The sequence below is a fragment of the Martes martes genome (assembly GCF_963455335.1).
Source record: "Martes martes genome assembly, chromosome: 3".
NCBI classification, from domain to species: Eukaryota; Metazoa; Chordata; class Mammalia; order Carnivora; family Mustelidae; genus Martes; species Martes martes.
This window is the reverse complement of record NC_137890.1, coordinates 124,139,758-124,283,936: the sequence shown is the minus strand read 5'-3', so window position 1 is coordinate 124,283,936 and position 144,179 is coordinate 124,139,758. Positions and strand designations below refer to the sequence as shown.

At 41.1% G+C, this 144,179-nt stretch overlaps 2 protein-coding genes across 11 annotated transcripts; one reads left to right on the top strand and one right to left on the bottom strand.

Annotated features, from left to right (window-relative positions):
* The first annotated feature begins 63,163 nt into the window (after positions 1-63,163).
* HNRNPA3 (heterogeneous nuclear ribonucleoprotein A3) lies at positions 63,164-73,225 on the top strand. Of its 6 annotated transcripts, none has more exons than XM_080798848.1 (11): positions 63,164-63,327; positions 65,249-65,371; positions 65,460-65,606; positions 65,685-65,895; positions 66,159-66,248; positions 66,333-66,425; positions 66,515-66,595; positions 67,271-67,411; positions 68,539-68,661; positions 68,775-68,847; positions 68,940-69,310. In XM_080798848.1, the coding sequence occupies exons 1-10, from the start codon at positions 63,256-63,258 to the stop codon at positions 68,825-68,827; spliced, it is 1,134 nt and encodes a 377-aa protein (XP_080654974.1). In that variant the 5' UTR covers positions 63,164-63,255; the 3' UTR covers positions 68,828-68,847; positions 68,940-69,310. The 6 variants fall into 6 exon arrangements, with proteins under 6 accessions (XP_080654974.1, XP_080654973.1, XP_080654976.1 ...); XM_080798847.1 differs by lacking the exon at positions 68,940-69,310 and adding an exon at positions 71,628-73,225 and having other exon boundaries at positions 63,197-63,327; positions 67,271-67,414; XM_080798850.1 differs by having other exon boundaries at positions 63,200-63,261; positions 67,271-67,414.
* A 5,057-nt stretch (positions 73,226-78,282) lies between these two features.
* Positions 78,283-123,178, bottom strand: NFE2L2 (NFE2 like bZIP transcription factor 2). 5 transcript variants are annotated; one of them, XM_080798841.1, is made up of 6 exons: positions 110,166-110,280; positions 106,981-107,062; positions 82,320-82,586; positions 81,734-81,823; positions 80,897-81,088; positions 78,283-80,018 (listed from the first exon to the last, which is right to left on the bottom strand). In XM_080798841.1, exons 1-6 carry the CDS (start codon positions 110,201-110,203, stop codon positions 78,792-78,794), a joined length of 1,896 nt encoding a protein of 631 aa, XP_080654967.1. In that variant the 5' UTR covers positions 110,204-110,280; the 3' UTR covers positions 78,283-78,791. The 5 variants fall into 5 exon arrangements, with proteins under 5 accessions (XP_080654967.1, XP_080654969.1, XP_080654968.1 ...); XM_080798843.1 differs by lacking the exons at positions 106,981-107,062; positions 110,166-110,280 and adding an exon at positions 123,131-123,178; XM_080798842.1 differs by lacking the exons at positions 106,981-107,062; positions 110,166-110,280 and adding an exon at positions 111,322-111,837.
* Positions 123,179-144,179: the final 21,001 nt, after the last annotated feature.

Sequence of the window (144,179 nt, the reverse complement as noted above, 5' to 3'; positions counted from 1 at the left end):
CCAAATTAGTAACATTCTATTGGAAAATTAGGCAATTCGAAAGGAGAAAACTACTTCACAAAAAAATTTGGTAAGATGCCTACACTGAGGGGTGCCTGGGTGGCTCAGTGGGTTAAAGCCTCTGCCTTCGGCTTGGGTCATGATCCCAGGGTCCTGGGATCTAGCCCCACATCGGGCTCTCTGCTCATCAGGGAGCCTGCTTCCCCCTCTCTCTGCCTGCTTCTCTGCCTACTTGTGATCTCTGTCTGTGAAATAAATAAATAAAATCTTAAAAAAAAAATGCCTACACTGAGCAGAGAAACTTAAAATGCAAATGCAAGAGATTCTCCAGTGAAAAATCCTCACAAACCAGTAAATAAGCAAAAAGTTGACATAAACATTTTGACACTTAAAAAAATCCACTTGCCTATAATATTCGCACAGACATTAAATGGAAACTGCACACACACATGAAAAACGAGTATGATGGTGAAAACTCCTTTTGTACTTGCAACAAATTATGAACGCTTAACAGTTTACACTCCTGGGCTCAATGTACGTACAAAAACACCAAAATAACCAATCGGTTTGATCAGACATTTGAGCAAAGAAAGTCTGTCAAACATCTGGGCAATCTAAACAACTACTTGGCCGCCCAGACAAAGACAGAAACTTGCCACTTTACATACAAATGAAAAAAGACAGGGTCAGCAATATGCTTATGGGGACACAGACAGGAGCAGGGGTAAAATTCTATTTAATGAATACTTCAACTCTGGTACATGAATCACAAAACTAAAACCCCTCCAATATACTCAAATACAGTTGCTTAATTTAAAAGTCCCAACCTTAGCACCAACAGAAATAAAACATACTCTCATTTTAATGCATCTGTGATGCTGTCAAATGGCCTAATAAGTGTAATATTGAAGATCAATTCTATGGCATTTCAAGGGTTAAGTTCTGTGTTGTGACTAATTTTGAAAAAATATTCTAGTATGAATCAGGTTTAGGCTAGTTCAGCAAGAGGAACCGTTCCATAATGAGGCTTGGCCTGGCCCAGTCCCAGTAGAATTAATTTTGTGCTGTAGAACACCTAGATAAATTAGTTTTGCTTTAAATATTGAGTCGTAAAAGAGTTAAAAGAGGGAGAATATCAATCAATAATTTTTAGATTAACTACTTTATATACGACAAAACAAAATTAACTTTGGCATTATAACCCCTTCTTCTGGCATTTCAGATGAACCCTAAGTTTAAAATAAATAATTGGAGATTTAAAAACTAACCAAATGTGTCCATTTGTTTCTTGGTACAGAATACTAACTCATTGGTTTGTAAAAAGAAAAGATTACTTGTACATTTTACAAAATTACAAATATGGCTCTTATTTTTAGTTATTAAAATAATTGTGCCTGAGAATTAAGACTTGTGAAAATATACAGAAATGTATTTTGTAGGTTTTTTTTTTTTTAAATGGGAACACTGAAGCAGTTAAGCTTTAAAATTGAGTGGAAAAATAATACCTCAGTTAACAATGTTAGATTCTCAAAATTATATTTTAATTGATTAATTTCCCTCATGTCCACCCATTATTTCCCTTTATAAAATTGATTTCTATGGAAATATTTGTGCAGAATTAAAATCATGTCTACAGATGGCAACAAATTTAAGCTAAAACTCCCTTGTGTCTTGATGGCTTTTTCTGGTTAAATGCCTACCAAAAGGTAAGTATAAGATTTATTTCCACGGGAGAAGAAATCAGGCTTTTAACCTAGCCAATTGCCCATATAAACAATCTTCAATGTTATTTGGTCATCATTCGGTAATTAAAATGGCAAATCACAACCATGCTGAATTTACATCCATGTGCCGAAAAGTTATTTAGCAGATAACTAGAGATAGAGGAAATGTCTCTTTAACAGATTCTTTTAGGAATACATCTACAGGAAGCATCCGGCTTTCAACAGTCATAAAAAACAAGAAGCAGTTGAACAGTGGCACCCAGAGGTGAAAAATATATTACTTGTAGAGATTTATACGGTTAACCGTTGTCTGGTTTTTAGACATCCTTCTCGTCACCTCCAGATTTTTTTACTAGTAATGTACCAGAAATAATTTTTTCTGAGTTACATATTGAAATACATATTGAAATAGTTTAATGAAGAAAAATTAATGTCTTCATTTTGAAAAAGTACTTTACTTCTGGATTACATGGCATATCAATCCCTCCCTCAAAACAATAAGCTAACCAACTAAACACCAGGCAAAATACTTTCCAGAATTGAGTTTAAAGCCTACTCGTCTACTTCTAGCCTAACCAACATTAACAAAAACATTTTTAAAGAAATAGTTCTGTTGATTGCTACACAATTTCCGTATACCCCATATTATGTGTTTTTCTAAAAACGTTTATTTGAACTATTGTGTAGCTCTGAACCCAAACATCTGAGGAGATGTTAAGAATTTTCTATTGAACCCTTCCATTATCGTGACAGCAAAAGATGGGGACAGAATAAGAGCTGGGCGAATACGAGCAAAGGAAATAAGAGTACTGTTTCATTCCACAGGAACTTTAAAAATAACAGAATCTCTTTTGACCAAAATTAAAACGAATCTACAATTTTTTTAATTAATGAAGCTCCAAACCTTTTAACCAGCCAACTCACAGCTGCATGAAGCATTTGACTGGTGCTGAGTTCCTAAACTAACTGCAGGAAAAAACACCCCCTCCTGAGTATAATCACCTTTTGGAGCCCCAAATAAACCTCAGTTTGTGGGGCCAGAGCAGGTCAGGTTTTTTAAGAGCCTCAGAAGAATAGTCTTATTTCTGCTCTTGAGCAGAAATGCACACGTGTCCTTTAGCAGAGAGGGTTTTTGCCGCTGGTTCTGCCTAACCCATCACGGATTTTCATCTATTAACTGTGTTTCCATTACCTTTTGTCAGATGTTTTCTCCAAGATTCCACTGCTTCTTTTTAATCACCTAAGAAGCCACACTGATGTGACAAGCTCCAGAACGAGGCTCATTCTTTCTGATCTGCATCTTAAGCCTAATGATGAGAAATGGGCTCCCATAAACTTGAAAGAGGCAAGGAAATGCTGCCAAAGTCATTATCCACTACTCTGAATTGGAAAGAAGAGATGTGTCCCTTTCTAGAAGAATCTTAATAAAGTATAAAATAATTCTACAAAGTCTTCAGCGTTTCATTTGTGAAATGAAGGCAATTGCCCAGTGCCATTCAAAAGAAAAACAAAACACGTCATCTCCTAATATGTGAAATCTACATCAGAATATACCCTCGATTTTGCATCTGGAGTGTTCAGTTGTTGACAGAAAAGGCAGAGGATCATGCATGCATGAAAGCTAATATTAAAATCTCTCCTTTTTCCCTGTCCATCTTGACCCTTTTTCCATTCTCCACAAATAGCAGTGTTGTGGCCTAAATCAGTATTTTGGCGTTAAGATGTAGCTACTATGTTAAAAAAAAAAAAAAGAGTAGCTACTATGTAGCTTCTAAGTCGCCAGCAAGCCATTTGCCCCTGAACAGGCTGTGAACTGCAGCTAAATAAATGCCTGTCTGCCCGCTGCCTGGGGCTAAGTCTGCTGCTGCGAAATGGCAGGCGTTCTCGGACTCAAAACCACAACGTCGTTGCCCATACTTGGTGATTCCATTACAATAACAGTGTGAACGGGCTTAGGGCATTTTGGCTTACAGCATTTGGAGCAGATCTTTAGGAAGCTGCTGCGCACGGACCTCACTGATCTCTCCAGCCGTTCTTAGAAAATCCACCACTGTTCCAGGACCTGCGCCCCGCGGAGGCAGGACGCAGCGGTAGATCTGGGCGCCATCTAGTGGACTCCACGGACCTAGGGGAGTCGGCAAGAGATTGGGGAGCTGTGTGAGATTCTGGGAACAATCCCTACTGCTTCGTTGTTTAAAAAAAAAAAAAAAATGTTTTGCCTGAAACGACAATCGAAGCAGTCGGGAAGGAGGCTTATCTAAAAACAAGGGAAAAGAAGAATATATATTAACTCAAATGGCTTTTGAAGGAACTTCATCCCTGATATTTCAATACGAATTTTTAAGTCTCTGAAATGTCAAACGTGCTTCATTATTTATATATTTATTATGAGAAGGAAAGTACGAAAAGTTTATTTTGCCCAACTATTACCATTTTGTCTTTCCTATAATCTGTCAAAATGGATGCTGTAAGATTATGTTTTACTTTAAGTATTTGTGATTCAATAGGGCAATCCAAATGAAACTGAATCCTTATTTTTCCTAACATCTAATAAATATATGCATGTTAAAGATGCTTCTTATAAAATACTCCACCAACTATTTCTCTCTTCCTCACCACAATATCGTCTGCTCCTAACACTTTTCAAAAGAGATGGTCTTTGCACACACGTACCTTCTGGGTGAAAGGCCTTCAACTTTCTTCTTGGCCACGTTATGTCAGTTAGTATAAAATCAAATTCAAAAGACAACTCCTGGGAAGCTGTACCCCTGGCTGATCCACGATTACTTTTTACTTTATGTTACCAATCATGTCTTTGTTTTTTTTATCAAGGTATAATTGCCATACAGTGTTATATTAGCTTCAGCTGTACAACGCAGTGATTCGACAATTCTATACATCATGCAGGGCTCACCACGACAAGTGTACTCACCATCTGTCCCCATATGTGATTACAGTATTATTGACTATGCCCTATGCTGTTCTTTTTAAGTGTTTTTACTGAACTATAATTAACATACAGTGTTACATTAGCTTCAGGTGCACGACATCCCAACATGTCATATTGAACAGTTGCCCCTTGTCTGTGATTTCCTAATTGCTTATCTCCACAAATAGTACTTTTGTACGACTCAGCCTCTACGACAGTCCAGGAGCCTATTAAATGCTGAATACATAGCCATGACATTAAGTAGATGACTGGCTCTGTTAAGATCTGTCAATAAATACTCTGGTATTTATTATAAATACATCAACAACAACTAACTTCATTGAGCCTTACTAAATTTAGCAGGCTTTGTAAGTACTCATAATTTTCTTATCGGATGATGACAACAGCCTTATGAAATAAGTACTACTACCATCCTTATCGTATAGTTCAGCAGAGCCGAGTCTGAAAGGTTAAGAAATTCACCCTGCTGACACGGGGAGTAAGAGGTAGAGCAGGAACCTGATTTCAGCCTCTCTCCGGAGCCTGGACTCAGAACCACTGTGCTACACTCTGTCTTCTATGTTGTTATTAAATATATGATACACTCTGATCTTATTACTGGTTGTATTATATTTCAATGATTCATGTTATACAAGCTAAATAGTTACCACTTTATCCCATGTAAAACCAGTTATTTTAGATAGCTGCTAAAATTATTCAAGTTGTTCATATTTTTTACCATGTTTGTTCTTCAAAGAATGAGCTTACTATAATTAAAAGACTTGTACAGAGGAAGGAAAAGAAATTACTTTGCTGATCAAAGGACTGATGTAGGAAAATATGCAAGCTGACTGCGTTTAGCTAAGATTGCAACAATGAAGTGGAAAAGCTAGGGGAAATGGGGGATCTGGTAATAACTCTTTCTTTGTTTTTTCAGTTCACCTGACCTCTTTAAACATTTTAATTTAGAAATGCTCCTCACAGTCCTCAGGCTTGGCCTCATGAGTAAGCAAATCAGGAATCCGACAGCAGCCACCTGTGGGGTTTCATTTCAAGAAAATTAGAAAGAGCTCCCAACCCCCTAAAATATTTAAAGATATTTAAAATTGCATTCTTAGAGCATCTTGCCTTTGATTTAACCGAAAAACAGACAACATTGGTCATAATCACTCAATACTGGAAATAACCCACATGTCCCTAGACAATAAAACAGATAATATGGTAAATTCATACAATCAAATATTATTCAGCATTGAAAATGAATGCACTAACGTCACACACAACACAAAATATAATTTTTTATAAACATAATTTTTATTTTTATTTTTTAGATTTTATTTATTTGACAGAGACACAGCGAGAGAGGGGATGAGAATAGGGGGTGTGGGAGAGGGAGAAGCAGGCTTCCCGCTGAACAGGGAGTTTGATGTGGGGCTCGATATTAGGACTCTGGGATAGTGACCTGAGCCGAAGGCAGATGCTTAACGACTAAGCTACCCAAGTGCCCCAAACACTGTATTTTTTAAAGTCTGTTTTATTTTAAGTAAACTCTACCCCCAACATGGGGCTTATGAACTCATGACTCCAACATCAAGAGTCACGTGCTCTACCAACTGAGGTCAGGCACCCCAACACAAAATATAATTTTGAGCGAAAGAAGCAAGACACAGAAGAACACATACAATTCTGCCTGCATCAAGTGCCCGAGAAGGCAAAACTAAACTATTGTTTAGGGCTGCATAAGTCAGATTGGGAAACTATTGAGACACCAAAGCTGGGCTAGTGACAGCCTTCGAGAAGAAGGATAACAGGAAGGGAGACACGGACAATTTCTGGAGGTCTGGTGATGCTCCCTCAAACTGTACGCTCATGTTATGTTACATTTCTATTTGTAAGTTATATTGCACAATAAAAAATGTAAAATAAGCACATCTAATGCTCATTCCAAAAATGCATGAGGAAAAAGAACACATGAAGCTTTATTCATCATTTATGCAGATGTGCAGGGAGAGGGGAAAAGAGCAGGCATGAAGACTCCAAATTCTAGAAGACGGAAGAAGTCGACAGACCTGGATTTGAACTAGGGGCTGCTACTTGCCAACTATGGGCCTCGGGCTGGCGTATAAGCCTCTCAAACTCTGCGCTCTCTCCACCTATGAAACGAGATCACAGTAGGGCCTCTCACAGGGTCATTATGAAGCTCCCATTATGAGGCTGGTTCTCATTAATCGCCCGATGGGTTTTTTTGTTTGTTTTTTCTTTCTCTGAGATTGAGGATAGAGGAGGAAATCTCGCAGGGAGTAGAAAAGGAGAAAACTCAAGAAACTGCACTCGTTGTATTCCCTTTCCACTCAGCCCTGGGTGATTCCTCAACCCCACCAGCTTCAAGAACCACTCAGTTGAGACGGCTCTAGTAAGAGTCACCAGGGACCTTCTTGGAACCCAACAAACGTATTTTCTCGATGTCACTGGACACTGTCCTTGAGCTGTCCTCTTCTCACCAAACTCCTGCCACTTGTCAGGGCTTTGTCGTTCCTCTCCTGTCCTCCCCCAGCTGCCTACCTGGTCCTCTCTGTTGTGACCCTCCCCAATTCTTTCCCCACACTTTAGCCAGAGGGCTTATCCTAACTGGTAGATCTCATCATGCCTCTTCCCTAGAGCCCTCATATGAACCTCTATAATCCTCAGCGCTGGAGAACCTGGTCTGTCTGCCCATCTGCAGGCTCATCTACTGCTAAGCTAACTCACCCAAATTCCTTTGGACCATCTTGCCTTTATCCCACCTGCTCTCTCCACCTGGAAAGCCCCACCCTCCCACCTCACCCTTCACTATATTGTCTGCCTCACTTGTCAATCTTCAAAACTCAGGACAATTCTCCCTTCCAGGTACCACCCACCTTTTTCTAGATTACATACCTTCTTTTGTCATTGGTACAATTCCCGATCATTCTTAAGTTATTGCACTATTTGTATAACGGTCTATATTCTTATAAGGCCGTATACACTCTTCAAAAGTGGACACTGTTTCTTACCCACTTTGGTACACCACCATCCATCACAGTGACCAACAAAATCCTGCTTAAGTGAATTAATGAATTGGGCAAATAATCGATGCTCACCTCACAGTATTACAGGACTGCACGGCTATCTCTTCTATTGTAATCTCTCTCTCTCATTCTTTCTACAAGGGAAGAGAGTAATGTGCCATATTCTTGGCCCTTAAACCCTGTCTTCCAGCATTTCCTGGTCTTGTCATAATTATTATATTTTTCCACCTGATATTTAACCAATCAAAAACTTTACAAGTAAATTTACAAGTAAATTAAAGCTGTCTGATCTTGTTCAATGTACTATGGGTATAAATGGACAGCCATGGGTTAAAATCCTAGCTCAACCAGTAACTAGCTGTGGGACCTTAAATAAATCATCCATCCCAAGTTTGTTTTTCACTCTAAAGTGAGGGTAAAAATATCTACCCTCCCTGACTTGTGAGGCTAATGAACTAATGTACATAAAGCACTTAGCACATTGCCTAACACAAATAACTATGCAGTAAGCATTATTTATTATTATTATTAATGCACAATTAAGACACTTGTGCACTTTGCAAACTAAAATTTGTTAACCATTCATTATAGTGCTCTCTACTTTTCAAAACTGAGGGTCACCTTTGTTTTAAATGAAGGCCTTGGGCTCCTGGGTGGCTCACTGGGTGAAGCCTCTGCCTTCGGCTCAGGTCATGGTCTCAGAGTCCTGGGATCAAGCCCCGCATCGGGCTCTCTGCTCAGGAAAAATTTTATAACTGAAAAAAATATCAGACATATGGGAAGTTAAATGAATATACAAATAGATTCCACTCAATAAATGCTGGAATTTTCACTGTGGAATCAACATTGTTTATTAAATACACATTAATCATATACATTATTCACTGGTGAGATATGCTTTAAAGTACATAAAATGAAAAATGCAATACCACAAGCTTAACCTCTGCTATTGCTGTTTTCTGTGCTTCGTATTGCAATTCAAATCTGATTAAGTGATGGTTTTGAAGAACACAGTAAGAACAGAAAAATAAAAATGAAGGGAAACAAAATTCATTAGCTGAGGAGACGTCCATGGCCTTTGGAAATACGAAGACAAGAACTTTGGAATTTATTCCTGATCTCTATTTATATTAGAGGGATATTATATATTTGTATTTTTAAAAATCACTCATCTAAAAGTGAAGGATCTGTTTGTTTTATCTACGAAACTTACTTTCTCTCTCCCAATTGCCCCCAAAAAAGGAAAACCAAACATGAGCCACTTTATTCAAAAAGAAGAATCTCATGACAATAGGATTATTATGACAAGCATTTCCCATACTTTATTCTTCATGCCCAGAATGACATTGGTAAGATAAGACATTTTAAAAGTCAATAGCACTTATTTTGAAGTTTAAACTATCATGTAAAAAAAAAAAGTCATTTCCTTAAACAGGAAATGTATTAATAATGGCACAAAAGACAGTACCAGTCACACTATAGAGTACAATGTTGCCTTTCAAAAAGAAAATAATATCCTTATCCTCAAAGGGTAGTAATTCTTGAACAGAGTTGTTTAAAAAATAAATACAGAGGGGGAAATCTTGACACTCCTCATCTCACATTCGCATATATTTTGTTGAATTCTGATCATGTGTTTTAACTAAAGATTTAAGTTGAAGCCATCTAAAATTTAAAGTTGCAACAATATTCTCCAGTTCTCACCAATCAAATAAGTTCTCTTTGCTTTATATTTAAATTTTTATACCAATATTTGCAAAATGATCGTATTTTTGCAACTAGTCCATTCTGTTCAGCATTACACCCCAGGAAGCTCTGCGAAGAATGACTTACTAAAATACATTTTTAGAGACTCCTAAGGCTTTTAGATTTATAGAATAGGAATTTAGGATGAAAGCATTTGGGGTATTGTTTAACTTGTATTTTATTTCCTATTACTTCAGATTAGATAGTATTGGGGGGCGGGATTCCAAGAAATGTAATTATACATGGATTCAAAGTCTTGAGTTGTCGCAAACAGTAGATTTTAATTTCCTATTAGCTAAAAATATAACCTTACATTCTGTTTCAATTCACTGCCTATCTCAATTTATTGAAGATTTCTTAAAATTTATTTATTTTAGACGGCATGGTGGGACGGAGCAGAAGAAGAGGGACAAGCCGACTCGTACTGAGTGGGTAGCCCACAAGGGTCTTGATTCCACAACCCTGAGATCATGACCTGAGCCAAAACCATGAGTCAGCCACTTTAACTGACTTGAGCCCCTCTGCCTAACTCATTTTACCAACAGGTCAGATTTTCTACTCTTGGATTGAGGCAGTTCATTCAGTCAGCATGTTTGTATGTAAACGTTACAGAAAGATTGTTAACCCAATGTAAGCCCCGTATTCTCTAGGGTCTGGATATAAATTGGTTTCTGGAAACAAACTGCTCTTTACTTGCTAAAACTAGCTTTCTAAGATGGGACACTCCTGAGCTTCCAAAATTGTTGCCTTGCTTTTGAATCGAGATGTAGATTACTCTCCTGAAAATAACTTTTTACTAAAAACTGCTTTGAGGAGTGATCCAGAAATACTAATTCTTGGGGCACTTGCGTGGCTCAGTCGGTGAAGTGTCTGCCTTTGGCTTGGGTCCTGATCTCAGGGTCCTGGGATTGAGCCCTCCTGGGATCGAGCCCCACATGAGGCTCCCTGCTCAGCAGAAGTTCCCTTCTCCCTCTCCCTCTGCCCCTCTCCCACCCCATCCAGCCCCTTGAGCACTCTCTCTCTAATAGATAAATAAAGTCTTTTTTAAAAAAATAATAAAAATAATAAAAGAAAATAAATAAAAAGAAAAAATACTTATTCTTAAAGTCTCGTTTTTATGAGCAAAGAGGATCAGTTTGGGCTTGGTAATAGAAACAGCAAGGAGGGGATTTTATTTTTGCATAAAACTGGAGGTTGCATAAATACATGAACATGAAGACACATCTTTTTTATGTGAATTACCTGAAAGTTGATTTTAACCAAAAGATGAGCTACAGAAAACACAGTAAGATCAAATCTACCTCGCTAATAGACGGATTTATTTGAGTTGAGCTGGGGCCGGGAGGGGGGTAGGCGGGGTTTGGCAGAATCACTCCAATTGGTTGACTTAGTAAAAATTAAGAAATATACTCCTGAGCACAGCATGGATGTAGGATGACTCACTCTTCCACTGTTTCTTGAACTGTTTTATGAGCAAAGATGTCTGTTACTCTGGTATGATTTGGGGGACTTTAAGGAATCTAGGTTCCTCATCCATTCAAAAGACAAACAGACCCCAAATGACAATTCTTTTTCTGTCCCAAAATATCTTCCTTACTAATGTGTGAAATTTCACCACCATTTTATTAAAGTAAATAAAAGTGCAAGTCTGTATATTTTAAGAAGACAGAGGCTATAACTATCTCACAGTTCTGTCCCCAGGATGAGATTAGTGCCTGCCACAGAGGCTAATCAACAAGTATCTATCTGTTGAATGAACATATTTCCTGACACTTTTATGCAAAGGAGAATTTTTTAATGTTGTTTGCTTTTTTTTAATCAATTTTTTTCCAATCCATAAATGCTAGAAATTATGGAAACTTTAAGAAATTATTGAAAAGCAAGAGAAGGGAGAATTTGAGAGTAAATAAAGTATACTTATTCTTTCAAAATAATGGAAATGATGGCAAATGTCTGATTTTTAACAATTTTTTTTGGCCAGCCTAGCTACAATCTAATAAATGAAAAAGGAAAGAATGTGTTGTCTTTTAATATATGGATTTAGTTACTAATCAATGGAGTACATTCCTTATCATCAAAATTTTGTGACCCCAAAATCAGTCGGTGGTAGTGTGTCCTTGTCTTCATAAATTCCTATGAATCCTAACTGTAACCTTATTTAATTAAACAGTTGGGGTGGGAGTGGTGGGTTAACTGACAAAATAAGTAATTCTAGAGCACAGATTTCTCACCGGCCCCTTCATGCTCTCAGATCCCACAGTAATAATATTTACTATTGGGATTGAGCATTAACACACTAAAGAAGAACAAATAACTGATGCTGGAGACCTCTTTTTTTTTTTTTTAAGATAATTTTAATCCTTATGAAAATTCTTACGTGAACAAAGTCTTTCCCCCACACCCCTAAGGGCCTGTGGGCCTGGGTTAATTTGCATAGCTTGTAACCTTAAGTCTGGGTAAAGTGTTGGTATAAGTCAAATGCAGGGCTGTGTACTGTCGTATTATGCCAACTACTGGATTACCTTTTAAAGAGGGAAAAAATATATGGCACGTTTCATTTCAACACTCTAAAGAAAAGGCAATTGGGGGATGTTAAATTCAAAAAGGAAAATTGTTTCGTTGCATCTTTGTTAACAATTTGGAAGCAACCATTGTATTACTTCTGCAGTGGTATTGAGCTAGTTTTATTAAGGCAAATTTATAGCAATGTTAGAAATTAATACCACTCTTATTTCCTCCACTGCCTGACTTTATTGAATGCCATGGGGCATATTAATCAGTAAAGCCAAGTAGTGCATGAAATAAAAGTATAAATTAACCTGTAACATGAATGTAAAAGGGGCTTAATAAAATAGAAATAAATAACACTTTAATGATAATCAACCTGCCCTGTCTGAGCCAAGCAAAAATTGTGATAATGCCAAACACAGGGTCTAAAGAGCCCTATATATTTTTGTAAAGTTAGATGGAACCGAGCATTGACACAGAAGTCAAAGTAGATCATTATGGCTATATAAACCACAAATGATGTGTTGCAGGAATCCTGGTACTATTAGTTCAATAGACAAACACATGCACTGCATTAAGAGAGTTTGAACACCGAGCAGCTAACTATTCTAATTTTCCACTTTTTTACCACCCTGAACGTGCCCAGTCTCACCTAAGTTCCCACTTTGGGTGAGGTAATTTAGAAAAGCATGATTGTCTTACTGGGCTCCCTCGGCCAATATATTCTGGCATTTTTTTAAAGTATAATATATGCCTTTTAAATTTATTGATGTAAACTGTATTTTCTTCAAATTTTTATATAAACTGTATTTGCCTCAAAATTTTTAAAAATATATTTTACTAAAATTTTAAAGATCTCTGTCTACAATTAAGAGTCACTTTTGCTTTTTTAATGTTACTGTACCTTTTCTCATTCTTTCTGGATCAAGTAAAAGACAGTATTAATAGCAATACCGGTATAGCATATATGTAAATTATAAATTTTTTCAGAAAAAAAATATACTAAACAACACATATAACTGGATGACACTCTATCTCCCTCCCAAAAGGGTTTGCTGTGAGTATATAATTGAAGCAAAACAGAACCACAGTGTAAGACACCTACAAAATGAAATTCAAAGCTTCTTTGAAACAAATAGCCATAGGGGGCACTTGGGTGGCTCAGTTAAACATCCTGCTCTTGATTTTGGCTCAGGTCATGATCTCGGGGTCCTGGGATCTTCCCTGTGTAGGGTTCCCTGCTCAGCGGGGGGTCTGCTTCTTCCTCTTCCTTTGCCCTCCCCCCTACTCATTCTCTCTCTCTCACAAAAAATAAATTAAATAATTTTTAAAAATAACCAGAGAATAATACTGTCAACTCTTCACAGAGAACCAACAGAGCCATAAGCTTCAGTCTAATCTCTCAATCTACATTTGCATATGCAATCAAAAAGACAACATGGGGGCTAAGGGTCGGGCTTGTAACACCTGTAATTTTTATAAGTATCCGTTAACCTTACCAGGTCGATGAAAGAACAAAACAATATGTTGGTATTTGGAATAATAAAACATGCTCTCCCCAAATGCAAGATGTTATTATTAATATTCATGGAAAGAAAATATTCACACACAGCTCTACTCAGACTTGTTCTCCTGGATTTTAGCACTGACTATATTAATCAAGGAAGATGATATAAAAACACTTTACATCATATTCTAAAATTATGTGAACAGAAACTTTTTTTTTTTTTTGAAAATTTTATTTATCTGAGAGCGAGCAAGAACAAGCAGGGGGAGGGGCAGACAGAGAGGGAGAAGCCAACTCCCAACTGAGCAGGAAGCCCAACTTGGAGCTCCATCCCAGGACTCTGGGATCATGACCTGAGCTGAAGACACACGTTTAACCAACTGAGCCACCCAGGAGCCCAAAACAGTAACTTTAAATTATACCTTCTTTTTGTTTTCTAATGCTGACGCTAAATCAGTTTGATTAAATCTTCAAGGATCCTGTTCCCTGTCACCAAATCGATCTCCCTGGAATATTATTCCTATGAGTATGTCTCCCTCTAAAACCCTCCCTGGCTCCCTCTGCTTCCAGAATAAAGTTCGAACTGCTTAGCTGCACATCAAAACTTCATGATAACGCTCGATTCCTTGTAGGTAGCCAAGGTTCCTACGCTCTGGTCTGTGACCCTTTCCAACTATGACCTTTTTGCCTGAAGTGTCTTTCCCTCTCACCACAGCTACCTGCTACAGCCCCACCATTATCCCCACGAAGTTCTTCCCAAACTTCAAAGCTCTGCTCAAGTGCTACTCTTCCTAAACTTTTCTGATCACTCTGATTGCATTTTTTAAAAATTTTCAGCATGGAGGGAACCAGAAATGTGGATCCACAGAACTGTTGATCCATCATAGAATTTTAAATCTTAAAGTCTATTGGCAAAAAAAAAAAAAAAAGAAAGAAAGAAAGAAAAAAAAAAGAAATAGAAAAGAAAAAATTAATTCTTTATTTTTTTTAAAATTACATGTATTGTACCAACATTCAGTATTCCCATCAATGTACAGCTGATGCTCAGTTTTAAGCTATTTCTTTTTCTTTAGGATTTTATTTATTTATTTGACACAGAGAGATCACAAATAGGCAGAGAGGCAGGCAGGGGGTAGGCAGCAGGCTTGATCCCAGGACCCTGAAATCATGACCTGAGCTGAAGGCAGAGGCTTTACCCCACTGAGCCACCCAGGCACCCCAGTTTTAAGCTATTTCCTAAGAAATTCAAAAATTATTCAAAAGAAATTGTTTAAATTTACAAACCTCTTTTAACACCACAATGAAACGTCACGCTATGAGGTGGTTTTACTGATAGCATGGGCAAAATCACCAATGCAGGTATGTGAGTATCACTTTAGCGTTCCTTCCCCTCCAATAGAGCAGAATAATCTAGGATGGTCTCCAATATATAGAATGCATGCCTAGAGACATTACAATGGCTTATTTAGAGAGCAAAAAGTCATTCAGATAGTCTGAATTATTTTATGGTAGTGAAAACCTACTGACCCAAGGATCTCATCGAGAATAAGAAAACAATATTAAAGGCCACTGCGCTTTTGCATTTTATTAACTTCAAAATGGAAAATTAAGTCTGGATCATATTAGAATACCAAGCGATTGTGATGGGACCTCTCCCACTATTACAGTCTCGAAAATATGTCAGTTGGTATATTTTAATTTTTACACTTTATTTCAGGAAAAAAAAATAATAAAAGGTGTGAAGTGTAAATGCCAGAGAACAGCCACAAGAAATTATATAGGGATTTTTAGCTGATTTCATTTCTGAGAAATAAAATTCAGAACAAGTTTTTCCCTGGGTTTAAAGGCAGGGAAGAAAATTCCTACTGCCAAGTTGCTACCTATCAATTATTCTTAGTGCTATCCTAATAATTTCATATAATTAAAGAATAAAAATTGACCCTCTGTGACTTAAAATTATAATAGTCTAGCACATGGTGATTATCTGAATTCTAAACATCTATGTTACAAATGTACATAGATTGTAAACATCTCTGTTATAACTGTAAAACAACAACTATAATAATTATTATAATAATCATTCAGTCAGAGAAACTGCAGAGCATAAAACAGTATGGGCTCCCCCTGCTGTTTCTACTGCTAAACTTAACTAACATTTCCGGTTGCCAGGGCTTGGTGCCCTGATTTTAAGGCTGATTCATAAACAAAGGGTAAACAAAACAAAATTAAAATGCCATTCTATCAATAAATCAGTAGGTCGAGGGGGAAAGGAGAAATGAGAAAGTCAGTGCATTTAGTGTAATAAAAGAAGCAGGTACATGAAGGTGAGCATTGCCTGGAATTCCAAAAGCTACGCTAATGAGCTTCCGGGGACCATCAGGACTGTCCTGCCACTGCATTTAGATAAAGAAGTTTATAAGTCGGACTTGCCAAGGAACTTTGTCAAGCCTGAAAATCACATAACGCCCCTCGGCAAGTTGGACACAGTGCCGCCATCTTGACTCTCTGCAAGCCGGACGTGTAGACCAGTCCAAGCCTAACAGGGTACACTAAGGAGATTATTTTGGAGAAGTCCTAATGACATTGAACAGGAGGCTAGCTTAACATCTTGTCCAAGTGAGATCCCAGGCCTCCTCCGTGATGGTTGCTTGGAGTTCTGCAGGCTAATGAGGGGAACCATCTGTAGCATTTTGCTGGCAGATGCGTCCCTTCCTCATACTGTGCCAGAGTCTCCTAATGAGGAGGTCTGTAGAGGGCCCTGGTATCACTCTGTGAGGGACGACTGTGCTATTTAGGAACCGTGCAATCTAGAAGCCAGACCAATATTTGATTATTTGTACATACGCATTTTGGTATGCCTTGTCTTTTTGAATGTGAACATCTGAATGTGTGACTGTATTTACGATTGGTTTTATGTTGTTACATTCAAGAACACCACCCACGAGTAAAAATGATATCCTATGTTTATTTCTTTTGTAAAAACTGTATAGACTATTTCAAGGAGAATCCAAATTGAGTGAACCAGTTATAAATAGTGTTAACTATTTCAAAATCATCAGAGAAATCTCCAAAGAGGAAAAAATATATATATAGACACTCAGGTATATTTTCCTTCCTTCCTTCCTTCCTTCCTTCAAATGTGTGTATTTTGCAATGTAGAGTTAATGTCTAACTTTATAATATCAAAAAGTAATAAGAAATCAAACCCAAATGATAAATCTTAAATTCTTCATGAGTAAATATCAAATTATGACGGAAAGACATTTCAAAGCATTTACTTGGCAGCATATGGGAAATTACATAAGGATTATAGTAGGCATCAAAACATTTTAAGGCGACCATTAAACAGTTTTAAAGATAGACCTAATCACAAACTCAACGTTTAAAATAAGTAGTTACATACTACAAAACTGTTTTAAAAGAACATAAATTAGTTTATCTTACTGCAATTCCCCAAATTTTATGACAATTCCACTCTATCATTCACTTCAGTTTCAATTAATCTACTGTCATTGAAAGAGCCTTATTAAAATTAATTTTCTTTTTCCAAAAATAATAAAAATAATACTACTTAAAACTCATATTCATTTAGATAAGTTCAGCTTCCATCACAAGAAAGATAAAAGAGACTCAGAGGAGACCAGATAAACTGAAGATTTTAAGATTTTTAACTAGGTCCTTAATTATATACCAAAAGTTACAAAATGCTTTAAAACCAAAGAGAAGATGTCTACACTTTAACTTGGTTGAAAGGGAGGTTAGGTGAATTTTTAATATGAAATATGCAGCTTTTAGCAGAAGTACAAAGTAAGTTCAAAGTTCCAGTTTACGTAAATCTCACAGAGCAGCCCGCTGAGCAGCTGGTTATTTTAGCATCTGATGTCTCCCATAGAGAAGATTTTAAATGTGTTTCCCCAACAGCAGAGTAACACTTTCGGCTGCCAGGGAAGACTGTGACAATAATTTCTGCCTGAAACCTCCACTTAAATTAGATCTGCCTTCTAAAAATGTTATTATAAGAAATTTTCATTCAGATTATCCTTATTCTCTAGAACTGACATAGAGATATACAAATGATATTTCTTTTAATAATAAATTATTTATTTAAATTCAATTTAGTTAGCATATACTGTATTATTAGTTTCAGGTGTAGAATTCAGTGATTCATCAGCTGCATACAACACCCAGTGATCAGTAAGAAATGACATTTTTTTTTAAGTTCTTTACAAGCTTCAGCTTGTTTTCTTCATAAATTCCACATCAAATATTAGTACTAATAATTGCTTTTAGCAACAAGTAATAAAGTTATAAACACTCCTGCTATTTAATGAAAGAAATCTCTCAGATTCAGGTTTTATTTATTAGCATTTGAAGTCCCTCCATAACCCTAGTAAGATCAGCTATAGCTTAATTAAATTAGAAAAATGGCCTGCCAAAGATTCTTGGTTCTTAAAGTACATATTGTACGTTTGAAGTTTTCCTGCAGATCCTTATAACCTATTTCAACTTGAGGACAGATTGGGCTCCAAGCCTAGATTTACTTCGTGCTTTCCCCAATAAAGTGTCTTTTGCCTGAAATTATTATATATATATTTTTCATAATGTACCAGCTACAAACATTGTCCTAAGAGGTTTCTGTTTTATTAACCATTTGAGAGTTACTCATCTAGAGTTGTACCAGTGAGAAGGTAGTAGAGCCTGTTCACGGTAGAAATATTTGCTACTTAAAAATGAACACAAATTTAGACTTACAACATGTCTGTCTTCAGTGCTGTGTTTGTGGTGAAGTTCCAGAGTTATTACATGTCCTAAGTATATATTCAAATATCTCTACAAATGAGAAACAAAAAGCTAAGCGTTCACTGGCAAAAGATTGAGCTGCTCCATCAACAGGGCAGGAATATTTCAAATAAATGATTTCTTCTCAAATCCATTGGAAGAACGGAATGCACTTGTCTGGCCTTTCCTCTCTCCGCCCCTGCCCACCATTTTTCTCTACTTTGACCTGCAATTCCGCCTGCCCCTCTCTGGCCAAGCGGCACTGATCCTCCATTATAATGATGGGGCGGGGGGGTGCGGAATGGGGAAGGACGAGGGCTAAGGGGAGACGACAAGATGACAGCCGCCTTTGAGAAAGACCACGCGGCTCCCCTCTCCTACCACTAGCTGGCGCCAGAGCTCCAAAGATGCAGTGATATATTGCGTCACAGCCTGCTTAATTAACAAGGCTGTTTCCAAACTGACCGCAGTTAATCCGAGGAAAACATGAAATGATTTTAACTGTGATCATATAGCAAAGCAGCACCTCAGAGGTTGCCATTTTGATTAAAATAAGCCCATTTTATGCCTCCTAGCTTTTATCGAAAGGAAGAAAGAAAAAAGAAAGGGAGGGTGGGAAAGAGAAAGAGAGAGAAAGAAAGAAAAAGAGACATCACTGAAGAATTTGAAGAATTTTTTCTTATCTAAATAATAAACCTAGGAGAAGCCTTTTTTTCCTCCACCAACTATTCACTATACATATAAAACTGTAAAATTTTCCAGTTATATAATGCTCTGTTAACCTAAATAAAGTGCCTTCTTTTATTATGCCTTTAGTCTAAGACAGAAACGTCCAACATAGGAGGGTCACACATGAAAAGCGACTTTACTGCCTTAGCTCCTAATTACTTCTTCCACCCTCCTTCCTTGTAACTAGCTTCAGCTTTGCGCTCCCAGCATGCATGCTCCGCAAGACCAGCTTTCTCTCAGGCTGTCCTTGCCTCCTCTCAGGCAAGCAGAACACAGGCCATCCAGACACCACCATGGCTGCAACTCTGTGGCCAGGAATGGCAGCCAAACGCACATAATTGCTCATTTTAGGGAAAGATGGCTCCTGGACAAAAGAGAGGAAACAGCACTTTTGGTTCACGACATAAATGATCGTCACGCAAGTAGGTACTCTGAGATAGAGGTCTGGCTCGAACAAAACCGTATGTGAAAAATTCAAAGCGTTTGCTGCCATGGAAAATAACGGTTTTCATTTGAGCAAATTTCATATACATGTAGTACAATTTTACAATTAGAAAAGTGGCAGACAGATTGTTTTGGCAAGAGAAGGAGAATTTAGACAAAACTACAGTGAAATATCATAATTTTCTGGAGCAATACTTTTTAGTTTAACTTAGGAATAGTCTAAATGGCAGGTAATACCCATTCGAATCTTGTACCTATAACCCACTCTGTTTCCTCGTGTCCTCCAGGACAGTGGAGGTGGACCACGTGGGCCCGGGGAGGAGAGAACTGGCTTCTCGCAAACAGCCTTCCCCCGGCTTTCCAGGGCACAAAAACAGCAAGCTTTCCTTCCCTCACCCTTACGCTAATTCCTCAAAGAATGAATACTAAGCTTTATCTTGGGCGGATTTGCTTCACCTCCAGGACGAATGAGATAAACGTGTTTTCTGTACTTAGGAGCCTGTCCCTCCCTGAGCCAAAGTATACATGGGGTGCCTCAGACTTGCAGTTTTAAACCTTTCCTGAGCTGAGTTTTCCCTTGGGATATCAGTGAGTCATTGTCCTTTCCTCTCCAAATAAGGTTCCAGAAATGAACCGGGACAGAGTGTGACATGTTATACCAACTGATGTTTGTTTCGGTGGCTTTTCAGTCTTCCACTTGCAATCTTTACAAACACTTATCCAATGACACCTAGGTGACTTTGATGAAGGAGGGAACATTCAGAAGGTGATAATAAAGTTTCGAGACTGTCAAAAATTCTGCAGAGCAGACACAATGGAAGAGCTCAGCATGTCTGCTGCGTGGAGAGTCAGACTTACTCTTTGCTATCAGTCCTCATTTGGCTGGGACTTTCCAGGAGACATAATGACAGGGGAACTACGTTAACCACAATTTGGAATGCCTTGATCTTCATGCTAACTGCCGTTTTCTTTTGTTACTTACTGGCCTTGACCTATAGATGGACTACATCAGTTGCTACTGAACCCAGCAGGGTCCTAGTGCAAGCCTGAGTCTTACGCATAGTTTAATTCATATTCCACTCAACATGCCCATTTTATTTCCACTGGAAATTGCTCATTTAATTGCACTGTAAGTTTTATGGGGTATGCCCCAGGCTGTGTTCTTTATGCTAGGCATTTCAGTATTTATGAGCAGAGCTATACCCAAAACTTCAAACATAAAGTAAAACCAGCAAAATATGCTCTCCTCCAGTTCCATAAATACTTTTCCCCAGTTTCATTATTTTTTCCCATGAAATTAAAGGAGTGTGTTAAACCTGTAACGTAGGCTACTGCTTGGTGTCTCCAGAGCTGCTTTTGTCCTTCAGGTTCATATCTGATACAGCACTGCTTTCCTGCTCAAGAATGAAACTACAAGTGATCAGGAGCAGACCATTCCACGCATGGGTTTTCTTTCCAGTAACAGAGAAGACTTCCTCTGTCCATAGCCTATAGAATGTTTCCCATAAGACTAACCTGATTTTTTTGGTTTTTTTTTTAATGAACTGTGCCTGCTTCTAGGTGACACCTATACACAGTAAATAAACACTCTGGATTACAGATTTAATGGATGTGTTGCAATAGGTCTGGGTAAAAGAAAGAAATATCTGTCAGCCTTCTGCCACAGATGCCTTCTGTGTTGGTGTGCAGGGGCAGACAGACCTGATTTTACCTGCAGCGGATCAGAATACATTCCTAAACCACTCAAATGCTGAGGTTATACTGTGTTTTATTAAACCTATATTGCTTTTATCTACTACTGTTATCCAGAGAATTCCAGAGATTTCGACAAACACTTCCTACTGATTACAGCATTGATGCCATCATTCCTGTGTCGGTTGGGATTCAGTGAAGCTGCAAGTAGCTGAAAAGCCAAAATAACAGCGGCTTAAACAAGATAGAAATTCTTGTACTCATCAGGATAGTTCACATATTCTGCTTCTTCTCCCATTGGGGCACATAGAAGGATTGTACTTCCCCACCCTCTTCGAGGTTAGGCATTTTGATCTGACTTATATTAGCCAATAAAGGGATGTGTGTTTTCACATGCGTGAAAATGTAGGTTTTCAGGTGGAAGCTTCAAGAGTATATACAATTGACTACATTCCCTTTGCCTGTCTGGACAGTCCGTGGAAGCACTGACTGAGAGAGAATGCTTCAGCCTGGGTCTCTCAGGGCCCTCGATGAGCAGATTTCCCTACTGACCAGCACTGGACAAGTGGTAGGATCAGGAAATAAATGTTTGTTGTGTTAAGCCACAGATTAAATTTCATTCCCACATAAAAGTCAGGATGGAAGGGCCAGAACTGATATAATATCCATGATTTTAGGAACCCAAGCTCCCCTGCTGGGCTGTTCAGGGGAGCATAGCCAGGTGCTCATGTTCTAAAATCCCAAACAGCAGGAGGCTCCCAGAAGAGGTCTCCCCTCCACTCAGCTCCCCCTGGGTGGGACTTGGTCACCTGGCCACATCTGGAGCTGCAAGGGAAGGGGGATAGATGAAAGCAAGCTCATTGAGGCTCCGCCAGAACTTGTGGACTGCTTTCCTACGTGAGAGGAGACAGCGTGCTGCTGCTCTGCTTTCACTCTCAGAAAGTCCTTTTGTGGGGTGCCTGGGTGGCTCAGTCGCTTGAATGTCTGCCTTCGGCTCAGGTCATGATCCTGGGGTCCTGCAATTGAGCCCCACATCGGGCTCCCTGCTTAGCAGAGAGTCTGTTTCTCCCTCTGTCTGGTGCTCCCCCTGCTTGTGCTCGCTCTCTCGCTCGCTCTCTGACAAATAAATAAATAATTTTTTTTTAAAAAGTCGTTTTGCAAATAGATGCTGGTGCTAGGATTGTACAGCCCCCATCACAATCATCTTTTATAAAAATGCAGAAGTAATTAGAATATTGATTAATGTGGATGATGAGAGATTAAGGCCACCTGAATTTATTTTGTTGTTGGGGATAGGTTCTTTCCTTCCCCAACATCTGCGTTGGTAAGAAATTCTGAGATAAGAATCCTCATTTACAACCTTCAACAGAATTTGAAATGATACTGTCTGTATTAATTCCATGCACTTGTTCATCTGGCTACTTTCATCTTATATATTTTTTAAAGATTTTATTTATGTACTGAGAGAGAGCGAGCACACCGGTGGGGTGCCTAGCTGGCTCAGTCAGTGGAGAACGCGACACTTGATCTCAGTAGCAGTTCGGGCCCCACACTGAGTGTTGAGATTACTTAAAAATAAAATCTTTAAAAAAAATCACAAAAATCAAATTTCTTTTCTCTTCTATGATATCTCACTACCAGTCTCAGAAATACAAGAAACAGGGATAGTGAGTTTGGTTCTACCTTCATTGTTTCTTGCACAGACCAGACCTGAAGAAAAACCAATCAATGTGATCGATTCTAACTTTGGGGAGTTGTTTCCCCATCGTGTCTCACTGAAGCTGACAGCAGGAATTAGTGATGACATCTTACATGCACACCGCAAGTGATCTGGTGACACTGGGCACGTTCAAACGATACGACAATGCAGAAGGAGCCTTGTTCTTTTAAGTACTCAGTGCAAAGCAAAGTAAAAGCCTTTTTACTGGCTTTAGTTTCACATCTAAGTTCACTTTTGGTCATCCTTTGGTCATCCTTCCTTGTGCAGAAAAAAAAAATTTTTTTTTTAATTGTAAAAAATGTTTCCAAAGCGGTTCTGGTAAACACTACAGCTCAGCCAGGAGGGAGCCTGAGCCTCCAAGGATTTATGGTCTAAGACGGGGAGGGAAGCAGGGTAGACCAGTGGGAGGACAGCGATTTGTATTGCTGAGTTAGCCACCCAGATGCAAATCTGAAGTGGACCTGGGGCAGCACCAAGTTGTGCTGCATTTTCACTCTCCTTTCTGACCTCCACTTCTCTTCCCGCTTCCTGGCCTTGTTTGTATGGTGGGAATCTATTGTCCATTGGGGGAGTTCCCATATGCCTGAGCGTGTTTGTCAGACCGGTGGGGCAGGCCTTGGGGAAGCCTAAAGGGCCTCTGGCAATGAACTCAAACTGGGTCTGCTACTTAAATTTAAACACATCCAGACAAGTCTGGCAACTGAATAGGGGTAGGAGAAGGGCTTCTGGGTGAGATGCACGAGGCTCCCCACAGAAGAACTGCATTTTCAGAGAAGGGCAGGAGTCTTATTTGCATGAGCAAGGACTGACTTACTTTTCCCTTTCTAAATCATTCTTTATTTTTTTGTGATGATGAAGGTGTAATTGACCTACATTATATTAGTTTTCAGTGTACAACATCATAATTGGATATTTGTATATATTGCAAAACGATCCCATAATTAGCCTGGTTGACATCCATCACCATACACAGTTATAGAATTTTTTTTTCTTATAATACACGTTTTTTAAGGTTTACTCTGTTACCAACTTATCACTTTATACGATACAGTATTATTAACTAGAGTCACTATGCTCTACGTTACATCCCCATGACTTTTATTTTGTAACTGGAAGTTTGTACTTTTTGACTCCTTTTACCCATGAAACCCACCCCCACCCCGGCCACTGGCAGGCACCAATCATGCTTTCTCTATATCACCTCAATTTTAGTGTACGTGCTGCCAAAGCGAGCCCTCAGAATAACTCTGATGATTGTTTTCGAGTTCCTAGGAAACCGGGACATGGGGTCAGAATCTTGTATACCCAATGGGATCATCACTGCTGCAGACTTCAGCAGGATTTGCTAGCAGATCAGAAAACAAGCCTCATGAGTGCCTTCATATTCATCAGAAAAAGATGCCCTGCCACAAAGCCTGGCCAAGGGAGAGGCTGGGGGCTGGTACCTGCAGTTCAAAACCCCAGAACCACACATGGAGGCCCTGATGGGAATGATAAGCATGCTGTTAAGCCAAAGGACTCCAAAGTACCCAGCTCCCACGTGGGTACAGCCACTTCTCCCCATAGGTCCTGGGAAAGCAATTTAGAAGCAATGAGAAATGGGAATCAAAGAACCATATGCCTAAAACCCCAATGCAGAACTCTCTGATCCTAGCCCAAGCCAATGGTTTAGGCTTAACTCAAAATGAGGTCTCTCCTTTTCCTCAAGTCCATCTTACATCTTGGCATCTTCCAACCCTCAAGCCAGCGAGTCTTGTGGGATAAGAGACCAAAGGAAAAAATAGCCCAAATGGTGACCTGAAATCTGACCTAGCAATGCCTGAGAAAGGAGCGGTCAGAGGAGAGGTGGGGGAGAGCTGGGGAGAGTGACTAAGGCTTTTAAATCACCAATGCTTCCTGGTCATGGGCTTGACCATCAGAGTCCTTAAAGGGCAAGTTTAAGGAGTTGCTACAAAAAACATATGAGAAAAAACAATTAGGAAGCCAAAAGTAATGTGGAATAAATGAATACAGTATTTCAGTACCATAAGCCAAAAAAGAACAAAAATGTTAATCAGAACTTAAAGAAATATTAATTCTGCTCCCTGGCAATATTAAAACATAGAGAAGTGGCAATTTCCTGGAACACATCCATTTCTGTAATTACTTACCTGACTAATCCAATAAAGTCACATTTACTAAACTCCAAGCCCACGACTAAGGATTTTTTTTTTCTTTTGATGTATCTTAAAACATTTTAAAGTACTTGATGCAGTTGTTTTATGTAGATTTATTAGAAAGCTTATGGAATGTAATGTAACTGCTATAGTTTAAGTAAATAATAAAATTATACTACAGTCTCTTAAAATAAAGTGATGTGATTCATAGTTCTTCAAATTACAGGTGGCCCCCGACTTACCGTGGTTTGACTTACTTTTTTTTTTTTAACTTTACAATGGTGTAAAAGTGATACACGTTCCGTAGAAACTACACTTCCAATTTTTATTTTGATCTTTTCTGGGGCTAGTAACATACAGTACGATACTCCCTTGTGATGTTGGGCAGCCCCAGCCCCCAGTCAACCCTGCCATCATGGTGGGGGGGGCACCCTCACAAAATCTTTCTGTACCCACACAACCATTCTGTTTTTCACTTTCAGCACAGAATTCTATAAATCACATGACACATTCAACACTCTGTTAACAAACAGGCTTGGTGTTAGAGGACATTGCCCAACTGTAGGCCAGTCTAAGTTTCTGAGCAGGTTTAAGGTAGGCAAGGCTGGGTGCTTGGGTGGCTCAGTGGGTTAAGCCTCTGCCTTCGGCTCAGGTCATGATCTCAGGGTCCTGGGATCAAGTCCTGCATCGGGCTCTCTGCTTGGCAGGGAGCCTGCTTCCTCCTCTCTCTCTCTCTGCCTGCCTCTCTGCCTACTTGTGACTTCTTTCTGTCAAATAAATAAATAAAATCTTTAAAAAAAAAAAAGTTAGGCAAGGCTAAGCTGTGATGCTCAGTAGATTAGGTGCATTAAATGCGTTTTTGACTTTTGCTGGGTTTATCAGGACTTAACCCTATCATAAGTTGAGGAAGATCTGGATAATATTCACTACGCGTTTTACTCAGAAAGGAAGAAAAAAATCCAACTGAGGCATGGGGTTCAAAGTTCTTCATGGCCACAAAACTTTTTCAAAAAAAGCTGTATTTCGGGGTTCCTGGGTGGCTCAGTGGGTTAAAGCCCTTGCCTTTGGCTCGGGTCATGATCCCAGGGTCCTGGGATCGAGCCCCGCGTCGTCGGGTTCTCTGCTCAGCAGGGAGCCTGCTTCCTCCTCTCTCTCTGTCTGCTCTCTGCCTACTTGTGATCTCTGTATGTCAAATAAATAAATAAAAAAACCTTTAAAAAAAAAAAAAGCTGTATTTCACACAGACATTATCTACATAAATACAGAGAAAAGCAGATCTGCTTTGGGGATGTGCTGGTAAATGTTTAACAAGGAGCTCTCCAAGAAACACGGATGTGGAGGTTCGCTGCTTTCTGTAGTATAAATGCTCCCACCTTGGCCATCACCGAATGAAGACTTGGAAGAGATACACCAAATCTGCTCCTCTGGGCTGCAAGCCTCAGACACCCCCGCACCAGCCCCCCCACCCCCACCCCCACCACTCAGTCCCCTCTCACTTAACACCCAAGGGTACAGTTTGAGAACTCTTAGTGAGATAACTTTAAGCAGGGAAGCTTTTTGATGGTTATCCCAAAGATTGCTAAACTGCCTCCTAGCAGTACTTAGAAATCCTGTTTCCCTTGCCTTATCTTATAATTTAATGAGAGCTCTAAAAATACACAGTAGAGATTTAGTAACCCCCAATAGACAACTCCCTCCCTGATTTAAATAACCTTTGACTTTCATCTTGGACATTCCCAGTATATACTTTATATACATTTTTGTCTCAAATTTAGCACTGTATGGAATTCTAAAGAGGACACACGAAAATTTGCTCTTAAAATTCTAAAGGTCAGAGGCACAGATGTTATCTGACTCCCACTTTCCCTCCCTCTCCTTTTCCTTATCTTTTGCTCTGAAAGTCTCTCAAACCGCCCCCTCCTCCCTCTCCTTCCCTAACTCTTTTCAAAAGTTCTAGTACATTTAGAGCTGGTCAGCCTAGTTGAATGAGGAATTCGTACAGAAGCAGAGCACATTTCAATCCCTTACTTTCCCAGCCTTAGACCTGAAGGATGTGGATCTTTTGATTTGGGGGAGTCTAGAGAGAAGGCCAGAAGCAAATGACCCTCCTGGTCATTCTGTCTCAGAATGCCCAGGGAGTAACAACACTCAGCCATCGTCACATGAGAGAGACGCCCAGTTAGAGAATGCCAGGGGAGACAGTGCCCTGCGGACAGAAGCGTGGAAGGAGGAACTGGTTAGGGATCCCAGTTCGAGTCACTTCTTAGCAAAACCCACGTTTTCTCCCCTCTTTTTATGGGTTGGCTCTCTTGTTAGCAAATAACCACTCCATTTTTTTCTTCTTTTCACGGCTCTCTCTAGCCACCTTACTTATTTTTTAAAATACTGTTGGATTCTGCTATCAGCCAACAAGAAATAAACATTTCCTCAGATATGGTAGGAATCTACAGTGAAATCTTTGCAGTTTCTCATGGGCAGGTCAAGTTAACCTAGAAAAAGGGGGGGTTGGAGCCTGATCTCCAAAATTAAGTAAAGTCAGGAGCCTTCTCAGGCTGTCCTTCCCAGACTATAGCTTGGCTGGGAAGCTGGGCCAGTTCGGTATTCCATACACGTTTATGATGCTGCTACTATGTGCTGGGCACTTGCTAGGTGTGGAGGCTCTGGAAATCAGTTCTGCTTTTCAAGAGCCCCAGGTTGCCCTCATTTTATTGTTATTGTTATTTTTTGCAGAGTCAGGGAGCTGGGTGATCTATTCTCATTCTAGGCAGCATTTAAATAAATGCCTTGCATACACGCACAGACTTATCTGAGACTCTAAGCAAACAGCTCCCAGAGGGACTGTGCCACCAAGTCAGGGAGGGAGGGGCGGTGACTTGGGGAAGGAACGTGAAGGGTGACAGACAGGTCCTCTGGATCAGACTAGGCAGTTTGAGGGCTTGGGGAGAGGATTTTGTGAAGGATGAAACACTTTCAGGAGAAATCATAGGAGAGGATCTAAAATATACGAATTTAGGAGAGAAGACCTCCAGGAAGGAGCAAGGTTGGAGAGGACAGAGAGAATACCTCCTAAAGGGAAGCTCACCACAGGGAACCTGCTCGGACGGGAAACCCTCATAACCGGGAAATACCGGAGAGATTCCAGCACCCAGAGCTCGGGATGCACAGCCCACGCACCAGTCACGTGGCTATGGAAAGAACAGAGTCGATGCTGGAGGGCAAGTCGGGTGAACGAGAGCAAAGCCAGGACTTGGTCCACTTCTCCAGAAACCACAAGGCCAGAGAGACAATTCATCCTAAGCCTGGAGATAGAAGGATGATAGGATAACCAGCAGAGGCTGGCCCAGGGAAGGAGCTAGACGAGCTAACATTCAGTGTGTGCCAAGCACTAGTCTAAACGCGTTCATGTATCTTCGCTCATTTAACCATCAACAATAGCTCTGTGAGATGGGTGTTACTATTATACCCATTCTACACGTGAGAAAATTGAGAAATAGGATGCTTACTTCTGCACAGATATAAGTAATGTAGTCAGGGTTCAAGACCAGGTAGTGTTGCTCTGTGGTTACAGAACCCACACCTTCAATCCCATGCCAGAGTACTAAAAAAGAACAACTGAGCAAAACTGGGCATGTTTTCAAGTGAGTAACATAAGATTGGGTTTTTAGAACTTCCTTCATTCATCACCAGATTGTGTCCTGAAATTCTTTTATGTCATAGTGAAGGTATTTGTTCACATGACATTCTAAGCACACTGTAGGAGAGACAAGCATTCAGCAAATATAACTTGATCCCCCCTCTACTCCAGGCACTGGAGTAAATGATAAGAGTTTCTGCTTTCATGGCATTTTCAGTCAAGTGTGGGAACTCAGCGGTCATAGGTTATTACTGGAGAAAGCAAGATAGAGAAAAAAGGTTTAAAAAAAAAAAAAAAGAATTGGGGGCACCTGGCTGGCTCAGTCAGTAGAGCAACTGACTCTTGATCTAAGGGTGGTGAGTTTGAGGTCCACGGTGGATGCAGAGATCACTTAAAAGATAATTAAAACTTTAATATAAAATATTGATTCCATATTATGTACCCAAAACTTCCCACATAATTGCACTGTTTCCACATTAATTCTACCTATCATACAAAAAAAAGTGAGGCACTGAAAAGTTGAATATATTGGCCATAGTCATAGAATTCAGAGATTCAAATCTAGATTTCTCTATGAGGAAAATCTACATTCCCTCTTTGACTCTACATTGAAATAAAGAAGTCCCAGGAAGGGGCACCTGGCTGCCTCAGTTGGAAGAGCATGTCTCTTGATCTCGGGGTCATGAGTTTGAGCCCCACGTTGGGTGTAGAGATACTAAAAAATAAATCAACTTATAAAAAAAAAAAAGAAGAAGAAGAAAAGAAGAAGAAGACATCCATGAAAAGAATGAAAGTTAGTGGGGCACCTGTGTAGCTCAGTCGGCTAATCAACTGCCTTTGGCTCAGGTCATGATCCCAGGGTCTTGGCATTGAGCTCCACATCCCACGTAGGGCTCTCTGCTCAGTGGAAAGCCTGCTTCTCCCTCTGCCCGCCACTCCCCCTGCTTGTGCTCTCTTACAACCTCTCTCTGTCAAATAAATAAATAAAAATTAAGAAAAAAAAAGAATGAAAATCAGTGATAGTTAACTGAACCTCTGTGGACTTTCTAAATCATAATCACAAATGTTGAGTTTTAATACGTGAATTTTTCATAAAATCCGTGTATATTAGACAGGGGGTGGATTTGAAAGCAGGGGAATGTTGGATTAAAGGCCTGCTTGTTCTGAAATTGAAATTTTATAGGAAATATCTTTAGCTTAATGATGATAAATACTTAGCCTTTAATTAGCTCCTCTTTTAAGAGTGTTTGAGGATAATAGCATTCTCAGGGCAGCCTTAAGATGTGGTGAGAAACTTTACCTAATTCCTAGTGTAGGGGGTAGAATAAAGTCCTTTTAATGACTTAAACTACTTTGCATTTCTGTTAGAAAGCTCCTAGTGGCAAGCTGATCTAAACACTGTCTACCCCCACAGGGTGGTGGAAAAGCTTGCCTTATGGAGAATAGCTATGGTCCCAGTTCAAATTTTGGACCCCCCCCCCCATTTTGTCCTGTTTTGGTGGAAATACAAAGTAACCCAAGGCAGGTAAAGGTAGTACTATCCTCAAAATTAATTTGTTCTGTTTACACACACACACAGTGATCGAGTGGCCCTATGAAAGCATGTCCTAAGAAAAGGGAAAGGGAAAATAAAACAGGACCAATGCAGTAACAAGAAAAGAGGAATACAGGGGTGTCTGGGTGGCTCCATCGTTAAGCGTCAGCCTTTGGCTCAGGCATTAAGCCCCACGTCCCATATAGGGCTCCCTGCTCAGCAGAAAGCCTGCTTCTCCCTCTCCCACTCCCCCTCCTCATATTCCCTGTCTCTCTCTGTCAACTAAATAAAATCTTTTTTTTTTTTTAAAGAGGGATACAAATGATATAATGAAATCTTCATGAGGATCCCCATAACTGTCCTTCTCTCTGGGATCCTCTAAGCAAGTGCCACTTTGTAACAGGCTTTATTTCTTTGGTCACAAGAACATCTCCTAAAATAATCAAAAAGAAGAGTTAGCTGTTACCACTTTGATGACTAGATCATCTGGAGAGTTTTTAAAACTCGTGATGCCCAGGTTTGACCACCAAAGATTACAATTGAATTGGTCTGGGGAACAGCCTGGACAGCAAGACTTAATTTTCAAAGCTTCCCATCCAATTCTAATGTGCAGCCAATGTTCAAAGTCAGCATCACTGTGAGGTTTGAAACATAACCATTTTCATCTAACCATTTAAAAATAATTGGTGTGTTGTGTCTAGACAGGGCAGCCCCCAAATTCCTGACCACCCGTGGATAAGAATCTAGACTATACCCCATTAACCCTTCAGAGGACAGCTTTTATGGTCATCTCTTCCAGAGGGGACATGGCAACAGGACACATGACTGAGCCGTGCACTTCTGCTGGCCTGCTAAGCCCAGGTTCAGAACTGCCATTCTTCTCCTGACATGATAAGGGAAGTTAGTTTCTAGGAAGGCAGAATCACCCCCCCAAACCTTCCTCCCCACGTGTTTCTGCTATCATTGTACATAGATCCTGCCTGGAAAAAGCCAAGAAGCTGTAACCCTTAGATGTGGAGGCATCTATTTCCCAGGTGTAGGACCTTGGTAAAGTTTCATGATAAATGACCAGGGAAAGAGTAAACATTGTACTCTATTGGCCTAAAGGATATTAACCACTTCTGTATCTACTGACAAACTCATGTCAGTATTCCTCATATATATATACATATACTTATCAATACTGATATTTATTGATTAAAAATATGTTCTTCAAAATATCCTTTGAATTAATCTTACTCTTACTGGTTCCCTCATCAGTTAATGAGCTGATGAAATTTTGATACATCTTCCTTATATATTTGCATGAAAATTATGTTTTAACTTTTTAAAAAATGATAGTTTAGCACCATGGATGTTTCTAGGAGCACTTTTATTGGTTCATATGCCAGCAAGTTCAAAATGAAAGTTTTAACTTTCAAAAAAAATCATTCCATTTTCAAAATGATTCAGTTTTGCAACAAATAATTTTTCTGAATATGAATTTAAAAACATACTCATCAGATAATTTTTAAATGGGGTTTGAAAAGAAGAAGTTAAGGGGTCCCTTGGTGGCTCAGTGGGTTAAAGCCTCTGCCTTCCGCTCAGGTCATGATCCCAGGGTCCTGGGATCAGGCTCTCCCCACCCCCCATCCCATCGGGCTCTCTGCTCAGCAGGGAGCCTGCTTCCCCCATCTCTCTCTGCCTGCCTCTCTGCCTACTTGTGATCTCGCTCTGTCAAATAAATAAAATCTTTAAGAAAAGAAGAAATTAATTACTTTAAAATCAGATCTTCAAATAAAATGGCAGATTAAGAGCAGATAGATCTGGAGATTGTGAAAATAACAAAATTAACAGTTGATTGATACTCAAGATGTATGATTTTAATTCCTATACTGGACAAAGGTCAACAGCATAATTAGTTAAATAGATGTTTCATGAGCATTTACACACACACAAAAAGATCATTAGCACAGAATTATTGTTGGGGCAAGAATTAATGTGGAGTGTGATCCATATACCCACCTTGTTTTCTCAATAAATACTTGTTTGATTGGCTGATATCTTAGAGTAAATCCTGTGTGAAAATGTTCATTTATCCCCCAGATCACTTGCATTTCTCCTTTAAAAGTTTACTGTCAAGAAGGGCAGCTGGGTGTCTCCATTAAACCTCTGCCTTTGGCTCAGGTCATGATGTCAGGGTCTTGGGATCTCAGGGTCCTGGGATCAAGACCAGCATGTGGATCCCTGCTCAGTGGGGAGCCTGCTTCTCCCTCCCCCGGTGGCCCCCCACTTGTGCTTTCACTCTCTCTCTCTCACATAAATAAAATCTTATTTTAAAAATCTTTTAAAAAGTTTACCTACAAGCATCCAGTATCTCTGTTCTTAAAAGTTAAGGCATCAAGTAAAAAAAAAAAGTGTAATTTAATGTACTCTGTATTTTGTTTCCTAAATATTTTATTCTATTGCCACAAATGTCAGTGGAGTAACGCAGATCTTACCTTGGTATGATTTAAGCCAAAGATAATAAGTGTTTTAGGATCGACGTAGGTAAGACTGTAGGTAACACTAGTCTTTGGTGCCCCACTTTCTCCCTTTCAGCTCCCCTTCCTTCCAGAGATCCTCTTCTTCAGGATTCTTCCTGATGTGCAGGAACCCTGTCATCTTGCTCTACCCAGGCTTGTCATTCCAACTTCATCCCTAATACTGTCGACGGTAGGCTTTCACTCACCAAAACCTAATTGTATTCTGTTTCCTTGGGTTTAAAAAAGTTGAGGTGCTGCTCCTTTCTTCTAATTTCCTTTCTTACTTTTGTCTAAACCAATCCCCAAAAGGAGATATTGTTGATTGGTCTGAGCCTGACACATCAAATTAGGCCAAGTGGACACTTGGGCAGATTTATTGTGTGTTAAAGGTCATGTGCACCTCTCTCTTTCCTGTAACCCTAGATCAACTGGTAGCCTGCTTCAGATTCCTAGCTGTCTCTGTTCTCATTCTAGCCTTTCATGTGGCCAGATCATAAGCTCTTAAAGCAAGTTTGAGAACAGAATTGTCCAACCTCAAAAGAATTTAATCTTTCTTAAATTCGATTTAACTCTTAGCCAGCATTCTCAAAAGTACCTGAGGCAAAACAAATGCAAAGGTGAAAAAAATGAAAACTATTTCAGGAGTGATCCCTTTAGGTTAGGAGTGAGGCAGTCTGTGGGAAATTGGATAAAGACTAAAAAAGGAAATTAATCTGAAGTCACATTTTGTGTTTTATCTAATCATAACAAGTGACATATTCACGAAAATCTTTCCCTGTAAGGAAGGCAGAAAAATGTGCCTAGTTAGTGGTGGATAGTTGTCCTGGAATGCAGTGAAGAGGAAGCTACCATACATAAATACAAATATAAAAAGGATCTACGGAAATTTCTGTTTAACCTGGAAGCGATAGGCCAATGAACTGAAGAGAATTAAGCAGAGAGGATACTCTTTTACTGGAAGATGAACCCAGTGAAGGAGCAATAGGAAAGGGAGGGAACTCTGGTTTCCGTCTGTTGCTTGGAGCTCCCCTGAGAAACACTACCGGCGAGAAGATGCTACTGGTTCTTCCATGAATCTGTTTTTATTATTTCATAAATGCTCGGGAGATTTTTTTAAGATAAAGCGAAAGAACAAGGAATAAAAACATAGAGTTTTATTTGGACTTTGCTTGTGTTTAGCAATTAGGCTTTGGTCAAATCACTCAACCCACAATGAGGAGATAACAATTTTGACTGAGCAAGGAGGAAATGACACCAAATCATTACTAAGTACTACTAAATACCAGTATGATCAAGATTTGGCAGTTCTTATGTTTATTTTTGCAATTAAATGTAAACTAACTGTTTAATTTCTTAATCCTGAAAACATTTTTTCAGCAACATGATGCTAGCCAGTGAGGTTCCAGAACCATCCTGAAGCTGCCCGTTGAGACTATGCAGACAAACCCATTTAAAGGAAGAATACCTCAGAAAATATCAAGGTGTAGTTTCTATAAAAAGGATGGTGGTCTTTTATTTCAAGGTAAAAAATTGAACCATGTTCCTGGAGGGGTGCCTGGGTGGCTCAGTCAGGTAAGTATCTGACTCTTTTTTATTTTTTTTAAAGATTTTATTTATTTATTTGTCAGAGAGAGTGAGCACAGGCAGACAGAGTGGCAGGCAAAGGCAGAGGGAGAAGCAGGCTCCCTGCTGAGCAAGGAGCCCAATGTGGGACTCGATCCCAGTACCCTGGGATCATGACCTGAGCCGAAGGCAGCTGCTTAACCAACTGAGCCACCCAGGTGTCCCAGGATCTGATTCTTGATCTCAGCTCAGGTCTTGATCTCAGGGTCCTGAATTCAAGCTCCAGGTTTGACTCCACCTTAGGTGTGCGGCCATTAAAAAGGAGAGGGGGAGGCGCCTGAGTGGTTCAGTTGGTTAAGCATCCAACTCTTGGTTTTGGCTCAGGTCATGATCTCAGGGTCCTGAGATGGAGCCTCATGCTTGCCCTCTCCCTCTGCTCTTCCTTCTCTCTCTCTTTCTGGAATAAATAAATAAAATTGAAAGGAAGAGAAGAGAAGAGGATAGGATAGGATTGGATTGGAGATGTTCCTGGAGAATATCCTTTATGTGCCTCAAAATCAGCCCAGCCAAACGATGCCCTTTATGTCTTTCTTTATTCCTCTTGACTCCTACCTTATCCTTACAGTCTCAGGAGTTTAGTGGTACCATCATGCACTCAGTTGAAGAAACTTCAACTCCTACTTTACTTAGGCAGTTACTAACTCTTGTAAACTTCCTTAGAACCTGTTTATTTTCCTTGTATACCTCCAACAACTCAGCCCCATCCCTCCTGACTAGTCTATCCCCTCCTCTGTCTCATTCACCCCAATAACAACAGTTAGCTGAAATGAAATAACTGATGTGTTAAAAACAAAAATTCAACCGAGTAAATCTGAAAATCTAGTTGGCTTTCTTAAGTCATTCATAAATTAGGCAACATCCCATCTAGCAAGAAGAAAGGAGCTCTGAAGAGTTGTACAAAATGGAAGGAGGGTGGGGCAAGGAAGTGGTTAACAAAAGAAAGCATTGTTTCAGGCAAGGTCACTTTCCTGAGGGGGAAGGACAGGGGGTCTTATTATACAGATTACCTCACCTTCCTTTGGGGGGCGGTGATAGAGAGGGCCCATGTGACAGATTACCTCATTGGTGCCAATCAGAAAATTCCTGACTAACTGGTTAAGACTACATTTCTGAGGTTGCAATTAGGTTAAGTATCAAGCCCCAGTTTGTTGACGTGGCCTAGTATATATTTACAAACCCCTTGAAGAGAATGAAGAAAATTTAGCTTTGATTCATCAATTGTCATCTACTGAAAATACATTGGATTTTATTTGAAAATCGTATTATAAAAATCTCAAATATATACAAAAGAGAGAGAAGGAATCATGAAACTTCATGACCTATCACCTCTCATTGCTCCTCCTATCTGCTGTTCTCCCAACTTTTTTTCTCCTGGAATATTTTGAAGCAAATTCTTTCATCTTATTGGCTCATCAGTGTATACTTCATATACTGAATTTTTTAAACTTTAGTTTCACTCAAAGAGGAGAAATTTATAGCTGATAGTCTGAGAACATAATCTGTCCTCTTAACAAGAATTTTCATAGTCTTTAGGAATTTTTCCTAATTTTCTATCTTCCTTTCCTTCATAAATTACTCCTTAACAATTATATTGAATTCAATTATTTAAATTCAAGTAGGAGTTTTTATATTGAATTGTGAGTTCCCAACTAATAAGCTGTGCTCAAGTAAAATTAAATTCTTGAATTTCACTCCCAGATCAACAAAAACTTACAGGTCACATACTTGAATGTTAAATAAGGGACTAGAAGATCATTTGTTAATGAGATTAATTTGCTTATCTCCAAGATATCCCATAAGTCAGTATTATCCTAAAGTGAATTATTATCTGTGTTCACGCTTATGTAAATAATCCTATATTCTGACAATTCTACTTAATATGCATTATTTTTTTCTTTTAAAAAAATTTTTTAAATTGATGTATAGTTGACAAACTATATGCGAGATTCAGGTATACAACATAGTGATTCAACCTTTATATACACATATAAGACGTGCTCACCACAGTAAGTATAGTCACCATCTGTCACTACTGTTAAGCATCTAAGTTATCTATAAGGGACCTTTCATCAGAAGTGTTTATTTTTATTTTTTTTATTTTTTATTTTTTATTATTTTTTAAAGATTATTTATTTATTTGACAGACAGATCACAAGTAGGCAGAGAGGCAGGCAGGGAGAGAGGAGGAAGCAGGCTCCCTGCTGAGCAGAGAACCCGATGTGGGGCTCGGTCCCAGGAGCCTGGGATCACGACCTGAGCGGAAGGCAGAGGCTTTAACCCACTGAGCCACCCAGGTGCCGCAGAAGTGTTTATTTTTAATTTTTTTAAAGATTTTATTTGTTTGACAGAGAAGGAGAGCACAAGCAGGGGGAGCAGCAAGCAGAGGGAGAAGGAGAAGCAGGCTCCCCAGCAGAGCAGGGAGCCGGATGTAGAGCTAAATCCCAGGACCCTGGGATCATGACCTGAGCCGAAGGCAGTCGCTTAACCAACTGAGCCACCCAGGTGCCCCAGAAGTGTTTATTTATTTATTTATTTATTTATTAAACAAAATTGAGATGGCCCTTTTGAAAATTTGTTTGAAGACCCAGATTTGAAGTTTAAATTCAGCTCTGTTTGTTGCTGTTAAGAAAATTATCAAATCATTAAATTTTTTTTTAAAGATTTATTTTAAAGGGGCACCTGGGTGGCTCAGTGGGTTGAAGCCTCTGCCTTCAGCTCGGGTCATGATCCCAGAGTCCTGGGATCGAGCCCCACATCGGGCTCTCTGCTCAGCAGGGAGCCTGCTTCCTCCTCTCTATCTGCCTCTCTGCCTACTTGTGATTTCTGTCTTTCAAATAAATAAATAAAATCTTTAAAAAAAAAAGATTTATTTTAGAGAGAGAGAGAGAGTGAAGGGGAGGGGCAGAGGGAGAGGGAGAGAGAGTCATAAGCAGACTCTGCATTGAGGGCAGAGCCCAATATGGGGCTCAATCTCACAACCCTGAGACCACCACTGGAGCCAAAACTAAGAGTCAGACACCTAACTGACTGCACCACCCAGGTGCCCCAAATCATTAAATTTTTTATATCACGGATGAATCTGGATTTCACTGGTGAGGTCCAAGCAGTCTGTAACCCCCAGGAGTATTATAAGGAATACAAGAATGGTGAATCCTTCCCAAGGACCAAATCCAGTCTGCAGGCCTTCACTCAGGGTTTGAAACCCTTACTAGGAGCACCTTTCTGTATCCTCTCTACCAATTCAGGTATTATCCATCCTTAAAAATGCCATCCAAAAGTTTCATTTTGTGATGCTGTGTTTTATCATTAGAGACGTATATTTGGTCTTCATCCCTGTTTCTGGCACATAGATCCCCAAATCCTGGGAATTTCCTAAGTGAGGAGAGCAATAAAGATGTCTTCTGTTCTGTTAATGAGGTGACTTTTGGAAAGCACCAAAAGGTGAGGGCAGGTTGCCAGGACAACCAACCTCTGATTACAGGGTTGGAACTTTCTGTCCCCCCCACCCCACCTCTGTGGAGGGGAGGAGGGCTGGAAGTGAGTGAATGGCCAATGATAAAACCAATCGTGCCTAATAAAGCCCCCATAAAAACCCCAAAAGATGGGGTTCAGAGAGTTTCCACATTGGTAAAAACATGGCGGCGCAGGGAACCGGCACACCCAGAGAGGGCATGGAAGCTCCGTGCTCCTTCCCCTCTCCCCACACCTTGCCCTAGGCATTTCTTCTACCTGGCTGTTCCTGAGTTACATCATTTTACAACAAACCAGTAATCTAGTAAGCAACATGTTTCCCTGGGTTTTGGAACCTCTGATCCATAGCCGGTCCATCAGAAACACAGGTGATAACCGGGGCCTGCAACTGGGATCTGAAGTGGGTCAGAAGGAGTCTCGCAGGACTGAGCCTTTTAAATCTGTGGAATTTGATGCTATCTCAAGGCAGATAGTATCAGCGCTAGGTTGAATTGTAGGACAGCTGGGGCCCAAGAATCGCTGGTTGGTGTGGGGAAACCCTCCCTTCCATGTTGGAATTAGAGGCAGAACTCTTCTCTCTCCACCATGAAATCTTCCAAGATCTTTGCGAGCATCTATAATTTCCCCACTTCCCTGAGGCACTTTGGTCAAGACCACATGAGTCAGTACGTCTATATTGTATCTCAGTTCTACCTATATTATGAGGACAGAAAAGGTGTCTTAAGCCCTTTTTACCCTTTTTAGCATTTCCGGAGATTTGGAACGACACATATACTTGATTCTCAAATTCTTGATCAATTAGGATATAAGAAAGAGTCTTAGGAGTCTGAGGGAAAAAAGACAAGCACTAGAGTTTCTATCTAAGCACTGGAGCATCTCCAAATTCACATTGAAACAATTACTTATCACATATACAATTTAAAGGTATTGGTATAAAAATAGGTTTTTACCAGATATTCCTAAGACCACTTGCTCTTGGGGGGCACCTGGGTGGCTCAGTCAGTTAAGCATCTGACTCTTGATACCAGCTCGGGTCATGATCTCAGTGTTGCGAGCCAGCACCACATTGGGCTCTGTACTGAGCCTGGAGCCTGCTTAAGATTCCCACCCTCCAGGGGTGCCTGGGTGGCTCAGTGGGTTAAAGCCTCTGCCTTCCGCTCAGGTCATGATCCCAGGGTCCTGGGATCGAGCCTCACATCGGGCTCTCTGCTCAGCAGGGAGTCCTCTCTCTCTGCCTGCCTCTCTGCCTACTTGTGATCTCTCTCTGTCAAATAAATAAAATCTTAAAAAAAGATTCCCTCTCTCTCTCTAAAAATAAATAAATAATATATATATATATACATATATATGTGTGTGTGTGTATATATATATGTATATATATATATATATATATTTAAAAGAATGCACCTTGGGGCACCTGTGTAGTTCAGATAAAGTTAAGCATCTGCTCAGGTCATGATCTCCAGATCCTGGAATTGAGATCCACGTGGGGCTCCCAGCTCAGCGAGGAGCCTGCTTCTCTCTCTCCCTCTGCCTCTCCTCCTGCTGTGCTGTCTCTCTCCCTCTCGAATGAATAAATAAAATCTTAAAAAAAAATGTATCTTAAGATAAGATAAAAGACCACTTGTTTGTACATACTCTCAGAATTTTATTTTTTCTGATTCACATAGTGGGCCTATGTTTTAGCCCAATTTACTAAACAACAAAGTGTACAGGAAATTGAGTGTTCTTGCTTTTTTGTGGTAGGTATAAACACAGGGCAGTGAGAGGGAGGAGAAGCAGGGAAACAATGCTCAGGGAGGCTGTATGGGAAAGCTGTGCCACGAGGTAGTCCGCCAATGAAGAAAATGATAGGGTTCAGGGCGGGTCACCCCAAAATATGCCACTTTGACATACTGATTATTTTGAACTAAAGTTGCTTAAGAAACAGCTGGTACAAGAAGGTCCTTTTGTTCCCCTAAGAGCAAGAAATAAATTCCCCAAGTGAAGGCTACCTTCCCTGTACCTAGAGGGAGGAAAGCATCCTTATCACCACAGATAGGGAATTCAGGGCCAAGAAGGCCATATAAACAAACTTGGTTACTTCTTCATTTATTTGCTACCTCAAGCCCAAACCCTTTTGTCAGTTCTTTACAAATCATTGTTTCATTGTTTACAAGGTGTAAAGGCTGCCTGCTTTGGTCACTTCAGGGAGGCTCATATTTTTATCGGCTCCCTTATGTTTGAAGATTATTTATTTATTTATTTGACAGAGAGAGAGAGAGAGAGAGAGAGAGAGATCTCAAGTAGGCAGAGAGGCAGGTGGGTTGGGAGGGGTCAGGGAAGCAGGCTCCCTGCTGAGCAGAGAGCCCAATCTGGGGCTTGATCCAAGGACCCTGGGATCATGACCTCAGCCAAAGGCAGAGGCTTTAACCCACTGAGCCACCCAGGCGCCCCTCCCTTATGTTTGAAATTAATTTTTTTTTCTGTTTATCTGTCTTATGTCAAATTAATTATTAGACCAACCAAAGAACGTAGAGAGGACACCGCAGGTTCTGATGCACACTCCAGGGTGTTTGGACAAGGAATTTGGGGGTTCCTGGTAGCCAAAGCATGTTCCAGAAGGGGGGGAGCTGTCCCAAGAAAACCACGAATGCATGTCTTTCCGTAGGTAGTTGAGGGCAGTAGACTGGATCTGCTCGGTTTAGGCCTGGAGGCCTTCCCAAGTGTTGCCTCTCTGCCGCGTCAGCACTGCTCGTTTTCTGCAGTTACCTGCACAGGATACACTGGAGGTTGGTGTGAGTGGCTGCATATCTTTCTTCAGAGAGATCACAGGCTTTGTTTGTTATGCAGCCATTTTTGTTTTGTTATTCTATTACGTAAATCTAGCCAAGGAATTGATTATTGACATTCAACAGTTTATAGTGCGGATTTATTTTGAGCAGAGAATTTTCAAAGCAGAATGGTGTGAAGATGTTAGGAACTAGATGAGGAGAGATTACGAGGTGATAATTACAGCTTCACTTTAAACTGTGTGTTGCAAAATACCTGCTTTGTTTCTCCGGCGGATGAGGAGGTAGGGAGGATTTGAGGATTTAGCCAGTCTCTCAACCTAATTTCTCAGGGAGAGAGGTTGGAAATCATTCATTTTTCTTGCATGAAATGATATCATACACCATTTTTTTTTAAGTGAACTCTATGCCCAACATGGGGCTCAAACAACCCCGAGATCAAGAGTCTCATGCTCTACCAACTGAGGCAGCCAGGTGCCCTGACATCAGACACCATTTTGATTACAATTTATGCCATTTTGTTCTTTAATCTCAGAAATTTATTGTATCTTGTGATAAAGTAGTTGCTTATCTTATACCCCTTAACTCACACATCTAATTAAATGAACAAAACACAATTAGCATCTAAATTTCACACCACTTTGGAAAGAGAAAAAGATCTTTACTGAAAGCCAATTCTGAGTCTTAAGAAATGAATTGCCCATAAATTGAAGGAACAAAGGAGGAAAGATTTGAAAGCACAAAAACAAGCCTCTACAGTTCATTTGAGGTCACCAGAAGAGAAAGCTCTGGTACAGGTGTCCTACATCACCCTGCATGGTAAGCTATACCAACTCCTTACGGAGAATTTTCACTACAAAACTGCTAATAAAAGAAGCAATTCAATATCATACCTTCCATTTTTATGGCATCTTACTACAAATATACTCAGCAGGTTATGGTCTTTATTTTAGAACTTAGAGCTTCTACGGGATGGCAGTTGCCTTCATTCTGCACAGAAGCCCAGGACAGCCAAAGCTATTACTGCTTCTACTGTCTGGGGAAGCACAGTGGAGAGAGACAAGGGTGAGTGGCTTACTGAGTGAGACATTCATCTCACGCTATCTCTGTTTCTGCTCAGACATGTTCTCTTCCAATCACTTCTATTCACCAAATGACCTTAGGCAAATTACTTAGCGTCTCTGACGCATCGTGTCCTACTCTCTAAAATGGAGATAATTGACCTACCTATGGCCAATAAAAGGATTCACTGAAACAATTTGAAAACACCTTTGGTAATTAGTGGGCTCTTTTTTTTTTTTTTTTAAGATTTTATTTATTTATTTGAAAGAGAGTGAGCAAAAGAGAGGAGCAGGGGGAGGGGCAGATTCCCCATTGAATGGGGAGCCAGATGTGGAGTCCAATCCTGGGACTCCAGGATCATGACCTGAGTCAAAGGCAGACACTTAACTGACTGAGCCTCAAGTACCCCACTAGTGGGCTCTTTACATGTAAGTTTCCAGCTACCTCCTATCTTTTAAATATAGGTGGAAAGGAGGAGCCACACTGCTCCTACCTTGTTATCTTTATTGCCTAGAAATTCAAGCTCACAGCGCAGGAAATAGCACAAAATCTAGTGTCAAAATCGACAGAGAGCCAGGGATGGGGGAAATGACTGTACTGTTTTTTACCTGAGAATTATTTAACTCTAGTGAAGCAAGTTCTCAAAGGAATAAACAATAATTTTTCTAAATTTTAGATATCTCTTTTAATTATTTTTAATTTTTATTTTTATTTTTTTTACTATTTAGGAGTTTGACTTTATGAACACTTTTTAGAAACAATCTTTGCTCCACACTTGAAGGGATACTTTAATGACACCCTCGGACTTGGCTGACAGTATCATGTAAAAAATGTATTGGCTAGAATGTGATGTTCTTGGCAACTAAAAATAGCCTAGCTGTCTGTCCTTTCCATCGCTATGCTGAAAGACTCTTTTCAGTTCTCAAAGGTGTGTGGTCACTAAAACATGTACAAAACTGAAATGTCTGGGCCTGAAGACTTTAGCTTGAGGACTTTAGAACACATGCTTCTTACAGCTGAGATGGTGCCTTCTCCATCAGAGCACTACAGATATTAATAAATATAGAAATAACTTTTCATTAACAAATAGCATACCATTCAAAATATATTATAAGATTACAGTAAGTTTTTCAAATTTGTCTATGTAGAAAAATCTCAATATCAATGATCCTTTTAACATCTATGTATATTTGAGGCTCAGATAATTATGAATGTGGGAGAATCACCTAAAAATTGGTTTTCTTTCCCGTAACAGAAACCATAAACATGGCCACCTTCTTATTTCATATCTGTGAATACTACGATTATTTCAAATTTTAAAAATCCATCAGGCAATAATTATGTGGTAAATGAGTAAAGCTTTATTGATAAAGATAAAGGCCTCATCTGAGTTTTGTTTCCTTTCCAAAAAGCACTTCAGGAGCGCCTGGGTGGCTCAGTGGGTTAAAGCCTCTGCCTTCCGCTCAGGTCATGATCTCAGGGTCCTGGGATTGAGCCCCGCATCGGGCTCTCTGCTCAGCAGGGAGCCTGCTTCCCCCCTCCCTCTCTCTGCCTGCCTCTGTCTACTTGTGATCTCTGTCTGTCAAATAAATAAATAAAATCTTAAAAAAACAAAAACAAAAACCAAAAAGCACTTTATCTGATGTAGTTCCAGATTTTTCTAATTCCTTTTTGCTACCTCAACAGTGTATCAATAATTAGAAGGAAAAAATATGGTATTAATGAATGAGGGAGTTGGACTACATAATTTCTAACATTTCTTCCAGGTCTAATATTCTAAGACTTATTATAATAAAATTTCATAAATATAAAGAAAGTTAGAGGTGAATAATATCATAATCATGAAGTACCTGAGGTATAGAATCCTTTGAAATCCAATCAGGCAATGCTTTCTTGATGGGTTGAATATACCTGGAACTTCATTATTATGAACTGAATTATAGTAACTCTGAAGAAGTGAAGTCCCTAGACAGTATGCAACACACTCACAGTTACGTGTCACTCCAGGGCACGATTGTTAAAATTTATCAAGCATCAAGAGAAAAATCTTTAAATAACTTTATTAGATCTTATTTGCCTATCTTAGTTTGGGCTACTACAACAAATACTACAAATACTACAACAGACATTCATTTTTTATGGTTCTGGAGGCTGGGAAGTCCAAGATTCAGGTTCCAGCAGATCTGGTGTCTGGTGAGAGGATGGCGGTAATATTGCTGTCTCCTCCCCACACAGAGAAAGACAGATCATCTCTCTTGTGTCAATATTGCTCCTACGAAGTGTTTAAGCTCTTGCCAATTGAATATCATAAAATCTAGCTAGCATACTAAGAAAATATCAAGGAGGATGAAAATGTAGTAATTGTTACTATTTTCAGATGTCATTGATCTTCCAGTTGGCTTTGCATTTCATCTTCCATTTTCTCTGCTGTGATGGATAAGACTGATCTTAAACATCCAGGAGTCCTACAACTCCTGTTTTTTTTGGCTGGTGGCTCAAAGACCGCTATCTGAGGTAAAACTAGTCCTTCCACTGGTTTCCCTGGATCAGATCATATTCTGTCTCTCTCCCCTCACCACCACTCCTCTCAAGTACTTTGAACAGACACCAAAAGCCTAAAGGAAGCTATGCTGGTAGGTCCGACTTGGAGACTGCCTGCCATTTCGGCAACAGGTGCATTAATGTGCCAGCAACATGAAAGAGGAAAGTGGAGAAAATGTGCTAAGAGACAGGAAAAGGAGACACCAGTTGGCCCCAGTGAGGCTGCAAAAGGAAGAATATAGATTCCTTGGTTCCTGATAGCTTCAATTTCAGCCTTATTTCCCATGAAGTCTGACTACATTTGATTTTGTGAGATCTTTGCTATCCTGTGTCCCCACCCCTTTTATTTGAATTAATTAGATTTCTGTTCCTTACTTACAAAAAGAGAAGAAGCTAAGACAACTGGGGATATACCCCAGTGACTGCCTGTAGGACTGGCTTGATCTGTGATAGGGAGTTAAACAGAAAGCAGCACCTAAAAGGACTTCATGGACCATCTGAGGTCTTGGTTTACAATGTTTTTTATTGCTAGTTTACTGGGAACAATGATAGGAGTGCCTGGCCTGGAATTAACCGACCCGAAGTGCTTCCTGAAGACAGACTGGGAGACCCAGGGAGACTGGAGAAGCAAGGACCACCAGGCAGCTGGAGGCATGCTTACCCACCCCATTAGGTACACCATGTTACAATATTCTACCTCTCAGTAAACAACAACACTCACTGAAGGAGAGTCAGTTTTCTACTTTTTAGAGATTTAACTCTGATTATCGACAGTTCTAACTTAAGCAGTTACACCAGTATGTCACTGGTTTGTCTTCATTACTTATTATAAGGTCTAGGCTAAGGAATGTGTAATTCCAAAATTGAGAAATTGAGGTCATTTTTTAGCCAAAAAGACAAAAAACTCAAAATCATTTCAAATTGGGGAATCAAAATATGTGATATTCTCCCTCAGATACGTGGAATTAAGTGTTCTGAACATGTTAACACATTTTGAGGTGCTTCATGCCAAATGATTTATTAAGCTGTTTAGGTCACTGCTTAGGTGTTTTGAACTTTCTCTTCCTCCTCCCCCCAAAAACATTTTTATTGCTCTATTATTTAATAACAATAAGTTTCTGCTTTTCAAATTGTCTTATACCTAATAGAAGTATTTAATGTTTAAGAGAAATCCAAACTTAAAACAATATTAATGAAGTGATATATAAATTTTATTTCTAGAACTCATTAAAACTGCTTTAAATCTAAATCACTACATATTAGAATATTATAATTATTCTTTTTATATGGTTCATATGATATCATCTAATTTAAGGGACATTTCACCAAGACATAATTAACCTACTGAAAAAAAAAGTATAGCAGAAATGTAATTACAATATATAGATAATTAAAATAATAAAAATTGAAGAGATCCGAGATATAAACTGAAAATAATTAATCTGGCTTTCCTAATACATCTGATAGTATTTAGGATAATACAACTACAACCTTACAAGACCATGGCAGTACTTGAACTGAACAGAATTCACCGTTGATATTGTAAGCTTGAAATAAATACACAGTGCATGATGGTCAGCATGCTCTGTGAATAAGCTATAGGATATAAACAAATCCACAGATGTATTATCATTAGAAGTTCCACATGGTTAGTCCTATCAAATGGAGTTTGCTTATATCTTGCAAAAGGAAAGGGGGGAAAAAGAAGACATTCAGGGTTGTATTTACTTTATCCCTACAATCTTTATAGTGTATTTCTTATAATGTCTGAGTTTGTACTGGGGGTCTAGCTTTGTTCTCTTATGTTTACTCCTGAGAACAATCTGAATTGTACTTTGTTTTCTTCTTCTTCTTTTTTTTGAAGATTTTTATTAATTTATTTGACAGAGAGAGAGAGAGAGTGAGAGAGAGAACAAGTGGCAGGTTTGGGGGTGGTGCAGCAGGCTCCCGAGGAGCAGGGAGCCTGATGTGGGACTCAATCCCAGGACCCTGGTATCATGACCTGAGCCGAACGCAGACACTTAACCAACTCAGCCACCCAGGCACCCCTGGACTTTGTTTTCTACTTGCAATTTTGTGATTGTCATAATTGCTATAAGGGACCAACCGAAAGCACACATCTGTGATATAAATAGCAGAATAACATTGTCTGGATTTTATGTTGGTTAACTGTAAAAATAATTCATTAACACAGTTTTCACCCCATTCGTGCCTGTCATATCTTATGGATTTAAGGTAATTTCTGTTGCATGAATTGATGATGCAACTGATAGCATTATTTATTCCTCTACTAACTTTTGCAAGGATTATAGGTTATCACCATCTACATCACACTACATCAATGTTGATGAAAATCAATAAAAACCAATATCCAGAGCCTATGGAAACTCCTTTTTAAAAAACTTCCATTTTGGGGATGGCTGAGAGGCTCACTTGGTTAAATGTCTGCCTTGGGCTCAGGTCGTGATTCCAGGGTCCTGGGATCAAGACCCACATCGGGCTCTCTACTCAGCAGGGAGCCTGCTTCTCCTTTTCCCTCTGCTGCTCCCCCTGTTTGTGCTCTCTTTCTGACAAGTAAATAAATAAAATCTTTTAAAATAAATAAATAACTTCCATATTTTCAGCCATTTTCTCCATTTTGTTCTGAGACATAATACATAATAGCTAACTTCTTTTTAGTTTTTCTACATATCATGTTTTAATTAAATCAATTCTTTTTTTTTTTAAGATTTTTTATTTATTTAGTTGACAGGCAGAGATCACAAGTAGGTAGAGAGGCAGGCAGAGAGAGAGGTGGAAGCAGGCTCCCTGCTGAGCAGAGAGCCCAACGCGGGGCTCAATCCCAGGACTCTGGGATCATGACCCGAGCCGAAGGTAGAGGCTTTAACCCACTGAGCCACCAGATGCCCCTAATTAAATCAATTCTTACAAGAAACTTCTAAAAACCTTGTTAAAAAAACAAAACAGGACCACTTGTAAGAACTCTGACATAACAGGACAGACGCTAACAGAACTGTAGGGAGAAAATAGAATCTCAGATGTTGTTCTTGTACTTAGATACAGGCAAATAATCTCAGTTTGGTCCAACCAACCATACGGAACTTTACAATGATAATATACCTCTGGTCTTGGTTACATCCTGTAGTCATGGAGTACGAGGAAGGTATTCGTATGTAGCACCTCCTTTCATATAGGAAAGTTACAGACATAGCAAGGGGTAGTGCTGGGGTTCAAAACCATACAGTCTGGCTCCCAAATCCTCGCTGTAAATCACTATATATGTGGCCTCTGTGCCCATGTGGCATAAATTAAATGGCAGAGCAAAGCGGAGTCCCCTCACAAACAGAAGGCATCAGAGTTGTGAGCATCCCAAAGTATACGCCGTCCCCCGCCGCTGCTCACCAGAGCCAGCTCCCGCAGCAGGCCAGACAGAGGTCAGGCCCTGTCTTCCACGTTCTGATTAAGGTCTTTCCTCCTAGCCTCAACCCTACCTCCAGGCTCTTTAGGCAGTGTGATGAACAGAGATAGCCACCAGGCTCCCTTCCCTCCTGGGACGCATTTTCTGAAGCAGTCTTTTCACATATAATTTGTAGTAAAGATTGAACAGGGCTAGTTATAGCCAAAACAATAAAATAGAGAACATTTGCTACTTTCTCAGCTAACAAAACCCACTTTCCAGCCTCTGGACGTATTCAGAACTAACCTACGTTTGACACTCCATTCCCTCCTACCGTGTTGCCTTTGGGCTGCCCAGACCCCTGATCATGGCCTTCCACTCAGTACTGCCCTCCACCTTGGAAGTCTCATTCTTCAAACTACCTTTCTTTCTGTTGCACAAAGTGCTACTTTTTCCCCAATATCTGTATGTGCCTTCTCCCATAATGACAGAGCTCCCATAATGACGGGAGATTCCTGGCTCCTGCGCAGTCAGTTATGGCCATGTGACAAAGTTTTGCCCAATGGGATAAGAACACACAGTGCATATGCAGTTTGCAGCAAACGTCCTTAAAGGAAGGTGATGTACCCTTCACTCCCCTTTCCTTCTGCTTACTGGGTGCAATGTAGATTAAATTTCTGTGTGAAACATAGCAGATAGGAAGACTGAAGGAGTCTAAGTCTCCAAGTCTTATTGAATGCCATGCCAAATTTGTACAACCTTGTGAATTCAAAAAAACAAAACAAAACACAACAATTTCTGGAATATGATGGAGAAACAAACTTCTTTCTCTTTTACTTTTACCTGGAGTATTTTTGTTACTTGCAGGCAAACTTAACCTAACTATTCCCCCTTCCTGCTATTGAGCTGTGAGACTTGTGGTTTTATTAATATAAACAGAAGAATATCCTCTTGGGGTGCCTGGGTGGCTCAGTGGGTTAAGCCTCTGCCTTCGGCTCGCCTCGCTGTCTACTTGTGATCTCTCTCTCTCTGTATCAAATAAATAAATAAAATCTTAAAAAAGAAGAAGAAGAAGAAGAGTATCCTCTCTATGTACCACAGAACTTTATGAGCTGGTCCCTCCTGCTTCAGCCAATGAATAATAAAAGGATTTGGAAAAATCCTCTCTTAAGATAAAAATTCAGCATGCAAGCCTACTGACATGCATAAAACTCCTTTGCTTTCCAATGCTGAATATTATGTGGATTTTTATTTTTGCGTCCTTTGCATCTCAAATCCTAATTTCCCCGTTCTGCCAGCTAGATCACCACCTCTGCTGATGAGAACTAATACTACATTCAGAGAAAAGCAAAAGAGAAGGACCCTATCATGGTTTTCTAAGTTTATCCCTTTGAGTTACGCGAAGGAAGAGAGTTAAGTCTTGTTGCTCTGCATTCCTTAAGCCATTTCCCATCCACATAGCCACCAAAGTTCACCTTTTACAAATGACAGATAAAGAGTGCCTGAGTGGCTTAGGTGGTTAAGCATCTGCTTTCAGCTCAGGTTGTGATCTTGGAGTCCTGGGATGGAGCCCCACATTGAGCCTCACATTGGGCTCCCTGCTCAGTGGAGAGTCTGATTTTCCCTCTGCCTCTTCCCCTGCTAGTCCTCTCTCTCTCAAATAAATAAAATCTTAAGGGGAAAAAAGCCCTTAACAATGACAAGTTTGTAGAGAGAGAGAGTAGATTTGAGAGTAGATGGGAGGAAGGGGGAATGGGAAGTTATGACTTTGTGGGTACAGAGTTTCTGGTTGTAGTAATAGACAACTTTTGGAAATAGCAGTGATGGTTATACAAATTGTGAATATAATTAATGTCATTGAATTGTATACTTAAAATTGGCTAAAATGATACATTTTATGTCATATATATTTTACCACAGTGAAAATAAATAAATGTTAGAGAAAAATGTCTATTACGAGAACAAAGGGAATGATGCCCCCCTTCAAGACTTATAATAATCTGCTTCTTCTTATACCTACCTTTTAAATTCTATTTTTCTCACTTTTTTAAAGATTGGTTTATTTATTTGAAAGAGAAAGAGAGAGAGCACAAATGGGAGGAGCAAAGGAAGGAGAGAGAATCTCAAGCAGACTTCATGCTGAGTTTGGAGCCCAATGTGGGGCTTGATCTCACAACCCTGAGATCAGGACCTGAGCCAAAACCAAGAGTTGGGCCTTTAACTACCCAGGTGCCTCTCTATTTTCTAATATTTATGTACACTTCTGGAGGTTAAGGAATATGTATAAGATATGCTGCCATGATAAGCATATTTTATTTGCTCAGCTGAATAATTGTAAATAAAAATATTTTCCTTAGCACGTGGTTTTCTCCACTTATAGCTAATGATATGGAGGCAAGAGAAGTAACTTCTTAACCACCCATACCAAGATTCCTTTTACAGAGAGACTTTGAGCAGAGCTCTAGGGTGAAAGAGAACCTGAGATGGTTTAGCTACTCCCTGTACCAAAGCAGAGAGGGGACACCTGAATTACATGTAAGCCTATCAAATCTAGGTCCTTGTTTAACTTACGAATTATTTGTCCTCTAAGATTTTGTATAAGTTTACATAGTATATAGGACTAACAGAATCCCCTTCATATTGTTTCCAGGAAATATTTAACTACATTAAGAAATCGCAAAGCTCCTTGTTAGGAAAACTGAAATATAATAACATTCTTGATGGGAAGCACATGACACTAGATCCCAGGATATTAACTAAGGCAATGATAGTAAAAGGACCAGATGAACCAGAATAAAGGGAAACACAGGGAAATGAAGATCAGCACATAAAGCATAAATATTTAAAATCTATGTAGGGATTCAAGTAAACAGAATGAAAGAGGTTGGGGGATTATTGAAAGGACTGGCAGTCTTAAATGTCTCTTCCATTCTTCACAGAGAGTTATTTAAATTTCTTACATTAAATATGTCTTAAGCATTACTATATTCTCAGCAATAGGAAAGCATTTGTCCTTCCTTCTATAAGAAAGGAGATTGCATAACTCAGGGTAATTTAATCTTCTCTATCTTCTGTATGTTCACAGCCATAAAATGATAAGATTGTAGGTAGGGCGAGAGATAGGCAGCAGAACAGGAAGTAGCTATGATGGTGTGACTTATGAAAAGAGCCTCCCTCCAAAATCAAATTCCTCCACTGACTTTTCTCAGTGACCCCATTCCCACCCTTTGAAAATGTTTGCTTTGGGTTAAGGTATTATTGTCACAAGAAGTTTTCTTAAGACATGGCTTTCCCTTGGGATAGCTATGGTAATGCAAAGCTGTGGGATTTGTTGTCAGTGTGAGAGCTCAGAAGGCCATGAAAGAACAAGGTGCCAGGCAGCCAGATTTCTGTGAATAGATGGCCCAAAACTGTGCCGTCTCAGCGTCTCAGTCAAAAGTCTCTCATCACCGTACACATTAACATGTGTTAAAAGGTACACAGGCATATTAAAAATTTTGAGTTTATTTGAGCAAAATCAATTCAAATAAGGCAACATCCAATCGAGTAGACAGAACAGCATTTCAAGGAGCTGTACAAAATCAAAGACTTCTACAGGCAGAAGGGAGCAGACATGGGGAAGTTATGCTGGGCAAAAGAGCCTGTTGGTTATCACAAGATTACTTTCCTTTAGGAGATGGCTGGAGCCTGTCAGTCATAGGACCTATAAATAGTGCTGATCAAGTGATTCCTGACTGACTGGTTTAGGAGTCCCTTTTTGGGTGAGTGAAATTGCGATTGAGTCTTGGATTAGTGATGTAGAACTTAGCCTAAATGAAACCATTTTGGACCCATTCTCTTATTTTTAACTACGTGCTTTCCTCATTTAAGGTCCCATTTTACTACTGATGAGTATTTCCCTTTAATTTTTTTAAATTAGTGTTTATTTATTTATTTAAGTAATCTCTACACCCAATGTGAGGCTCAAACCCAGCACCCCAACGTGATCAAGAGTTGCATGTTGTACTGACTAAGCCAATCAGGAACCCCCCTCTTTTATTTTAATTAATTATATTTGGGTCATGTTATCTTGACTCTTCTACACAGATATGTAGGCAGTTTTTAATTTACAAACAAGTGAAACATTCAGATAATAATTTCAGCCTCCCGCTGCCAAAAAATTCTGAAAAACAATGGAGCCTTTGGTGAATCTTGGGCTGTGAATGTGAAGGAAGGGAAGATTCCCCAGGTCAAGATGAGCCTAGGCTAGCCGACTCTAAAGACAGTCTTACTGGCTTACATATCTATAGTCCACTTTCTCCCTTTCCTCATCTCCCAATCTTTCCACACACTGCCTAAAATTCCACCATCTACAGTTTGTTTTGATTAATAAAATTCAAATGCACCTGAGAGAGAGTTCAATAAAACTTTTTAAGGCTAATGGGTGCATGGCATGCCTGCCTGGCTCAGTTGGTATAGCATGTGACTCTTGATCTTGGGTTGTGAGTTTGAGCACCATGCTGAGTGTAGAGATTACTAAAAAATAAAGAAATCTTAAAAAAAAAATAGTGGGGCATGACACAAGGACATAGAAGACAAATTTGGGGCAATTTACATAGCAAAAGGAATAATCACTGCAATTGATTATAAAACATTAAAGAAATTAAAAACCCAGGATGCCTGGGTGGCTCAGTGGGTTAAAGCCTCTGCCTTTGGCTCAGGTCATGATCCCAGGGTCCTGGGCCCGCATTGGGCTCTCTGCTCAGCAGGGAGCCTGCTTCCCCCCTCTCTCTCTGCCTGCCTCTCTGTCTATTTGTGATCTCTGTCTGTCAAATAAATAAATAAAATAAAATAAAATAAAGAAATTAAAAACCCATGTAAATGTGATTATAGAAAAGGATGTCCTTATTTTTAGGTTATGCAGGCTAAAGTATTAGGTGGAAAAGCGTCATGATGTTTGCAATGTATTTCCATACAGAAACACAAAATATGTGGCAAATGGTCATCAATTGTTGAATCTGATTGGTAGGTATAAAGGTGGTTTTTGTACAGTTCTTTCCATTTTAAAATATTTTTATAATTAAAGTAGGAAAAAAGTAGCCCTGAGAGAATTTAAGGTCTGTCAGTCAGTTTGGATGTTAATCTCATTTTTTCAATCAGATTGCTTTCTTCCTAACAATAGCTGAGACCAACTGTACTGACAGCAACCCCACCCAATTTTTTCTTCAGAGTCTTAAACTTCATTCTATTTTCAGCGTGTGCACTGATATTTCTCATCCACAAAGAAGCCAGGTTGGTACCTAATGTTAAAATTAACATAAGTAAATCAAAATTAGGGTTTTGATTTGGTTTTGATGGGGAGGAATAGTAGTGGTGCTGGTGGTGGAAAACTGAAGTTGAGAAATTAAGATAAAACTGAGGGCTGGGGGCGCCTGGGTGGCTCAGTGGGTTAAAGCCTCTGCCTTCGGCTCGGGTCGTGATCCCAGGGTCCTGGGATCGAGCCCCGCATCGGGCTCTCCACTCCGCGGGGAGCCTGCTTCCTCCTCTCTCTCTCTGCCTGCCTCTCTGCCTACTTGTGATCTCTCTCTCTCTCTCTCTGTCAAATAAAATAAAATCTTTAAAAAAACAAAAAACAAAAAACAAAAAACTGAGGGCTGGCTACGGAGAACTACCAAGATACCATGTCAGGGTGGTTACATAGAGCACTGCCTGTTGGAGGGAAGTAATCCTGAGCTGGGGCAACCGTCCACCACAATTAAGTCAATCCCTCTTCTAGGACTTCCATCTCCTTCCTCTTACTTCATCTGCCTGGCTCCCTCCTCATGATATGGGAAACAAAGTCAAAAGGAAATGTAGATAAAATTAAATGTCCTTATAACCTGCAGCCCATGGACAGATACTTCTGGCCGGTAGAGTATAACGTTCCTCCAGGAGGCTCCCAACTGTCTTCGTGTTAATGCCTTGCTAGTGGGAAAAACAGCCTTGGCTTGACAGTAAGAGCAAGGCCTCAGATTTCAGGAGTCTTCTTTTAACATATGAAAATCCTCTTGGAACTTCCTTTACCTTTACCTCCCACCAACCCCAAAGTATAATAATCAGTTGCTTCCCACAATCCTGGGGCAGTAGGGGGCAGCAGCTTGTTCTGCCCACGGGTCCCGTCCCCACGCTTTAGTAAAAGCCACCACTATGCACTGAAGACGTCTCAAGAATTCTTTCTTGGCCATCGGCTCCTGGACCCCACCAAACCTCACCTATATTCAAAAATTACATCTGCCTTCGGCTCAGGTCATGATCCATGGTCCAGGGATCCAGCCCTACATGGGGCTCCCTGCACAGCTAGAAGCCTGTTTCTCCCTCTTCCACTCCCCCTGCTTTTGTTCCCCCTCTCTCTGTGTGTCTCTCTCTGTCAAATAAATCAATAAAATCTTAAAAAACAACGACAACAACAACAACAAAAAAACACAAACCGACATCTCTAACACCTGGCTCTTACTTCATGCTCAATTCCTCTCAGTTTCATTCCAAAGTCTAACCTTAGCCCTGAGGACTGGAGTTGACAGTTCACCCTCAGCTTCACCAGTTCTGAGTCCCTCTAGCCCCAGGTCATTTCAGTTCTACCTATCATGCACTACCATCATGCTGGGTGGGATTTGAATTGCATTCATTGATCAGAGATTAATACCAACACTCTACTGGGTTTTTGTCACCATTGAGGACCTGAGGCTTCCCAAATCCCTCCCCTCTAGTGGAATATCAAGTAGGCACTGTGCTGTGTTATAAGGACACTCCTGCATATTATCTCATTCAACCCTTAAAGAATGTATCACTATTCCCACAGCTACTAAGTATTAGAAGTGGGTCTGCTAACTCAAAAGTTTACCTTTCATCTTCTTTCACCTACCTAGCATCAAATTCCACAAAAGTTCATCTTACTTTCTCCATATATTTTATCTCTAGCCAAGATGTTTTCTCACTTCCCTATGCTAAATTTAAGATGCACCAAAGACGTCCCAAGAATTCTTTCTTGTCCATCGGCTCCGGAGCCCACCAAACCTCACCTATATTAAAAAACTACATCACTAATACCTGGCTCTTGTTTCTAGTACAGTTTCTTTCTCTACTCCAGCCCTACTGCCATCAGGGATAAATTCAGTGTCCATCTCTAATAAACCTATCACTCAGGTTTCAATTTCCCTGACTCTAACATTTGGCTCACATTCGGACAATCACAAAAACTTGAAAGAGGATCAAGAGCCAGAGCAGGGATGAATGATAAAGTTCATCTCCTATACAAGACTATTCCCTCAAGACTGGAAGAGGTGACAGAGACTTAAGGAAAATGAAGAAACAGGTGTGCCTGGGTGGCTCAGTCAGTTAGTTAAGTGTCAGTCTTCAGCCCAGGTCATGATCCCAGGGTCATGGGATAGAGTCCTATATCAGGCTCCCTGCTCAGCGGGGAGTCTGCTTCTTCCTCTCCTTCTGCCCCTCCCCCCTGCTCATGCACTTGCTCACTCTCTCTCACTCAAATAAACTAAATCTAAAAAAAAAAAAAAGGAAGAAACAGAGAAATATGTTCCCCCCGCAAAAAAAGAGAACAAGAGAAAACCCCAGAAACAGAACTTAATGGAACAAAGATAATAAGTGCTTTACCTGCTAGAGTTCAGAGCAATCCTGTAAAAACTGAAGCTTCAAAACTATCCAGCGGTTTCTCCTGTCACAGTAAAACCCAAAATTCTTACAATGTTCTACAAGTCCTGCATGATCACATCTCCTATTATCTCTAATCTTTCTTCAGTTCTCTTCCGCCTCACTCACTCTGCTTCCACCAAATGAACTTCCAGGCTCAAATACTCCCAACAAGACCCAGCTAGCTTCGGGATGTTAAAAAGAAAACCATGGGCCCAAGATGGAGTCACTTGCCCCATCACAGCAAATCAAGGCTTAACTGCAGTTTCAAAACTTCTTCAGGAGTGGAATCTTAAGCCCAAATCTGGAATTTTCTGGTAGCACCACAGAGGTAATCTGTCACCTGGGCCCTCTCCACTCACCCTAAAGGAACATGAGGTAATCGACCTAATAAGACACTTTTCCCCTGAATTCTTCCCCGTAGGGGAAGGACCTTGCCTGAAACAATCCTTTCTTTCATCTTTTTTATAACTTCTTGCCCTACCCTTCTTTATATAAAAGCCTTCCATTTTGAACAACTCTTCACAGGAGGTCCCTCTATTTGCTAGGTGAGATGCTCCCTAATTCACAAATTGTTTAATAAAGCCAATTTGACCTTTAAAATTTACTCAGTTGAGGGGCACCTGGGTGGCTCAGTTGTTATGTACCTGCCCTCGGCTCGGGTCATGATCCCAGAGTCCTGGGAGCAGCCCCGAATCCCACCACGTTGGGCTCCCTGCTCAGCGGGGAGACTGCTTTCCCCTCTCCCACACCCCCTGCGTGTGTTCCCTCTCTCGCTGTGTCTCCATCAATTAAAGAAATAAAATCTTTTAAAGAAATAAATACAAAATGAAATAAAATTTACTCAGTTGAATTTTGCTTTTTAACAAGGGTCTCTGCACTTGCTATTTTCTATTCCTATATAATTTACTTAGTTTATCCTCTGCCTCCCTCGGTTTGAATGTAAGCTCCATGCGTGTTGTCTTTCATCTTTTTTCCCCCCTATATCCCTAGCACCTAAAACATTTTCAGGCACATGGTTGGTGCTCAGTAAGTATTTTCTGAGTGAATAAATAATCAATGAATGGTAAATCACTTGCCCAATCCTAAACCAATTACCATAGCTTAGAGGTGCCACCAGCAAGATCCCCAACAACCCCCTTCTTCATAAGAATGTTAACCTTATCTTTTAGAGGCAAACAACAGGAAGAGCTCCTGCTGGCCTAGACCAGTTTGAACTCAACCAGGGACTCACACTTGCACAGATGGACCTTGCGAGTGGGCCCTGGTGTGTTGGACAGTTAGTTACCTCTCCTTCATTACATTAAAATCTTCAAACAAGGAGGAGTACAAACCTTATTAACATGACATGCAATGCCAGTATAGGCATGTTTCCTAAATATGCATCATCTCTGCATATGATGACAAAACTCCACTTTCTAAATATTTACCCTAACCCTAAATAAAAAGAACCCATTCCCTCCTGCTTGGGGAGTCACAGCTTTGGAAGTTATTTCCTGTGATCTCCTTACTTGCTGCAGATAAAGTTTCCATTGTGGACAACTCCATTTGGTGTAGTTCTTTATTTGTAACTCACCAAGGAGCAAACTCTTTAGTTAAGTTACAAAGGGATACAATGTTCCAATTGGCCAGGCCTAAGTCAAAAGGGGCTTCTGCCGTCAGGGTTGGGATCAGCTAGCTCCCCCTGAACTCTATAGTCTAAGAATGAGAAGTGGGTAGTTCCATAAGAAAATCAGAGTGTGATTACTAGAAGGAAACTAGATGCTAGGCAGGTGAAATCACAAATATCCATTCCACAAGATGTGACAAGGGAAGTGCAGGGAAGTCGTCTATAAAAGACCTATTACATAGACTTTTAGCCTTTTCAAACTTCCAAGTTGGGACCTGTCTGGGAGAGAGCATAATCAGTGTGCATTTATCATTATTTTCAGTATCAAATTACCTCATCCTTTAACTCACCCACCCGTGGGGAGTGTGTTTGTGTGTGTGTGTGTTGGGGAGGAGGGTGCTGTGACCTAGCCCATCATTTCAACACACTTATCAGAACTGACCACTACTTTAACCTGGGAAGCATGTACAGATAGATTCCCTGAGGATTCTCAGTGTTACAAATCTCATGGAAATAGAGGGAGAAGGAAATGGAGGAAAGGATCCAGAAGGGAGCAGAGAGAACAGTGAAGGGGAGAATCAATGTCCTTTATTAAGACAAGGTAGGAGACTACCAAAAGGAGGGATAGTATCGTCAATCCCCGGGTTAGGGAGATATGCTATGGATTGATTATGTGTATTGCCCCCAAAATCATGTTGGAACCCTGATCCCCAATGGTTGGTACTTGGAGATGAGGCCTTTAGGAGACAAGTTATTAAGGTAGAGTCTTCATGATAGGTTTAGCGTCCTTCTATTAAGAAGAAACACACGAGCTAGCTCTCTTTTTCTCTCTCTCTTTGGTGTAAGGACACAGAAAGACGGCAGCCATCTGAAGTCAGGAAGAGGGCTCTCACAAGAACCCAAGCATACTGGCTGGCACTCTTGATAGAGTTCCCAGTCTAAAACGGTAAAAATTAAATGTTTTTTTTTTTTTTAATTCTCCCAGTCTGTGGTATTTTGTTAAAGCAGCCTGAACTAAGTAAAAAGGATTAACACTGAAATTAGAAAAATTAATTCGATGGTTAGATAATCATTTATGACTTTGAAGAAAGAATTTCCATAGCCTGAGGCACGAACTAGATTATGACCACTTAAGAACCGAGGGGCTGATGAGGAAGTGTAGATACATCATAAAATGAAAAGTGAACAAATTGCTTAAGAGACCGAGAGCCTACTCTAGACAGAGCACTACGCTAGGCACCAGAGTCAGCCTCATGGGTGTATGACAAGACATTCTACACGGGGTGCATACGAGCAGGGAGCCCCGAGTGGGACCTTATCCCAGGATAAGACCCCGAGACCATAACCTGAGTGAGCTGAAGGCAAGCATTTAACTGACTGAGCCACCTGGATGCCCCATACACATTCATATATATATATATTTTTTTTTTTTTTTAAAGATTTATTTATTTATTTATTTGACAGATAGAGATTACAAGTAGGCTGAGAGGCAGGCAGAGAGAGAGGAAGAAGCAGGCTCCCCACTGAGCAGAGAGCCTGATGCAGGGCTCGATCCCAGGACCCTGAGATCATGAACTGAGCCGAAGGCAGAGGCTTTAACTCACTGAGCCACCCAGGCACCCCCACATTCATATATTTTTAATGCACTCATTAGATCTAGAGAAATATAAATGGAATTTTGTTTTATGTTTTACTTTATATACTCCTTATTTAAAAACCAAGATTTTGGGGGCACCTGGGTGGCTCAGTGGGTTAAACCCTCTGCCTTTGGCTCAGGTCATGATCCTGGGGTCCTGGGATCGAGTTCCACATCAGGCTCTCTGCTCAGCAGGGAGCCTGCTCCGCCCCCCTTCCCGCCCCTCCCCGGCTGCCTTTCTGCCTGCTTGTGATCTCTGCCTGTCAAATAAATAAATAAATAAATCTTTAAAAAAAAAAACACCAAGATTTTAGGAAAATAAGGCTATTATTACATTCTGAATATAGTGGTGGATAACAAAACTTACAGTATACCACAATTCCTCCTAAGAATTACCTTCCTCTTTCCAAAATATTTTCAATTTCCATTCTCTTTTAGTTCTGACTCTGTCATAATTTGCTATTAATCTTAGAAAAAAACAACTCCTTGATATGCGGAACAGCTTCCTCATTCATAAAACGAGGCACACAATCTAGGTAGTGCTTTACAACTACTGAAATTTGGCATGCTGGTGTCCTGAATGTGGATTAAGGAACTGACCTCTCCTGCAATGGGGCAGTTGAGAGGGGTCAGGAAGAGCCAGAGCTCCCTGGATCAGTACCTCTGGCCATGAGCCACCTTGTTTAGGTCTCCTTAGAGCAGCCTGTGCAGAGCAGTCTGGGATATATGCCAAACCAGCAGCAAGCACTGTGGACAACAACCAGCACTTACAGTCTTGCTGAATGTGCATGGCCAAGGAGATGTCTGTCACATGGGCATCCATATGCAAAGCACTTCACTGCCCATCATGGACCAGAGAGATGTTGGAGCCAATTCTTGAGTGTGTGATCCAGATATCCAAGGGGCAGAGCACACAGTCTCAAGGGCAGTCTGTTAGAGGGTAAAAGAGGAGCCTGGGCAGAGTGGGGTTTCCAGTGGGCTCAACTCTAGGCAATGCCCTTAGTATTTTTCTTAACATATAGTGGCTATTTCTACCATTTGTAGCAAAGCACTCTTTTTTTGGCTAACTGTTGACAATGCATGCATGTTCTGAAGGCTGGAGTTTCAATGTGGAAATCCAGATATAAAAAAAAACTATTGGGTTCCAAATCTTTTTGCATTATCTTATGAAGTTGCAATATTACATGCGTCAGTAAAAGGAAAGGAAGAGTTGTTATTCTTTAAATATAATTGTAAATTCTGAATGTTTGTATAAAATGGTTTTAAATATTTTATCACTCACTTATGTGATCAGAGTCCCTCACTGATAATTACTATTCGGAATATGATAAATTTATCATTAAGAAGTTTAGATCAGGGGCACCTGGCTGGCTCTGTTGATTGAGCGTCTGCCTCTGGCTTGAGTCATGACCCCAGGTTCCTGGGGTCCAGCTCCACATGGGGCTCCCTGCACAGCCTGGCACCTGTTTCTCCCTCTGCCAGTTCCCCTCACTTGTGCTCTTTCTCTCTCTCTCTAATAGATAAATAAAATCTTAAAAAAAAAAAAAAAAGTTGGGGCACCTGGGTGGCTCAGTTGGTTAAGCAACTGTCTTCAGCTCAGGTCAGGATCCTGGAGTCCCAGGATTGAGTCCCGTATCCGGCTCCCTGCTAAGCAGGGAGTGTGCTTCTCCCTGTGACCCTCCCCCTCCCAACTCCCCCCGACCCCCGTCATACTCTCTCTCTCTCATTCTCTCTCTCTCACATAAATAAATAAAATCTTAAAAAAAAAAAAGTTTAGATCAGAAACTGGGTAAAGTCACTTCAACCATAGAACCTAGTATGAAAATATATTCACAGAAACAAGTTCAAGTTGATCATTAAGAAATGTGAAAAAATTTGATTTATTCAAATGTAATTTTTAGTATCTTCTCTAACACACTGTAATTTATTTTATAATTATATAATTTAAAGATAATGCTATGATTTTTTTTTAACCATCGTTTAGATGCTTCCAAATCTTATTTATGTAACCTAGGGTGCTATGCAAAAATTATCATTTTCTGTATGTGTTATGATATGAAAGAAGCTGAGAGGCCCTGATATAATTTATTTATAAAGTGTGTCTGCCACCTCATCTCACCCTAGGGCCCTTGTCCCCTGCCTCCCCCTCATATATTACAGGGGTAGACAGCAGCCAAGTTTCAAGCCTGTATCCAACAAGGTCAAGAACTCCAGCATGACTATTTGTATGAGATACCATGTGGTTGCAGAGCTGGAGGGCAAGTTTAGACAAAAGCATAAAAAATAGCTAATGTCTAAAAATCACAAAGTCTGGATGAACAACAAACCTGGACAAATCCAAAGAGAGGAATCTATATTTACTGAAGGACAAAAGAGGAGAATAAATGGACTGACATACCATGTTCCTGGATGAAGTACTTATTATCACATCTCCCATCATTTCTCATATGAGTATAAGAATTTAATACAGTTCAGGGATGCCTCAGTGGCTCAGTCAGTAAAGCATCTGCCTTCTGCTCAGGTCCTGATCCCAGGGTCCTGATCCCAGGGTCCTGGGATGAAACCCCACATCAGGCTCCCTGCTCAGCCGGGAGTCTGCTTCTCCCTCTCCTCCTTCTCTAATAAATAAAATCTTAAAAAAAAATTTAATACAATTCAAAAAAGAAAGAATTATAGCAAATTATGATTGTTATTATTGATTAGGAATAACTTGGTTAGGAAACATCTAGACAAATATTCCTTTAGTGAAGCCAAGTGATCAGATTGCTTGATCACCTCTGAAGCACCTCTTAGGTATCTTGGTGTGGATACCATCTTCCTAAGGTCTTTAACTTTGTGTTTTCCTAAGTACTCAATATTGATTAAGTTATGCATGACTATTTCACAGTAATCAAACTCACAAAGCCTTGATGTATAAACAAATCACTAAGGGTATGCTTTTTTCTGAAGGTCTTAACTACTGTTTTTGGCTATCAGGGGTTGGTACCAGATAAGAATACTTAATGGTTCGCTTGTGATTTGGAATCATAGTAACAAGAGGAGTCTGGTTTGGAGGGTTATTTCATTCAAGTTATATTAAGGCCTGGTGACTGGTTTCTGCCGCAGAACAGAGTACTTTTTGTTCATGTCTCCCAAAGAAAACACCTGTTCTGCTTGGCAGTGATAGACGAATATCAACAAATTCTTACTCTTTATGTTTTCCCTTTTCCGAACTCCAAACCGACCGTTCCCCATTTGGTTTTTTGTTTGTTTTTTCCATTCTCCATTTAACACAAACTCTTTTTCAAGCAATTTATAATATTTATGATTTTATTTCTAATCTTTCCAAGGGAGGGCTTGATCAAATCTAAAGAAGATGCTCTTACAAACTGCTACACTAAAATACATTTTAATTTCATTTAATTTAATTTAACTGCTACACTAAAATACATTTTAATTTCTTTTACATTAAATTACATTACATTAAAATACATTTAATACATTTCTAAGCAGGGCAGGGAAGACTTGTAAATTGTGGTCACTTTAATCAGTACCTTTGTTTAAACATGGATCCCTGGATTATTAATTTACAGTTCTCACAGGTGTTGGCGATCACCTAATTTCACTCCCATTTTCTTTTTTTTTTTTTAAAGATTTTATTTATTTATTTGACAGACAAGAGACCACAAGTAGGCAGAGAGGCAAGGCAGAGCGAAAGGAGGAAGCAGGCTCCCTGCTGAGCAGAGAGCCCGACATGGGACTCGATCCCAGGACCCTGGGATCATGACCTGAGCTGAAGGCAGAGGCTTTAACCCACTGAGCCACTCAGGTGCCCCTTCACTCCCATTTTCATTAAAAAAACTCAAACTAAAGCTCAGCGAGATCGAATAACTTAAAATTACTTGGTTAGATTAAGGATTATTAGAGCTCTGGTTTTTAACTCTTTATCTCGTTCCTTAAACTCCGAGACCGAGTTGGAAACATTAAAGTAAAAATCAGTCGCGCTTAGGGAGCCTATCTGTCCATCCTTTTAGAAATCTTGTGAATCATTTCTTATTATTAAATCCACGAGAGCTGCTGCTTCAGCTCTTTCCACAGTAACCGTGAGTTAGTAAACAGTGGCGAAAGATTTCTTGAGTTCGGTGAGTACATCATGAACTGACCTCGACCAGTTCTGCCTCAGCTCATTAAGGGTGAAATTTCACTGTCAGCCGCGTTTTTGAGGCCTTTCCAAGGTGCCCATTGACTCATGTAAGTCGGGGTCGCAAGAACGTTCAGTGCAGCCCTCACAGTGGGCGTCGCAAAGAAAATGGTCTCTGCATCCGGAAACGTGTGAGATGCCGAGAAGCCTAGAGGGCTTTTCTGCAACCTTTACGTACAAGAGAGAAAAGTGGGGTTTTATTCAGGCACGGGAAAGAAATGAATTCGTAAACGAATACCGAGAGGTCTACGTGGGGGAGGGAAAAAAAACGCCAGAAGAAAGAGAAAGGCCTTTTTCTCCGGTGACGAGCCGTCACAAGGCGTTCTCCAGACGTGGGCGCTCACCATTCGCTGAGTCCGAGCTGACGTCACCGCAGCAGCCCAGGCGCGAACGGCGGAAAGGGCGGCACCGCACTGGAAGTTGGCGAGGCGCGCGCGCTCCCGCGCCCTGGCCCGCCCCCGCTCCCTGCCATCCAACCCGCTCGTCTATTCTCTTTTCGCGCCCAGTTGGCCACGCCCCCTTCCCATATCGCCCCTCCCCCACCAGCACGGCGGCGCGCGGAAAGCGCGTCACGTGATGACTAGCCCCGCCTCTTCCTCTCGGTCCCATATTGAACTCGAGTTGGAAGAGGCGAGTCCGGTCTCAAAATGGAGGTAAAACCGCCGCCCGGTCGCCCCCAGCCCGACTCCGGCCGTCGCCGCCGCCGCCGGGGGGAGGAGGTATTAGGGGGAGAGCGGGGGGTTGATGGGTAGTGGCCGGCATGGGGGACCTAGCTCGGTGGGAGCGGGGAGGCCGGGTGGACCGGATCGGCCGTCCCGCGCTCTGCGTTGAGACGGGCGGTGGGGGGGAGGGGAGCGGGCCTCAGAGGCCGCCTTGGGGCCCCTCGCCTTCCTCGCCTTCTTCTTCGGCGGCACAAGTGGCCCTTCGGAGGCGCTGCGTGGTTGGGGAGATCTCCAGAGGGGACCCGGCCCGCCGGCCGCGCGGCCTCGGATTCGAGGCCGAGGGCGGCATGGCGGGCCCCGGCGGGAGCGGTTGGGAGGAGGTGGTGGGGGAGGGGAGGGGACGAGCAGTCACATCCGGGCGAGCGAGCAGGCGGGCGGCGGCCACATTGACATTGATCCGCTGCCGCGTTACGAAATGGCGCATTGGGCCGCAATGGCCGCCGCCTCGCTCCGCCGCCCGGAAAGAGAGCGCGGGATTGGAAGGAAGCGGGAGGAGGCGGCCCGGCAGAAAATGCCACAAATGGCTTCGGATCTTGCGGCCTACTGCTTTCGCTGAAGTTAATGCCGGCGCGTTTCTAGTCCTTGCAGATCTCTAAGGCGACGAGAATTTTAATTCTCCTGTTTTTTTTCTTCTCAGTACCCAGTTGACAGTACGAGATTTTTAAAAAAGTTTGCTGCCTTAAAATACTTCTGATTTGCTATTCTTGCTAAACTATTTAGAATTACACGTATCTTCGCGTCGTGTGGGTCGGCTCTGGTTGTAGTTTCTTGGATTTTTGTTTGAGAGGACTGCAACCACAGTTGAGTTTTTCATGTTAGAGATAATTTTATGTGGGTTATAATTGTTTTCTGTCGTCTCTGTGTTCTATCGATTAATTACAACTAACCAAGATTTAAAAAGATGAGACCAAGTGAATTGATGCTTTAGGCTATTAATCATTTAACATTTTTTTCTAGCATGTGACAGTCTTTTCATATTAAATGCCTTAACATCTCTACTTTGGAAGACACACGAAGACATTAGAATGTAAATGTGAGCCCCTTTATTTAAGGACTTTGGATGAACTATACTTAATGCATGCATTAAATGGCAGTTAATTTACTGAGGAGCTAATTCAGTTGCAAAACAATTCAGGCCATATCTTAATTTTTAAAAATCTGTTTCTCTTGTGCTCCATTATTGTCAAAAAGCATATACTATATTTAATATAAGTGCAGTTTGCCCTTTTTGTGACCGTATGTTTTTGAAATTTTTGCGTGTGATACAAGTGTAAATAGGTAACTTTACAGTATATAGCCTAAAACATATTGGTTACAGAAAGCTATCAAGATAACGGTTGGTGTCTTTTTGTAATTTTGGAGGGTGGGGGAAGAATGCTGGTTTAGCCTTGAATTGAGGAATACCTATTTTAACCTTGATACGCTTGAAAGTGATGGATGTTTAAAAAATTTGCCGCTCAGAACCTTTAAGTTATATAAGTTTTGTGGTTTAACATTAAATATTTGAAGTGTAGACTGATGAGGGAAGACATGAAAAATGGTATGGATAGAACACTACTTTTACAGCACTTTGTTTTCTTACTTAAAGAGCAGTTTGTCAGTAGCAACTTCTAAAATAATTTGTCCCCCGATACTTTAGTTGTAGTCTAAAGTTAAGGGACTTTTGATTGTGGAATTTTCTTGGACTTAAATGTAGTTGGAGTGATACTGGCATTTGTAAGGCTGTGTAGATTTTTTTTGGTATTTGGGTACCTTTCATCAGTTGGTGTGTGGTCTTACTCCAGTTTTTACTTGGACAGTGTTAATGGTACAGGAATCTGATACTGAGTTTATTAAATATTTGTAGCAGATTAAAGACTTGTGCATCTCAGCAATTCACCTGGTAAAGTAAATAATTAAAATGTATTTGTTTCCTCAGGGCCATGATCCAAAGGAACCAGAGCAGTTGAGAAAACTGTTTATTGGTGGTTTGAGCTTTGAAACTACAGATGATAGTTTAAGAGAACATTTTGAAAAATGGGGTACACTTACAGATTGTGTGGTGAGTTACTAAAGGAACAAAAAAAGGTTGTTAAGGGGTGTAGGACCTGTACAGATGTATTTCAGTACTTTAAAATTTTGTTTTATAGGTGATGAGAGACCCCCAAACAAAACGTTCCAGGGGTTTTGGTTTTGTGACTTACTCTTGTGTTGAAGAGGTGGATGCAGCAATGTGTGCCCGACCACACAAGGTTGATGGGCGTGTAGTGGAACCAAAGAGAGCTGTTTCTAGAGAGGTATTTTCATAATATTATGCTGTGTAATATGTGAGATAGTTGGAGAATTTGGTTTTTGACTAATTTTTTAATCTGTAGGATTCTGTAAAGCCTGGTGCCCATCTAACAGTGAAGAAAATTTTTGTTGGTGGTATTAAAGAAGATACAGAAGAGTATAATTTGAGAGACTACTTTGAAAAGTATGGCAAGATTGAAACCATAGAAGTTATGGAAGATAGGCAGAGTGGAAAAAAGAGAGGATTTGCTTTTGTAACTTTTGATGATCATGATACAGTTGATAAAATTGTTGGTAAGTAGAAACTTCCTGGAACTTGAATGAGAAAACAGAAAAGGTCCCTTTGTGCTATGTTAGATTTGCCAGATTGCGTTATCATTTTGTATTGCATTTAATAGCCTATAAAGCATATGGTTCAGTTTTCATAAATGACATTCTGGAACACTCCCTCGTTCTTGAAGTGCCTACTTTCTTGATATTTAATAAGTTATGTAGTGATGTCTTTTTCCAAACATCAAATAACTTCTGTTTGTTTGTTTGATTAAAAAAATTTTTAGTTCAGAAATACCACACTATTAATGGGCATAATTGTGAAGTGAAAAAGGCCCTTTCTAAACAAGAAATGCAGTCTGCTGGATCACAAAGAGGTGAGTAGTACAATATATACACATAGAATAGGTATGAGTGGCATTTGTAAGGTTTTTAAAGCTCTCCCTTTCCTTTGTTTAAAGGTCGTGGAGGTGGGTCTGGCAACTTCATGGGTCGTGGAGGAAACTTTGGAGGTGGTGGTAACTTTGGCCGTGGTGGAAACTTTGGTGGAAGAGGTAAGAGGGTGATCTAAGCTTGTGTCTACCTGAAGTTTATTGGTAAGTTGTATGTTTGTTTTTAATTTATACTTTGTTTTTTTTTTCAGGAGGCTATGGTGGTGGTGGTGGTGGCAGCAGAGGTAGTTACGGAGGAGGTGATGGTGGATATAATGGATTTGGAGGTGATGGTAAGTTTTTAATGGATATTTGATATTTTGATTTTGTTTCTATACTTCATGGAAAGTTACATATTTGTTTATATTTTTAATTTCAGTTATAATTTGCATGGCTTGACTACATTAAAGTAGATTTTTCTCCCTTAAACTTGTAACATTAGCTAGTTCCTTTTTGGCCAGTAGCATTTATTGTACTAGCATTTGAGCTGAATTGTGTCTTGGGAGATTGTTTACTATTTTCTATATTAGTGAACTTAAATTTTGAAAAACTAGAACTTTTTTTTTTTTTTTTAAGTGTGAAACTTAAGCTATTCATCTTAAACTCCGTCCTCACTAGGCCGTGCTGCTGCCGCTGTTGCTGCTGCTTTGGACTGCACAGGCAGGGGAGGTGGGGAAAGGCAGGAGGAGGAGGAGAAGCAGTTCCCCACTGAGCAGGGAGCCCATTGTAGGGCTCAGTCCCAGGACCTTGGGGTCATGACCTGAGTGGAAGGCAGCCACTTAACAGAGTCAGTCACCCAGGTGCTCCTAGCCCAGATTTTTGATGCTCTGTTAATGAGGTGTTAACTAGTCTTGAGTGTTAAATTAAGTCATTGGTTTATTTCCAAGTTGATCAATTGTAATATAAATTAGAGTTCATAGCTTGACTTCACACATTGATGTTTTTGTGTGACTTCCATTTTTCTTAAGGTGGCAACTATGGTGGTGGTCCTGGTTACAGTAGTAGAGGAGGCTATGGTGGTGGTGGACCAGGATATGGAAACCAAGGAGGTGGATATGGAGGTGGTGGTGGAGGATATGATGGTTACAATGAAGGAGGAAATTTTGGAGGTGGTAAGCTTTCACTTGTTTTAAATGTTCAAGATTGTTTATAGTTCATAACATATTTCAAAATGTGTTAAAATGCAATATTTGGTCAAATAGTAATACTAGAAAATATTAAAAAGAACGATTAAACTGAATTTTTTTGCTTTGCTGGCTGTTTAGCAAATTGGTAAAATATGAACGTACTTTTCATGTTCATATATTTTTATGTAATTTTTCAACATCTTTGCAATTTTTCAACATTTTTATGTAATTGAAATGGATATTTCTCAGTAATGTATTTATTGCTAGAATTTTGATTCTGGGCACTTTTAAATTGGACAAATGGCAACAGCAGATTGAATGTGCAGACACATTGAAATGAATAGAGTGTGGTATGGAGTTCAAGGGACAGAAGTACTTGGAATTTTAATGTCCTAGGTACATTTTAATTTTTAAAAATTTTTTTAAAGATTTTATTTATGTATTTGACAGACAGAGATCACAAGTAGGCAGAGAAGCAGGCAGAGAGAGGAAGGGAAGCAGGCTCCTTGCCAAGCAGAGAGCCCGATGTGGGGCTCGATCCCAGGACCCCGAGATCATGAGCTGAGCCAAAGGCAGAGGCTTTAACTCACTGAGCCACCTAGGTGTCCCCCTAGGTACATTTATCTTTAAGCTATATGCCCATCGTGGGGATTGAACTCATGACCCCCAAATCAAGAGTTGCATGCTCTACCCACTGAGTCAGCCAGGCACCCCTAGAAAAATTTTTTAATAGCCGATTTAGAATACCTTCTTTGTCACTGACCGAAAAGTTGTGCTAGTCCAAATTAAAGCAGATCAAGTATAGTTGATGATAGTGGTATGAAGGCAAGAATATGTGCTAGGGTGTTGGCATCTGATGTGGACGAAAGATGGCACCTATCTGTATACATGCTTTTCCTGGACCATCTTTGCTTTTTATATCCTCTCTTCCTACTTAATGCCTGAGGTCTGCTAGTGGCCCTCTTGTGGAGTTGGTACCTCTATATATGGTTTTCAAAGGGTCCCTTGTAATAGAGTGATGTCCTGATTGTGGAAAGATAATAATCAGTATATTAAAAAGAAGAAAATAATTGTGTAGGTTTACCACAATAAAACTTTTGTAATTTCAGGTAACTATGGTGGTGGTGGGAACTATAATGATTTTGGAAATTATAGTGGACAACAGCAATCAAATTATGGACCCATGAAGGGGGGCAGTTTCGGTGGAAGAAGCTCGGGCAGTCCCTATGGTGGTAAGTACTTTTCTTCCCCTCCCCACCCCCTACCCCTTTTGGTTAAAAATTTTCATAGATTTCTTAATTAAAAACTTAAAATATATATTTTTTAAAAACCTGTGTATTTCTAGGTGGTTATGGCTCTGGTGGTGGAAGTGGTGGATATGGTAGCAGAAGGTTCTAAAAAATTTTCAGAAGAAAAGGGTAGGTATCTTTAAAATTTTATCATGATGATAAAGAATATGTGGAACTGTTCACTGAGTGTAATAATTTTTTTATCCTGTATTATTCAACAGGCTACAGTTCTTAGCAGGAGAGAGAGCGAGGAGTTGTCAGGAAAGCTGCAGGTTACTTTGAGACAGTCGTCCCAAATGCATTAGAGGAACTGTAAAAATCTGCCACAGAAGGAACGATGATCCATAGTCAGAAAAGTTACTGCAGCTTAAACAGGAAACCCTTCTTGTTCAGGACTGTCATAGCCACAGTTTGCAAAAAGTGCAGCTATTGATTAATGCAATGTAGTGTCAATTAGATGTACATTCCTGAGGTCTTTTATCTGTTGTAGCTTTGTCTTTTTCTTTTTCTTTTCATTACATCAGGTATATTGCCCTGTAAATTGTGGTAGTGGTACCAGGAATAAAAAATTAAGGAATTTTTAACTTTTCAATATTTGTGTAGTTCAGTTTTTCTACATTTTAGTACAGAAACTTTAACAAAATGCAGTTTTGAAGGTGTTTCCTTGTGAGTTAACAAGTAAAGAAGATCATTGTTAATTACTATTTTGTATGAATTTTGCTAAAGTTAACTGTAAAGAAACACCTGCTGACTTGCAGTTTAAGGGGAATCTATTCTCCGCATTTCCAAACCATGAAATGAATGGGCTCTGACATGTGGAGAGAATAGATAATTTGTATGTTTGCAATGTGTGTTTTAGATAAATAGAATTGGGTATTTAAATTAGCATACTTGTGAATTTAATAGCATTAAGATTTACCTTCAAATGAAAAAAATCTCAAAATTCCTATTTGGTTTTTGTGCATTTTCTTTCAAAATGTAATCATATGATTTTAGTGTGTTAGTTTTGCTAAGAGTCCTAGCCATGTTTAGAACATCTCCATTCTACATTCACCTTGGTCACATGTGAACTGCCATAGTTTTATTTGGGTGTAAAGAATGTCTACTGCCCTTTGTTTAAATTCTGGAAAGGGGCAGTGGATGTTTTCCCTTTCACTTAAAAACCATTCTTAAAAACTTAAAAATACAGGACCACTAAGCGTGCTGTGTCTGAGCAAATTAGTGGCTACCATTTTTTTTTTCCTTCCCGTTTTCAAAGCACAAGAGGCCCATAAATCTTCGGTTATTTTCCTTGGTTTAATATATATATTTTTTTGATACAAGCTTTCAGAAGCAAGAGAATAAAAATCATGCATTGTTGAACCCTTAACTGGCTGGCATGCTTTCCTGTTTGTACCCTCTCTATTGGATAAAACCAAGGACAGTCTAGATAAAATCCTAAATGACTTCACTGCAGTAGAAGTGTAGCACAGTTGCTTAGTACAAGCTTCTCACTTTCCCACAGACCTGAATTCAAAGTTGAATAGTCTGAGTTCTTGATCACTTAAAATCCAAAAGAACACACTGTTATTCCATGTGTATGCTTGAACCTGAATCGTGTCGGTATGAGTTAACAGTTTGGTTTGGAAGACCTTGGTTGAGAAGAGTTTCAGATAAGGTCATATATAAACACCAATGTCTACTGTTTTGCGCCAGCTAGTGCTTACAATTTCATTCGAGCCCTAAGTTATGTGCTCTGCTGTTATCTTTCTTTGGCAGTTGAACGTTGAATTCAAGATTATTTTTGTTTTCAGAAGTACTAAGCAAAACAAGCAATAAAAAGGGGAATGGGGCGTGCTAGTGTTTGAATATGCTCTCTTGTTGCTCTAATTCTGTGCCTCTGTGCATTATTAATATTTGGATGCATGCAATGCCAGCATGGAAATCGGTCTTCACAGATACTGCAGTTTTCCAGAAAACACTCACAAACCAATAAATGTAACAGACAACATTCCATTTGTTAATGGACATATGTGAATAAGCAGCGTAGAAAATAGGCTAATATTAGAAAATGGTTAAGTCTTTAACAACTTCAAATGTGGTTATATAAATGGACACTGTCAATGTTCATAACTTAAACCTGGGTACCTGGTCAAAGTACTGCTTGGGAAACATTTTATTAAAATTGAGCTAAATTGTCTCAAGTTCTTTTATTCATATAATAAAGGTTGAAGGAATGGGGGAGATTAACATTTCCTGTTTCTATGTTTGTGAAATTGTTTGACACAACCTTGACAGTATCCTTTAATGGCATATGAGGTTAATTGTACTGTTAACAACCTTTTTATGTTCTGGAACTAGTTTAATAGTGAAAATATTTTCAGTAAGTTGATGTTTGCAACCTATAAGCAGGTGAAATCTGTGTATGTGACCTGTTTATAAGTTGTATTAGCTTAGTTCTTGTGAACAGTGTGGAAAAGTAAGCCATGAGGAGAGCGATTTAACCAGCTTTAAAGGACCTAAGGTGTGCATTTTAAGCACAGTCTGGATCAAAGGAGACTCACTAAGACAGGACTTCAGCAGCCTTTTGAGTATGGACAAGTCAGCATAAATAAAGAATGACAAGGCAGCAGCAAGAGCTTCAACTACAGAGAAGTGAAGGCATAAGATACTATGGTGATAGTGAGCAACTTTCCAAAAGCTAGTTAAATCTGCTTATTACAACTGAAATATCGAAGAAAGTCTAGCAGGAAGGAGCTCTTCGCCTATTGGAACATCAATGAGAGATAGTTGCCACAGTCACTAGGTCTAGCATTTAGACCTGCAAGGAAGGGCAATAAGCATTAGGTAAGGCTTGAATTTGAATTTTTTCACTAATTAAAGAGTAATTTTTTGTAAAGCAAGGTAAGAGTAATCTTTTTGATTTGCAGGTTGAATGAGAACCCTTCTTGCCTAAATGAGGAATGTCTTTCCTACCATCTTAAATACGAAGGTTTCTGGCTGGGTAAGGTTTGTAGCTCACAGTAAAAGCTGATGACACCATTTGTTTCCCTATAAATACATATTACACATTTTCAAACTGTTAGGTACACTGGCAAAATTATTCAGCTGATAACTTTGAGAACCACATCCAACACATTTTAAAACAGTTTTAGGCCCTGGCAACAACCATGAGTATCTTGAGTCAGATACGGCTCCATGTATATGATTCATTCTTGGTGTCTTTAGGATAAAGTTAGTTTTTGATAAGAGGAGTAAGGTAGTAAGCAGGACACTTGTAACAGAAGCATTAAGCTGCCAATCCTCATTCTATGAAAAACACCTTAGAATGAACTTCCAAAATTGCCAGATGATACAGATTGAAAAATGGTCTTCATTCAAGTGGCCTCAAATTTTCTTGCATGTAAATTGAGGGAATTACTTGAATAGGGTACATTTTTGGTTCTTTTTAACCAGTTAGCCAGAAGTAGTAGGGGCCTAATTATGCTATTCCCTTTTTAAAAGATTTCCCAAAGAACAGTTAAAATATTCCTCAGTTACTATTCGTATGAGTTGGTGATTATTCATAAGGGCTATTGCTGCCCCAAAAGGGCTTATTAAAAGTTGAGATCTGAGGGGTACCTGGCTGGCTCAGTTGGTAGAGTTGAGCATGCAGCTCTTGCTTGGGTTTATGAGTTCAAGCCCTGTTTTGGGCAAACACTTGGGCAGGTTTAAAGCAGTTTCTAAAATTATAAAGTTCATACATAGTAGATTTAGTTCGCCAGAGTTTATTCTCGGAAAATGACTGGTTGGCTCTTTTTCTGTACCTAAATCAGGATTGATATTTCTACACAGAAGTGTTGAAGAAGGTAATAGCATTTTGATGATAAATTACAACTAAGTGGTTGTAGTGTGAAATTAAGATAGGAAACATTTTTTAAAAAGGCCTTGTTCCTTCTTTACAGTCCATCTCATTTCTTACAAAATAAATTGATTTTATTTAAATGTAGTTCCATTGTCATTCCTGAAAATGTGCTTTTCAGTCATAGTACCAGTAAAAAAAAAAAAAAGTTCTAAGGAAGGGGAAATGGTTGAGGAAAACATTTCAATTGATCTTGTCAAGCCATCTCACATGTTACTGCTTCCCACGCAACATTTTTTCAAAAATAACAAACCTGATACACACTGAAATCTTGAAGAAAATTGGGTAATACAGATCATTTGTTAAGGATCTGAACAACTGAAATAAGCTTGTTTCTTAAGAGTTCCACTATGTAAGTTACAACTTGAAACATTTCTAGTTACGGACAGTCTCTCGAAGTTCCAGTAATTGATGTCACAAGTAGTTGAATGATTCGCAAGTTAATGCAGGGGTGATGTAAGGATTGTTAGCCTATACAATATTCAAGATTACTTTTAAATTTCAATGTTTTATCCTGATTTTTAAGACTTAAGAGGTGGTCTGTAATGGATTCAAATGTTTCATTTGTAGTATAATGAGATGTTTACAGAAAGATAACTTTTTCATTAAAATATTTTTAGAAATGTGTGTGTTGTTTTGTTGCTTCACAGTGTTGATGTGATTTAAACACTAGGTGAATATTACATTAGTAAAATAACAGGAAACTTGGAATGATCCTTTATATAGTGGTTAAAGAAAATGGATTCTATTCAGTGGAAAATAAATACATGACACTAGAAATACATGTTAGAAAAATAAACCAAAAGCGTATTACTCAAGGATATAAGTCTTGAATACCTAGGTGAGATGTTGGAGTGATGAGGAATCTGAACTTCTGGGGAAAAAATAAAAGGTTATGGATACTCGGGAAGAGAGATGGGGACAGGGTTTCAGATGTTGGATGAATTCCCCTCCCCACCCCTATCCAGGGCAGTGGATTGCTTGAGTCTACTGTTTTGTGATGGTGGACTGAGAGGAAAAAGCATGAAATTTTGTCAAGACTGCAGTGGTGTATTTTAATAAAGGTGATAAGAGCAAAGTGATCAATTGTTGTAGGGTTTTGAGAATTGTGACTTTTAGGAAAACTAGTACAAGTATTTAGATTCTTAGTGTTAATAACAGCATATTAGATACAGTTGAAGCTGAGGAATTTGAGCTGTTAGGATTGTAACACATTTTGATTACAATGCAATATATGCAGTGGTTTTGTATTTGCAGCTTTAAATACCTTATAATCCTGTTTTAATATTTGACTTCCAAAGTAACTCAGCAAGGGTGGATTTAATTTCTACCAAAATAAGTAAATTTGTCTTTCAGAATGAAAATGATAGGCAACAAAACATTGGAATCTTCCATGTATTCATAGACTAATTAAATCTTGGAGATGAGTGTTTTGCAAAAACTGGACCTATGTTATAGTTGATTTAAGTAGAAGGTACCAAGAATTGGGAAGGGGTTAAGATTGACAGGTAAAATATGCCATTTTGCTTAGATTTTTTTTCAAAGACCAGTAATGGCAGGTTGCATTGAACTGCTTTCCAAGCGATAAAGGTTAAGTGAATATCATACTGAAAGCTAGTTAGGAAATAGGAATTTGCCCAAGATACTCAACTTGAACAATTTATTGATAAATTTAGATAAAGTTAAGTACAAGTGTGTTGGCAGCTTTAGTTTAAGATATGAAATGGTTAAGTGTGACCTAATTCATTTATATAGCTATTACAATTGTTACAAGGTCCTATAATCACAAGGGCGAATCTTACGTTAAGTAGTTAACACTTGATGTTAAAATACATCGTTAGTCTGTGCATTGTTGGCAGAAATGTTGAATAAATTTTTGTTCTTCAAAATACTTAGGAAAAGAACTGACAGGTGCTCTATTTGGATTTAATCTCATTTGTCTCCTCGTACATCCTTAATAGGTTGGAAAATTCAGTTAGGTTTTTATTTCTTAGGATCAAGTTTAACAGTAAAATACTTTAATATAGAAGTGAGCTTTGGCAAGTTTACTTGGGTTTTTTTTTTTTTTTAATGCATACTACACTTAGGCAGTTAGGTGATGCCAACAGACCCCTAGGAATGGTGGTTTTATATACATTAAATATGTAGGGTTAAGCATTACATTGAAAATAGTAATCAAGGGACACCCAGGTAGCTCAGTTGGTTGGGCATCAAACTGATTGCAGCTCAGGTTGAGAGAGAAGCCCCATTGTTGGGCTCTACTGGACTCTGTGCTTGGCATGGAGCTTGTGTAAGATGCCTCCCCGCCCCCCCCAAATAGTAATCAAAATATACTAAGTTTAATTTAGTAGCATACGCTTCAAGTATTAAATGAGGCCAGTGGGTCTGACTTTGAACTTTGAGGTTGTGATACATAAATGGTATTCTGAAATAACAGGTATCTGGTAAGGATTTTTAATAACCGTTAAAGCACCAGTGTGATTTGTTCTCTCTAATATTGAAGGAAATGTTAAATTTCATTAAATGTCAGTAACTCAGTTCAAAATTCTCTGACATCCTATCCAGATTAGTAGCTGTTTTGACCTAATTTTTTTTTCATTTGTGAAATGGAGATTATACCTACCCTCTTTAAGCCTGGAAGGTTAAATCTGATAATGGGTTTCAAGAACTTAATCTGTTACCTGACCCATGGTCCCTAAAGATACTTTTGGTAATAATTATGGGTACTGTCTTAATATCTTCAAGCATAGTTAAAATTTTAATGGAAGACAAGGTTAATTATGCCAGTTTTTTTTTTGTTTTGTTTTGTTTTTTTTTTAAGATTTGAGAGCACCAGAAGTGGGGGGCATGAGTGGGGAGGAGAGGGAGAATCAGACTCCTCACTGAGCAAGGAGCCCAACTGTCCCAGCACACTGGGATCGTGACCCTAGTGGAAGACGGATGCTTGACCTTGACTGAGCCACCCAGGGGGGTCCCTGTTATATGCCAGTGTCTTAAAGAGGTTTTTTTCCTCCACATACAGTGAAAGTTTTTGAGATCTTTAAATTTTTCTCTAGCTCTCAAAAAGTATAAAATGCAACTGAAAATTGAACCTGTCCTGGTAAGTATTTTTAAAATAGGCATGAGAATTATTTTGCATATGTTTTCAGGCTGAAAAACAAGTATGATATGAGAAGTACAAGTTGAGCAGCCACTCCTTCCCTAAAAATCCTGGCCTTGAGAAATCTCAGCAAGAAGATGTTTCTTTCATAACAAATGCAGTATCTTTCAGCTAAGGTTTCTAAGAATGCTTGACCGTATGTCAGTGTAAAAGGCATAGGTGCAGATTTTAAAATGAGTCTAATATTTCAACAATTGGATTGCCAAACTTAATCAGAGGACACTAAAAGCTCTAACTCAAGTCCAGGTTGGCTTCATTTTGTCATGAGGTTAGGATTTGCTGTATTTAAAATCTGGGTTTCTAGCTCTGCATAGTATGTTTAGTACTTCAAAGTCAGTTTTTCAGGTACTGTAAAGAACTATGGTTACTTGAATGAATGAACTGCTCTCTGGCTAGAAGTCTGTTGAAGTCTGCCTGGCAGTGCTTTTCACCCCTGTTAAGTGCCAGCCTGTTCCAGGTGGGGCTGCTAGTTTTGGACTCATGCCACATCCCCAACACGCTCACACACCTATAATTTTGTCTAAGGGTGGGGCACTTTTGTCAAGATCCCGAGATTTATTTTTTTGAGTTCGGAAAAAAGCAAGGTCTCCAGGATCTCAACACTTCTACTTACAGAAGATACTTGACTGCAGGAGGAGGACCGGGGCAGAATCTGAATGAGTATTAAGATACACCCATTAGTTCTTGAATTCACTTTCAACCCTGAGCTTTGTCCTTTGAGTCATATTCTCTAACTTGCTAATCTGACTTCAGTTTCTTTCACTAGCAGCTAAAAGGCATCCTAGTAAGGCTAATAAGGAAAATGAGAAAACCCCCATTTGCAGAGTACTTAATGAGCTAGGCATAGTATTTTCTGTGTAGTAACTCAATACTTGCCCTACAGATGAGGAAGTGAGCCTATGCTTTGAGTTACTGGAGGTCATTCCAGGAAAATGGTGGCAGCAAGCTCAGCCAATCTGGCTTTAGGGCCTGTGGACCTCTGCACTGTATCACTCCTAACGGATTAATAGGATTCAGTGAATAATCCACATGTACTTAACTCTAAATGTACATAACTCTCAAAATGAATCTTGAGATTCAGTTTCCCCACTCCAAGAACGTAAGACAGATTACATGAAGAAATAGTGAATCAGTGCTGAGTGGTCTACTGGACAGCCTGCAGATAGTTTTGTGGGGCCTTAACTTTGTCTTATTTTTATGTTTAATCTCTCAGTATGTCCTAAAGTGAACGGACTTTCCCACCTAGACTTCCCTTCTAACCAGTCTTCATCTCGGGGCAACTCAGTTCTTAAAGATGTTCAGGTCCTTGCGTGCACCTTCACCCAACATCCATTCTATCAGAAAATTACTTACCTTTGAAACCTACTGAATCCAGTGCCTTCTCATTCCAGCTATCACCACCCTAGACCAAGACAAAACACTATCCCTCCCACGTGAGTTATTTCAGAGCTTCCCCACATTCATCTAACTGCTCCCATCTTAACCCTCTAGACTATTTTCAACACATAAGGCTAAGGAAACTTACACGTAACACCCATAGCTCCCCATTTTGTAAAACCCAAAGCCGTCATGAAGGTGTTAGGGGTTCTGTGCCACATTACACTCTACCTGCCCTCTTTCTTCCCCCTCCATTTTCAGCCATGTAGTCCCTTTTCTGTCTCAAATAGGCTTCAGAGCCTTTGGACTTTGGTGTCTTGTCTGCAGTCCTTTTTTAAGCTAATAGAATGGGTCTCCCTCACCTTCAGATGTTGCCATCTCAGTAAGGCTTTTCTTCTTTGCAACCGTATTTATTCTAGCATGGGGACAGAGGGAGAGGGAGAGAGAATCATAGGCGGGCACGGGGCTTGATCTCATGACCCTAAGATCATGACCTGAGTCGAAATGCTATCAAGACACCAATTAACTGAGCCATCCTAATGCCCCTCCAACCCTATTTTAAATCGCAATGCTTCCTTTCTACTGGCCTTCCCAATCCTGGCATGTGTAAAGTTTGCTCTCTTCAAAAGCGGATTTTGGGGCACCTGGGTGGCTCAGTCATTAAGTGTCTGCCTTCGGCTCAAGTCATGATCTCAGGGTCCTGGGACTAAGCCCCACATCAGGTTCCTTGCCCAGCAGGGAGCCTGCTTCTCTCTCTCCCACTCCCTCAGCTTGTGTTCCCTCTCACTGTGTGTCTCTGTCAAATAAATAAAAATAAAATCTTAAAAAAAAACCCAGGGATTTCCACCGTGTCCTCTGTATTTTAAAAAATATCTAGCACGTGGTAGGCAAACAATGCACTGGTGTGAATAAACACAATGTTTTCATGTCAACATATAGTATTTTCCTTGGTTGAGAGGTACTTGCTATTGAAGAGAGAAAGTATCTTCTTGATAATACTTTTTAATCTCTGGAACCAGAAGTTTAGTATAAAATGCTTGTCATATTTTTAGTGACTGGAAACATTTTGAAAATGCAGAATGCCTGAATATGTGTGTTACTGTTATGGAAAATAACTATAAATAAATGCAAATGAATTCCAAAGAACTTAACAGTAATATTCCTTTATTAGTACCAGCTTTTCAACTAAATTGGTTTTTGCCAGAGCTAAACAATTTAATATAAAAAAATGCCTTTTTTGGTTCATACAGTATTTATTAAAAAAAGTACATAGTGGTTAGTTTTACAACAATTTGCTTTTAGCCAGATATCATATAAATCTATGAACGTAACAAATTAGATAAGAACAGTATAAATAAGAAGTTTTTGTAGTATTTACACTTATACAGAAACTAGCCCAAATGGTGTTCTAAGAAATTAAGTTTGCAGTTAAAGTGAAACTACTGATTCAGCATACTGATGAATTATTTTAATGCTTTTTAAAGTCTGTATTATTTTCTATACTAGTTTTGACTACAATTTTGCATAGAATGACTTATAGAGTATATTTTTGCATTTCACATCACAGTAGGAGCTTTTAGTATAACAGTACAAAAACAAAACCAAAAAACCCCCAAAACAACCCACTAGCTCAGAAAAGGTCAGATCTTCCCAAATCTAGTTTTTCTTCATATCTGGCTTCTTACTTTTGGGCACAAGGAATACATTGCCGTCTCTTGTCTGCTGCAGGGAATACTCACTAGGAGAGTAAGGTTTTCCATCTTCATCACGGAGCATGCTGAACACTTCGAGATACAAGGTGCTGAGTTGTTTTTTCAGTAGATGGAGGCTTTTGTCATTCTCCCCTTTTTCTTTGAGCAATTTTTCTTTTTCATCTTTTAAATGATCCAAATCTTGTTCCAGTTCCACTATATTTTCCAGTTTTCTTTTTCTGCAATTCTGAGCAGCCACTTTATTCTTACCCCTCCTGCGTATATCTCGAATTAATGCCAACTGAGCCTCATTGAACTGCTCCTTGGACATCATTTCATTGAAGTCATCAACAGGGAGGTTAATAATTTTTTCAACAGGGAATGGGATATGGAGAGCTTTTGCCCTTAGCTCATCTCTTGTGAGATGAGCCTCTAAGCGGCTCGAATGTTTGTCTTTTGTGAATGGGGTTTTCCGATGACCAGGGCTTATAGGCAATTCCTTCTTTGGCATGTTTTCGCACTGGGTATCACGTGTAGGAGCGCCGTGCCCTGGAGATGGTGACAGGGGTTGGGCTGTATCTCCAGCAGACTGTACTGGTTGTGTTTTAGGACCATTCTGTTTAACACTTCCAGGAGCACTATCTATCTCTTCCATTTCCGAATCACTGAAGCCAAGTGGTGTGTCTCCATAGACCGAAGATTCCACCGAGTGTTCTGGTGATGCCATGCCAGGACTTGTGTTGAGTGAAATGCCAGAGTCAGAATCATTGAATTCTGTGCTTTCAGGCTGGTTCTGACTGAAGGCTTTACAGAGTGATAGATCAGAAACATCAATTGGCCCATTAAGAAGTTCAGAGAGTGACTGGCTTAACGTAGCAGAGGAGGGCACGCTGTTGCTACTATTGGGTTCTGCTATGAAAGCAGAATAAAATTCATCACCAAAATCTGTGTTTATTGTGGCATCTGAATTTAATGAGTTCACGGTCAACTGGCTGGAATCTTCTGTGGAGAGGATGCTGCTGAAGGAATCCTCGAAAGCACTGAGAAAATGTGGACTACAGTTACCTACTTCTTTTTCCAGCGAGGGCACTGATGAGTAGAAATGGTAACTGTTGTTAATTTCTGTCATTTTGGTTTCTGGACTTGGAACCGTGCTAGTCTCAACCAGTTTGTCATTTTGAATATTAAGACACTGTGTGGAAAAGAAATGTTTACTAAATGTAAATCAGGTTAAATATTTTAATAGCTGATAATCTATATCTCATGGCAAATATTTATTATTTATTTATTTTTTAAAGGATTTTATTCTTAAGTAATCTCTACCCCCAATATCAGGCTTGAACGCATAACCCCATGATCCAAGATTCACACGCTCCAGTGATGAGCCATCTAGGTGCCCCTAATGGCAAATTTTTTTTTTTTAAGATTTTATTTATTTATTTGACAGATCACAAGTAGGCAGAGAGGCAGGCAGAGAGAGAGAGGAGGAAGCAGGCTCCCCGCTGAGCAGAGAGCCCGATGCGGGGCTCGATCCCAGGACCCTGAGATCATGACCTGAGCCGAAGGCAGAGGCCTTAACCCACTGAGCCACCCAGGCGCCCCATGGCAAATATTTTTAATAGTGGATAATCTGCATCTGATGGTAAACTCTCTCCCCACCCCCATTCTTTCCAGGCTCTTCTGTAATTCAGATAATTCCCATTTCTGACAAATACTTATGTCTAAGCATACGTATTATTTTCAAAGTTCCTAGATCAGACTTCTGGCCTACAAAGACCCGATCTTTCTTCAAGACATCCAGTCCACTTAATCAAAGTGCACGAAAGTGAGCACGGACAGCCCTCGTGACTAAATTTATTTAAGTAACCTCTACACCCAGTGAGGGGCTCAGACTCCCAACCCCGAAAGAGTCACATGCTCTACCAACTGGGCGGCCCTCTCACGACGGATTGAAAAGCCCCCTCCAATCCTTCCACTAAGTCGGTGACACGTAAATAACTGCAGTAATTAGTTTAAAGGCACTGAATATGAGAGTGTCTTTGGCGTTTACTGATAGTAGATCTTAGTTACCTGCAATTCTGGAATGGATAATAGCTCCTCCCAAACTTGCTCAATGTCCTGCTGCATATTGTCTAGATCAGCAATGACTGACTGAACGAGGAGAGTCTGGGGTGACTGAGCCTGATTAGGAGCAACGAAGACTGGAGTCTCCATTTGGCTGGGAATATCAGGAACAAGTGACTGAAACGCAGCTGAAGAAACCTAAAATTGACCAAGCATGTATCTATGTGAGTCTGCGGGCAACACTGAAGAAGAACACTCCCAGACCCCATCACAACACCTTACGCTGGACCTGGCTAACAGTTCTATACTTCTCTAGTTAGAACCACTTATGACCCCTATTTCTACATAACGAAAACACATCTTTTCTCCCCTGCCCAACTGACTCCAGATGGACTCATTTACTAGTTTAACTGTTTTATGCTATGCATTCAAAGGTAAATTTCAAAATAATAATTTTGAAGTTTTAACTTGTATCTCTTGGTAAAAATACCTAGTATAGGGCTTCAATCACACACACACTATTTAAACTATTAACTGAGCAAGTCTTGGTTTATTACCCGGTTTGCTTTTTACACACCAAAATTTATTTCTAAGTACCTATAACCAATGGATTATTTGTTTCCATGGTTATGCAGATCCATGCTTCTGGGTATACAGGGGCAAGTGGTTTTGGTTTGGTATTGTGTAGGGTTTTGGTTTTTTTTTTTTTTTAATTGTGAAGTTAACTGTAGGCTAAGGTTTCTTCAACAAAATTTCCTCCTAAAATATTTTTTTTAATGGAGACACACTTATAGGACATATTAAATGTAGTTGGGGAGCTTCAGTGTTAGCCAAATGCTGTACCTCATTGTCATCGACAAACGGGAATGTCTCTGCCAAAAGCTGCATGCAGTCATCAAAGTACAAAGCATCTGGTTTGGGAATGTCGGCAACCTAGATAAAAGGGAAGGACATCAAAGAAGAAAAAGACTGCTCAGTGTCAGACAATGTTTATAATATAGTTAACCAAACACTTATCTTCTTTCAAAAATCAGTTTAGTATAGAGCACAGAATCAAACCAACAAGACCATCTGGGTTCCAATCTTGGCTTCCCCAATTTCTTGAGTGCTCTGAGCGTCAACTGCTCATCTATAAACAAAACGCTAGCAATCTGTACTACTAGTTTTACTGCTGCTAGATCCTCACGTTCTGTTCCCACAGCTTACAAAAGTGCTGTCAATGTAACGTACACCCTCGCACTCCTTACAACTCTGTGAGGGCAGTCAGGTGTTGAACTCGTCAGGAGGCTGAAGTTGGGAAGCTGACTTGATTTGGTCATGAAGACAGTAAAAAAGGCAAAGCTGGAATACAAATCCAGACGTTTTAACTCTTGGGCCAGTATCTCTTCCTTAAACCCTGACACCTTCCCAAGAACTGAGTTTTTTGTACCTGGGAGTAGTTGGCAGAGCTGCTGGTTTCTGATGGGATGTGCTGGGCTGGCTGAATTGGGAGGAATTCACCTGTTTCTTCATCTAGTTGTAACTGAGCAAAAAAGGCTTTCTCTTGCTCCTTTTGGAGTTGTTCTTGTCTTTCCTTTTCAAGTTTTTTCTGTTTTTCCAGCTCATGCTCCTTCCGTCGTTGACTAAAGTCAAATACTTCTCGACTTACCCCAAGATCTATATCTTGCCTCCAAAGTATGTCAATCAAATCCATGTCCTGTGTTAAAAAAAAGGAAAGAGACCACGGTTAAGATGGTTTTTACAATGGCAGGTACCATATAATCTACATTATGCCATTGTTGATGGGGGTAGGGGGATGACCATCTGAATGGGAACACAGATCCAATGTTCTGGAAGGGCACAGTTAATTCCATTCAATGAATCTATTCATTAAAAGAAACAACAACCTACAAACACAGCCATCCATTCTAACCACTTATTACTTGATTATTAACGACTGGATGATGGCAGAGGTCACCGAAGAGCAAAGTAACATGCTGCACATTAAAGTTCTTGAATTAAAAAAAAATCCCACACTTGTTTAATGGAATACAGAAATTACAGCCAGGACTCCAAGTCACTGGTTTCTTACGAGAAATGGAATTTGGAAAACATGCTCAAATATGTGGAATTTTTTCTAAACCCATTTTACAGCTGGGGGGAAGGTGGGGAACGGGACCCATGTTAAATGTCAATCTAGTGGCTGTGAAATTTCACCTTCTTTTGGTATTTCCTACATGAAGTTATTTCCCCCATCATTTCTTGCTATTTTTGTCCCTGTGACTCATTTATTAAAACAATTTCCTCTTGACTTGTTTTAGCTCCTGAGGCGTGAACAAATTAGTAAAGAAAAGTCCTAGCTAATGGTGATCTTGTGACCCATGGGTGAAGCAAGAGGCTGCCTTGAGAAAGAGGTAGTGCTCACAGTTTCGCTTCTGAGAAATCACAAGCAGCCCTCTTAAGAAAATAACACAAAATGAAAAACAAAAAAACATGGCTCCAGGGAAGGATGGAGTTACCAAAAGTTTTAAGATATGGGGAGAATCTTACAATGAGGGATGGTTATTTTGATTTCTGTAACAAAGCTAGGCCTTGGTTCCACATCCAGACTTTCCTAACCACATGTTAAAAGCAGTTTTCTTATTTATACCTTTCGTTTTGGGAAAGTCTACATAGGTAGGAAATTTAAATCACTCTCCATTGAAGAAACTCATCTATACTGAAAATAATATAATGAGATAGAGACCAGAAAAATCAAGACATGGGGGAAGGGAGTTGGGGCCCAAAGGCAGGGTAGACACAGCGTGCACAGCCAGCACCGGCATTTTCGGTCCTGGTGATGGCGGGCCGCACTAGGTTGCCCTGTGTGTCTAGACTCTACTGTTTTCAGCCTCCAAGGACAAAAATAACATGGTTATTGCTTCACTGAGCAGTCAGGCTATTTTTACCTGACAAAGGAGGAGCAGGCCACCCAGCCTAAATGCAGCACAGCGACATGGAAAGCAGAGGCCATCGCTACAGCCTTGGTGGGAGAATCCTGAACACCACGAAACCCTGCTCCTGGGGTTTATCATCCTTCTAGCCTCGAGCAGGGTTAAAAAATGTCCCCCACACACGGCAGGTACAGTTAGAACAGCTGTAGCTCTTCAGAACTACAGCCAACGTCTGTCAAAGGCTTTCTACATGTCAAGCATCATTTGAAGTACTCTACATACAAACAGATTCACAAGACAACCACATGCAGACAACATTCTTATTTTACAGATGAAAATACCGAGGTTTAGAACAAAGGGAGACTGCTAGAAAGTGTACAGGGATATGTGCTGGGCAGCGCCAAACTTGGACTTGTGCTGTCTTAAACCACAGGTTACACTAAAAAGTATAAAATCTGATCATTGACCAGTGGGCAGGATATAAAATCCACTGTCATACACACTTTAACACTTTAACATCTTGGTGGTGTGAAAAAGTGGCCAGTTTACAGAAGGCTGGATTGAGCACATCCCCTCAAGTCATCTTCCTGGCCATGACAAGAACCCAGCAACCACAGAGCATTTATTCATACGTGGCTATCTCCTCAGGCAGCTCCCCACAAACAGTAAGCATGAAAATAATTTCCAGGTTAAAAATGATGGGTCTCCATTTTAATAGACATGTTTTATCCAAAGGCAGAGAGAAAGCTACTTTAAAATTCTGATCTCGGGGCGCCTGGGTGGCTCAGTGGGGTAAGCCTCTGCCTTCGGCTCTGGTCATGATCTTAGGGTCCTGGGATCGAGCCCTGCATTAGGCTCTCTGCTCAGCAGGGAGCCTGCTTCCCCCTCTCTCTCTACCTGCCGCTCTGCCTACTTTCGCACCCTCTCTCTCTCTGTCAAATAAATAAATAAAATCTTTAAAAAAAAACAAAAAAAAAAACCTTTAAAATTCTGATCTGGTTAGGTCGTAGCTTCTCAATAAGTTCAGACCCAGCCGAGTATCCCATCCAGCTGGGAGAACTGGACTAAGGCACCAAGCTACTAAGGTCTTCAGACTATTCACATACACTAAAAGCCAACGCTGAAAATTAAAAGAATGCATGATCCCACAGTCTCAGCTGAACTCCAGTCCCTCTCAAAAACGGATGCGGAGAGTGTGCTGAGCTCTTCAGCGCAAAAGAAGAGAAATGCACACACGTGTCCCTGCAGCTGGGGTCACTCTGGCGCATCCCTCCCTCACTTCCCCAGAATGCCCAGGTGGGGGCTTTTCCATGTCAAGCAATCCCAGGATCAAAAGAAACACCCAGTTCTAATTTGTTCCTGAAAGAAGTGAAAGGACACTGAAGCAGTTTATGCTGCAAATACCTGCTCACAAACCAGGCTATTCCAGAGTATTCCCAAAACCCAGCTCTATGGGCTGAAAGAAAATTTCTACTGTAATTTACTCGAAAATTATCAGTGGCGGTCACACCAAGAGTTGATACAACTCTATTCCTTCCTTTCCTTCTCCAGATGAGCTATCTTGAGTGGGTTCAGATGGTTTAGCTCCATGTTCACGACCTAATTGTTCTATCCCACCCCTATCCGCAGATGGTGGTGGATCAAGTGAGACGTGAAAGAAATCGCTCTATACATGTAAAGTCGATGCGAATGTTGCTGTGCACGCTGGCAGCGATGGTTCTAGTACTCGCTGTCATCGGAGCAAGATCGAACTCGAGGCAAATGGATGATCAGGAAGCTGTGGGCCTAAGTGTAGTAGGAGCCTGTGACAATCTTCAGCGACGAAGCTACTTGGTTCCTCCTCAGGGAGGGTCTGAAACGGACTCATGGGCTTGTGCAACATGCACTGAAAACAAAAACACATAACACACACTTCTGTGTTTATTTTCATGTACACACCCACCCACACCCATTCAACTGTCGTTCAACTCCTGACAGGACTACCCTTCAATGCACAGCTCGACTGATTCAATTTTTAAACGTTTCCCTAACATGCTCAGAAAAGGACACCTTGACGGATCTTTATCAACACACAGGAAAAACAGATCACGAAGCATCACCTGGCCCAGCTCTTGAATATCCTGTTCTCGGATCTGAAACAATGCAGGGCCGGGGGAGGCAGAACGGCCCCGAGCATACTGCCTCCACCAGGAATGCACCAAAAGAGGTTTCAAGTGACAACATCTACTTGTTCTTAATGCAGACTGGGCAGCTTTCAGTGAGATCACAGCGGGCCCAAAACAGGTTTCAAAGTGTCCTCAAAGGGTTTTTCCTCTGTGTTTTAAAGTTTATTTTGATATAGTGTTTATTGTTGCTATGAAAAGTCTCTAAAAGAAACCTTCTGCTTAAAAATAAAAGCAAGGGTAGTCTTAACCACCTCGAATTCCTTAAAGCAGATGTTCTGATCAAATTTATAATGAAGCAACAATGGGTTTCCTGTCCTGGCCTTCATGTATTATCCTCTGTGTTACTCACATTTCCACATCATTTTCAAAAGAACACGCCTTCGGGGATTTGATATTGTTTGAAATCCTCAAAGCTCTATGTTGAAAATGAGAACTGTGTCCACCCAAGACTTGCCGCTGGGGAGCCACATGGCCTCAGGACTGTTCTGTGCTACCCTCACAGGCAGGGAGCACTTCCTGCAAGGAGCCCCATGACTGGGCACATGACTTCTTCCACAAATGACCCATCCCGGCCACACTCGACACTCGTGCTGCATCTCAGAGGAAGGCGTCTGGGCGGAGCCCATCAACAAACAAGAACAGGACACCAGAGAGTGGGGAAGGGAAATGCCTAAGGAAAAGCTAAAACTGCTCTAAAGGCACATAAATCCCAGGCCCTGAGAAAGAAGAGCTTCTTATCCCCTCCCAAGCCCCTGAAGAGGAAGGCCACCATGCTAAATGGCAGCTCAGTAGAGTTTGGGGAAGGAGTGGAAAGCAGGGGGACAGTTCCCGCAGCATTCCAACAGGTGTTCCTTAGGACTAGGGAAAGAGCTGGCTGTGAGCCTTCACATGCCATATGGAGCCGCTCAGCATCTTGAATTTTTTTGTTGTTGTCCTTTAGTGATTCCTGAGTGTGTTGCAAATTATGCTGCTAGCTTGGCTTACACAAAAGATGACAATTTAATAAGAAACATAAATGTTTGACAATTCGCATTAAATCACCATCTGGTCCAAAGGAATTCTTCATATTTAAAATGTATATATCATCATTTGCCATCTGTGTAATCTATTACACGTTTTATGGGGAATCTGAAGTTGGATTATTAACTCATACCACTTCAAAACAAACATCTCTCTTCCAGGATAAAGAAAGGAGAAAGGCCTTGAACAAGTCAGCATTTTTCATATTCAGATGATCCAAAAAATTAGAAAAGATAAGGCAAGATAGCACCATCTCCTTTTAAGAAATTCTATAATCTGAGGCTCTGGGAAAATATGTGAAATGAAAAATAAAATGGCTTCTATAATATATTCACACATGTAAATGAGACTTGCACCTCCCGACCCACTGCCCTCCCCTCCCTCTCCCATCCTTTATTTTGTCTTGAGGATGAGAAGGCGGTGGGAAGTTTGCTTCTAAAAACAAATTTCACCAATCAACTTAAAAAATTAACTCCACAGAGTACTAAGCTTGTGAACAGAAAATGAAAACTCCTCACTTTTTCCATTTTACTGTGTAAGCATGAAACCATGTCTCCAGCTACTCCTAAAAATCATGTATTTCCATTAAGAAAGTAATAAATGAGGCTTTTAAAGTCTATTCTCCTTGAGATCTCTTCTTCATCCAAAAATTAATTACTGGCATTCAGAGTCCAAGATATTTTTCAGTAATTTTTTCCCCCATCCATGTCAGTCTTTAAATTATGCCCAGGTGGTTATATTATTCACCTGAAAACGAAATCTGGGTTAAAATTTTTTTTTTATTTTTTTTTAAAGATTTTATTTATTTATTTGTCAGAGAGAGAGAGAGAGCGAGGAGCGATAGAGCGAGCACAGGCAGACAGAGTGGCAGGCAGAGGCAGAGGGAGAAGCAGGCTCCCTGCTGAGCAAGGAGCCCGATGTGGGACTCGATCCCAGGACGCTGGGATCATGACCTGAGCCGAAGGCAGCCGCTTAACCAACTGAGCCACCCAGGCGCCCCTGGGTTAAAATTTTTTTGACAGAAGATTCTCAAATATTTTTTATCAAAACCAGATGGAACATGAGTCCTATCCTGCCATCCGACATGAAGAGCCAAGTGGGCTACAACACAACCAAGGGCCTGCTCGAATTTTGAAGAAATGATAAAACAACAAATCTCACCTTGACTCACAAATCACAGTCCTTAATAAATCAAGTAAAATGATAGGGGCGCCTGGGTGGCTCAATCATTGGGCATCTGCCTTTGGCTCAGGTCATGATCCCAGGGTCCTGGGACTGAGCCCCACATCGGGCTCCCTGCTCAGCAGAGAGCCTGCTTCTCTCTCTCCCACTCCCCCTGCTTGTGTTCTCTTTCTTGCTGTCTCTGTCAAATAAATAAATAAAATCTTAAAAAGAAAAATAAAATGACAATAAGCAGGTATAGTTTTAAAATATTTTTTACAAATAATTATCTGCCCATTTACTTCTCTTAGCTTCTTTCCCACTGCTTCATTACAAGAAGATACACAACAGGGACACTTGGGTGGCTCAGCTGGTTAAGCCTCTGCCTTCGGCTCAGACTGTGATCACAGGGTTCTGGGATTGAGTCCTGCACTGGGCTCCCTGTCAGCGGGGAGCCTGCTTCTCCCTGCTTCTCCCTCTGCCTGCTGCTCCCCTCCTCGTTCTCACAAATAATTAAATTAATTTTTTAAAAAAAGGTAGAAGATACATAACACAATTCCAATTGTTTTTTCAGTGAGCATTCTAGAGAAGGCAGATGACAGGTTATTCTTGCACTGTTGGTTCTACTGGACTGATGAGCTAACGTTTAAATATATTTGCTACAGTAACTGTGAAGTAGGTAAGAGTCACAAAGAGTGTGTGTGTGTGTATGTCTACTCATATGTAAAACCACAGAATGTTAGGTGTGGAAGGGGCCTTTCAGTCGTGGAGGCCAAGTACAGATGTCACTGAGTTAACTTCTGTGTAACTATAGCTCCATTTAAAAAAATAACTGGCCTAACAGAAAGTTCTATGTCTGCAGAGGCTCCTAGTAAGTAGTAATAGTTACCACTAGTCCAAGTTTTCCTTCTAGAGAAATCTTACGGAGGATTATTTCCCCAATCTTCAACAACAGGCGATTTCTAACAATAAAAATTCTTGCACATATACTAAGAGATGAAGTATTCGACAAGTTAAAACCCAAGATCACGAGTTTGCTCTTCCCTGAGGACTAGAACCATCCTTCCCACCTTTCTGTCTTGCAACTAGAAAACGGTCCAGTTTCCTGAGTCTGGCGTGTTGCTACGCACAGACATTTTCATAGGCTGCTTCCTGTTCACAAACAAGTTTCTCAGCAATGACTCAGTCTAAGAAATATGATCCAGCCGGTTTACTGGAACTCTCACCCATTATGCTTGTCTGCAAGCTGCAAACACAATAGAAAGATAAAGCAAAACCGGACAGTGAACAGAATAGGAACTTGGACTGCTGGTTTGCTCAGGAGGCTTGTATGTGTTTAGCCAAAAAGAAGTCAGAAAGGACACTCCAATTCCAAAAGGGTCGGTGAGCCCACCTGCTGCAAAAAGTGCATGGATCCAACTCTTCCACGAGAAGTTTCACACCTGTGTCCCAACAGACTTCTTCCTGGGTATTTGGGTGGATGCAGCTGCCAGGCCTGGGAGGGCTTCTGGGACAGCTTACCCTGAGTTTGCCGGAAGAATGGCTTGGTTTGATAAGCAAACTTGATACGTTTTTCTAATCTCTTTTGCATTTTTTTTAACAAGCCACATATACACATTCAGTTCTGGATGCTGTCCTCCATACATGAGAGGAACTCTTTGAGTAGGTTCTCCATCACTATTTGAATGATTCTACTGGGGGGACACCTGGGTGGCTCAGTTGGTTAAGCGGCTGGCTGTCTTCCACTCAGGTCACGATCCCAGACTCCCGGGACCGAGTCCTGCGTCTGCTTCTCCCTCTGCCTGCTGCTCCCACTGCTTATGCTTTCTCTCCCTCTCTCTCTAACCAATAAAAAGAATCTTTAAAAACAACAACTACTGGGAAACACACACCTAACACACACGCGCACACACACACACATACACACACGCCCCAGAAGAACCTTCAGAAGCACTGGATCTAAACCCTCTACCTACCTTACTGAAATTCACCAGGTGTGAACACACCACATGTTTCACCCATCCACGCTGAGGGTCAACAGCGCTGCCTGCCCATCCTGGTGTGCCTTCCTCCTACAGGGTGGCCGCCAGGAGGGAGAGCAGTGCTCCAGCACAACTCAACAGCTGGGCTCTTTACAGCCACTTCTACTTCTAAACACCCTGTGTGATCCTTCACCCTCTTTAGGTCCTGCATTTTTTTTTTTTTTAAGATTTTACTTACTCATTTGTCAGAGAGAGAGAGAGAACAAGCAGGGGGAGTGGCAGGCAGAGGGAGAGGCAGGCTCCCTGACGAGCAGGGAACCGGATGCTGGGCTCCATCCCAGGACCCTGGATAAAGACCTAAGCCGAACAGATGCTTAACCATCTGAGCCACCCAGGCGCCCCAGGGTCATGCATTTGTAAAAAGAAATTATTTATTTCAAGCTTAAAGCTCCTTTTCAGATTTAACTGCCTACCATTAGCTTTAAGAAGTAAGAATCAGGGGAGTCACCCAGGCTTGGAGGCTGAGAAAGCACTATGTGGTAGGTGACGGCCACTAGCCAGAGACGTTGTTTGCCAGGGTGGGGGTGCGTGCTGAATATTAAATACAGACACAGGAAATGTGGTAATACATAGAAACTACCTAAAACACTAAGTTGGTTTTTTTTTAACTGTAGATTTGTTAAAATACATTCTAAGGGGTCTGTTTTTTAAGCCTCCCCCCCTTTTTTTTTAGCATGCTGTCTTCTGAGTATGAAGTTATTTCCTGAAATAATGAGCCGCTGATGGCTAAAACCTCGTTTTACTGGGATGGTGGTAGTTATAATACGGGGGGGGGGGGGTAGGTCAAGAGCAACAAGACTTGTGCCTGTTAACTACCGTACACAGATCATCACTCTGCCTCCCCATCTAACACGTGTGTACAGAGCACCTCTCAGACACCAGCAACTGTGCAAGGTGCCCCGGGGGACAGTAAATAAAGAGTCTCTGATCTTAGTTCGGACACACTGAGCCGCACACAGGAGCCAAGGCAGCACGAAGGCAAGTATCACTAAGCCGCACAGACAGACCTCACCGAGGTCACAACCAAGAGAGTCACAACTGTGTGGACGTGAATGTCCCACTCGATAAACATTACGCCTGGTCTGCAAAGGTCTACTCCAAGCGAACATCTGAAAGCAAAGGAGGTAATGGAGGTGGAGAGAACAGAGAAGGATGAACACATCACCACTCCACCTACTTTAGGCATTCCTGGTCTCCTCTCTTGGTGGTGGTAGTGTGTGCGCCCCCTCTCCCCACAGGGGCGCGGCTTCTCCAGCACAAGGACGATTCTCTGACGCAGAGACTTCCTCCCCACACGAGGACTTCTCCGTCAGCGTGACTCGTGTCAGCTGAGCTGGGCATTACTGCTCATGCCACACGGTCACGGAATGCTGCAACTGGAAGGGACCACAGGGCTCACACAGACGCCCCGTTCAGTTTTCAAACAGGGAAACAGGCCCGAGGATGAAATGACTTGCCCCAAGGTCAGAGGTCAAGGATTCCCAAACTACCAACCTCTCTACTCTGCAACTCTTCCAAGTTATTTGGCAGAGGGAAGAGATACATTGATACATTTTTGCTCCATCTTCATTTTTAAATGAACCTCTCTTGCTCTAACTTGCCAGCCTATGGGCTTGTGTTACAGGTGGCCTTTGCCAAGCACTCATGGGCTATTCGCGGACAAGATCTCATTCCGGCCTCCCCACAGTGCCCCAGGGAGCTGGTTTATCTTCATTTAGGGATGAACACACTTGCACTTTGGGCACCAAGGAACCCTGCCCCAAATCACATGTTTGGCAAGCGGCAGAGCCAAGACTCCAACTCAGAACAGACTCTGGGCCTGCCCGGCTCTTCCCAAGCTGTGGGGCCGCTCCCTGGCATTCATACCCCAACAGGACAAGGTCTGGAAACTGCTTTAGCCCCAGTGCCCTCTCCCCAGGAAGGCCAGGAAGACTTGGAAGCTGTCCCTCTTTATACTCGGACCTGCTGCCCTGATGACTGCTGGCAAATCAGGTCGACTTAGCTGTACCAGGAGACATCCACATTTCAGTCTACCTTCCCATAAAGACAGTAGTTACCCCATACTTCCTTATGTCTTCTCTGGGCTCTCTTACAATGGTCTGATTCAACTGTGAACGACTTTAGGGCATGACAATGTCTTTTTAAAATAGATAACACATGTGTATGTGGTACAGAATTTAAAAGATGCAAAGGTAATCACCTAGTTACCTTCCCCAAGGCAACTGCTGGCATCAATTTTTTGTGTTTTCTTAGGAAGACAGTCTATTAAATACACACAAATAGCGTATTATCATTGTGCTCCTCACTTTCTTTTCTTTTTTTTTTTAATTTATTTATTTGACAGAGATCAGAAGTAGGCAGAGAGGCAGACAGAGAGAGAGGGGGGAAGCAGGCTCCCTGCTGAGCAGAGATCCCGATGTGGGGCTCGATCCCAGGACCTTGGGATCATGACCCGAGCCGAAGGCAGAGGCTTTAACCCACTGAGCCACCCAGGCACCCCTGCTCCTCACTTTCTAATGTATTTTGGAGACAGTTCTAAATCAGGGCATAGAGATGTTCTAGTATTATTATTATTTTTTAAGATTTTATTTTTAAGTAATCTCTACACCCAACATGCAACTTGAACTTACGACCCTGAGATCAAGTCACACACTTCACCGATGAAGCCAGCCAGACTCCTGGTTCCATTATTTTTAACGGCCGAGCAGTATTTCACCATAGAGATGCACTAGAATAATGTATTATTTCATAACATAACCATTTCATTAGTCCCTCACTGGGCTTTTAAGTGACTTTTGGATCTTTTACTATGACAAATAACACTACAATGAATATCCTTGTAGAGAAATCATCCCATAAAAGTGTGTGAAGACATCCGTGGAATACAAAATTATCAGTGGAACTGTTGGGTCAAACAATACAGCTGCCCCTTGAACGACGTGGAAGTCAGTGGCCCCAACCGCCCCACAGTCAAAAACCCATGTGTAACTTTTGACCAGAAGCCTCACCAGTAACAATCAGTAGATTAACACAGGTTTTGTATGTTCTGTGCATTATATATTATATTCTTACAATAAAGTAAGCTAGAGCAAAGAAAAACGTTATCAAGAAAAATCAGAAGGAGAAAATACATGTAGCCAAAAACATCCGTGTATAAGCGAACCCGGCCGGCACAGCTCAAATCTCTGTTGTCCAAGGGCTAACTGCACGGGCACCTGTCATGGGGTTAGTCACTGCCGGAGAGCTCTGCGCAGCGGCTGTGCCTTTTACACTCCCCGCAACACTGTGTGGGGTGCCCATCTCCCAGTCACGTGTCCCGCATACCCTGTATCATATTGGCATGTGGTACCCACACGATAAACGTGTATTAACTGTACAAGGTCTCCTATGTTAACTCCAGAACCATTTCAAAACCAGCTCCTCCCTGTACCTTTTAATAATGAAATTAAGGCTAACAGTGAGATAAACATTACAGTCCACTGGCCAGCAGCAGATCTTCTCTAACCACCAGTCTAGGTCCAGCCTTGCTCCTGCCAACTTAACCTTGGTTGTTGCCTTTGGAGCTAGCGGAACATTTGTAGGAGCAAGAGATGGAGAGGCAGCGGTACACACAGGTAAGGCAGAGAGGCTGGACAAGGCCTCAACAGCGGAAATACCACAGCAGGTCAGCCAGAACCAGAAACCTCTGTCTTTCTCACAGACAAAGTAAATGTCAAAGAAAAAAAGCAAGTCCAGCCTAGCTAGTTGCCCCTCTCCCAAGTTCTTATAGACCAGGAGAATGCTCTTTCTCGGAATGAATCTCTCAGGAACAGAGGTTTCTTGGTCATTAAATTACATTCAGAGTACGCACAGACTAAGGACAGCTGACTGTGATCTTGGGAGACCACAGTCCAAACCCCAGGTTTATAAATGAGGTTCCTGAGGCCACGAGAGGCTAAATGAGTAACCGTCCCTAGGTCTCATATGATGAAGCAGAACCAAGGAGGGGTCATATGGTCAACCTAACACAAATTAGATTTTAAGGGGGACTTTCTACTGCAACATCTATGACTTAGGACACAAGAAATATTAGGAATTACTCTGAAACCGGACCTTCACAAAACTGTTGTGTGGTACTGACCCCTGCAGCCAAATTAATGGCCTATAAAACCCTGTTATTTGACCAATGTCTAACATGCATTTTTCTGTGCAGGACTTTCCTTCTGCCACTCCCAAGCTCTAAATAGCTTCCTGAAGACTGCCCCTGCTCAACGCAACAGAGGTAAGCCACTTCAGGCAGATCGTCTCTGCTACCACAACAAAAGCAACTCAGAATCAACGTGGACAGTAGGGACAGTGTCCCAAATCCCCAAATCCCAGAGATAAGGCCATGTACCCACTAAATGCACATTCCAAACTTGACGGAATCATCAAGGGTTCACTGAGAACAAGTGTCGTCCAAGAATTAGTTCTACACTGTGTAGGAGAAAGAAAGCCATTGAAGACAGCAGCCCATAACACAGTGCTTTAAAATCAGTAAACTCTTTCACAAACATTCTTTTTTTTTTAAGTCAAAGAGGGAGAGAGCGAGCGAGCACATGTGCACACCAGCGAGGGGCAGAGGGGTAGGGAAAGGGAGACGGAGAATCTTAAGCAGACTCTATGCCCAGGGCGGAGCCCACCTCGGGGCTCTCGATCTCACAGCCCTGAGATCATGACCAGAGCCGAAATCAAGAGTCAGAGAGACTCCCCAACTGAGTCTCCCAGGCACCCCTCATGTGCATTCTTACGTCATTTAATCCTCACGCTACTCTGTGTGAAGATCAGCGGGATGAAGAAACTGAGGTTGAGAAGGGCTGCATGTCAAAGGTCGCATGCTTGTCACCTGCGTTTTAGGCAGAAGCAGCCTCCTCTAATCTGATGGACATACTCATAAATCAAATCACCACCTGGTAAATCATAATGCCTTCCTTTCTTGTTCCACACCTCAAAATACAAATAAAATTCAGGTTTGCTCTAAGGGTGTTCCTTGTAGTTTGTGGTGCCTTCTTTCTTTCAATCAGTTTTGCTACCCTTGTAAAACAATACCATAAAACAGGCCTAGACTTTTACCAAATGACCTAAGACAACCTACCTAAAGAATAAACACTTAGCCTTTTTCTCAAGGACAAAAGCTGCGGTCTGGTTTAAAATCCTCTGGCTTTGGGAACAGGACTTCTTAAAGTATGAAAGCCAGATGTGTGGAGGTTCCCAAAGTAAATGTTCACACAAAGCATGGGAATTATTTTTACCTTATTACTATTCCCCCATGACTATGATTATACAGTCCAACAAAAACACATGTCAAACCTGGAATCGACCATCCTGTCCACTAGTAGGCAAAGCAAAAAAATTATTTTTCCTTACCACTGAAAATAATTTCTTCTGAAAGGCCTTTTCTTCAGTCTGGAGCTGGCGAAGTTTAAGTTCTTTGCAGCCCTTTCCAAGGCCAACCAAACCACAGACCCAAGGCAGTAGGCTATCAAGAACACTGGTTTCCAGTCCCCATCTAGTCTTGCCATTTAACCGTATGTTTTAGCCTCGGGTTCTTCCTCTGCCAAAGGACAAGGCTGGGTTAGGTAACTCCTAAGATCCCTTCCTCTAAATACCTCTGACCGTATGATGTCCAAAATATAAGTCTGAAATCTAATTTTGAATTTTAAGACAAGCTAATTTTAGCTACCTGTAATAGATGCTCTAAAGCAGTACTGTCCAACAGAAAAATAATGCAAGCCACCTGTATCATTTAAAAATTCTGGGGGCAGCTGGGTGGCTCAGTGGGTTAAGCCTCTGCCTTCAGCTCAGGTCATGATCTCAGGGTCCTGGGATGGAGCCCCGCATCCGGCTCTCTACTCAGCAGGTAGCCTGCTTCTCCCTCTCTCTCTGCCTGCCTCTCTGCCTACTTGTGATCTGTCTCTGTCAAATAAATAAATAAAATCTTATTTAAAAAAAATAAAAATTTTTAGTAGCCTTAGTGAAAAGACCAAAAAAAAAGTGAATTTAATTTTAACAATATATTTAATCCAATAAATAAAAAATCATTTTAACACATAACCAAAAATTTAAAATTATCAATGAGGTATCAGAAGTGGTGAACACACTCAATATCCACTACAACAAATCTCACGGTCATGATCACATCAAGTGTAGTGTACTCCCAGAATAAAATTAACAAAAAATCTTAACACCATTTCTGTTTTTAATTTTTTTTTTAGTTTTTAAGTTTAAATTAAAATTCCCTGAAATTAAAAATTCAGTTTCTCAGTTGCATTAGTCCCATTTCAAAGGCTCAGAAGTGACAAGTTGGTTAATGAGGGGGTACAGCTCGGAGGGAGCTTACAAAGTTAGCCCTCCACACTCCTACGGGAGAAATTCTAGTGAGCCAAACTCTTCTGTTTTGCAAATTTCTTCCTGAGGATACAATGGGAGCATTAAGTCTTCCAAACTTCACTAGGTAGTATTTATGCCACTAGCAATTATCTGTAAAGAGCTACTACAGTGACCTGCAAGCATGAGTGTGACTCTGAATGCCTAACGGGGCTCTTAATGACTGACGGGAACTTGACGGTCCCTTAGCACTTGTCTAGTCCAGACGCCACACAATTACCAGACTATTGCAAAGGTCATCGGAAGAATGGGGGAGAAACGGGGCTTAGGTGATGGGGAAGCACCACCTGTTCCAACTAAGGATATGAATTAAGCTGAGCTGGGAAACTATTTCAGCTACTTTCAAATGCATACGTTTGAGGACGCACAATACCTACTGTTGTTGTCAACCGCCAGGCAGCTATCTGGACCTCTTAGAGAAAAACTGTAATTAGTGTACATATCCTATTTCATGCCCTTAAGATCTGTACAGAAATCTTTTATCTTCCTTAATGTAAATCTTTTCAATTAACTTGTTAAATGAATATGCAAGGACAAGGGTTACCTGGTGAGCCTTCACATTAAGATCTGAGAATGAAAGAGCACTGTGCCATAGGATTCCAAATCCAGATAAAGAGAGGCATGATGCAATCGAAGTAATACTAATGATGATGCCTACCATTTACTGTGCACTTTCCATGTGCTCGACATTTTCCAAGTACTTGCGTCTATTATCTCATTTACTCACACCAAGCTGCAAGGTCGGTAGTATAATAACCATCCCCTTTTGGAGCAAGGAAACTGAAGCACGAAGACCCCCATCTCCTAGATGACCATGAGATCCAGCCCAGGTGCATGTCACAGAAGCACTCAAGTAACACGGGCTTTACTTCAGAATAAGCTAGGCTTCTGCTGTTAACGAGCTACAGAGAGTAGCTTGGACCTAGCCACCCAGCCTCACTGTGCCACCCCTATCAGGGATAACTGGGACACTAAGACTAGTCTCACAGAGTTGTTTTCTGTAGGAGAAAAAAAAGCATGTTAATGTCCCTTAAAAATACAAAGGACAACCAGGGCTGAGTTATTAAAACTGTTAATAAGTTCAACTCCTGTTGCGATGTCAAATGAACATGAGAAGCCTCTGATTTTTAGGCTTCTGGGTCTAACTACTACATAAAAAATAGAAGGTGAGGTCATAATTTATTTATGTACAGACACCTGCATGGCAACATCAAAGGGTAGTGAGTATAAGATGGTTTCAGCTATGTCATCTCCCCTCAAGCGTTTTCTAGAAGGTCTTCTTTCCCTTTACCATTCTACTCCTTTTTTTTAAAGGCCAGTTACTTAGGGGTAGTTATCACAAAAGCAACATTTCAGTCCTGAAAGACTAAAAGAAGGGGTAGGATTGGGAAGAGGACAAGGTTGCAGGATCAGCTCAGTTCATGTTTGGATGTGGCCTTGTACTAATACACTTCTATTCCCCAAACTCTTTCTGTTCATTCAACTTGCCTGTGGACGCTGCTTCTTTTCCAGACCCAGAAGCCCAGAGTAAGCAATTCTGCCACGAGTGAAGGAGTCTGTCTGGGAAGGAGTTCAATGAGATGGCTTATCTATCCGCATCACTACAGGGAATCTGGCAGAAAGGCTGCAGGGTCCCACAGGGAAGACCAGGGCAGCAGGCGGCCCTCTATGGTCCCAGGGCACACGTGAGGTCTTGCCACGGACCGGTTTTCTGTCTCTGGAGACTTCAGTGCCCAAGATGAGGGACATGCACAGGGAAGACCACAGGAGAATGTTTACAGCAAAGAGCAAAAAAGGGCATGAATGTTCATGCCACTACACAACTAGAATTCAAGGAGGGTTTTTTTTTTCAGATGTGCCCAAGAAATCTGAGCCCCCCCAACATCAAACATCCCTGACGGAGAAGAGACACAATCGTGGCAACAATAAGCAAGCATAGCCACTGTTTGTTGAAGGTGCGCAGGGGGCTCGCTCTTGGGCTGGTTCTTTTCTGACTTAACTGTAAGAGCGCCAGGGTCAGGGTCCTCTCTGTTCTACTGGTGAGGAAACTGAAGCACATGCCGCTGGAATATCCCGCAGCTCTGCCTCTCGAGGCCTCGGTTCTCTGCCTGCAAGACAGGGATCATGTCCACTTCACAGGGCAGAATCAGGAGTGCACAGGAGGCCATCAGTGTGTTGAAGCACGAGCGCTCTGGCCAGCACTGGGGAGAGCCCGAGAGACCGCAGCTGCCACCACTGGTATTGTTAGATGCCCCTTCTGTTGGCTTGGGGCTCACAAGCAAAACACGCGGGGGAGAACAAAAGGGAGGATGTTGTCTGTTTTTCTTCTCTGGGGTGAATACTGCTCATCACTAGGCTTGGAAGCCAAGGATTAGACTGTAACAGCTGAATAAAGGCCGTAAGAGTGAATCAATCTTAGAGGAGGGCACGAAGAAACAAACTCCCTCTGTGCCACCTTGGAGAAGAAAACGAGCCATCCCTCCAGCAAAGCTGCAGCTTCTGGATCCTCCTCCCTCCCTTCCCATCAGGGGAACGAACACCGAACACCGTGGCAGATGCTTTCTCTTACAACACTGGAACAGCAGGGTGTGCGAGCTTGAGCACAAGTGCTATCAGGATGGGACCAAGAGAAAGAGGACATCTCCCCTCCTTTGAAAAGGGGGCTGAAAGCATTCTTCTTAAATCACTAACAAAGGTGGCACAGATTCGAGTTACCAATACAGATCCTCAGTACACTGCTGATGCCTAGTCAGCTAAGCCTCTCCTACACCTCTCTGCCCCCTATCCTTCTTTCTGCCTCCAGCCCGTCCCTCTTCTGATTCACGGGCCATAGTAACTTCCTGTCCACATCCAGCTCACGTGTCTTGCCCTTTTCAAAGCCTTCTGTGATTTTGAGCTCTGTACATAAAACTTGAAACGCCACATGTGGGCACTGCAGGACTCTCTACGGTCAGCCCCAGATTAACCTTTTCACCCCTAGTGACCCAATCGGTTGCCAGAACCTAGTTCCTGCCTGCACCCTTCCTCAGGCTTCCAACAGAAGCGTGAACCAAAGAAATCTGACTTCAACAACAACAACAACAAACTAGTTAAAACGCTACCTCCTCCAGGATGTCCCCTCTGAGCACCCCAGTTAGAAATGATATTTTCTCCTCTGTACTGTCACAGAGCTGTCACATGTCACCATGAGCTCGTATAAATATCAAGCTCCTGGGGGCAGGAACAGGCTCGCCCTCACTTTACTGAGCAACTACTACTACATGGACAGTAGGCACGATGCCAGACACCAGAGTTATAAAAATGAATAAAAAATATTTTTTGTCCCTGCCCTAGAGAAAGTCATACCTCAAGCAGAGGGGACACAGATGTAAAGTAATTTATGCTCATGGATACGAAACCTGTACAATCTAGGTGTACAAAGAGCAAAGGGACTGATTGGGAGAGGACTATTTGAAAAGCAAAAGTCCTTCAAGAAGAGACAATACATTTGCTGTATTATCTTGGTATTATCTTGCTATATTATTTGCTGTATTACCTATTATCTGTATATCTATTATTTCGTGCCCTGGAAGTTCCCAGGGTGTGTAAGTACCTAATAAGTATTTGTGGAATGAGTAAGTATTCATTCAGGCCCAGGATTCAGTATTTTAACTGTATACCGAAGGCATCTGGGATCAAAGAATTCTAATTATTTAAATAATTAAATAACAAAGATACCATGTTTGATATCAGTTATGACCCAACTACTAGTCACAGAAAAATTATTTAATTATTAAAATCACTTCATAGTTACCAATACTTCAAATTATTCCTTGGGTGCTCTACTAAAAACAATGTACCACACCTTAAAAACTATAAACACCTTCCCCTTCAAGTTAACAATATAATTGCTTTTTTTGTGGGAATAAACAAGACAGTATTTTCAAATATCCACCAAAGAATCTTGCAACCTGAGTAACACACCAGTCAACATAAATGCTAAGTGTATGTTCTTACAGGACAACAGTTATGTCCCTCAGACTGACGGTCAAACACGGCAACCTAACTCGGCCCCCACATTCTGACTTTTTTCAAAGCATCAATCTATTACCATAGGTCTTAACCTCTTCAACTATTCTATACTCCAATACTCAGACTTCTTCACGAAGTCCCAGTAGAAATGGCAGTAAAGACCCAGAGAGATATGGTACATGACCTTTAACTTCATCTTGAAAATTTGAAACAATGTGTAGTTTATCTTGTGAGGACAGGTTCCTTGCAGCTGTAGGCCTGAGAAATGGTAACTATCAGCAGGGGGAGGATTAGGGCATCAAATGACACTGAACTCTGTGTTAAGTGAACTGGACCTGACACTCTACCGGAATAAATGAAATGTACTTGGCCTTCTGGTTTCTGGAGCTTTCATCACTTTCTCTATCAGTCCCTTGTAGTTTGGAATAAAAGGAGGAGATGGGGGGCTTCCCTACAAAGAACAAGGGAAGGACACATGGAGAGCCCCCTGACGGCGGTTTCATTTTCCACCACTTTCAGTGACCTGCAGTCAACCAAGGTCCAGAAGCAGACGATCCTCTCTTGATGTATTGTCACAGGGTCAACAGCAGCCATAGCAAGGCCCACGTCATTCATTTCATCTCATTACGCGGGCATTTTATCATCTGACGTCTTCACGAGAAGAGTGAGTATAGTATAGTATTTTCAGAGACCCTGTTCATAACTTTTATTACATTACATTGTTATAATTGTTCTATTTTATCATGCTGTTGTTAATCTCTTACTGTGCCTAAGTAATAAATTAAACTTTGTCCCAAGTATGTAGGTATAGGAAAATCATAGTATATATAGGGTTTAGCACTATCTTGGGTTCAGGCATCCACTGGGGGTCCTGGAACTTATCCCCACGGATAATAGGGGATTACTATAATATCCTTAGCTTTCCTGGGAACAGTAACGTCCTAGCTTCAAACCAGCTCTAGAAGTCAGTGGATCACCGTGGTTCCGATGAGGCTGGGACTACCCCCAAGGAGCAACTGATCCTGGATGGGGATGAGGGATGGGTTTTCTAGTTGTCACAATGGTGCTGACTATCCTGGAATGTGGGACAGTCCTCCAGCCCCTGTGCCAGCAGCACTCACTCCTTCCGATAAACACTGAGCAAGATCCATGAGGTAGGGACACTGCCTTAATTCATCTTTGTAAAGGAGTCCCTCACTCTTGAGCACCTAACACAACACTCACAGTCATTAGACAAGAAAAGAAGAAATGGAAGGAAGGAGGAAAACGGGGAGGGGAGGACAGGGATTATGGGCATCTAAATTCCTGTTCTGCCATCGTGAGGGACATGGCCCTGGACAAGTTACTTAACCTCTTTGAATAGGTTTCCACGTCTGTAAAATGGAGGTAATGGCTCTTATCACCATAGATTTATTGTCAAGATCAAGTAAGAGAACATGCCCAAGACCTACTACAGTGCTAGCAGGTGTTCAGTGATCGTTAGCTTCTTTTCCTTTCCTTCCCTATGAAATCGCTAGCTGTCTCTATTCAGATGCCTTGTAACATCCAAAGGCTGACTCTTTTTCACACCACCAGAAGTGAGTTAGTGAGTTGGTAAAAGGTGAACTGCAAAGAAAGGCTCATTGTCCTCTCCCCTTCCCCCCACCCATTACCACCTTCACCAGCAATGCTGAAGAAAGGGAGAAAGATGAGCTATTATCTAGGGGAGTCATTTCTATTCCCGTCTCTCTGTGCAAGAAAAGGCTTTATTTATCAGGATCAATGAGAAAAGATGTGAGGTTCCCCAGCTCTCAAGATACTTTCCCCCTCCTTTCTGAACTCCCCAAGTTCAGGACCCAGAGGCCGAAGTCCTTCAGCAACACCAGAAGCAGCCCTAAGCAGAATCAATCCTGCCCCTGTATCCCAGGAACACCTCAAAGGGGAAGGGAGCACATGACCTACCAACAATGGGGGCACTCCCCTAAACTGGGAACTCCCCGAGTAGAGACTGTGTCTGTCCTCCACAGGAATTTCTAAGATTACATTATGACTGAACTGCCCAGTGGTTACATATGTGCACTCAGCTAACCAGAAGGGGTACAGGAGGGGTGCTGGGGGGTGGGAGGGAGAGCCCTTCTCTCAGGGCGGCCAGCTCCTGATGTGGTGCCAACTTCTGGAGGCCAGTGGCCTCCTGAGGCTGCTCATCTCTGGGCTGTCTGTCCATCACCTAAAGAATTAATTTCCTATATTAAATTCCCTGCTTGAAATATCATGTGGTTTCTGGTTTCCTGAACTGAACTCTGGACTCCTTAACCTCTCCAAAGAGTTTTCTCAAGAACGACCAAAACCTGTATTATCAGGGTCATTACAAGAACTGAAGATTATGAGTGTAAACAGCACAAGTAAATACTCGAAAATGCTCTCCCTTTCCTCACATGGAGAATCTAAGGGCAAGCTGCAAAGTAGTAAAGATTTAGGAGATCTTCAGTTAAAAATTCCAGGTCCATCTGAAGCTTTCCTCAGGAAGAATCCCAAAGGTCTATATTCTTCCTGGGTTCATTAAAAGAAATCCCTTAAGCTAGTTTTCTTTTTCCTCCCAATCTCTCTCCCTTTCATGATAGAACCTTTCCCCCACATCAAATAGAACCTGGAATTTTCCTTCACAGTCACCATCCTACTCTCAATCCACTGCCCCAAGGATTCTCCCAGAACATGCAGCCAGGTAAAGAATATTCCAGCACAGGGTGAGCCTCTGTCTCTGGAGGAGGGAAAAAAAAAGCCTGAATTCACAGAATGGTTCTTATTCTTGGTCCTAATCTCAGCCTCAGAACCAGCAGAAAAACACACAGGCCAGGGCCCACAGTTAGCACAAAGTAAACCAGCCCTGTTCCTGTCCTTTGGGGCTGTTTTCTCAATGTATATTTTAATTATGCTTCATTGAGACTTACCAAGAACAAAAACAACTTCAAATATTGGCCACTTTTTTTTTCCTACTTCAATTAAAAAATACAGTTTTTGTTTTGGGTGGTTTTCATTACCAGGATTTTAACGTTAATACTCCCCCCCCCCCCGTATCAAAAAATTCAAGGCTCCTCAACACTGTAGACACAGCAGCAAGACTCCCCAGATCAATTCAATACTATAAAACAAAGCAGCAAAAAGGTCAAACCTCAAGCTCCTATAGAAGCAGGAGCATTCTACAGGACACAGCATTCTACAGCTCATTGTGTGTCATACCTGTGTTCCAATTCTGTTCACAGAAAGCAACAAAACACCATAATCCTTTCCCCCTGGATTCTAATCCCTCAGACTGGAACAGGCTGGCTTCTACATGCATGTGCGTTATTATTTTGTGCTGAGGCCGGAGCGGGCTGCCTGTTCCCAACCCATCCGCCAGGCGGGGCTACGCCAGCTTCAGAAAGTCCTAACCGCACCTTCAGGTCTCCCCAGTTGGTACTCCTGCGCCGTACAACACTCGCAAATGATACAGAAATTAGCCTCAGTTTCCAAAGACATACAGCAAAAAGCCATTCAGCTAAGTACAACTGGCAGCCATTGGGGTCAGAATATAAAGTAGACTTCACCAGGTAGAACACTGGGAGTCAAAAAAATGAATTGCTAAAAGCTGCCTTGTAGATTTAAGGTTTTTGTTCTTTTTAAATAGGATAATGAGGCCGAGGAATGCAAAGCAAAGAACTTCCTGGAATAAAGCAAAGTCTGTCCTGGCCTCTAGGCTCTCCACCATGTACCCAAGCACACTGCCCTCACTGCCTTTTTTTTGCGAGTCCCAATCACAGATCAAGTTCCCCACTAAACACAGGAAAATTCTGACCCACTTGGAGAAAACGTTTTGATAACAAAATTGCCACCCAAATCAACTTCAAGAGCTTAAAGAGCTCAAGTTACATGTAGTGAATTTCAAACATTTTGCCAGGCATCTTAGAACAGTTCCCAGATTTAGGTGTAACCTTAGGTTGTGAAGGTCAGTAATCAAATATAAAACCACTTCTTTTCATGGATTTAAGATAGACATCCAAATACCGTATCTTCGACGGGTACCAAGACCTGAGCTCGGGGCTCTAGGGGACTAGTTCATAAACCTGACTGCATACTGGAATCCCTTTTCAGAAGCTTTAAAAACAAAAATGAAACAAAAACTTGCTGCCTGGATCCCATCATCACAGACTTTGATTTAATGAGGGATATGGCCTGGATGTCAGTATTTTAAAATACTGATGGTGATTCTATTAGACAACAAAATTTAAGAACGACTGCTGCAGGGAACAAAAAGAAATAGGTAAAGTAGAAACAACCCAAAAGCCTATCAACTGATGAGAAGATAAATTAAATGGGGGGTATCCCCCATTTAATTATACAGTAATACAGGTATACAGTAGAATAGTACTTGGCAACAGAAAGATATGAAGTCCTGTGCTACCCCATGGTCAGACTTTATAAACACATCAATTGAAAGAAGCCAATCACACAAAATCGCATATGGTATTATTTCATTTATATGCTCTATCCAGAATAGAGAACTCCACTGAGACTGAGATGGCTGCATGGTTACCTGGGACTAAGGGAGCTGAAGGGAAATGGGGGAGTTACTGCTAACAAGTACGGGCTTTCTTTCTGGGGTAATGAGAATGTTCTAAAATTGACTGTGGTGATGGCTCCACAACTCTGAACACACTAAGTCACTGAATTTGTTATAATGGGTGGAGTATACGGCATGGGAATTCTAGCTCAAAAAGCTGTTCTTAAAAAAAAGGACACAAATATAAATTCTATGCCCAGCTTTCAACGAATTTACAATCTAGGTGTACCGGGGGAAAAAAAGATACACAGTCAAGATAAGTATCAGAGATTTTAAAAAGTGATTTAATAAAATTGCTAACAAAATTATAAGTCTGGTTCAGGCTTCAAAGCCAAAATGATTTGATTTCTCCTTTTCTTTCTTTTTTAAAGATTTTATTTATTTATTTGTCATAGAGAGAGAGAGAGAGAGAGAGAGAGCGAGCGAGCACAGGCAGACAGAGTGGCAGGCAGAGGCAGAGGGAGAAGCAGGCCCCCTGCCGAGCAAGGAGCCTGATGCGGGACTCGATCCCAGCACGCTGGGATCATGACCCGAGCCGAAGGCAGCCGCTTAACCAACTGAGCCACCCAGGCGCCCCTTGATTTCTCCTTTTCTTACACAATCATTCTTCTCTTTCTTAAAAAAAAAAAAAAAAAAAAGGCAATGGAGAGCTCAGATCTGGCCACTATGCTGTTACTCGGGCCCCAAAGTCTCCATTTCCAGGCTTGTGAGAAAGGAGTGACTACTTAGCTTTGCCAAGGAATTTTTTTTAATCCTCCAGAACACAGGCTCTTGATGGGATTATAATGAGTCTCAAGAGTCAGTTATCAACAGGGCCATTGAAAGATGGACTTGGTGCTCTAAATCCTTCTCATGTCCTGGATTTCTCTTTACCACCAGAGTTTAGGCCAAATAAATTTACATGCTTACACACACAGCAACTCTCATATATGAGGCTTTATGACACACAGGTATTATAGGCCACATGCAACAAAGATGATTGGTTAAAAGTGCCTTCTACACTTAGAGTTCCTAAAATCCTTCTTTTTCTTCTTCTTCATCTTTTTTTATAAAGTAATCTCTACACCCAACGTAGGACTCAAACTCATGACCCTGAGATCCAGAGTTGTATAACTGAGCCAGCTGGGTGCCCTCTTCCTAAAATTCTTAATAGTTAAAAAGTTTATTGTTGCAGGGGCTGACACATAGAAAACTTCCAACTTTAGGCAGAATGGAATTCTGTTTAGCAGTCTTGATTTTTTGAGGGGGGTGTCCCACATGTATGGGAGGTTAGTGTAAGAACACCATTTCCCCCCTCCAATATTGTTTGGGAATGTAAATATTATTAACTTGAATGTATTTTTGCTTTTGTTTCTAGAAAACACACCATTATCAACTGAGCAAGTGAAAAAGCCTTGGCCTGTATCTTAGAGCTGTTTAAATAAATGTTCGTTGGAGCATATTTAAAAGCAGGTGACAGGGGTGCCTGGGTGGCCCAGTGGGTTAAGCTCTGCCTTCGGCTCAGGTCATGATCTCAGAGTCTTGGGATCAAGCCCCACATCGGGCTCTCTGCTCAGCAGGGAGCCTGCTTCCCCCCACCCCCTGACTGCTGCTTTGCCTACTTATGATCTTTCTCTGTCAAATAAAATCTTAAAAAAAATAAAAAATAAAAAAATAAAAACAGGTGGCAGTGAAATCTTAGTAACCCCTAGAAATAGTATTACCAAAACATAAATTCTTTTCTCCATATTACAGTAAATTTAAAACAAAGATACAGCCAAAGGTAAAGGAGGAAGGCTAAATACTGCATTTAGTAAACCTCTCTTCCAATATCTTCGTATGCAGCAGATTTCAGCAAACCTTCCAAGTGGCTGGACCAGGATCCACTGGATGGCAGCATCCTTAATTAAACAAATAAGACAATAATTCTCAAAGTGCCTTGTTTAACAATAAAGACTAAGAAATAATATATTTAATTTTGAAATGTACTAACTCAAAACCCTAATTTAAGCTTCAATGAGACAGATTTGAGCTCTTATGCTTGCTTCAATTCAGAAATGCCCCAAACAAGAGACCCGCGCTTAATTTGAGCCAACAGGTTTCTCCTAGCCATTTTCCACTAAGATTCTCTCCTGACCTTCAACCTAGCTTAACCCAGTCTCTCCCACTCTTCACCATACTATGTATCTTCACTATCAAATTTATTTTTGACTACTATTTGAAAACAAAAAAAGCCAATGGAACAGGAGAATATACCAACTAACAAGAAAAATAAAGGTAAACAAGGAGTCTGGAGCGAACAAATTTACTTAAGAAAAAGGAAAATGGTCCCTGAAAAATGTGATGTCCTAACCCCAATCCTATCCTTAATCTGGAACACTGCTGAAATCCCAGGAATTTTTGGGTGGTCCTGGGGTGCCTGGCTGGTTCACTATAGCATGAGACTCTTGAGTCCAGAGTTGTGAGTTTGACCCCAAGCTGAGCATAGAGATTACTTAAAAATAAATCTATAAAAACAACAACAACAACAACAGGTCTTGCCTCTCTAAATTAAACCCCTCTAAGTCTGTACCTTCCTTAAAGGGCCCTCATGCAGTAATTCCACTGACAGGCTATACTGACTCTCACTGTATTTAAGGTCCATCTCCCCCAATATACACACAGTTACTGAATTTCTTGTTAAGTGGAAAAGGCACAGAGATCAATCTTTTTAATTCCTGCCTTTCCTTCCCTGAGTTTTTCTCAATTAACCCACATTTAAATAAAGTATGAGCTTTTCCTTCTGTTTAAAATTTACGTGGTCCTGGTCTACTTTGGAAGTGGTGAGTAAAAGCCACTGGAGTCAGACTCTGTAGGTTTGATTCCCATTTTCACCCCTCAGTAATAGTTGCGGCACCTCTGGTGTCTGGCTGGCTCAGTCAGAAGAGCGTGACTCTTGATTTCGGGATCATGAGTTTGAGCCCCACACTGGGAGCAGGGATTACTTAAATAAACAGATGTATTAATTAAAAAAAATAGTTGGGGCACTTTAAGCAGGACTCTTGGCCCTTTTACTCCCCCTGGAAACTTGAGATAATAGTATTTCCCATGGGGTTAGTGTGGAATTATTCATGTGAAGCAATTATTGCAGCGCCTGGCACGCAAGAAGTGCCCAATAATTCATCTAGTATCATCTTAATGCCAAATTCTTCCTGCACCCAAGAGTTTGCACTGAAAAATTAACCCCAGATCAAGGGAAAATTAAAGAGAAAATATTATTTATGCAAAACCCCCTTTAAATTATGCCCAGCCAGTAGGTAGCCAATTCCCAGAAAAATGTGCTTACAGTCCACAGAGGGGTCCTTTTCTATATAGCTCTGAAGGATATTTCATCCTGAATGGAAGTAAGTATTAAAAAAAAATAGTCTATTTGGCTTTCAATTTATCCCGGTAATCTTAAAGACAGTTGTTCTTTTTTCCAGCATTGTTTATAAAAACCCAAGTTAACAAGAAAGAAAGATGCCAAAAGGCCCAAGTTATTTTTAATGCAGAAAAACTATTGTGAATTGTGTATTTATTCTCCAACATGTGACTTTCATAATCTCTCAAAAGTCTAAAAAGCCATATCTAAAAAAGTCAAGGTGTTCTTTGCTCAACATTCATTCAGATGAGGGGCCTGTCCTATTTTTCTTTTTAAAAATAATCTTATCAGTCTAGTCCAAGATCAACTTCATCCCTTCTTATATAAAAGTACTTTATCTCCCCATAATGGATGGTTCCTTCCACTTAACGGAAATACAGAATCTAAGACTCTCCTTACTACCCTGTTTATCAACATCTCCTCCACACACAGGATGAGAAATTGTATCCTAGTACCACCTCACACCTGCAATTTCTTTGACAGAGGTCAGAATCCATTTTTGACTCTGTTGAAATCTTTCCAGAATACCAAAAATTATTTAAGATCAAACAGATTCTAAATTCTACTCCATTTTTTCCGTAGCCTTCAGATATGAAAATTATGTCTGATTAAAGGTGGAAAAGTAGTTACCTTATCAAATAAAACTGTATATTCACTTTTTTTTTAAAGATTTTATTTATTTATTTGACAGATGGAGGTCACAGAGAGGTGGGCAGAGAGAGAGGAGGAAGCAGGCTCCCTGCTGAGCAGAGAGCCCGATGCGGGGCTCAATCCAAGGACCCTGGGATCATGACCTGAGACAAAGGCAGAGGCTTTAACCCACTGAGCCACCCAGGTGCCCCTGTATATTCACTTTTAAAAGAGAAAGCAGTACACATGCCTTATGAGCTTTCGTATGCATGGAATAGTAAATTACACAGTTCTTTACCATTATTATTTAAAAATAACAGAGGACTCTAGGCTACAGTTTAGAAAAGCAAAAGTCCATTAGCCTCATATCCTTTGATCATGAAGATTACTATATAAATGGCTACACAGCTATATTAATTACTATTGAATAGCAGCTAAATTGAAAAGCACAATTTACTTCATACTAGTGGGAGCTGGGGGAATACGATCCTAATCATTACTGGGAGAAAGTTCAAGGTAAACAGCTTCAAACAACAAAAAAGCACAATTAATAAATTATCAATAACTTAAAATCTTACTTTACATCTTCAAGATAAGTGAAGAAAATAAACATACGCTCTTACTGTACTTTTTACGTTACACATTTCCTTGAACCAAGTGTTTTTCCTAAGGAACCAATTACCAAAAAAAGCTTAAGTATAAACATCTACTCCTTTAAAAGTCCCTATAAACTATGGACAGAAACTTGTTTTCACTTTTACAACAATTTACAAAACTTGTTAGCAAAACATTATGAAACACAAGTGTCCCTTCCCTCTGCCTCAGCGAAAGAAGCAACACGCTAAGAAATCGAGGCAAATTCTTAAACAGAAAAACTATATAAAGCATCCAAGGAAGAAATAGTTTATGATAGCAGAAATTTTACTAACAACCTAAAATCAAGAGAAATTCTAATCTACACTCGAAACTCTTACCCTTGACAGCACAGAACAGAATATCCTGCTTTACACATTTTGTAATTGCAATTCTGAAACGTTAAATCCAAAGACAAAGCCGCCCTGGGGAAAATAACAATTGCGCAACAGATCAACAGCTCCAACTTGTCCCTTGGCCCTGGCGCGGCAAGGTTTGCACGCTATAAAGCAGGAAAGGGCCAACCAAGGGCCGCCGTGACAGCCAACCGGCCACTCTCATGGAGGCCGAGTCCACGCACGCGGCGTGCGCCACTGGGAGGCACCGCGGGGGGATCGAGCTGGGGCGCGGCGGCATCCGACCTCATTCCGCCGCCTCGCCCCCCATTTACCGGCCGGTTGCCAGGGGATGACCTCGGATCTGCGAGTTCGAACTTTTCCCACTACGCGAGTGAGCGCGCAGAACCGCTACGACCGCCGCACGTCGGAGCATCAGAGCGCGCCCGGCACTTCGTGACCTCTTCCCTCCCCCACCCTGGGGGCTGGGCTTTCTCGCTAGGCTGCCTACCAGCGATCCGACGGACAGACCGACGGATTACTCTGGAAAGGAGCGCCCTTAGACGGCTCAGCGGGTGGGCGCGCAGCGCCACAGTCCGCTCCCACGGAGGCCGTGGATGGGGGCTGCGGCAGAGCAGGGGCTCCAGGTCCCAGTCCGGAGGAGACCTCAACTCCCCCGAGAGCGGCCCCGTGACTAGGCACATTTTTGCCGGCTCCGAGGCGGAGGAGCAGGGCAGCCCCGGAAGGGCCGGGCCGCGCCGGCTCAGACCGCCAGCGTCCGCCCCCTCCTCTAGCCCGGCCACCTCTAACTTCGGGGGCCAGCTGGGGCTCCGGAGTCCCAGCTCCGGAAGCTGGGGACGCGGCTAGCGAGGCCCCTACACCCGAGAACGAAGCCTCCAGACCTCCACCCAGCCACCCTCGGGGACCGCACCCCCCACTCCCCTTGCTGCCCTTTGGGTCCTCGTGGCCCTCGGAGGTCTCGCTACTCTCCCGACCCGGGCCCGGCGCAAACGCAGCGGCTCTACTGTGCGGCCGCTGCAGTCCGGACTCCGGCGGTAGACGGGAGACGCTGGCTGCGGCTGTCCCCGCCCGGTCCGCGGCTCCCTCACTCCCCTGCCCCCGTCCGGGCACCACCGCGGGGCTCCCAGGGTCTGGGCAGCACCTGCTGGGACGGCAGTCCGGGCGGCGGCAGCTCCAAGTCCATCATGATGAGCTGGTGACCGTGCTCTGGCGCTCCCCGACGGCGGCTGTGTCCCAGCTGCCGAGGCGCGGCGCGGACCGGGCGGCGGCGGCGGCGGCGGCAGCAGCGGCGGTAGCTCCTCCAGGATCCCCGGCACTCGCTAGTCCGCGACACAGCCCGAGTGGCCAGCCGGGATGTTGCCCCGCTCCGCCTCCCGCCCCCCCGAGGGCGGGGCGAGAGCCCGGGTCCTTCCTTCCCCGGCTGGCGGCGTGGGCCGAGCTTCCGAAAATCCCCCACCCCCGCTCCAGCTGACGCAAGAAGCTCGCTGGCCGCGGGTGGCGAGGGGTGGGGGTGTCTCTGGGACCGGCCGTGGGTGGCCGGGGGCAGCCACGGGTGGCCACGGGCGGGCTGGGTGCCCGGAAGAGGGTTGTATTAGCTCCCCGCTCCCTGAGCTCGACCCCTCCTCCCCCCCGCAAATAAAACCTAGGCTCTCGGCCCGCAAGATTAAGAGTTGTTTGCCGAAGGTCGCTCGGATTCGGGCGCTTTGAAACAGTTTAAACAGTTGGAACAAACACGCCTGGAGACCCGACAGAGGCGCCGGTATCCGAGCTGCGCCTCCCTGATTTGGAAATGCAGAACCTTGCCGGGCTTTATCTCACTCCACCGCTCGAGAGTGGCGCCAGCCCTGGGGGCGGGGGCTAGAGGTTTGGACCCAGGCCCTGCGCAACGCGGACTGCCCTCTCGCCCTCGGTCCCCTCCGGGGCGGGGGCCAGCGGGACTCGCCCAGGGCAGATATGGACCGCGCGGGGATCTCGTGCTCGCAGTCACCCTGAACGCCCTCTGCTTACTCCCCCGCCCTGGCACTCCCGCTAGGCCCAAATCGCCAAGGGCAAACGGGGAGGTCTCTTTGGGTCGGGAGAGTGGTCAGTATGTCCCAGCAAGAGTTTTCTCTTACCACCAGAGCGCACACACCACACTACAGATGGCGTCTTTTGAACACTGCGGTACTACAACATGCCGTAATCTCTACAAGTTTCTTTTCACATACCCAGGGTAAAATTTTAAAAATAAGAATAAGAAAGACCAAATTATAAAATAGTTTGGGTAGTATGGATCTGTCCTGTAAAAACATACGGTGTCTAGGAAAAAAATAGTTTAACAAAACAGTAGTAACATCACGAATGATTTTTACCCTTCTCGTTACTTTAAGTAAATTTTAAGTCTATAATGAATACGTATTACCTTTTACATTAAATTATTAATTTTCAATTATTTGAAAACAGGAATATTGTGAAATCTTTTTTAAGAAAGAAGAGATAGGGGCACCTGGGTGGCTCAGTGGGTTAAGCCTCTGCCTTCGGCTCAGGTCATGATCTCAGGGTCCTGGGATCAAGTCCCGCATCGGGCTTTCTGCTCAGCGGAGAGCCTGCTTCCTCCTCTCTCTCTCTCTGCCTGCCTCTCTGCCTACTTGTGATCTCTCTCTGTCAAATAAATAAATAAAATCTTTAAAAAAAAAAAAAAAAAAAAAAAAAAAAAAAAAAAAAAGAAAGAAGAGATAAATGGTTTTATTTTCTCTTATGCATCATCTTATGCATCAACAATCTTCCTAACTCTTTAAGAACAATCTTTCTAACTCTTTAAGTTTCTAGTTTCTTGGAATTATGCAAAGCTGGGTAGTAGATTTGTAGACAGTGTTGTTAGAAGTTTTACTATTTCATTCAAGAACCTGGCAGGGGGAAAAAAAAAAAAGCCTGACTACTGCAGATCAACGCCCCCAAAAAACTGCAAAGAACTTACCTCCTCTTGGTTGCATAATTTAACACTCCCAGGATTTATCTGTAAATTTATATGTTCCAAATATTCCTTGAGGTGAATGAAGCCTAAATTAATTGCTTGTAATTGAAGGAAACGTCTTCAACTTGAATTAAACCTTTTCAGCTGTTATTTGAAAAGCGGGCAAAATGATCTGAACACTGAAAACAAGCTTAGGAGCAATTACTTAAAATGAACCTGACATGAAACAAGCAGAGACATAATGAAAAGACATTTCTGCGTCAAAGAAGGGCATAGAAGTATATTGTTTAACAATTCAAGTTACTTATTAAAACTACTCCATGGGAGAAAGACAATGAACCCTGGAGGTAGGACATACCAGAGTCATATATGATACAGTTGCTGCCCTCAAGGAGTTCATAAAGTATTTGGTATTTACTTGTTAAGCAACAAATTTCCATTGATTTTAATGAATGAAATAACCTTTATTTCTCAAAATTGCAATTGCTGAGAGTGTATTATTTTAGGCACCTCCAGAGTACATATTTTCAAAGGGAGGAGAATAATATGATAGCAGTCTGAACATGTTAAAGAAAATAAACATTAATGAAAGCTGCTTGGTGTTAAATGGTGGTTCCACACCAGAAAAGGGAACCCTAGTCTCAGACCATCCATGTCAAAGAAGTTCCCAGTCTTTGTAGACACTGAAATGACGTCCTCATGTGAGAACCTGGGCTCTTCCTTGTTCTGTAAACTTTCCTGTTGTGCTGTGGGGGCACAGATACTATGCACTGAGAAGCTCTGGAGGAACAGGAAAGAAAATGCTGGTTTTCTTCTGTCCTGGTGCCATGGGAATCTTTACTGCCTGCTCCTCTAGCTAATAGTTAAAATTTCCCCCAATTTGTTTCACATGCTACTAAATCTTGCACATTTCCATTGATGTCTGAATTCTCTGCTGTCTATGGAAAAACAACCCTCCATATATGCTTCAAATGTTTCAGAATTATAATACTTTGTTCTAGAGTTATCATAAAAAATAAGCATTATTAAGTCTTCTGAGTACACAAAGTTTGGATAGTGGTGATGCAGTGACCCATTTATTTCACCTTCTCTGTGATCTAATCTGCCAAGTTTGACAAGGCTATGAAAGCACCTACTGCTTCAAAATCCTTCATCACCTTGAGGCTCCTTCCCTTTTTTTTTCACTTTCTTTCTATTTTATTTTTATTTTTTTAAGATTTTATTTATTTATTTGACAGAGATCACAAGTAGGCGGAGAGGCAGGCAGAGAGAGGGGGGAAGCAGCCTCCCTGCTAAGCAGAGCGCCCGATGCAGGGCTCGATCCCAGAACCCTGAGATCATGACCTGAGCCGAAAGCAGAGGCTTAACCCACTGAGTCACCCAGGCGCCCCTTCGCTTTCTTTTTAATTGTACTCCTTGTTTGAGCCAGAAAATATCTTTTGGAATTATAGTCAAAATTCTAAATTTGTCCAGCATACAGTTGGAGGATATTGGGTAACTAGGTTCCAAAAATGGCACCCAGTGAACCAGCCCTCCTCATATTGAAATGCTTGTATAGTCCCCCTACATTGAATCAAGACTGGCCCTGAGTTGCTTTAACTTATGGAAAGAGGGTGAAACTGATACTATGCCAGGTCTCTGCCCAAGCCAAAAAGTCCTGCAAGTTTTAAATTTTCTACAAGAAGTCAGCCATCATGGAAGAAGTCTATCAGAAACCCTGGAGGAAGACTCCAGGTGGAGAGGAAGGCTATGTGAACCAAAGCACCAGACATGGAGTGAAAAAACCATCTTGGAAACTTCCAGCCCACTTAGTCAAGCCCCCAGTGAACTCCAGCCACCAGATGATGCTATCTGACATCATCAATGAGAGACTCCAAGCAAGACCTGTAGAAGACTGCCTGGCTGTGCCTAATCAGCCCAGAGAATTGCAAGAGATCATAATCAATTGTTTTCAGCCACTAAATTTTGGGGGTGGCTTGTTTCTCAGCAATAGATAACAAAACAGCATATATTAAATATCAAAGGCAAGGTTTCTCCTGGCTGCTTTTTGTTTGTTCACCATCATTGGGAGCACATATAGGGACGGTATTTTGCAATTTCATAGAGTCTCAAACCCTTTGAAGCAAATTGACTTCCCTGTGAGTGAGAAAGATATCTTTCCTATAATATAGACTTGTTGCTATGTAAAAAGTAAGTCACCTTCTCACAGCATACGTCAGTATCATACCATTAGATAGATGATGGTGGATGATGAGATATTCTTATCATAATACCCCTAAGGAACATAGACATTTCATCAATAATAGGTGGAGATATAAATGCATATAGAAATTCTGGCCCTCAGAATGACCTCATTTATACCAGTTATGTAAGATTCTTGCTGAATATCTGCTGAGGGAATTTGAACTTCAGGACCAGTGTGGCCAGCGGATAAACTGAACTCCTGTACAGCAGTATTCAATAATCGCGCCTCGGATAAACCTCATTGGCTTGTACAGCAGTATTCAAAGTAATCGGTGTATTAATTTCAAAACACACCCATAACCTTGGTTCCTTGGTGTGCATACCTCACTATGCAAACTACTTATACAAAGAGCTGTATATCTCCAAAGCCAGTTTTAACTTGTACAGTTTCCTGCTGATAATAGAAACAATGCTCTGCAGAAACTGCAATGCAGTGAGTGAAGAGAAAAACCCAGTTTAAAAAGTGCTTTTGAATTATGTGTTGATACTTATATATGTGCATAGGAAAAAAAAGACTGAACATATATGCTCCAAAATCTTAGTCATAATTATTCTTTCTTTAAAAAAATATTTTTTTTATTTATTTGAGAGAGAGCATGGGGGGAGAGGGGAGGGGGAGGGAGAAGCAGGCTCCCGGCTGAGGAGGGAGCCTGATGTTGGGCTCTGTCCCAGGACCCTTGGATCAGGTTGAGCCCCTGGGATCATGACCTGAGCCGAAGGCAGATGCTTACCCAACTGAGCCGCCCAGGCGCCCCAATCACAAATATTCTGATTAGATTACTTATTTTTTTTCTCATTTTTGTCAGTCTGTATTTTCCTAAATAAACGCATATTACTTTTATAATAATAAGCCAAAAAAGTGGGGGTGGGGTATGGGGTAAAAGAGGAACACTTGCTTTTCTCCCGAGCCACTGGGTCCATTTCATTTTCAAATTGAATTTTAACCACAAGCTTTGCAAATCTTTTCATTCTGTATCTACAGAGTGGAGCCTGGAGAATTTGACCACATCTTTAAGTGCGGTTGTGGTAAGGGTCTAAAGATCCTTTACTCTTTCAATCTACTGCTATCTTTGCAAAGTTTCACTCAGAATAGGAGTCCCCACACAAAGATGGAGTTCTGTGAGTACACTGAGTAGAGACTAAGAACCATAGCTTCAGAATGGTACATAACATTGCCATATTAAAAAAAAATAGAGTACAGAAAAACACTTATACATAGAGCTATGTCTGGAAGGTCAGTTACCAAATAGTAATAAGCGGTGTTGGGTATCAGGTAATTTTCACTTTATTTTGTACTTTTCTGCACTGCTCAAATTTTTACAGTAAGCATTTTTAGAATTAGAAAAAAAAAATGAAACTGTGTTCAATCTGGACAAACAAAAAGCTAAATGCAATCATGGAAGAGCAAAGTATCCTCATGGACAGGACTTTCAGGCAAAGTCTTTAACACTCTCAGAGATTGGAAGGTGAAAAAGAGAAGTAAGATTTGCCATGGAATTTGTCTTTTGGCGTTTGCTATTTCATAGATTTTCATTTTGGCCTTTGAGTAATATCAGAATCAGAAGAACCTTTAAAGCTGGCCCAAAGGTGGCAAGTACGTTTTACTTTGATTACCAACTCTACAATGCTTTGTTGAGAATTCAGAAGCAGCTTCCCAGTTTGGTAGAAAAATTTCAGTGGTTGATTAATAATGTCTGCCCTGGGGGCACCTGGGTGGCTCAGTGGGTTAAAGCCTCTGCCTTTGGCTCAGGTCATGATCCCAGGGTCCTAGAATGGAGCCCCGAATTGGGCTCTCCACTCAGCAGGGAGCCTGCTTCCTTCTCTCTCTCTCTCTCTCTGCCTGCCTCTCTGCCTACTTGTGATCTCTGTCTCTCAAATAAATAAATAAAAAATCTTCAAAAAAAAAATAATAATGTCTGCCCTGGACACAGAATGACAGGAGTAGTGGCACATATTAGGTGTTTTTCCTCCCTGGTCTAGCCCAACTCTCTACTTTCACATTTGAGAAAACTGAAGGGTGAAGTGGTTACCAATGATCACAGAGCTAGCTATTGGCAGAGGCAGGAATGGAATAACATTTCTTTTTTTTTTTTTTTAAATTTTAAGTTTTTTTTTTTTTTTTTATTATTTATTTATTTGACAGACAGAGATCACAAGTAGGCAGAGAGGCAGGCAGAGAGAGAGGAGGAAGCAGGCTTCCTGCTGAGCAGAGAGCCCGATGCGGGGCTCGATCCCAGGACCCTGAGATCATGACCTGAGCCGAAGGCAGAGGCTTTAACCCACTGAGCCACCCAGGTGCCCCTGGAATAACATTTCTTGATCTTGGTAGTACATTCTTCTAATGCAACAAATTGACCAGGACTTTCTTTCTTCCTTCCTTTCTTTCTTTCTGAGATTTTATTAATTTCTTTTTCTTTTTTTTTAATTTTTAAAAAAGATTTATTTGTTTGCTATATAGAGAGTGAAAGCACAAGCAGGAGGAACAGGAGAGGGAGAAGCCTGCTTCCCACTGAGCAGGGAGCCTGATTTGGTACTTGATCTCAGGACACTGGACTCATGACCTGAGCTGAAGGCAGATGCTTAGCCGACTGAGCCACCCAGGTGCCCTTGACTAGGACTTTTGAAGGCAAATTTAATATTGGACCAACCCTAAAGGGTTAGTTGTAAATTTTATTTATATCCTAGCACCTTATTTTTAGAGGAGATTAATAACCTAGTTTCTTAAAGATGATAATTATTTCATATATTTAAAAAATATTTTCTACAAATCATGGTGATGTGATTAGATCCAGTATTATAAGTCAGAGGGCTACAAAACAATGATGTGAGTTGCTCAAAACTCAAGAAAATTATTTTATGAAGCTGGCCAATTCTAAAGCCAGTCTCAGTCCACTCTAGGTCAGGTCTCTGTAGAGTCCCTTGGCTGTGCTCTATTTACTGAGAGTACTGACAGCAAGACTCCTTGGAGATGACATTTTTCCACGTTCTGTTTAATTAATTCCCCATAGACAGAATGATAAAATATTTTTCACTAGAGAGAAAACTTGCAAACAAATATGAGAAAAGGATTTCTACATGTAATATCTTCAAAGTGAAGGGCAGGAAAAAACTAAATGAACTGTTTGCAACTTCAGCCTCTCTACCTAATGGTAGGGTTTTTGTTGTTCTGTTTTAATGAAAAGGTCTAAGAGCATTGGTATAAAATGTACTGACAAGAATAGATACTATTATAATCCTTGCACTTCTTCCAATAAATTAAATTCCTCTGGTTGTGTGCTTCTAAAAAACCTAACATGCAGTAACTTTGCAGCCAGTTTAAAGCTGTCTTTCCTAGTAAGGTTTAGGTAACCGTCCATCACATTTCTTTCTTTTTTCTTCCTTCCTTCCTTTTCTTTCCTTTCTTTTCTTTTCTTTCTTTCTTTTTTTTTTTTTTTGGTTGTTTGTCTTTTAAATATTTTGTTTGTTTATTTATTTATTTGAGAAAGGGAGAGCTAGGGGAGGGACAGAGGGACAGAGGGAGAGGGAGAGAGAGAATCTCAAGCAGACTCCACGCTCAGCATGGAGCCTGATGCAGGGCTTGAATTCACAACCCTCAGATCACGACCTGACAAAAATCAAGAGTCAGATGCTTAATCTGGGCCATTCAAGTGCCCCCATCACATTTCTTTCTCCTCATGAAAGATAAAATATTTCAGTCTTCGGGGTTCATAAACTTCAAAAAGTTTGTGATGGTAAATGTATTAGTTCACTTGCCTTTGAAAAATTGAGTTTTGAGGGGCACCTGGGTGGCTCAGTGGGTTAAAGCCTCTGCCTTTAGCTCGGGTCGTGATCCCAGGGTCCTGGGATCAAGCCCCGCATCAAGCTCCCTGCTCAGCGGGGAGACTGCTTCCTCCTCTCTCTCTCTCTGCCTGCCTCTCTGCCTACTTGTGATCTCTGTCTGTCAAATAAATAAATAAAATCTTCTAAAAAAAAAATTGAGTTTTGAGGGGCATCTCGGCTCAGTTGGTTAAGTGTCTGACTTCAGCTCAGGTCAAGATCTTGGCATCCTGGGATCAAGTTCCACATCAGGCTTCCCACTCAGCAGAGGGTCTGCTTGTCCCTCTCCTTCTGTCCCTTCCCTGCTTGTGTTCTCTCTCAAATAAATATATAAAATCTCAAAATAAAGTAAAATAAGATTGAGTTTTGACTATGGGCTATGCACTTTACATGGATCATTTTATTTAATCCTCTCAGAAAACTAATGACATAGGTATATATATATATTTTTTAAATTTTATTTATTTATCTGACAGAGAGAGAGAGAAAAAGAGCAAGCACAAGTAAGCAGAATGGCAGACAAAGGGAGAGGGAGAAGAAGGCTCCTTGTAAGGAGCCTGATGTGGGGCCTTATCCCAGGACCCTGGGATCATGACCTGAGCCAAAGGCAGATACTTAACTGAATGAGCCACCCAGGCACCCTGACGGAGGTATATTATTACCTCCTCTAAAAATGAGGAAACAGAGGCCTGGAGTGGCTAGCTATTTTTTATCTATGGCCAAGTAGTAAGTAGCTGAGCAGGTCACTTTGGCACTAAAGTCCTTAAGCATGAAGATTTGCTGCTTCCCTTGGATGTCAAAAAGAAAAAAAAAATGTTAACCAGGGAATTTGAGTAGAACTGTTTTCTGAAATGTTTTGTCAAAAAGTATCTAGGCGGGGCGCCTGGGTGGCTCAGTGAGTTGAAGCCTCTGCCTTCGGCTCGGGTCGTGATCCCAGGGTCCTGGGATCGAGCCCCACATGGGGCTCTCTGCTCAGCGGGGAGCCTGCTTCCTTTCCTCTCTCTCTGCCTGCCTCTCTCCTTACTTGTGCTCTCTGTCTGTCAAATAAATAAATTTAAAAAAAAAAGTATCTAGGCAATTTAATCATTTAAAAAATAACAGTTGATGGGACTTTACGTGCAGGGGGGTTGAGGGAAGACCCAGATGAATGAAATATGAATTCTACCCTCAAGGCTCTTAAGGTCCAGTAATGAAACATCAGCGTTGCCCACAGCCAGGAAGTGGTGGATGCCACAGAAAGGGGCAGTGGATCTACCCAACCTAATGGCACAGGGTCAGGTTTGTCTCTTCGTTTTTATGAAAAATTGACACAATGCTTTCCCCCCCAAAAACAGTTTTAGGGAGTGCCTGGATGATTTAGTCAGTTGATTAACTGACTCTTGGTTTTGGTTCAGGTCTCAGGGTTGTGAGATTGAGTCCCATGTGTAGAAGGAACTCTATACGGGGCATGGCACCTGCTTAAGATTCTCTTGCTCCCTCTTCCTCTCCTTCTGTCTCTCCCCCTCCCTTTAGGGAAAAGAACAAAGAAATTTTCCTGTTAGATAATCAAAGAGGAATTATGGGAAAAAATAACATTAACTATTGATTTAAATGACATAAAAATTCCAGAAAATAGAAAATAGGCATCTTAATGCAAATTTGAGTTTATAAAAAAAGAAACTACAAAATACTAAGCTTTTGCTTTCTACTGGCATCTCAGAATTTCTTCCATGCACCATGCATTGGTGGACCTACTTACTCATACTTTCTGAACTGTGTTGAGAAGCAACAAATATTACCTGTTTCTTTTACCTCCTTGAGTCCTCTCGCTTTGAAACCCTAGTTACCATAAACAGTTTAAACTGAATTAGTTAAAATCATCTATTAACTACCCTGACAAAGTCACTGAAGATTTATTAACAATGATAACAACAAAGACCTAAACACTGATAAAATAGATATTTTGTGACAATACTTATTCATAAGATAGATTTGTGACAATTCATAAGATAAGATTTGTGACAATACATATTCAAAAGTTTTTGTGTATACTATAGACTTCGCCATAAAGGAACATTATGGAGACATTTCTTACTAAGGTTGGTCTGTTTTAGTCTTCTAGGGAAGTAAGTACTGTATTGTCAGCAGGAAATATGTCCTTTCAATTTCAATTGTCCATTCCAGGAGAAAGGTCATATAATACCAGCACTAAATTTCCTCTTTATCAATTCAATTTAATACAAAATCATTGTACATACTTTGTGAAGTGTCCCATGTGAGACTTGACTTTATTGAGCACCTACTGTATAAGAGCCTTTACTTACAAACCTTTTGTCAGTCATTACTAATCCTCACAACAACCGTTTTACAAGTGATAAAGCTTAGTTCAATCTGATATAGTAACTTGGCTAAGGTCACACAACTCCATTCAGTAACTTGGCCAAGCTTCCACGGCAGAGTTCATGTGAAATCTAGGTTTAGCTCATTCCAAAACCTTTGCTTTTTCACTTGGCCAACCTATGTCCCAAGTTACCACCCAATACTTATTTACAATAATTTATTCACAATAAATCAAGTATTTGTGAATAATTTAACAACATATAGACTATAATCTATAACATAATTTTTGCCATGGACATCATTTAAGTATATGATATACTTTGAAGGGTAAAGCATAATTTCATGCTGTTGGGATATAATAAAGTAGTATAATTTTTATGTTGAAATTACACTTAAGATTTCCACATTTTTGTCTTTCTTTTTTGATTGCTGCTTACCAACCCTCTCCTAATGATCCAAATGTGTAGATACATTAAAAAGAAAGAAAGAAAGAAAGAAAGAAAGAAAGAAAGAAAGAAAGAAAGAAATTACAAGAGCCCCTAGAAACCTGTATGTGATTGCTAGTGGCTCACAGGTGAATTTGAAGAATATCACTCTAAGGAACACAGTTCAGATTTTATGGTCTGATTCCAAGGTCCAAGGTCTTTAAAACTAACCTACAATCAGTGGCAAATTCAATCACAAGACTCTACCCAAATTATCTTTTACTATAGATCACCTTCATGATCTATGCAAAATCCAATGATCTTTGCAAAAATCCAAACCCTACTCTGAGTAAGCTGTGCATCAATAATTCACTGTAAAGTGATTGTCTTGCTCCTTGGAAGGCTTAAAAGCAGAGGACCATGTGTGTTAGGAGAAGAGTCACACCAATGTGGCTAAAAAAAGAAAAATCAGGTACCTTTTTAAAAACATAATAACAATATAATGTAAAAATATTATAGTAACTTAAAAAATATAATAGACTTGATATGGCTATTCAAAAGACAGAGCAACGCAGTTCAACTGAACAAAAGATAAGATTATAAGAAGGTTTGAAGGTAAGGGTGCCTGGGTGGCTCAATTGGTTAAGTGGCTGCCTTCGGCTCGGGTCATGATTCCAGGGTCCTGGGATCGAGCCCCGCATCGCACTCCCTGCTCAGCAGAGAGCCTGCTTCTCTCTCCTTCTCCCTGCCGCTCTGCTTATTTGTGCTCTCTCTCTACCTCTCTGTCAAATAAATAAATAAAATATTTTAAAAATAAAGAAGGTTTGATGATAAAAAGGTAAAGGACTATAATGTTGGGAAAAAAACCACTAATTTCAGTTATACATTGGTCATTTTAATGCAGAGTATTGTAATGACCAAAACGCATAGTTATCCAGTGTCATTTCATGGTCTTCTTGAACTGACATTAAGCTGCTCAGAAATACATTGTTTACAGTTACAGTGTGCTTTTCTCTAAGAAATTCTCTGTGAAGCAGCGGAATATTTAACAATCAAAATGACAATGACAATCATGTACTCTTAAATATTAATACTAATTACAATTTGTAAAGCTTACATTTTGATGCATCCTGCTGGGTACTATGGTAGAAAGAATACAAGCACTATCGACAGATCTGGGTTCATTTACTTACTAGCTGTGTGATGCAGGGAAAGCTGATTAATCTCACCAACATCAGTTTCCTCATCTGTGAAACGAAAATTTTGTGAAGCTGTTATAATGTATATAAAGTTATTTGCGAAGATGAAGAGCAATTAGATCCTCTGAAATGATAATCCAAAACCAAAAAATTACTATGTGAAAACCTTGGAGTAACACTAGGCAATTGCTATTCCTTTAGATTTAGTTATTTTCATAAATGTTCGATGTTTGGCATAATCAAAAGAAGTACTGGTCTGAACTCGAGACCTAGAGATACCTCAAAATAAAAATAAAGGAGTTAGTTCAGGCAAGATTTGCAAGGGCCAGAAACTGTGTTACACATCATCTTATCCTATTGCTTTTTACTTTGTCTGATAACATGGGCGCACTAGATAAGTATTTGTTAAAAGAATGAATGATTGTGTGAGTAGACTTGTTGATTTCTAAAGTTTCTTCCAACAGTAACACACCACTTTTATAAGAAGAGAGGAAAGAGAGTGTACTGTATAAACACTGGTTTGTTGTGTTGTAATAAGGCACATGTATTAAAAATATCAACTGCTGGTTTGGCTAGACTCTCTGATATTTACTTTGAAATGGGGAGGCTCTAAATGTTTTTTTCATAGCTACTTATAACATTCATTTACTACTCACCAAGGAATTTTCTGAGTCAAAGAACATGATCTTGAGGGGATCTTGGTAACATGGTATTTGCTTCATTGCACCAGTGGAATGTCAGATTCCAGTGAGAAAAGATTTTTAATAATTTTTAATAACAGCAGTGGAAATTCAGGAATAATTTTTAGTGTTCTTTGCAACTCTTTTATGTTTGTAATTTAGAAGCCTTTGCTGGCTGAATTCTGTGCTTTCATTGCCAAGACTTTTCAGACTACATAAACATTTTCATTTGCTGAAATGTTAATGTCTTGATTTCACATCCACATAATACTTAGCCCATTAGAGCTAATGGCCTCTACCATTCACTTTTACATGGCTACCTAATTCAGAATTATTCCAGTTCTAATTTTACATATGCCAGAACTTACATAGGATTGAATGTGCTATGTAAGCCCCGCGGCTCATGGTAAGTGTGCAGAAGGAGGCCAATATTTATTTCCACTTCTCATCTTTGGTCTAAGTGGATTTGGCAGTGCCATGACAACATTTCAGAGACTCAGAAAATAGTGTTTTCCTTGCCTAATACATGATTTTTTAAAAAGTATCCTATCTCCTTCTCAGTGACTCAGTCTCTTAAGGTCAATAGCCATCTGTTGACATTGGCCTTCTCTGAGTGGTAGGTTTAGGGATAGGGGAACATTCAAGTCCTACTTTAGGCATTTCTATATTGATTTTTTTTTCAGAAGCACCTTTACAATATTTAATATTTGCATAAGTAATATATACCCATGCCCCAAATATTTAAAAAATATGAAAGGTGAAAGTTTCTCTCCCATTCCTGTCTCCCATTCACTAGATCTCTTCCCGATCTACTGTTACAAGTTTCTTGGACTGTTATTTCAGAGTAGTTTAGGCATACACAAACACATAATTATATGTATATATATTTTTTGTTTTTTTTTCACACGAAAGGCAGTAGATAGTATATACTGCATTTTGGAGATTTTTACATATAAGTACAGCATATTTTTTTATTTTTTGGAAGATTTTATTTATTTATTTATTTATTTGACAGAGAGAGAAATCACAAGTAGGCAGAAATAGGCAGAGAGGCAGGCAGAGAGAGAGGAAGAAGCAGACTCCCTGCTGAGCTGAGAGCCTGATGTGGGGTTTGATCCCAGGACCGTGGGATTATGACCTGAGCCAAAGGCAGAGGCTTAACCCACTGAGCCACCCAGGCACCCCAGTACAGCGTATTTTTATGTACATACATATATTTATGTATTTCCGTCTTTTTATGGCTGAATAATAATATAATATATAGAAGGCATTATGATTTACTTAACCAGTTTCATACTGATGGACACTGGCTTGTTTCCAGTTTTGCTATTACAAGTATTGCTACCATGACTAACCTTGTACCTAGGCCATTTTATGTGTCAAATATATTCATTTGATATATTTGATTACAAGGAATTATTGGGTTAAAGGATATGTACATTTGTAAGATTGATGGATTTTGCCAAATTCCCCTCCATGGAATTGTATCAATTTACAATCCCACAAAAATAATGCAACTTTTAGGTGTTTGAAAATCTGATATGTAAAAAATGATATATCAACAGAGCTTTAATTTGCATTTCTCTTATGAGTGAAGTTGAATATCTCTTCACATATTTATGTATTTTTCTGTGAGGTGTGACTTTGTTATTTATAATAAAAAATATGTATTTGGTCTCCATAAGTTTCTGGCAGAGCTCTTAGAATTAGAATTAGAATTAGAACTTAGAATTTCCTAAGTGATGAGCCACAATAAAGATATCTTTTGATATGTTAATGAGGTGACTTTTGGACAGCACCTAAGGATGGGGGCTAGTCGCCAGGGGAGCCAATCTTTGATTAGAGGCTTGGAACTTTCAGTCACAACTCTCTAACCTCCTGGGATGGGAGAGGAAGTGGACATTGCATTCAATCACCAATGACCAATGATCTAATTAATCATGCCCATGTAATGAAGACCCCATTAAAAAACAAAAACAAAAACAGGGTCACCTGGGTGGCTTAGTGGGTTAAAGCTTCTGCCTTCGGCTCAGGTCATGATCCCAGGGTCCCGGGATCGAGCTCTCTGCTGAGCACGGAGTCTGCTTCTCCCTCTCTCTCTGCCTGCTGCTCTGTCTACTTGTGATCTCTATTGAATAAATAAATAAAATCCTTAAAACAAACAAACAAACAAACAAACAGACTTTAAAGGCTCAGAGAGATTCTGGGTTGGTGAACATGTGGAGATTCTGGGAGAGTGGAGCTCTCAGAGAGTGTGGAAACTCTGTGGCTTTCTTCTTCTTCTTCTTTTTTTTTTTTTTAAAGATTTTGTTTATTTATTTATTTGACAGATCACAAGTAGGCAGAGAGGCAGGCAGAGAGAGAGAGAGGAGGAAGCAGGCTCCCTGCTGAGCAGAGATGCCGTAAGCGATCCCAGGGCCCTGGGATCATGACCTGAGCCGAAGGCAGAGGCTTTAACCCACTGAGCCACCCAGGCGCCCGTCTGTGGCTTTCTTCTTAGTTGCTCTGTGCATCTCTTCCAGCTGGCTACTCCTGAGTTACATCCTTTCATAATAAACTGCTAACCTAGGAAGTAGAATGTTTCTGTGAGTTCTGTGGGCTGCTCTAGCAAATTAATCAAACGCAAGAAGGGGGTTGTTGGATTCTCTAATCTACAGCCCAACTTTGGAAGCGCAGGTGACAACCTGGACTTGCTTTTGGCATCCGAAGTGGAGGGTTGGCAGTCTTGCAGGACTGAAACCTTAACCTATGGGATCTGAGGCTATCTCCAGGTAAACAGTGTCAGAATGGAGTTAAATTGTAGGACACTCAACTCGTGTCTGAGAATTGTTTGTTGGAACTGGTACTAGTACCCTTTGGTTGTTTATTCATTCCATTGCCCATTTTTCTTTTGGGTTATCAAATTTTTGTCTTACTTATTTCTAGTAGTGCTTTTATATAAGGGATATTAGTGCTTTGTTATCTGAGTTGAAAATACTTTTTTCCCATTTGTCATTTAACATTAATGATGGTGATTTTTCTTATTCCCAAAAGAAACTATTTTAATGTAATCAATTTTATCAATTTTTAAATGGCTTCTGGCTTTTTCAGTCACATTTACAAAGACATTCCAAGGTTATAAAGAAATTCTCTTAGTTTCTTCTCGTGATTTTATTGTTATTACTTTTTAAATAACATAATTTTTTTAAGTTTGTTTATTTTTAGCAACCTCTACACCCCATGTGGGGCTCAAACTCACAACCCTGTGATCAAGAGTCACATGCTCTTCCAACTAAGCCAGCCAGGTGGCTCTTCTAGTGATTTTATTTTATTTATTTGAGAGAGACAACAGTCGGGGGTGGGGGGTAGATCTTAAGCAGGCTCCACGCCCAGAGTGGAGACCTACCCAGACCTACCTAAGGCTTGATCTCAAAACCTTGAGATCATGACCTGAACCAAAATCAAGAGTTGGACGATTAACCAACTGAGCCACCGAGGCGCCCCTCTTCTAGTGATTTTAGTTGTAATTTTCTATATTTAAATACTTATCTGAGGGGTGCGTGGGTGGTTCAGTCAGTTAAGCGTCTGCCTTCGGCTCAGGTCATGATCCCAGGGTCCTGGTATCTAGCTCAGCATTGGGCTCCCTGCTCAGCAGGAAACCTGCATCCCCCTCTCCCACTCTCCCTGCTTGTATCCCCTCTCTTGCTACGTCTCTGTCAAATAAATAAATACAATCTTAAAAAAAAAAACCCACCTTATCTGGTATTTGTAATGTACTTTAATGTATAGTGTGTAATATGGGTCCAGTTTTATTCCAGATGACCATTCAGTTATACCAGTGCTATTTACTGAATGGTCTTTTCCTTGGCAATTAGCAATGTCACCTTTATCTCATACTAATTCCTGTATCTCTTTGGGTCTATATCAGAACATTCTCATCTGTTCCATTCATTTATATGTTCATTTATGGACTAGGCCTACATTGTTGTAATTACTGAGGCTTTATAATGTGTTTTAATATCTAGTAGGGCCAGCCATTCCACCTTCTACCACACACAGAAGTACGTATTTCTTCTCTTTTCAAAACTTCCCTGGCTATTCTCCTCCTCTTCCTAATACAAATTTGAAGATTATTTTGTCAGGTTCAAAGAGAATAAAAGTTGATATTTTTATTGGGACTGTGCTAAAATTCTTTTAAAAGATTTATTTATTTGAGAGAGAGAGAGATTGTGCGGGAGAATCCTCTCCCTCTGCCCCTCCCCCCACTTGCCTAACGCCTAACCGACTGAGCCATCCAAGCACCCCAGATCTATTCTTCTGCCTTATCTGTCCTCCCAACCTCCAGTCTCTTGCTGATGTCTCCTCTTGGCTGGTCCTAACCAGAAGACAGAGGAGAAGGGAGTCCTTAAGTGTTGGCTTCCCAGGACACACAGCAGGTTGGAGAAGAAGGACTGAAGGTAGATTCAATGCAGAAGCCAAAACCACGTAACAAAACAGCCTCTCATCATTCGTTAGGAAAAAAAAAGATTATTACAGGTGGTAAAAGCAATTTTCTCGAAGCCAGTAGCATCACTTTTGTTTATAAGAAAAGTGTGGGGTCTTAGTCTTAGGCATTTTTATGTGGAAAGCTGCTGGTACCCATCTTTCTCTAGGTCTCATACTAGCAGGCCCATGGCCTGCATTTCCTGGTCAGGACTGAGCTTCTCTAATGTAGTTCTCCCTACATCTAGTACCTTATTTTTAAAACCTTGCCAGTCCTTCCTCAGATCTAAAAATAATGTTTTAGTGCAATGGATATCAGATAGGTTAGTTGTCAGCACCGGAACTAGACACTGTATCTTCTGGGAAGGATCCAGCAGAACACACCCTTTTCACTGGCACCTTGGCAGGTCTCTAGGGGTTTTCGGTTCAGGCCTACTTCAGATGCCCCCCTGCATCAGCAGGCCTGGCTTTGAGGACAGAGACTGTACCACGTGTTGCTCTCTCAGACCAACTGGTTCCCTTCTGCCAGACATTTGGAAAGTGTTCCAGACTCTGCAGCAATCCTGGCCCTCTACTGCACAGGCTACATATCTGGGAGACCTCATGGGTCGCAGTGTTGCCAGATAAAATATAGGATACTGAGTTAAATTTGAATTTCAGATAAACGAATAATTTTTAGTATATCACAAATATTGCAGCGGACATCCTTATACTAAAAAATTATCTGTTGTTTATGTGCAATTCAAATTCAACCGGGCATCCTGAATTTTTCTTTGCTAAATCTGGCAACACTTACCACAGAACTCTTCCCAAAATAATTCTCCACTGTGCCGCCTGCCTCCTCCTCTGCTTTCAGATCCCTCCACTGGAATTAAGTTCACTAACGTGTTAAGACAACCTAGAAGGAATATTAACTGCACAAGTCACAGTTAAGATTTATTTTTGAGGTATTCACCTCTGACTTCCCATTAAAAGTGATTTGTTTGCCCGATCAACAAATTTGTTATTTGGGCACTAACAAGCATATCTCACGAATGGATGAGAACAAGGGAGGATCAGGACAAATTTAGATTCCAGCAGGTGTGTTGGGGGGGATAGCTTCAAGGAATGCATGCAGAGAAGAGAATATTACAGAGAACTTGTATTGTCTGACAATTTTGCCTGACTAGGATCCTTGCATTGTTCTTTCCTTCCCTCCCCCTTTCATCCCTTCCCTATTCAACACATACTCGCCCCCACATTTAGGGCATGAACTAGAGGCTAGGTCCCAGCAGAACAGAAAGCAGGTCTGGTGGGGAAGACAATTGCCAAGCAACCAAGGGCTGGGACAAAATAGACCAGGAAGAGAAGTAAAACCAAGAAATATTTAAAAATTAGGTGCATGACATTTAAGGGAAAAAGTCCAAGGTTAGCCAAGAATGACTGCTTATTGCAGGATTCAAAACCTCCGAATGACAAAACTTCTGAAAAAGGAAGCGATGGTAGCACCCTGCTGACCCTTCTCCCTGCCCAAGTACTTCTCCATTTTGTCCTCCCTGCAGCTGCACGGAGCGGACAACAGCAGCAGCCCTCTCCTTGCAGGCTCTGCTTATACAGCAGCTCAGCTCTATGAATTGAATAAACCAGACCTCAGCCTAATTTTCAGAGACTGACTCGATGGAATCAGCTTGGCTAAATGCTGTGGCCCCAGAGGCTCAGGGTCTAGTTGTGAGGCAGATACAACCTTACCTCGCATGGTTGCTTCCTTGTGGTCTCTGTGTTCGAGCCTAGAGACTGACCCCCCGGGGACTAGCCTTGATGAAACTGAGCCATGTAAATTTGTGTTTGTGGTCATCTTCCCACCTGGAGCTTTTGAGCTGTATGGAGCAGCTCTGAAGCCTCCACTGCAGGGTCCTGCTCAAGTCTGACCTGGCCAGAGAAGCAGGAGAGTTTGAGGCTCCAAATGAAGTAGAGTGGCTAGCTAGTTCTGGTTTATCTTGGACTTCCCCAGGCTGAGCACTGAAAGTCCCACATGCCAGGAAACCCGTCAGTCCCTGGCAAACTGGGGTGACTGGTCACCCTAAAAATCAAGATGCCGAGGCTCTGGTACCTGATTAGGTCTGCTCAGCTGTAAAATGCTGGGATTGGCCAACACAGCTTCTAAAGTTACTGCCATATCTAACAGCTCACGATTCATCCTCATGCTCCTGACCTTACCCGTCAGCCCTCAAACAAAATTCGCTCGATCCAAGTCCTGAGTTCATGTAATCTGATGATAAACTAATCATCGGTGTGTTAACAGGAAAGGATGATGGGGTTTGCAGAGGAATTTGAACAATGGCTCCGGGAGGAAGGCATGTGGCTGTAGCCCAGTGGCCCTAACGGTGGGAGTTCAGCTGGGGTGATGGCCTGTGTGGCTCAGTGTTGTCCTGGAAGGGAGATGTTTATAGACAGGCGTTTCGAGGCAGCCAGCCTGAGAGAGCTGGTTTGATGGGCTGGTTGCAGCTGCACAGCAGGAACGGTAGCCACAGGCAGGGCATTCCTGTCTGACCTGAGCCAACTTTCACAGCGTGACGTGAATGAAGTCAGTAGTTGAAACCAGAGACTGTAGAAGAAAGGAAGTAGTCTACTGATCCCACTATTTATATATTTTTAAATGCATTTGCCCTGAGCTCCAGTCTGTCATCTGAAATACAGGGACCCCTGGGTGGCTCAGTCGGTTAAGCATCTGCCTTCAGCACAGGTCACGATCCCGGGTCCTGGGGTCGAACTCTACATTGGACTCCCTGCTCAGCGGGGAGCCTGCTTCTCCCTTTTCCTCTGCCATTCACCCCACTTGCTCTCACTCTCTCTCTCTGTCAAATAAATAAAATCTTTTAAAAAATAAAATAAAAAATTGAAATAGATATGAAGTTATTATTTTGGGGTACTTGAGAATTCAAACTCTGGCATCACCCCCTACTAACTCTGTAATATTGGGCAAGTATTAGGTTGAATCATATGAACTTGTCAATATTAGGCCTTTTGACCTGCAAACACAGGAATTCCACAGGGTTAAGTCTAATAACTTACTCTCTTTTCCTCAGTCTCCTCATGTATGAAAGGCAGGTAGGCGCCCATGAGAAAGCATGCAGAGAGGACTAGGTGAGAAGGTGCTCCGAACAGTCCCTGTCACACTTCCCGTTCAGTGGTGTTGTTATACTGCTGCCTCCTCGGCCACTAGCTGCAAAGAAGCACAGAGGGCCCGTGGACTCCATCAGCTGAGTGTAGGGAGCCCCAGATTGTCCCTGGATGTGCAGCACTGACAGTCCAAGGGGGATGGGGTACCTTAGCTGAATGTAGAACTTCATTCTCCTCCCAGGGTTAGGAAAGAAGAATAAGGTTATACCTCAGATTTTTCAGTTGTTCTGAGAATTGAAGTTTCTTCCTTTTCTCTCAGGACAGAACAACTAATTCTGAAGCATGGCAAAGGGCTTTTATAATGGGGTCTTGCTCTAGCAAAATTGGGCCCCATCTTTAACCTTACATCTGTGTTTGTAGCGACCACACAATGTGGTCATCTTATTCAATTTGATTATATACACACATACATATATATCGGGAAGCACGAACAGAACAAATGAGATAGCCTCATCATTAGTGGAGTATAAAAAAGTTACATTGGATTTCTCTCAATAACTAACAGGAAGCAATAAAAGGAGAGGAAGCAAAACATTTTGCTGCAGTACTGTCATTATATAATTAAATAACATTTATTAACTTAAGCAAATGCTCTTGGCTTTTTATGGCTCAAGGAATCTAGGAAATAGTTTCCTTACATATAATGAGGAAGTGCATTGTTAGGTCTCTTAATATGTTTCTTCCCTATAGCACTTCTGTGTTTTGTCTGTGTTCTGCACTTTCATTCCCTTGACACTACAGCGATCTGTTCACCAGACTGGGAACACTAACTCTTAGGTCAAATGATAGCTGGGGGAGCCTTTGGACTCCAAGGCCAGTACCTCCCTGTTATGCACATCCCATAGATATGTCATCAGAAATCCAAAAAAGAAAACAGCCTTGAGCCTGGCTTTTTAAAATTCCCTTTCAAGTGGGCCTCTTGCAAATGTGAGAAAGTTCAGCTCTCAACATTTATTAGCAATAAGGTGTTTACAACAAAATGCCTGGTTGTGCCTGTTAATGGCTTTGCTCTTTGAATTAATTCCTTCCTGGTGACAAAGGCTGAGCTTTTGAACTTCTGGGTATGGCTAGGCAGGGCGTTTTTGCTTGGCTTGGCTCTCTTAAATGGGTAGAAAAGGCTTGGTTGAACACCTGGTATTTTCTGGCCGGTAATTATACTACGGTTGTTACTGTGCATTACCGAACTTCACTTTTTGACCACAAAGCCGACCGTATTCTTTAAAACAAACATCTTTCGAAAGCTTCGTGTGCTCTGAAATGATTTTAAAATCCACTTCGCCAATAGGATTTGGTGCAAAACAGAATTTTTTAACCAATGTTTGCTTTAAGGCAGCATCTCTTCACCTGTCATTTGGTCTGAGTTCTTCAGCTCTCACTAGCAGTAAGTGATCTTTCCACTTACACTGCCGTAAGCCTTCCTGTTCCTCTCAGCACTGTAGGTGTGCTTACCGTACAATGACCTGTCCCCCCGGGGAACAGATTTACTCTAGGGTGTGTGCTCATAACTGAGGCAGGGGAAGTGATAAACACTGAAACAGTCAGAGAAACAAATCACCTTTTCCGCATTTAGAACACTAGTAAATCATTCACAGACAGGCTTTTGAAGCTGTGAGTCTTCCTCTAAGAAGATCAGGTTCCCAATTCTTTTCTTTTCTTTTTTTAAGAAAGATTTTATTTATTTATTTGTCAGAGAGACAGAGAGAGCGAGCGAGCACACAAGCAGGGGGAGCAGCAGGCAGAGGGAGAAACAGGCTCCCTGTTGAGCAGGGAGCCCAGTGTGTGGCTGGATCCCAAGACCCTGGGATCAAGACCTGAGCCAAAGGCAGATGTCTAACCAACTGAGCCACCCAGACGCTCCTCTTTTCTTTAATTTTTTATTTTTTTATTTTAATTTTAAAATATTTTATTTATTTATTTGATAGAGAGTGAGTACAAGCAGGGGGAGACGGAGAAGCAGGCTTCTGCTGAACTGAGAGCCTGACCCAGGGCCCAATCCCAGGACCCCGGGATCATGACCTGAGCCAAAGGCAGACACTTAACTGACTGAGCCACCCAGATGCTCCTCTTTTCTCTTTCTTTCTTTCTTTCTTTCTTTTTTTTTTTTTTCTTTTAAAGATTTACTTATTTGAGAGAGAGAGAGAGAGAGTGCACATGCATGAGTGAGGGGGAGGGGCAGAGTAGACTCCACACTGAGTAGGGAGCCAGACCGACCCAGGCCTCGTTCTCACAACCCTGAGATCATGACCCAAGCTGAAATCTATAGTCAGCGGCTTAACTGGCTGCTTACCTACCGTGGTGTCCCCAAGTTCCCAATTCTTAAGTGAAAACCTAATCACCAAGAATGTAGATCAAACCATGAAGGGTAGAGCCATCCCAGTTGAGGTGGACAAGGGAAAATGTACATTTTTTAAAAAGATTTTATTTATTTATTTGACAGAGAGAGATCACAAGTAGGCAGAGAGGCAGGCAGAGAGACAGGTGGAAGCAGGCTCCCTGCTGAGCAGAGAGCCCAATGCGGGGCTCGATCCCAGGACCGGGCTTAATCTGCTAGTTCCCTCGACAGAAGAACTCCCATCAATCAATGCTTTTCGCCTCACTTAGTTGTATTTTTTAAAAATTTTTTATTTTTTTTTTTATTTATTTGAGAGAGAAAGAGAGAAATATTGTGAGAGAGAACATAAGCAGGGAGGAGAAAGAGAAACAGGGGCCCTGTGAGCAGGAAGCCAGATGTGGGGCTCAATCCCAGGACCCTGGAATCACGACCTGAGCCAAAAGCAGACACTTAACCAGCTGAGCCACCTGGCATCCTGCCTTGCTATTAGTTTTAGGAAAATGACACAAAGATTTCACCTCACAAGGACCTGATGAAGTTAAATGTGATACACATGTGATAAGAATTTTTTTTTTCCTTGGTATTCCCTTATCTTCACCTCCATGCCTTGGACAGCAGGCCCTTGTCTCATTACCTTAAGGTAAAGGTATGATGTGATAGGGTAAACAGCAAAACAAGAACAAAATTTCTGTGAGTTGTGTTTTGTGTTATAAAAGCCCTCAGAGGGCTGGAGAGGATTTGGAATATAGCCAAAGGGTTTAGAAGGAAAAGGTTTGAGGACAGTGGGGCTTTCTTCCCTTCACTGGGGTAGGAGGAGAGATTGATGAAAAGTGAGAGCAAAGGCATAAATGCGTTCTTCCTTCCTGCCCTGCCCTTCTACCTCGGGAAGACAACAAGCCTGGGAAGAAGAATGGCTGTGTGGTGTGGGCCTACAGAACTTACCAGACCCTGGAGTGGCTCCAAAGTAGGGAGCTGCTGGACACGAATAGGCCATGTGACCAGGCAGCAGGCACAGATGTATCAGTATCTGTAGGAAGACTAGAAGGAACTGTAGACATTGTAGTTGGTCCCTCCTCAAACCTGATTTGAGGAACAAATGGATCTCCAATACTTTGTACTAACCTGTGTATCCCAACTGCATCCCAACATAACTTAAAGGTAGAGAGATACCCAAATGGTGGAAGTCATTGCCAATACCACCTTCCAATATAGAGTCAGAGCTTAAAAGATAAAGTGGGTTGATTTTAGTGGAATAAAGACACACTTTGGCACACTTGCATATGTATACTGAGATCTGTGCCTTATCTAGTTTGAGCTTCTGTGGAAGACAACGTGGTATATTGGAGAGACACTAACCTGAAGAGCTCTGTCACTTAGTAGTGTGTGACTTTGGACAAGTCATGTAACTAGTCTGGGCCTCAGGGTCCTCAGTTTATAAAATGTGTATAATAACACACATCCTGACAACTCATAGTGCTGTTGTGAGAATGGGATGCTACCTGTGGGTGTCATTATATATAGCACAAGGCATGGAGCCAGCCTAGATAGTATCAGATGCAAATCATAATTAGAAGAAAAATCTGATGAAATAACTCCAACTTATAGAAACTTGTGGAAAAGACTCATCAATTTCCTTTTCTCTTCCTGGCACACCAAAGATAACATTTCCCAATGTTTCCCAGCCTCCCTTGCGCTTAGGATGGGGCCATGTGATTGGGTTCTGCCACTGGGATATGGCAGAAGTAACAAACAGTGCTTGTAGACCTAGCTACAAATCCCCCTCTGTGGTCTTATATATATTCCCTTCTCCCTCTTTGGCAACTGCTGAGGCCATAGGTTGAAGCTGATGGCATTTTAAGATGAATTGCCAAGTCACCACTTGGAGAAGTTGCATAAGAGTGCCCCCTTCCTACATTGGCTTATTATATAAGATATAAACTTTTATCATATCAAGTCAATAATACTTTTGGGTTATGTGTTCATGTAGACTATCTAGCCTGTCCTGACTGGTATGGTACTATAATAGGATAACATATTATTATAATATATATACATATTTCATGTTATCTATCAAATGAGATGTCTCAAGAGTGAAAGAGTGTCTCAGTCAATATCTTTCCTTCCACATTATGACAAACATATAAATTCAGTTTGTGCTATTCTTGAGCAAAGATGTCACAAGCGCAGGTTATGATGACATTCAAGTCTTGTCTGGCTTGCTCAGCGGAAGCACGGTCACCTAAAATCCTGTCTCTGACAGACCCCAGGCCCTCTACACCATTCTCGCTGCAGCTGCTGCAGTTGAAGTCCCTTGCCTGATGACTGCACGGGCTTAGCTTGAAGGTGGCCTCCTCTCTCCTAATCTCAAACTCTCTGTGGACACTCAGCATTCTAACAGGGAGGACCCAGGAGATGCTCTTGGATCTAGGCAATGAGGAAACCCATTCTGTAGGGAACACAGCTGTTACTAAACATCTCAAAGCAGTAGGTTCTGCATGTTTGCTTGTTACTACCCCCATTCCCCAAACAGTTCCAACATACATGCATTTGTAGCTTAACTTCTGCTCAAGCCACCAGAGCAATGGGTATTATTGACTGTACTCAGAGACCACAACCTCACTGCCACCCGGGAGGCTATCCAACCGCAGACAGAAGAACAGTAATGCTTTTCCCCAAAACTGTACTCTCTTTGTCCAGAGCTGGCAAGAGAGCTCAGTTATCTTCAAGGCCCCAGGCTTCAGATTTTCTCTGCCGCATGCCTGGTCATGCCTGGTCACCACCCTCTCTCTGGGTGAGTCTTTACTCTTTTTTTTTTTTTTTTTTTAAGACTTTATTTATTTATTTATTTGTTTGTCAGAGAGAGAGAGCATGAGAGTACACACATAAGCAGGGAGAGTGGCAAGCAGAGGGAGAAGCAGTCTCCTTGCCCAGCAAGGAGCCTAATGCGAGACTCAATCCCAGGACCCTGGGATCATGACCTGAGCTGAAGGCAGACACTTAACTGACTGAGCCACCCAGGCACCCCTGGGTAAGTCTTTATTCTTAATGCCTTTGCACCATTGGGAAGGATCTTTAGGAAGGCTTGGTCATTTTATTCCTTAACAAAGACTACCTTCTTTTGGACCAGTTAACTGCTTTGATCCATGCCAGAGAATCCTGCCTAGGGGGCAGGCAGACTTGAGCCCTTGGTCACACAGGGTGAATGAGGAACCATGAATACAGTGGGAAATCTGTCAGCACAACTGAATGAAATCTCAAAGCCCTTATCCTGAAGGCCATAGGTGCAACTGTACCATTATCTTTGAATGAACGGTACTGACCTTCAGAAAAAGAAAGCATTAATGTATTTTTGCTAGGTAATATTATTATTATTTTTTTTAAGTAATCTCTATACCCAATGTGGGGTTTGAGCTCATGACCCTGAGATCAAGAGTCGTATGCTCTACTGACTGAGCCAGCCAGGTGCTACTATTATTATTGTTATTCTGAGAATTGGTGACCTGAGGAATAAAGATACTTTAAATGTTTTAATTGTTGCTTCCTAAAATAAATGCTTTTAGAATCATAAAACTATTATGTGCTTATTGTGATCAGTTTGCCAAGTACAGAAAAGTATATAAAATGTTTTAATAGCACCTATCAGCTTCTGTTTTGTGATTTAATTGGTGTGGTCTACCTTCCCTCTACAGTATGCATCTCTTGAAGAAAGAAATCATAGCATTTCTTCATCTTTGTGTAGCCCATGATACCAAGGCTGAGAGTCTTGAATACAGTAGGGCACAATAAATGTTTGTGGAATGAATGTCATTTAATTAATTTAGGAAAGCTGGTATCTTCATCTACCTTTGTGGACCAGAGTCGCCAAGGCTGAAAACAAAATAAAAGAAGATAACTGCCATAGACACTGGGTAAAGTGGCCATGACTATGGACTCTGAAGTCAGGCAGATGTGGTCTGAAATACAACCCTGATCTTACAGCAGTGTGTCTACGGGTGAGTTATCCCAACGTTCTGAGTCTCTGGCCTGATGGGGCTCTGTTGCAAATTGCCTGCACTCCTGGACTGAAGCTGATGACATGATCTCTACCCGAAATGATGCCTGGAACTCTTCCAATTTTAGTACTAACACCTCCACAACTCAAGAAATTCCTCAATCTCAGGTAAACCAGAAAAGTTGGTCACCCCACAGAGAATTAGGGCAGATCACACACCAGCTCTTAAAGCAAAGCCCACTTCAGCTCTTTTCAGTTCCCCCAGCAAGTCCCGTGGCAAAGAGAATTCTGAGGGGTGGGATAAAGGAAAAACTCAAGTTTTTTCTTTCCTGAGTGGGAAAAAAAAAAAGAAGTCCAGTTGTTCCCTACTATCCCTTTCCTCCGTGTGTACGTCCTTTACTTTCAGAGAACACTTTTGACCCTTCTGGTCATGCAATGTGTGGAGGTGTTTCCCCCACCAACCAATTCTCTGACACAAGATGGGTGTCCCACAATTTAATTCAATTCTTAACTTGTCTACCTGGAGATAGGGTCAGATCTCATGGGCGCAGGCCCATGAGACTGCCTCCTCATTTTAGATTCTAGTCACAAACCCAGGTTGTCCCCTGGGCTTCTGACCAACCAGCTATAGACTGGCATTTCCAATGACCACCCTCCTTGGGTTCAATTAATTTGCTAGAGTGGCTCGCAGAACTGAATGGAACATTTACTTATGTTTACTGGTTTATAATAATAGGCTATGATAACGGATACAGATGAAATGCATTGGGCAAGGGGGAAGGAGCTGGAGCTTCCATGCCCTCTCCAGGTATGTTCACTCTCCCAATACCCCCACGTGTTTATTAACCTGGTAGCTCTCTGAAGCCAGTTCTTTTTGAGTTTTTATGGAGGCTTCATTACATAGGCATGATTGATCAAATCATTGGCCACTGAGGAGTGAGTCAACCTCCTGGCTTTCTCCCCTCCTCAGAGGTCAGGGGTGGGGTTGGGCATGGGGAACTGAGAGTTCCAACCCTCCAATCACATGGTACGTTCTCCTGCCAATCAGCCCCCAATCTTAAGGAAGGTCTAAAAGCCAACTCATTAACATAACAAAAGGCGCCTCTGGGAGCTGTAGGTCAGGAATTGTGGACAAAGACCAGGTATATATAAGAAATATATTTTAGGCATCCGAATGGCCAAATATATATTTCTTATAAATCACAATATCACAGGTGGGGATATACCATCCCACTATATCAGGGGGAGGAGACCTGGAAATACTTAGCTCTTATGACCACCACACCTGCTTTGCCTCTTTCCTCCCCATCTAGGTTTATAGCCTTCCTCAGGGGACATTCAGCTCTCTCACCTGATCCTAGCACATTTATTGCCAATGGACTTTTTTCCCCCATGCTTCACTCCCAGAATAGCATTGGTAGTAGGTTGAGCAGTGGATGCCAAAGACAGAATCAGCCTCTCCTTCGATTGTAACCATTCATAAATTTATTAATTAGTGTATTATTTATTAGACAAATGCAAATTGAACCTCTATTGTGCTGGAGATGTACCATGTGATAAGATGTGAACTTCAGGATAAAATATTTAAGTCCAAGAAATATGGAGCTACTAATATTAATCTTTTACTATGCCATCTATAGATCTCATTTCCCTTATTCAATTACTTTGTGGGCAATTTGGTATCTTCTCTCCTGCCCCTTTCAACAGTCACTAAAGACTGAATTTATAGGCTTAAAGTAAGTAATTTAACTAAAGGGCTCAAACTAATAAGTTCATACCTGCTTAGCCAAAAGAGCACTGCCCACCCATGGCTCTGCCTGCAGGGTTAGGTGCTGGGTTTGGAGAAGGGGGCTGGGTTTGGAGAAGGAAACAGGACTCAAAACTGGGAAGTTGTGATGCTTTTACATATTTGCTAATTCCCGGAAGTTGATTTTATGCCGTGTGTGCCATTAGCCATTTCCAGATGCCAGCAACTGCTTCAAAAGGTCTAGGTTACAGTAGTTTCCAATCACTTGGGAGCCCTGAAAAATCCCAGGTCTAGGCCACATCATGAATCAATTATGTCAGAATCTCTGGTGGGGGGCAAGACTCAGATATTGCTATTTTTAAACATTTCCGGGTGAAGCCCTAGGCCTAAGTCTGTGGTTCTCAAATTTTAACCTGTATCAGAATCACTTGGAAGGCTCAGAGATTGTTGGGTCCCCCCTCTGGAGTTTGTGATTCAACAAGTCTGGGGTGGGGCCTGAGAATCTGCATTTCTAACAAGTTCCCAGACAATGATGCTGCTGGTCTGGAGCCCACATTTTGAGAACCACTGGCCTAGGAGACCCTCAGAATCCTTAACAACCAAGTGGGATAAGGGATGGGACAGTGGTGAGGAGGCCTACTCTAGATTATTCCTTCTGGAGGATCTGTTCAGGTTGCTCTCCAGACTCAGATCTGCTTGAGAGTAATCTATAAGACGGAGGTAAAATAAAATGACCTGTATAGTTGTGAGGTTTAACTGTGATAAGGTACACAAAACCTTAGTACAGAAGTGGCCACAAAGCAAACACTCAACCAATGCTAGCCCACGATGCTACACTATGTTTCCCCAGAAACCCAGTAATGATCTCAAACCTCAGAGAAGGGTCTGAAACCTCCATATTTCAGAATCTACCTTCTTTCCTTGGTCCCTCTCTTTCAAAATAATTATTGAAAAGGCAATAAACATTTATGATTTAAAATATGTAATTGTACAAAAGGGTGAGAAGTATTTTGCCTCCCCGAGGAGCTCTCCAGTCTTCCCGTTTTGTTCATCAGAGATAAACACTAGTTCTGATTTCTTATATATGTCTCTAGAGATATTTGTTGCAGATAAAACTGCAATTGTGTGTATGTGTGTGTGTATCCATCTCTTTTTAAAGAGTATTGATGATAGCATGCTATGTATACCATTTTACAATCTTTTTTCTAATATTCATAATTGGGCAAACTGTTTTTTTTTTCACCTAAGATGATATCTTGGGGATAGTTTCATATTAGTGCATATAAACGTGTATTATTCTTTTTTTTTTTTCTTTTAAGTAGACTCGAACACAGGGCTTGAACACTTGACCCTGACATCAAGACCTGAGCTAATATCAAGAGTCTGTGCTGAGCACGGAGCCTATTTAAAAGAAGAAGAAGAAGAAGAAGAAGAAGAAGAAGAAGAAGAAGAAGAAGAAGAAGAAGAAGAAGAAGAAGAAGAAGAAGAAAAGAAGAAGAAGAAGAAGAAGAAGAAGAAGAAGAAGAAGAAGAAGAAGAAGAAGAAGAAGAAGAAGAAGAAGAAGAAGAAGAAGAAGAAGAAGAAGAAGAAGAAGAAGAAGAAGAAGAAGAAGAAGAAGAAGAAGAAGAAGAAGAAGAAGAAGAAGAAGAAGAAGAAGAAGAAGAAGAAGAAGAAGAAGAAGAAGAAGAAGAATCATCCTTGGGACAATGGTGGGTGACCTGGATTATCCCATCTCTGCTGTAGTAAATTTAATGTGTATCTTGTTTGTGTGAGTTGTTGCAACACAGGTTGTGGTTTTATGTTGTGTGTGGTTCTTCATCCACTTTTTCAAGGGTAGCAAGGCTCTGCATCACCATTATGCAAAACTGCTGCTGCTATACATTTTTCCAAAATGCTTGAACTACTATTCTAGAAAAATTAACTCACATACTGCTCCCTCTCTCTGTTGATGTGCAAGGACCCAGCAAGACAGTCTGAGAACACGAAAATCACATAGTCTTGGTTTCATTTCCAACTAACAGGTTTGGTTTAGTTACAATAGATCTTGAAAGGCCAGCAAAATGAAAGGATAAGCTGGTGACCAGTGGAAGTCCCAGGGTTGTTAAGAAGTATGGCCCCTTCCCCCCATCAGCTCTTCTAGCCCCAAGTCACCTTAAATAACAGCAAACCATGTAGATATGATGGGTTTGCCATAAATTAGCTTTAGGAGAAGTGCCCTAGCCTTCCACTTCCAACCAGAGTAGCATCTCAAGCCTCAGCATAAGACCAAGGCCATGTACACTGGAGCTTTAATAAAGCACCTAACTTACATATCCAAGTCAATTCCTGATTATTAAAAAAAATGATGTTCTAAAGCTAGAGATATAATTGTGTCTGTATAAACCAATATAATCATCCCAAACTCAGACCCATTTGAGGCCAAAAGCTCCTCCACCATCCTCTAGTGTTCAAAATTCTACCTGCATCTCTGCCACACTGACCAGCCCCCATTCTTCCCCGTCCTCCCAGATGGATATGTTGAAGTCCTAACCCTGTGGCCCGGAGTAAAAGGTCCAAACTCCATTGCCTGATATACGCCCTGCCCAGAACTCCAACCTATTATTGGAGCTAACTTTTCCACCACTCATTTTCCCTTCATGTGCCCCCATACCAGCTAAACTGAACTACTATTTCTGTTACAAACACTCTGCTTTCTTATCTCCTTTTCCCACCATCTTTGTTCACAGTCTATCTTCTGGGAGTACCCTCCTTTCCCCTACCTCTTCATTGGTGAAAACTACTTATTCTTCAGAGCTCAGTTACAATGCCACTTTCACGAAGCTATCAATGAATGCTTTGCTCTGCTTTGCCCCCCTAAAAAGTTCTTGCTCCAGTCTCTGAGTTTTCATAGCTCTTTTCTAGACCTCTGGATACCTAACGTTTCCTTTTTTAATTAAAATTATTTGTATTAACAACATACATCCTTTGTTAAAATCTTAATGCATTACTTCATTTAATTCTTCTAATGACTCTACGAGGTAACTACTATTATCCCCATTTTGCAGGTTATGAAAACTGAGGCACGAAGTGATTAAATAATTTATTCAAGAATGCATTTAGTGGGGAAGCCAAGGTTCAGATGAATAGAGTCCCAGAGCCCATACTTCTCTCACCACTACTACATAAGCCATATTGTGGTTTGCTAGACAAGGAGCTCCTGGATGGCAACCATCCCCAGATGCTCCATCTTTGCATCTCCCAAGTACCTACTGCCATGCATTGCACTTTAAAGAAGCTAAGTGAAAAGAGGCATAGACTTGGTCAGATGTTCCCTTTTCTCTCAACAGTAGGTGGGTAAGTTAATGACCATTATACAGTGTTCTATGCAAATACTACAGTTCCTTTCCCCACTGAGCCCCCCTCCTGTTTCTTTTTGCCCCTTTTCTGTGTTCAGCCTGTGGAGAAGGCAATGTCCTCGGGAAGGGTAGAGGGACTGGTTTCCACTCTGAGAAGATCTTAGACGAGTTCTCTTGGGGACTAGAGACTTCCTGAGAAATTCTCAGGCAGCAGCCCTCTCTAGCTGGCAAATGCTCTACAGTTCACAACCTCAGGCAGTTCCAGAGAATGAACCTTTTGAAATGAAATAAACAGAGAGAAATGGGACCTTTTATTATCTCCAGATGGGACTATGCAGCCTTAGAAACTGTAGAAATAACTCTGTAATGCCTGGATCACACTTCTGTTATCTCCCAAAAGGAAAGAAAGTTCCTTTCCCTGAGAAGGGGTAAATTATGTTAATTAAAAAGCCAACATGGATTAAATTCTGCAGATTGAATCCCCATTCCCTCAATCCAGATTTTTCTGGTTTGCTTTTTACTTAACTTTGCATCGCTCTCCCCGCTTTTAAATAAAATATTAGGTTGAGCCGGAACACACATACACACCCAATTGTAAGACTGTTGTTTCTGAGTCATTACTCAAGACTTAGATGTTATTTTTAAAATGAGGAATGAAATCTGGCAGTGAAATGTTCTTTAGGGTATTATTGGAAAAGGATACATGAAAAGCATGTTGTAGTATTTTATGTTTTACTGTTAGTGGTGGCCAGTTGGGCAGCCTACACACAGAAGGTGCCCAATAAACATTTACTGAATGAATTCCATACTTAATAACTTTGGGCTATAACAATATAAAATATAGCTTTAAAATGGATGGTGCCACCTATTGGTGAAGATATAAACTTTAAAATGATAACATGTAATAAATTAATGTTTCACCATCATTTATTATTTATTCCCACAGAGATTCTAAGAGATATTGAAAAGCTAGAAGGAATAGCTTGCTTGACCCATGCAGACAAGAGGCACTAATGTTTTCACTTGGTTTGCTCTCTAGTGGGCACCTATTAAAAGCTCAATATTTTAGAAGATGCCAGAGAAGTAAAGACATGGCCCTTGACTTCAAAGAGCATCTTTCTACTTGGAAAGAGGAGACCTACCTCCTGAGAACAATCAACAAATACAATAAAACCATAAATACCCTGACATTAAAATGCACAGTGTTCACTCCATATATATGGTTATATCTTATATATTATGTAGTAGCCATACTTCTTGGACAGTACAGAAACAAGTATGTTTTGCTTACCACTTACCCCAGGCCTAGTACACCACTGTCCCTGGCACTTAATAAGC

Coding starts and splice junctions, on each gene's coding strand:
- HNRNPA3 (XM_080798847.1), top strand. CDS start 63,256: ATGGAGGTAAAACCGCCGCCCGGTCGCCCCCAGCCCGACTCCGGCCGT. Junction 65,896..66,158: donor TACAGTTGATAAAATTGTTG/GTAAGTAGAAAC, acceptor AAAAATTTTTAG/TTCAGAAATACCACACTATT. Junction 68,662..68,774: donor CTCGGGCAGTCCCTATGGTG/GTAAGTACTTTT, acceptor GTGTATTTCTAG/GTGGTTATGGCTCTGGTGGT.
- NFE2L2 (XM_080798841.1), bottom strand. CDS start 110,203: ATGTGTAAAGCAGGATATTCTGTTCTGTGCTGTCAAGG. Junction 107,063..110,165: donor TCTGTTCTGTGCTGTCAAGG/GTAAGAGTTTCG, acceptor TGTTTAATTAAG/GATGCTGCCATCCAGTGGAT. Junction 81,089..81,733: donor CGTTTGTCGATGACAATGAG/GTACAGCATTTG, acceptor GGTCAATTTTAG/GTTTCTTCAGCTGCGTTTCA.